Consider the following 144,179-nt stretch of genomic DNA (forward strand, 5'->3'; position numbering starts at 1 on the left):
ACAATAAACTCTAGATGAATTGCAAGCTTTAGCTTACCTCTGAAAAAGAATACTAGTACTAAAATACCCAGGAAAAATATTTGAATTGAAGAGTGAACCCCTGACAATATTTATTACTTTTCATGCTGTCCAAGAATATGATCTATTATTTGAAAGTCTCCAAATGCCAACACTAATTAAAGACTTTAGGCTGGAATTGTTTGATTCAATTCTATTTTCTTCCTTTACGTTTAGCAGTTGAAAACATCCTAAGTACTTCAGATGTCCTGTCTGGTCCCTAGTTCCAGTCCAAAAGGACGTGCATCCCAAGTTATATCTACAGCTTTTCATAAATGTCTTGGTTATCACCCTAGGGCACCTCATCTAGCTTTTGCTTATACAAGGGAATAAAGTAATAGTCCCCTCTGCTTATCCTAAAGGTAATGATGTCTGCTTTGAGACAGAGAAACACAACTCATATGCATTAATACCATCTGAACACCATAAAGCTGAAGTGATGTTTGGCCCTAAGGACAGTTTTCTGCTCCTACCGAAGCACTGACTGAATTCCATAAATACGCAAGATTTTTCTTCCATAATTCTCCCAAATCTTCAAATTTCACTTACTTGAAATTTTTGCAATCAAAACTGCATAGAATAATACACTGAATCTCACCAAGACTGAATAGGACCGGCTGAAAATACAAGCAGAGCTGTCACTGTGTGACAGACACTGACATTCAAATCAGCAACTCCAAGGCAGCTGAGTCACATCCATAAAAATAGGATTTTTCTGTGCTGATATATTACGGAGATAGCTGGGCATTTCTTGGACATTTATTGGATGGAAAAATCACAGAAGAAAAATCTAAATATCACTGCATGATGAATTTCCATGGTTAAAATGAAGGATAAGCAGGAATGCCACAACCCACCTGGGGGAAGTTATCTCCATCAACTGCATTATTCCTCCAATGCACACCAAGAAATGAAAAGATAACTTTACAGTGTAGGCTCTGGTTATGTTCCTTTATTTTATGATTTCTCTCTAGACTTTCACCAATACAGAAGCTTTGATACTTGGAAGATGTTTTATATAGACTACTATCTAGCTTTCCCTACTAGTAATACTGACAATGTTATCCAAGCCTTCCACCCGTGCCCAATCTCTCAAAGTGTTTTAAATCAAAAGGAAAGCTCCCTCTCCTTATGAGCAGAATCAAAACCAAAATCATGTTCTGAAACTGCTTCTATTATTCATTCTGAAAATTATTTTCTTAGGATTCTACACAGTCTTACGGCAGCAACAGCACAGTGATAACACTTAACAGTCTTACCTATGAGGACAACTCAGGCTGAAAATAAAGCTGGGTGAAAACAATGCCTTTCTGAAAACAAGGAGTGATCTTACTTCCATCAAGCGAGGTACTTGCCTCATCATTTTTGAAAGGTCATTGAAAACACTGAGTCATCTTTTACTCTCTCCATTTAACACATGCATAAGGATATAAGGAAAAACCCTTTTACAGTGAGGGTGGTGAGGCGCTGAGACAGGTTGCCAGGAGATGTGCTTGATGCCCCATTCCTGGAGACTTTCAAAGCTGGATCAAGCCCTGAGCAAACTGATTTGGCTGTGGTATACCTGTTCATTGCAGGGAAGCTAGAATAGATAACCTTTAAAGGTCCCTTCTAATTGTAAGGATTCTATGAACATCTACTTTTAAGTCTAAAACATAAGATATTCATTACAGTAATTTTTTTGTCCTGACAAAATGCTGTCTGATTAGTTTTTTCACAGAGCTAGGGGATAACATTATAGCAACTTACCTTCTGCTTCAGTCATCACTACAATTAGGGCCAGAAGATACTCAGTCCTCTCTCCAGATGAGCTCTATACACCTAACCCCCACAAAGCTGACAGACAACGGTCACAGTGGCATGAGTTGAAACACTGACACAAGTCAGGGTTGACAGAGAAGGGCTTTGCACCTACAGCGCAGGTAGAAGGATGGGGAAACAGCACATGGCATGGAGGAGATCAACATCTAACTTATTTGGCAGAGAGACAAAACATCACACCAACTCAAGTGTGAGGAAACTGCCAATCTTCCTCTGTACCTCATTTTGCTCAACAAGATGAGACCAGCCCAACCCACTCATGAGTTTTTTCTTCACACAGCTCAGAATATTAAGCATACTTTTATCTTTCTGTTCCTTGGAGAGCGAACCACAGGAGGATACACAGAGGGTGCAGTGTGAACGTCCCTCTCACAGGAGTTCTCTGATAACAGCAACTACAGAGAATACTGCATATATTTTTCACTCCAGGTTATACAAGGTGAGTACAGTCGGCACTTTTTACGAACAGATGAGATCACACACCCCAGCAGTAAGGTTTGGTGGGAACTGAATCAGATAGGATTCTTCAGGCTGCTGCATGGATGCAGCTGAGTCAGGCCTATATAGAACAATGACAATACCCGTCCTCACAAAACATCCCTTCTACTCTGCACAGCCAACATCCCTCCCTGTGTCCTTGGGCAGCCAGCACTGCTGTGTGCAACCCACTGACAGTGCTGAGCAGCACCAGCACCACCAGCAGTATGAAACAAAGAACTGCCTTGGTTTTCTTCTATAATTTCTAACTCATGTCAATCAAACTTGGGTAGATTCTAGTGAGTTACAGTTTAGGTCCCAAATGTAACAGTCAGATGCTATTGCAACGGCTTGATGTTGCAGATGAGTACAGACAATTTATAACCAAGCACCGCCTTCCCAGTCTGGCCAAGGAAGAAAAATAGACTTACATCTGATAATCATTTTAGGATTTTGACTTACTAGGAATCACATTTACTGCTAACCAAGAAGACTGAAAGACAGGAGTGCTTCTAGATAAAGCTTCTCACACATGGCAGACCTGTTTTTCCACTCTTGATACAGCACATTCAGGGCTTCTACTTCCTCTCTCCCACCTTTTATCATATTTTAAAAGGTAGCAAGTCTCTTAATTAGTGTCAAAGAAACCATGCAACTAGCTGAAAGCAGCTTTTCTGTCACTGATCACTGACAAGCTATTAGGCCTGACATTTCCTTCAGCACGATATTTCTTTGATTAATGCAGCTGCACTTTCTTTTTCCAAAATTCATATAATACTTTCCCATGACAGGATTTTATTTATACATATAAAACAAAGATTAAGAAAAGGTGGACTTTCAGTACAGGGAAAAGAATGTATAATGAGGCTCACACTCATGGAGGCTGCTATACTGCCTGCAAATCTTGGCCATTTTAATATAGACCAATGTAACAGGAAAGATCTCAGAGAAGGTACAGAAGTACATGTCTACTTAATAACAAGAAATTCACATATTTGAAGGTACACGTGTAGGTAGATGGAAATATTAATACTGTTAATCACTGCACTTTGCTCATCAAGCAGTACACGTGCATGTAAAAGCGCAGTACAATTTTCACTTTCACTGAGTGAATGTGGTAGGCAAGAGAAGCAGAGTAAGACCCCCCAGAGCCCCAAAAGTATCCCAGGTGTTACCTACGAATGACCAACTTACAAAACATACCACTAAAAAAATCACATAATGTTAAAAGTTTACAATCTTTGGGGCCACATTACTAGCTGTCCATGTGGCCTGTAAGCTGGGCATGCCTGCTTTGAATCAAAGTTCACATCACCTTAGTAGGATACTGCCTACATACAAACCATGTCTTTGTGAGCCACACATTCACATCCCATTTGATCCTACTGCTGCCTTACCAATGGCAAGATAGGAGGACAGCTGTCCTACCCACTGCAGCACTCTACAACACACGATATCCTCAAGATTCTGGCTCCTTTCTCTTATCTGCTAAAGCCCTCTCTTTTCTTTTTCTTTGCAGTTCTGATTCCAGCACAATAAATATTGGTGCGAAAGGCTGCCTGACTGATCCGTGGAACAACTTCCCAGCTCTCATTTATGTGAGATTGCCAGCACTTCTTCAAAGAACATGCTCAGAAATAAAGCCCTTAAAATCAGAGTTTGCCTAAGTTATTAAAAGTGTTGCTACTTTTTATTTATCTTCTTGTTCTTTGCTGAGTCAAGCTGCCTCCAAGTGTCACTCCAAAGCCTGACATATGTTGCAGCCTCCTCTAAGCAAAACAGATGTTCTTGTCTTTATGCTTATTTACATTAAATGTAACAAAAGCTTCACAGATATTCTTCACTTTTTACTTTCAAGTATGAATGAATTTGCCATATGGAATACTCAACCAGAGGATTTTGCTCAGGAGTTTTACTTTCAGCTTTTCTTTGACAAGATGCCACTACCCTCTCTCCATGTAATCAAGATCCCTTCTCCAAAGTCATCAGCTGGAGGAGATCTTGGACTGAAAAACAGGACACTTGCTTGTCTGTTGTTTCTGAAAGGATCATGGTAAAAGACAAACTTTCTGATGACTCCACGTGGGGTACCTGAAGAAATGCACCACATTAGATAAATATAAATGTTCTTTAAGGTCTATCTTCGCAGTCTCTATTCTTCTCTTTCCTCAAAGGGAATTTTTTAATCCCTTGGTAAATTTGAAAAATGCACGTCCAAGAAGTTGTATGAAAAAGATAGACACAGAGGACAAAGTCTTTTTAGATGTAAAATCTCAGACAGCAAGGAATTATTTGTTCCTTATATACTAAAAATGTGCAAACTAAAAAACCAGCTCACTTCTTGATAAATGCCAGAAAATCCAGTCCTCACCAGTGATCAACCAGGGATACTATTTTAGAAGGCTAAGCTTCACTAGACTCACTGTTCAGTGAACTATGATCCCGAGGAAAGCAATACTGTATATCTGGCAGGCAGGTATGTCTAGCAACACGCGATGTCCAGGGACTAGGATATTCCACTAGGGAGAGATACATTCAGGCTTCTTTTCACTTCAGTGCTAAAAGTGAAATGTAGGTCTTCCTTGTCTATACTGGGTGCCCTTGCCACCAGGCTGCTCTTGTGCTGTAGTGGCTGCCATTTTTATCTGCTTTGGGAACTGTGTAACTTCCTGGGCATACTACTTCAGTGAAAAGTTTCAGTTTCTGTGTATCAGCTTTTTTTTGGTAAAAAATGACATTGACAAAAATTTATCTGCCAGTTCCCACACCGAATAACCCTCAACAACTCAGTTTGCCTCTTCAATTGTCTCTTAAAAAAAAAAAGCAACAACAACAAACTTGTTTCTCATTGAACTTCTCCAAGATCTGTGGACAAAAGCATTACATAAGAACAAAGTATCATTAGTATTTATTACTGTAAACATCACAGAAATGATAAAGGTAAAGAAAAATAACTGCAACATCCACTGAGAAGGATGTATTTTTAGAAACCACTCCTCTACCAGATGTTTTTAACTGTTACAGTTCACACTTTTATTTCCCTCCTTTGTGTGGGGATCTGAAAGGACTTGTATAACTTCTCAATATAAAAATTGGGGGGATTCATCCTTCAAATTTAAGCTCACACAGCAAACAGGAAAAAAAAATCTCTTTATAAGTTTACAAACAGACATTGATAATTGTGCCTCTTAACGAGATTATTTCACTATTAAGTTACAGCTAGACAACTGGCTCATCCAAGATACGAGGAACTGGAAATGCCTATTAGTCATGTGGAATGGAAAGGACAGACAGCAAACTTTTAAGCAAGCTGCTCTGAAAAAGGAAAGCTGAAAGATAATAATCTTTCTGGATTTGCATCAGCATGAATAAGCACAGCTCAAATACCATCAAGGAACATCTACTGGCTAAGAATGACACAGACTACAAACAAGCTGATTACTGTCTGATAACAAAAAAAAAAAAACACATACCACCAACTCTCAAGAGAAAAGGTTTGCTTGACTTAACACAACCCTGACTCACTCTAGAACAGGATAAAAACTCTATGTATTACATTAATACTTTTGCCATATTTCCATAGTGTTTCAAAATGATCAGGACTTAATTTTTTCTTGCTATAAAAACTGCACAAGAGACATACGAAGCCAAGTACTGCCAAAACAAATAGGAAGGAAAACGTAAGAGGGCTGCTCTGAAAGTAATGCCTCTGTATGGTTAACAGAATGAATAATGCCAAATAGCATTGCAGTGGAGCTATTTTACAGATGGTATAGTTAGAAAGATTATCATGACAGAAAGAGACAATCGAAATAAATGAAAACGCTCACTTGCTTCTGAGGCTCACAGTAGAAACTCCAAAGAGGAAATCTCCAGAAAGAGAACCTCCCCCAGTGGTGGTCAGCACTTAAATGGGGTCTGGGAGAGGTGGAGCCAGACTCCACCCCTTCTGGTCACACAGGTGAGTTGTCTTCTCCTGTGCTCCTGCAGCTGACTCACTGTTGCCTCAGGTGATCAATCAGGTTCAGGCCATGATTCAACAGTTCCCATACAGCTTCCTATTTTATTATGGTGACCCTTAATGTCCGAGGAAAATGGTAGTGATATGGCAGTAGGGGTTGAACCTTCTAGAGTTAAGGGAAATAGGGCAAATCAGGTCTCCTTTGTTATCTACATCTTCCTTTGATACACCTTCCATTTCCAGCATTTATTTATTTTTTTCCAATTAAGAAGCAGTATAGCATGATCACACTCCTAAATGATCCATTTGTCTTTGGGAAGAGCCTTTCAAATGCTCAATAATTTCTGTCAGTGTTCAAAAATAAGTCAAAGAAAAAGATTTGAAGTCTGTGTCTGAAATAAAGAATTATTTCCACAATTGAAAGAAAAAGAACAATAATCAAGTACTGTAGAAGCACGCTGACTCTTGGAGATTAAATAGTCAGCTACCTTGTCAACTCAGAAAATGAATGTGGCTGCTGCTTTTTGCTACATTTGTTAGTTCCAAGGTGGTATCTTATTTAAATACATTTAGACAATTTGTATAGGAAGTTTCATATTCCTGGTAAGTCCTGTGCAGAAACTAGCGAAAAACTTCCCAAATAGATTAATGCATAAAGAGGGAAAATAAAGTATCAATCTTTTTGCCAGTCGATGAATAATTCTATACTATCTACAAAATGAATGCATTTACTCATCCTACACAGTGAGTTACTTGTATACCTCATGCACAGAGCAGTTCATTTAAAGAAACTTACTTCTAAGTACCTATACTTTCTTCCTAAGATGGTTAGGTGATTTCTTCATGCAGGTAGAAGAGCCACGCAAAAACAAAAGTATTTAAATGCAATGACCCACCTAGCAGGAGCTGTTGACTGCAGTAATAAAATAGGTCTCTGATGATGAGTAGCATTAAGATTACATTGTTGGGGCATCCATACAGTCCCTCAATACCTTCAGATACTTCACTGAGTTCCATTTGTCAGAAAAACCCTTTGATTTTCAGTTCTCAAACATGAGTGCAAACACTTCCTTCTCCCAAGTGGATTAGTCTGTTTCACCACTTCCATTCCATTCAGGGCAGACAGTTAAACATATATAATGAAGAAACTGAAGTTCTGCAAAGTTCAGAAGTTATTTGGGGGAAAACTCCTACCCAATTTAAGCACAAGCATTATTATTAATGTGTTGTTTGTTTTAATCTGTTTTAAATCTGGTTTAAGTTGGTTTATCTTGCCCCAAACAAATCACAAAATTTTGTCTGCCTCTTGTAGGCCTTTTCAGTGAATGTTTGGTACTTTACTGCAGTCTTTAGTCTCTAATTAGATACACAATCTGTTTTTTGAGTATATGAAGTCTTCACATTAACATCAACTGAAACCTTAGTTACAGAATCAAAGATGAAATGCTGCATTAGTGGCTTGTCTGCTTTTGTTGGTTATGCTAATTAACTTCTCATTGTCTGCAAGGCTGTTCTTGCATGATAGTGCTAATTCAGGGGATCAAAGCACTTCACCACCACGATGGAAGCTCATTTTATGCTACAGTTTACAAGAAACTAATTAATTGCTTTCATGCACAAAAATACAGTCCAAAATACGGAACTGAAAGCATACTTTTTTCTAATTCAACGTTTGTCCAGTGGTGCTGCTCTGTACAGATTTTTATCCTTCAGTATATCCTTGCAAGACAAGATAGGGACAAATATTAGAAACATTTACAGTACTGCATGTGATTGTTCTTTGATAACCAAACTGATTGAGCTGTGAAGTTTGGTGCCTTTTCCTCATTAACCAGGAGAAATGGGGAGAAATCAGTACAAAGATACAAGCACAGCATTAGTGATCAAAACAAAATGCATCATAATGAATCAATGCTTATAGAAGAAGAGGGAGAAAAATAATAGCATATAAGATATAAATTACCTCAAAGCTGTGGAAATCAGATACAGATTAAAAAAAAAGGCAAAAAAAAAAAAAGATACAGATGACTCACTTCCATCATAGGGATAAGAATTTGAGCTAGATCCTTAAAGAATGTTGCTGTCAACAGACGTTTTGTCATGGCTACGTGTCTTAAACCATTACTTTTGCAGTGTTCTGACTTCACCTCCTTCACACTGACAAGGAAAACTATTCACAGCTAACCACCATGTTTTTGGCAGGAGAGAGTGGAAGAGCTCCTCCATGATTATGCCTTTGAGAATGTACAAACAGCATTTTCTCAATGGCTCTGAAGAGTGCAATGGCAGGATAATCTTTTACTGTCTGCTTGGCCTTCACAACATATATAAGCCACAACATAGTGTTTGCAGATCTGGTTCATAATACTGAAGCTTGATGAGTTTATTTACCTGTTATGTTACTGGTTTATCGCAATAATTCTCAGGATATTACTTCTGTGGAAATAGCAATTTTTAGCTGCACTGCTTGAGGTACCTTTCTCCTGTTTAACACCAGTGCCCAATAAAACCCAAGCCTCTGCCAAGAGTTGTTTAAACAAAACAACAACAAATAGGAAATAAAAACAAACAAACAAACAACAACAACGGATGAAAATGTAGTGTAGCCTTTTACCTTTGAAAAGAGTAATCACGTTTAGGAGCACTGAGTGGATACACTTATTTTGAGACACTGCCTATTTTATAGAATTGGCTGTAAGGCTGCTTTTAAAAAGGAGGAGTGGTAAATGGTAAGGCAATATTAGAAGTATATGTACAGTTATAATTGAGAAAAATAGAAGAATTTAACAGAACTAGAAATATGAATTAGACGATAAATTAAAAATCTAACAGATTTACTGGAAAAATCTAAAGGAGGAAAAGATGAACACAACAAAGAAAAGGAAGCAAATAAAAGAAAAAAAAAACAATGGGTAATTTAGACTTGGTAAAATATTCAGAAGTGATCTTTTATTTTACTACTGAAACATGAGAGTTTGGGGGGCCTTCCATAACGTTCAAAACTTAATTTTAAATTTATTCTGACTTTAATTCAAGTGTACTGCCAGAGCACCTGCAAAGCTATCACACATTATCACCGCCAAGGCTCCTGCCTACAAGATCTCTGAGGGACAAACAATACTTATTTCATGTAACAACCCACAGCCTCCCCACACTCATCTCTCATACCTTCTTGTTTCTGTGGAAGTAAAAGTTGGAGAGGAAGAAGATATCTGCTTTATCAGGATTTCTTTTGATCTTCTTTCTCAAAATTCTTACGTTTTTAAGATCTTTTTTTCTCCCTTGCAGAGATATGTAATTCACAACTACAGGACCTGCATATGTACTTCAGCACTCAACTACTCACTTTGTGTTCGCATGATGTATGTGTCTTTAGTGCTGAGGATACTGAAGATCTCACAGTGATTACTAAGCACTAATCCCCAGTGCGTGAATAGTTACAGAAACGAGCAGGACCCGCATTCCTCAGGACTCCTCATCTTCATCTCTCCCTAGGCACAAACTCCGAACTGCAGTCAATATCCTGTCAAAGACCATTTCTGCTATTTGAAGGTCACATAGGAACAAGCGACCTCTCCGTCATATACTTCGTAATCCTTTGGTTGGACTAATTTCTGCCCCTTCGAGTTGTTCTATTCACTGGGGCTCAGAGGCAACCAACTCACCTAAGGATTATTTCGTGGAGACTTGATAACTGTCAGTCCCCAGAAGAGATGAAGGCCAGCACTTTATTACATTAGTAGTAGACAAGCTCAGGACTAACTGCAAATGTTGCAGTATTTGGAACAGTCGTATGAGTATGAAATTTTTTCCCCAGTGTTGATTCTCCATGGGATATTTACATAAAGACAGAAACTTTTAATTCCTTGCTCTGCTGCTACATTTTATGACCTGTCAATTGGATTTCCAAAGTGGCACTGAACACAGCACCAAGAAAAATGTTATGTTTTACAGAGCCAAGGAATAAGCAAAACTAAATTCTTGGCTAAGGCTGTTCACTCAAAAAATAAGACAAAAAACGAACAAAAACAAATACAGATCACAGCATGGCTGAGGCTGGCAGGGCCCTCTGGCCCCATTCTGCCTCCAGCAGGGACACCCAGAGCAGGGTGCCATGGGTCACATCCAAGCGTTTCTTGAGGATAGCCAAGGAGAAGAGCACACAGAATTTGGGCAAATGTATCAGAGCTTAGTTTCTCCAAATTTATGAGGAGTACTGATCTAATTTTAACAAAAGAGAAACTGTCAATGCAAACAGTCTTAAACTCTAATTTTGCCAGGCTTAGAAAGGAGATATCAATATATTAAACACAAGTGTACTCAATGCACTGAGAAATTTCAATCAAGACACTAGACTTTGTGCTTCTTTACTCATTCTTTCTCTAGAAAATTGAAGTATAAGCAAGGACATGCAATTGCCAATACTAGTAGTGATTTAAGATGAAGAGCAAAAAAAGAGAGGCTCTCTCAACATCTACATCCACATAAGATGGAATCACAGGATGCCTGCTAACAGGTCCTTTCATTATACAATAAAAAATATTAGAACAAACAAGACTCCCGCACTACACATGGACAACTATTCCAAAAGTCTCTGGTGTGTTCCAGCTAATTGCTTTTTTACCAGTACCACAGAAAACATTACGCTTGTCTCCATGAAACTGACCATGCAAGTCATTCAATTGATATCAGCTAAATTTGGCTTAAAGCTTAAATAATGAATGCACGTCTGTGTGGACCATGGGGTTCTCTGCCTGTTCTGAAGCCCTGGAAATTTTCAATATCATCTTCAGCCTTGAACTGAAATATCTTTGTCTCATTTTTTTTTCACCTTAACGAACAAACAAAGAAACTACAACAAAAATTGAAACACTTGAACAAAGGGCGACCTTTTCTCAGGTGACGGGAAGCAGGAAATGACCTGTGTGCTAACATCTCCTCCTCTTAATTTGGCATAAGTATGTGGAGGCCCACAATTTGGCCAAGTTTTAAGCAAGGCTGTAAGCTGGGAAAGTGTGCACAGCATCTGCCCTTATGACAGAGCTGTCTCCAGCAGCAGATGTAGTGCCTCACTTTCAAATTTCTAGCCTCACCCACACATTTTTCAAAGTGAGCAAAAGTGAGTGTTTTATTGACTGAATACATGAGATAACCATCTGAGAAATCCAATATGCTATTGAGAGATAGCTATTGTTGAAGATACAGGCAGTTCAACCACACACTTTTCAAAAATGAGTATTTAAATTGTTCATTCCTTGCCCCTTTGTTCGAGTCTATGATGTGCATCCTCAAGCACAAAGGGTTAATTATTATGTACCGCTATTACTTAAAACAATTCTAGTAGAAAAGACAGCTAGAGCCTATTGTGCACTTACTTTCCAGAAGTCTGAGCACATTTTCTTTAGAAAACACAGTAATTTTAATGTTCCTGGCAAACAAAGAAATAATTACTCCAACAGTCACTGGAATCAAGGATGTACACATGAAAAAAAAACAAAAAACAAAGAACAGTGAGAAAGAAAAACATCCACTTCAGTCTAATTCAACTGTAGTAAGATCCCCAGGGTTACAGTATAGCCAACTCCAGCAGTAGAACTTGTCAAGCCCCTCTTTTCCTTGTATTTTATTCATTCTTTGGTAAAATATAGCTAAAATTACTATAAGTTATAAATCCATACAGGCATTTGAAATGCCTGCTCTCTGTATATTCTGAGTCAAATACAAGTGAAAGATGACAGAAAGGAAGGCTGTGGAAGGACAAGTGATTGCACAGTTCGGAAAGCAATGGCAATAATAGTAATAAACAATTCTCAGCTTTTCTTGGGTTTGTATTCTTGGTCCCCAAACATAAGAACACTGGAGAAAGCAAAAGTTCAGCTCATTTGCAATGATTCTTCCAGTCAAATCACAAGATACACAGCAAGAGGAGTATGGAGAACAACCATTTTGCAATGTTAGCACAATCACTTTACTTGATGATGATGAGCCATCAGCCATTGGTCCAAACAGGATCAGATGGCAGCAATGGCCAGGCACGCTTTGCTCATACACAAGCACAGTCATCAAGCAGCAGATTTTTACTGCTGAAGTCACTGCTAAGTTCAAATAAAGCATACACTCAGAGCTTACTGTACAAAGGAGAGAGAGACTTGAAGAAATGAACACCAGCAAGAACAGATCACACTTCTCTTGAGTGAAGCAATTGCAGGAAAATGATCTTCCTTGTACAATTAAACTTGTGATTCTTTTTTCTAGCACACCGATGTAAAGGGATGAACAATTTAATGAAACAGCAAGTAGACTAAATAGGAAACAATATAGTTTATTGTATTTCAGATTTACTATGCCTTCAGAAAAAGGCTGTTCCTGCATACTGAGCTAAACACCATTCCCTCGTGGGTTAGAAAGGAGAAATTACCTTCTCTGTTTTTAATTTTAAATTTGAATTTATGAAACATGATCTACGCTCCATTTAAGATGGGATTTGCCAACATAGCCACCAGCAAAGCAGGAATGCTTACAAGTTTTCAAAAGCCTCTTTTTTAAAGAAGAAAAATAATTAGAGTCAGTTTTTTTCATTTTTCACGTAGCTATCAATTCAGCAGCACTCCAAAAAGAAAACGTTATAAGAAACTGTGAAATCTGTTCATCTTAGATCAGTCGAGAATTCGCTTTTTTTCACATCCTAAGGTAAGTTAGGACTTTTTTAAAGGAGGAGGGACAAAGAGGGAATCAGGGCACTTAGCTTTCTTTTTTGCATATGCACCCAGATCAAATTTCTACTATGTCCAGTTGCTCAATCCAACAGGGATGATAGAGGAGCATATCACAGAGAAACAGGTGTCTGTGCAGGACAAATGCAGTATTATTTCCCCCCAAGATACACTTTCACACTCCAGCAGAGTGTAGTTCAGAGATCTCTCATGTTAGGAGCAGTGCCCTGATACTTACAAGTCCTCAGTGGATTTACGCAAACTTTCAGCATTCAGAACATTTTGTAAGTCATATAATCAACTACTGTTTTCTATTAGTGCTGAACTGACTTACTTGCTCCTTTCCTTCAATACTTCCCAAATCTTGTACTGGAAGAGAAAATACGTGAACAAACTGTTCCCTATTTCTGCCTCTCCGTTATATTTTCTCTTAGCCATCTCCTTTCCAAGCTGAAGAAACCTCCTCTGCATCCTTGACTGCATGGAAGTTAAGGAGATCCTCAATACGCTGCTCTGCACCTTTTCAACTTTTCCAGTTATATCTAGAAGTCTATTTCAGCATTCCAGATAGGGAACCAAGAACAGGCACAGTATTCCAGATAGTTTTGGTTTGCTCTCTTTTCCTTCTTTCATATCCCTAGCATATTATTTGCTTTTTAGAAGAGCACTGAGAATTGAATTAAGTGTTTCCATCACAACATCCATTAAGATGCTAAGACCTCATTCCTAAGTGGAAACAGTTCAAAAGCCATAATTTTATATGCAGACAGGAATGTTTTTTGCCTTACATGCCTAACTTTACATTCCCCTCTGTAGTTCCATCTGCCACTTCTTGCACTCAATGACTTCAGTGCATGAAAATTCTGATTCTTCGAGGCTGTCCTTTATCATTATTATCTTGAGATTCTCAGTATTATCAGGGAACTGTCACCTGTCTATTCACTCCATTTTCAAGATAATATGTTAAGCAGTGCTGCTTCAAATACAGACTCCTTTAACACTGTTACTTCCTGCACTTTGAAAACTGATCATTTCTAAGCTCCTTCCATCTTTTAACTATTTATCCATGTGAGAACAAGGAGATGCAATTTGTGGCAATTTGTTCAGCACCTTTATTTCTTGAACCATGTTTAGTGGAGAGTAAGTGCCAAAAACCTCTTCAATGTTAAGGTAGTATTTATCACTGGGATTGCCTTTATCTACTTGGTTTTTGGCTGCTCCAAAAAGATTTGGAGAATTCACAAGGCACAACTTCTTTCCCTAGAATGATGCCAACATGTTGACTTTACCCATGTGTTCACTAACTCCATCCTACCTCTTAATTGTTTCATCAGTCCACTGATGCTATGTGGACTGTGGCTATTAATTTGCATTTTCTCTTACATTTCTTGAAAAGAGACTATCCAATTGATGTGCCACTAGGAGCATTCTACTTCCTTTGGTTACCAGAAATTCAAAAGAACACATATTACATTTAGTAGCTAAGCTATTTAATTCTTAAAATCGGATCATCCTGATTTATCGATGTTCATTCTGTTACACATATTTATTATTAACTTTCTGCAAGTCGGTCTTTAAACACAAATATTAATTGAAATAATAATAATAATTCAGCTCATTGAAAGCCCTCAGCAAAAGCGTCTCTAATTCAATTAACTTTTCTACTTTTGAACTACATGAAGAAGCTGTTTATAATTCAACCACTTCACTTCCTTCTCAATTGAACTTCTATCAAAAATATTTGATTTAGAAACAATTCCATCAGCTTCAGTAAGCCTACATATATGCTTAAAGTTGTTTACTTCTAACAATATGAATAAATTAGGTCTTATGTTTATTTTATATATCTTTCTCCTCTTTTGCAACAGTCATTTCTTAATCAGGATATGGAGAAACTAGAGTAAGGTACTGATGCTGTGTATTTAAGTGTTCCTTTCCAGGGAATACTATTCACATATAGTATTGCTACCAGAATACTTAATTAAAAAAAAACAAAAACCACCAAACAACAACAACAAAACTATCAATTTGAGAGGAATGCTCCTGTTAAAACAGAAATAACAGTTTCATTCAGAGGCTGCTAGGAGATAACCTTTGTCAGGAGACAGTTTGATGAGTTCCTTGAAGCCTTTCCTTCCAGTCTCTAACCTCCAGGAAATTGTTATTGTTTTAATCACAAATTTCAGTTTAAAAAGAACAGCCAGATTTGTGGCAGCTGTTGTGTAGTAAGGGTATAACATTCCTTTATCTATTATATTAACAAAATCTGTTAGAAACGAGAGGAAGCAAATGTGCACTTTGGGCAACATTAAATCAGAAGTACCAATGTGTGTTCAGGTCCTTCTAGTTTTGATTTTACAAAGCAAGGGAGCAGAGGTTGTCAAATGTTTAAGTATTAAAAATGTATCCTACAATCAGGGATATGAATCCAGAACATAATTATAAATGTCAGATGATCAGGTTTTTAATGAAAGAATTCCATCTGCCCAAATCCTATTGGAAGACACACTGGTTTTAACAGTCCTGTGCTACACAGGTGCACTCTAACCTATCATCCACATGCCCGTGTCTGATCAGCTGGACTCCTTAAGCTTTTAACCATGGGCTCATCTGAATGGAGTTCATCCTCTGCTGATAGTCTTGTCAATGTCTGAAAGCACAGGATGAATTTGCAGTTGTAACTCCAGTTTTCTGTGAAACATCTGCGCAGTCTCAGAGCTACCATTCATCTAAATGTCTTCAAAATGCAATACAGATAGATCTTTTCAATTCTGCTCTGCATGTGAGAAGAGAGCATCTTACCCCAAGCTGCATCTCAGATAGGTTACGTGTTAAATGCATCACTTTCAGTTTGATTTCATTTTAGAATGAGAATTAATAAAACCTTTTTTAAAAAAACAAATCAGCTCACTCATCTGCTATACAACATGGCATGTGCTGCGTAGCTTCTTCTAGTCACTGCCTGACAACTAAGCTAAGTCTCATGAATTTCAAACTCTGAGGCCACAGGACACTTTGCTTATTTTTGGAGTGAAACGTTTGTGTTGAAAAATGCCTGTACTGTTCCCTTCTATTTTTATTTTCCCTCTGTCCTTCCTGATTCCAAAGCTGGCCTACTTAATGTGCTACCTGGAGATAAGAAACATTTCACAGTGAGTCTCTGTTTCTTTAAACGATACCTCTGTCCTCCCCTTATGTTGCTTGTATAATTTTACTCTCTGGTACATACTTCCTTTTAAATGCAATCCTGTGTCTGTCTGAGCAGTTAATGCAAGCATAATGATGTCAATTTCCAGGCTATTGAAGTTACTCTGGGGATGCAGGTCAAAGGCTCTCCTATTCCTCCTGTTCACTGAGTTGGTTGTTACAAATTCGCTCCAGCAACTTTTAAACTGGAGGAGAGAAAAGGTAAATCAGGTAGCAACTAAACCAGAAACTATGGAGAGGAAAAACAAACAACAAAACATCAACAGAACAAACTACATCTGGTACAGCCAACAAAGCAGTTCACACCATTAAAAGCGTGCAATTGATTGCACAGTGACACTGCATTTTATGAAATATTTTATTCATTAACTTTCACTTCACCTACTGAAGCACTGTTTTGTTAATACTTCAAGCTTTTCTCACCAGTCTAAAGGCCCCATCCAAAAGCAGAGTCTATTTGTATTGAACCAAGTGAAAACATTTAGAAAGATGTGCTAGCCAAGCATGATAATCCTCAGCCAAAATGATTCACTTGATTAGAGAATGAAAGGAAGCAAAGTCGCTATTATTCCTATCTGGTCACCTTCAATTGCTTCAGGCCATATTGACTAGCAGCCATTCACAGGTGTGAAATTGCTTAATGTTAACATGTACCATTGCTAACTTGCTCCGATGCTTCTTAAATGCTTCAACATTTCTGATAATCTAAGTAGGCAAGATTAACAAAAAAAAAAAGAAAAGAAAAAAGAACATTATCCTTATTACGGAAATGAGGGCCAGAAAAAAATGATGTAATGTATCACTGTCACATCACAGAGTCCAAAGATGTGGAAATGGATTTCAGACTTCTGGGAACCCCGGTATTAAGGCCACACAGCATTGGAGCCCTCCCAACGAGTTCCAGCCTCTGAATTACAGCAGATCATGCAATACCACACGAGGGGCAGAACACACATAATAGATGTAGCAGGAGTAGCCATTAGGTTTCTGGAACTCACTTGGAACAGAACTCAAGACTATATAAATAATTCAAACTCAGATAATTTCCCTTGACTTAACGAATCTCCTCCACAAGAGAGAGCAAAACTGTGTAAAGTGAAATCAGATATACCAAGTAAATTGCATTTCTTTCTCTCTAAGATAATGGAGGAATGAGAGCTAAATGTACTCTGGCCTAACCTGATGCCTGGATACAGGTTTACTGCCCAAGTTGCTTTGTGTCCCCCGGAAAACTGATGAGTTTACACTCTTTCCAGTCAGCTACACCCAGGAAGTCATCTGATATTTCACAATTCATGGATTCACAATTCATATTTTTTTCTCTTGTAATCTTGTGAGGTCCAGACAAACAGCTATACCTGATACCAGAATTTAACCACGAGTTGCTGAAAATAGTTTCAAAGGCACAAACACCTTAAGATGACAATCTGCTTCCACATGTTCTTTAGATTTAAAAACACATATTTTTCATTTCCTCACACACAGTAAGATGTCACAGGAAAACGAACAGACAGAAACAACATCATCCCATATCCCATTCAAATTTAGAAACTGGAAGTTTGTCACATTTTCAATTGTCTTATGGAAATTAATAGGGAGGTAACATTTAGCACGTTTGAGCGATTTTGGAAGAAGCAGAAAGTAAGTAGATCTTCAGGATTTGCACAGGCAAAGGGCCTGGAAGTACAGCCATTGATCATACTTCTGAAGCTGAAGGTTTTGATTTTTGTTCCTTAAGCTGTAAAGATAGGAGATACTGCTTTATGACAAACAATATTCTATAGAAGATAACTCCTAGATACCTGCTTTAGGGAATACAGGGACATAGAGTAACACAGACAGGTCAAATACAAGAAATTCATTCTATTTCTTGAGTGATGAACAGGATCATAGCCCTTCTTCTGGATGGGTTTAGGGTTCTAAAGTCCATGTCCAAAATGTTACTGCAACTCAGCTTAAGGAAAAGTTCAGTTGTCACCCAGGTGTTCCTGTTCTGGCCCAAAAGACAAAGTGGAACATTACAGTTCTTTTGATGCTGCTGTTTCTAGGACTACTAGTTTGAAAGGAAAGAATATGTCCCATCTGCATTTACTTACAGAAAGGACAGGAATCATTACAGATGAGTGACCCCAAACTACAACAGAACACATAAATAGCTACCTAATAACATTTATTTTGTTAGAACACACATCACTGTATAGGCTCTAAGTTTGCAGTCTCATCCAAGACTGGAAGTACGCAGAAAAACATCTAAACTAATTGCTAGACTAAAAACATCTAGACTAATTGACTCAAAACCAAGAATCCCATTTACACACAAAACAGTTAATAGCCAAACAAAACCAGATCACAGAACCTAGCTGTGAGCAGAGCTAGGGCATCACGGTAGACAGAAACATTAAAGGTAGACTGTTGAAGTGGTTAGCCAGTTCTCCGGCCAAAAGAGCAAGTGAAAGGCTATGCTCTACTACGGAATAACAAGATTAAGTTTTATTGAGTACTGCCCCAGAGCAAAGCCTTTCCCACTCTGAAATGTGAAACTGAATATACAATGGCTACTTTAACTCTGAGGAAAGTGAAACTGCGCTAATGGGTTTTGCTAAGTGCTAATGAAATGGCAGAATGAAATCTGCTGGAAACAGTTATTCAACCCCGTGCTGATGAGGACCTAGTGATTTAAACACTCATCAAAAGGACAACTACTGAGGTATTGAAAATAAATTGAAGACTCTGTCTCAAATCCTGACATTGGCTATTTTGGGTTTGTTACTTCTTATTAGAAAGAATTTTGGTGGGTTTTTTTTTTTTTTTTTGTTATTTATGACAAAACTGTCTTTTAGTTTCAGTCTGATACTTTACTTTTTTTGGCTTGTTGATTTGTGTGATTGTGTTAATCTCGTACCCACAAAACAATTATAACTGTACCTTACGTTTATTTACAACATTTATATCTTAAACTTTTGTATTAACTACTGTGAAATATACAATGAGAACAGGGTAGAACCTAGAGGTATGATATGCTCAGAAGAGAAAACAAGCAAACAATAAAAAATTGTCTTTTAATTTGTCAAAGGCCTCATTTCACATCCCACGTTACATGCAATTATTTGTACAATAGTTACTTTTGGATTCAACGCTGCATGAAGTGATACTCCTCCCCATCCTGAGATAATTATAGTCTAACAAGCCCGATAGAACATATTGATATTCCTCACATGGAAAATGATTTCTGCGAGATCAGACTTTCACCAGTTTAGCTCTTAGAAATGAGCATCTGTGCACATGTAGTAACACAATATCACCTTGGAGGAAGGGTGGGGAGGGCAGGAAGAAGCAGGCAACTATTCATTAGATTGAGTGTGTTGTCAACTAGCATCCCTCATAACAGCATTACTAGAGAGACAACAATCAGGAAGACAGCACTGCGTCTCCAGAAGGGATTTATGTAACTGAAACTTTAGTTTTACACTGCCACGACTCAGAATACCATCTTCCATTTGATACATCACAGTCACATGGAAGGAAGTAAAGTGGTCAAAGAGCTGATCTGAAAAGTACGAGCACTTTGGTAGCATGACCTTGCTTACAAGCAATATTTAACAGGTTGTAACTGTCTGATTCCCAGGGACCAAATGTACTAGCAAGAGAGGGAAATAAATGTGACCTAACTGTCTCTTAAGATTAAAATTGCATGTAAGGCTTTGCATGAGAGATAATTCAGTGGAGTTCTCTTTCTCAACTTAAGAAAATCTAAACTTCTCTAAGAACAAACCAGGAAATGGTTGATAAAGGGAACCACCCACTCATGCTGATGCACGAGCAGACAAAGCACCAGTCATGGAGGATGTCATCATAAAACATTCCTCAAAGCCATTTGCACAATGAAAACATCAGATGTGCTTTATGGAGTTTGTTCTTCTCTCTGCCCTCATGAACTGTGGCCATGCCTTTGCTGGATGGCTATCACTTCCAGAAACCATACCAAAATAGTGTATTCTTCTGAACAAAGCCAAGGTTTTTGTTTTTTGTTTTTTTCCTTCTGTATTTCTCAACTTCCTCTTCTCTTTCTTTCTTCTCATTCATGGCTTTACCTCGTTATGTGAATATCACCTGTTGTGTCTTATAAAGATTTAGTTGGTGTTACAATGCATATAGAGCAATACTATGCTTCTACAGCAGTATGGGCTACGATCCTCTCACCCTTAGATTTAGTCTTCTGATTGTATAATATATAGTTGTATAAGCCAACAAGCAGCATCTAGCTTGGCCAAGTCTTATTTCCTCATCCTTGGGGCAGGAAGGCAGATAAAGATTCAGTTGTAACTATATGAGGGACAAGGTCTAGAAGATGAAGCCACCCTTAGGCAACTTACTGAAAGCCTGCAGGTAACAATCCTATGCACACAAAGTAAACAGGCAACCGTATGAATACCATATTCTGAAGTGCAAGCTACCTTGCATGAAAATAGTATCTTACAGACACTAAAATGTTCTTCTTCAATGCAAATATTCTCAGAAGAAAGAAAGAATAAATAAATAAATAGAATAAAATAAAATGAAATAAAAAATGAAATGAAATAAAAAATAAATGAAAAAATAAAAGAAAAATAATAATAAAAATAAAATGAATAAAATAAAATGGAGGAATCAGAAGGGGCAAAACAAAAATACATTAAAAAAACCTGCTACAAAATATGTCAACAGAAGAATGGATTTTATCAACAAATAGCCAACTTGTATAAACATCACTCACTGATGTCAGTGACATTGAAATCATTTATGTGGGGAAGTTTAAACGCTATTTGGCATAAGCACGTGATTATAAATGAAAGAAAAAAAGAAGTCCTCTAACACAGAAAGGAACATAGATACACACTGGTGCAATTGGGATTACACAGCTTCATCCATAAATCTACTAGGAGAATTTATTGAAGAAAAAAAAATAGAAATCTAAAAATGACATTAATATTACTTGATTCCCAACACTAATGAGTAAGCATGTGGTCATTGAGGGAAAAGAAAGCCCCAGGCAGACTAAGCCCAGCTTTAATTACTGTTAATCTGCAGAAACATTCACATCAGAAATATCACCCTGGCATTTTCCTGTTTACCAGATGTAGATCAAGCTCTGTAACATTTAATCTTCACAAGTACTTGCCCTTTGAAAATCTTGATTTCCCTCATCTTTCTCTCAACAAATCACCTCTGCTCTTCTGTTGCTCATTCTGCTCAGCAGTTTCTTCCAGCCTCTCATAAACAATCACTGGGGAGTGCTCCCCTAGCCCCCCCTCCCCACTTCACAATTCTTCCTTCCTGTAGTGCTGGTGACATAGGAACCTAGTAGCTCAAAAGTCACCTCAGGAGATCCAGAGTTACTTTGCTTGTAGATAAAAGGCTATGCTAGCACCACCTCAGTTTAATAAACTTACACTTAATTAGATGGCAAGCACCAACAGCTACAGTGGAAGAATGTTTATCCTGTAGGCACAAGTAGCCAATTGGATCCCAATCGTTTATACACTGCAGCTGAGCCATACGTGTCCTCTCTCCTGTCTCCAGAGATACCACTATGTGTTTTTCTGCCTCTCAGTGTCCCAGCTTCAAGAAGAGACATCAGCCACGGGAGATGCCTGACAGTCAGATAGCACAGAGAGATTCTTTTCCTATGAGATCATCACAAAAGATTGACTTACTTATTGACATTAGATGTTCTCATCATCTCATCAGAAATATTCTGCGTACTGCAATTGAATGTTCCCCGGTGCTAACTACTTATAGCATACACAAGCCAAAATAGGACCCATTATGTCCCTACCAAAGCTAAAATGAACCTTCCTTCCCAGTACTGAAGTACATTCTCAGTCATTACATGAGTAAAAAGTCTGACATCCTTCACATATGTCTTGAGCACTGCTACAGTTAACAGCCACATGGTCACAGTTCATCATCATCTAGTACTGCATACCAGTGGAACCTCAAAATGTTTCTAAAACTGAATAAAAAAATACTCAAATATGCTCTTGATCTCTTTGTGACAAAAAAAAATGTTCTGTTGCTAATCTAAACTGAGATTGCAGCTCACTGCAATTCTATTTTCTACAGGAAAATGAAATATCTTATGATTCTGTCCAAGGAAGTTTTGGGGTTTTATTTCTATTTCTAAATCCTTATTTTCCATTTAAAATATATGTACATATGTATAAATCTGTTACAATTCACTTAAGTAACCACTTTTCAATTTGAGACATCTTCCACCTGCATCCAGTTAGCAGCATCCACTAAATTTGATGTCAGAGAGAGCTCTTGTAAACTTCTTTCTGCTTCCAGTGCCTACTGTCACAATGAACAAACCATACTCCCTGACTGTTGTGCACCTTCCTCTGGAAAGCACTTTCAGTGCCCCTGAATAAAAAGAATACATGGGACTGTTACTGAGAGGTCATCTTTCTAATCTGAATAAAGATATGAATTTAAGCCTAGTTTGTAATTTGTGTTCAAAGGTCTACAAAAAAAAAGAAAAAAAAAAACTATAAAGAGAATTTCTCACCTTTGCAAAATGTTTCATGAGTTCATGCGTCAAATAACTCTCACCCATGAAAGGCTCAAGGTTGGAGGAAGACAGCATCACAGATCACAAGCATGGTGCATCCCTATACACTGACAATCACTACCAGCTGAGAGAGGACATCCTAAAGCAGTATGCTAACTTCTTCTCCAGAGAGAGAATTTGCATTAGAGCAGGGTACTCTCTGCAATAGACAGACTCCAAATGAAGAATCAAAGTACTCCTTTGCACTTTGAAAGAAAACAGCATGCCTAACAGACTGACCTTGAGAAAGGACAGCTGTACAAAAGGCGTGTGTTAAGGACTCTGTGATAGAAGAAGCATGCTCTCCGTGCTTGCTCCTCAAGAAACAAACCATGCAGAAGTGATGCATCTGAGAATGAACAGATATAATATATTCTACTTTTCTAGGAGAAGATTTATTTCAACAGAAGCATGATAGGCTGATGCAGGGGCATGCTGGAACACGCTGTTGCTCTGCCAGGAAAGGGAAGCATCACCTCTTGAGTTCAAGACACATGCTGTTTGATGGAGGGTAAGCATCCCTTACTGTGTATTTGGCTCAAGAGAGTTACTCTAACACAGCATGTAATAAAGGCTTCTGAAGTGTTGGAAAGCTCAAAGCACCAAGACAAATAAACAAACAAGCAGATTTAGATTCTGAGAAATCCCATAGTTCACAAACCACTTCATTCAAAAAATTTCTCAGATTCTGAACAGGAAAGAAAGTCCAGGCTGAGCCTGCACAAGCCTCCCAACACCTGCTCCCAGCAGATTCATATCACCTGCAACAATTCCAGATCTTCTCCTCATTCTGTGACTGGAGCAAGAATGTCTAGAGTACATAGATAGGACACCGTGTGACCGTGCGATCAAGGTCTGTAGTGGATAGACCACGACAGAATTTTAGCGTGCCACAACCATATTCTGAACTGCTGAGCATGATGGAAACACACCGTTTTTACAGCAATGCAGTACAATCTCACTGCATTTCCAGCCTAATAGCTTCAGTAATTTTGACACAGTACATGATCACTCCCCAAAATCAATTCAAAGAAGAGACATTCAGCAGAAAAGTCTCCAGGTTATGGTAAAATATCTTAAAAGAACTTATTTGAAAATACATATCTTTTCCTCAGTTAAATTTCCATTTTTCCTTTGCTGGGTACAGAAGTAAGTTAAGAACACTACAGACTTCGAAAGAAAGCTGTTACAAGCATACTTACTTCAGGTCAAAAATGGCCAGGGAACTTCCAATTTAATAGCTATACTGGTACAATGCTTCCCAGGGGGTAGTGAGCCTCAATAAGCACCACTGCCAGTGCTGGTGATCTGGCAGGGACTTGCACAGCCAGTATCCAGCTCTCCTCAGGCTAGATCAAATCCTAGTGAAAAAAATCGTTTTTCTTACTGCACTTCCAAGATGAAGGGGAAGAAGACACTCTTGAGAAAGCGAGCTTTCCATTCAGACACCTTTACCTATCACTTGCTAGCAACATCTAAAAAGGCCATTACCTCTTAACCTTCAATTGTGCCAAGCTTCTGCATTCAGTAAGTTCTGATGTAAACCAATTTTTTCAGCTTATATATGTTAGAATCATATAAACATGAGATAGCTGATCAGGGAATATTTCAGAGCACCATGTGTCCCTGAAACTTCTTCAGAATCAGAAGTAGAGTAACAACAAATAACAGATAGATAAATCCAATTTACTTCTCACAAATAAACCTTGGCTAATTGTGCTAGATTAACCTCTTCTCAGCTGGAAACTATGCCTCTCATCACATCCCATTCTCTACACTCTTTCAGTCCTACAAATAACAATTCCCTTCCAGAAGAATGCTAGTTATACTTCATACTTCCCAAGATTGAAGCTACACTGAACCGTTTTCCCTTGACTTCTCCCTTTTCAGCATTGTTTATAAATACTTGAAGAAGCCACACATCATGACGATCCAACTTGCTACCAATAGCAAGGTATTTCACCCCTGTGATTTTTAGGGAGTCTGTGTGGCATTTCCAAGGGGTAAAACTATCATAATTTAATTTATTATTATTTTTGTTGTTATTCTTTCAACACAAAGAATAATCAGAGATTTTTGTTTCCTGAAAACAAAACATTGCTGCCCTGTTGCTATTTAGACTGAGGTGAGTGAAAGAGTATTTGTTCTTCAAGCTGAACACAAAGAGACCAAGTAAGGAGGAAAAGCCCACAAGATTAGCACATTTGATTCTAAAAACAGCTTCCAACAGAATTTCTGATCAAAACAGCATCTCAGGAGTCTAATGTCCTCATCTTTAATGACACTGTGACTTTATTAGCTACAAAATGCTAACAAAGAAAAATTATAATTATTTCTCTCTGTAAAAAGTAGAATTAATTTGTTCAAACTAGTCAAGTAAAGGAGTCAGGCATTTATTCAGCAAAACATTCACACACATTCCCAGCAACCGCACTTTACCTTTACTGTTTTTGCAGTGATGCTGTATCAGCCCGTATCAGGAGCAGAACTACAGACTCTGGCTGGTCAGCAGAACATTCCACAGACTATGAGCCCCCACAACACACACCTAATGAAATCAGCACTTCATTATCTGCTTTTCTAAATCAACAACCAAATCAGCAGAGGAAATCAGCAGTTGGCAGATAATAAGAGAAAATCAAGCTAATCTGGTGCTCACCAAATGAAGACACTGTTATTGTCAAATCAATCCTCTTATAAACTTAACTCAACATTAATGTCAACAGTCACATTTTACTAATTTCAGCCAATTCTGCCTGATATATATAATTACCTCAACATCAGTGATGCACAACTTTTTTTGTCTCCACATCCGTGCACCCTGTGGCTATGCTTTGATGCAGGTAATTAAAAATCAAGTTGAAAATTCCTTTTGCCGCAGCTGAGACTCTCCAGCCTGCTTCTATCTATTCCTCTTTACAGTTTCCTTTCAGTGCAACACTGATTAAACAGCAGTACTAGGCTGTAAACATGCTCCGCTAGGCCCCACCATTACATTCAGGCTCTGCTGGCTGACACTACAGCCTTATGGAAATCAGGATACTTGCGTCATTTACACAGGGCAGCCATACCACTAAACCTCGCCATGCTGAGAAAAGTTTCCTTGACAGCCATAGATAGAGATGTATCCAGCCTGAACAGCAGTAGTACCTAAAAGTTTACTGAAAGATCAAATCACCTCCTTCAAGCAGTGACTTGAAAACGTAGAAGGAATGTTGAAAAAGTGGAAGAGTTCTAGGAGTAGCCAAAGCTGGGAGAACACGTGGAAAGGTAACACAGACATGAGCACCAAGAGGCAGGGATGGCTGAAAGCTGCTCACAGTGGCAAGGGATAGTCTCCCTTGTACAGGAGATGGAGCATAAGCCTTAATTGTCTAGACCTCCTTATCCACAAAAGGAGACACAGAGGCAGTAAACAGAACAGCTGCAGACTACAGCAAGGTGTGGGGGGGCAAATCCAGACATACGCAGTCTTCTGGGCTTGTGCAGCTCCTTTAACTTTCTGGCAGGAAGGTCACAGAGTAGCGGCCTTGACTTTATTTAGATGTGTCACATCAGAATTACATAAGAAAAGTACTAACTTGCCATAATGATCGCCATACATGTGCACACTCGCTCGCTCTCACTTGGGAGAAGCAATAGAGCTCATCAATACAGAAATTGACCATAACCTTGGGAGAGCTGGGAAAATTCTTTTGCTTGCATAACGACTACTAAGGGACTTTGTGCGCTGTACTTTCAGGTAATCTGCTCGCTATTTAAACAAAAAATAATAATCTTATAGAGCCTGTAGCTACCTCAGACTTTGAGTCCCCTTGCAATTACAAATCACTGAATAACTGGCTCTCTTTCCACTGAGCTGCACTTCTCTCCACTCTAGTGACTCCTACAGAAAAAGCAACTTTCTGTTGGCTGCTCTGGCAGCTTTTGGATTGTCAGAACTCCACAACTCAAACTTACTGCTAGTACTGCTAAGGAGAGAAGAGAAACGGTCTATTGCAAAGAAGGGCACTTGCTTACATTTCTTTGAGAGCACTTACACATGCTGGAAAACTCTTTGTTTTCTACCAGCACTCATAACTAGGTGTCTCTTAACCTTTGACTGTTTCAAGCAATCACATTCAGTGATTTATCAGGTTGCCACTGTAGAAATAATGGAGACAGTGTAGGAAATAATAAATTACACTTGCATGACTTCAATCCCAAGTTCTCAACACATTCTACAACTGTTAATGAAAAATACACAAGTGACAGTAGACTGTGTGTTTAAATATGATTAATGTTAAAGTCCTTTCCAACACAGAGATGTGATGGAGAGTGACACCATCAAAACCGAGCAGAGAAAGGGGGAGAATAGCTGAGGTAACAGAATACATTTCTCTTGTTTTATAGATGGTACTTATTTAGTTTCACTTAAAACAATAGCAAAAAGTATGAGGCTGTTATAATTTCATGCAAGCTTGCAACGTTGAGTGTCCTTATAAAAAGAGCAATTATATACACACTTTAAGCAAGAAGCAGCAGAATAATTAAATGAGTAATTACCTTCCCACTTTTAAGCTGTCATGCAATTAAACTTAATTAAACATTCTCTATACTTCACTAATCTTATTCAAACAGAAGAAGGTAAGAAGGGTGTGGCAAGGAAAGGGTATTTGGCAGAAGGCTGAGTCTATTATTCTGCCTGTAATAATAACACTGAACAGTCAGCACTAGATTTTCATGAAATTGGCTTGTTCCAAGCAAGAATATAGCCTGGTTTGAGCTGCAAGACAAACAGTAGCCTGGGACAATTATATAGCATAAACACTACATACATATTCTATGTGTATAATTCCATATAGCATAGGAAAAAGCTCTTCACAAGAGTTAACTATAAGGAAAGGAAAACACTGGCATTTTAGAGCTGAGAGAAGGCAGAATTCCATACAGAGAGACTACTGCAAACATAAAACAATTTTTAATGTAAACACAAGTCCAAGGTTTCTCTTGCTCCTAGTAAAAGAGTGTTTCTAGAGACACAACAGAGGAAGAACCAAAGCAAGACACAGGAATTTTGCTGACAGGAAGGCAAAGAGCTACGCTGCCAAAACCATTCAGAATTTGTTCCTATGCTGACTGAAATACAGAGCTTCATAAGGGCACAGCCCACATACCTCTACTAAATAGTTACTCGTTCAGAGTAAGCAGTATCACACACACTGTCTCTAGCTACATGTTACTCTTATGTCAAGCAATAAAATTAACAAAAAATAAATCCTTTCAAGAAACAAGAATTCTCCATCATTCCCTGAAGCAAATGCACCCATACCCTGATGCTCAATGACAAATTTACTGATTTGTTATTACATGATATTAAACCATAAATGTAGTTTAAATGTATCAAGTAAAGTTTAAAATTACACCTAGATCTTTTTCCTGCTCCAATACCAAATACAAACTGATAGTTTGGTGAAGCCTAAAATACTAATTGTCATCCACATATTTGGACAATAAATGCTTAGAGAAGACATGAAGTATGGTACTACATGTTCTCCCATTTCCTACTTCCTCCTGTAGAAATCTAAATAAACACAGAAAAGTGAAAAATTCTCATCAGCTCCACTTAGTACCAATGTTAGTTCAAATTGCAAGTGAAGTGGTTTTCAGAAAGTAAAAGCCACAGTCTGTCAGTTCAGAGTATCTCAGCACAACAGATATGACTAACATTGTTTCTATGTTTCAAAGATAAAGAAAAGAAAAAGAAAAAGAGCACGGAAAAGAGCACCACTGAGAAAAGTTAATAGGAGAGCTCAGGAAGTTTTTAAAATCACTCCTACCCACAGAGAACTTACCCTACTTTCAATGTGTCAGACTTATACCAAGTAATATTCTAATACTGTCTGTAAAAAAAGCACAAATCTAAACATGGTCCAAATACAGGCAGGTTTCTCATCTACCAGACAATGGAGTCTTCCAATATGCTCTCGCCTCTCAAAGATAACACTCTTTTATGAATTGTAGGCCAAAATCAGCAAACAAACATCTCAAGAAACATCGGAAGGGCAGTGTTTAGGAAAAAGTCTTGTTATGACTAGTCCATACTTTCTTGAAATTAAGAGTGACAGCTCAGAGAACTCTGCTTTAGGCCACCTTGACCCTGCTGTCAGTCCTCTGCATAAGGAGAGGCAGGCAGTGCCACACAGTCTCTGCCAGGCACACACCTGACAGGGCCATTTCTCCACCTCCATTGTAGCACTACTGATTTAGCAGCCGAGGGCCTTGGATCCAGTCCCAGCTGCTGCACAACTTCAGAGAGCCTTCAATAGTCTCCACCTTAGCTGTTTAACCCAACCTGGCAAGCTCCAATGGATATTTTATTTCAGCTCTGGGACATTAAATCTTTTTGTAATGGACTGGAAGCCAACAGTCCTCTATAGCTGGCAATGGTTAAGTGCTGTGTGATTGTAATTGGGAATCAGCAAAAGAAACATAAAAATAATGGTTTCTACCTCAAAAATCCATTATTCGACCCATTCCAGAATGCCTAAAATGTAATCCCGTCAGACCAGAACTCGTCCACAACCAGTACTGCCCTTTGTTTTCCACAATTCAGGCTGTGGCTTGGAGTTGCTGGTTTTCTTTTTGTATTTTTTTTTCCTTCCTTCATTTTCACATTTTACTGTCAGATTTGATATTACCACCTTAACATTTTCAATGGGAACTGTTTAATCACAGCCTGAAGCGCTGATTGATCACCTAAGGCAAGCACTGAGTCAGCCACGGGAGCACAGGTGAAGGCAATTCACCATCTGTAAAATATCTTGACTACAATACTATTTGGCATTGTTCATTCTGTTAGCCACACATTTGGCAAGACAGGCAGGCCAACAATACTAAAAATATCTTTCCTATGGAATATCTTTAAATGGGGCAGGGGGGAGAAGATTATTCACCTAGACCAGACCATTACAGGTCAGATCTCAGGATTTCTGGGATCAACATACTATGGATTAGCCATTATAACTGAAAAATGGGGTCCCCTGTGGGTTGTGGGAGATGTTTCCTCTCCATCCTGCATAATGAACTATTGTCACAGATTGGGCAAGTATCTGTTGGTTACAAAAGAGTGCCAGGTAGCTGCATCTCCTGTGGCATGCCTCTATTAATGGCTTTAAACCAAACGGAAACAACAACTAATAACTTAGAAAATGAAAATTAGCTATAGCACGATCAAATTGAGAAACTGGAACAACAACTGGGTATGTTAACAGCAAAGAAACCGAGCCTAAATTTCCCAATAAAACAATTATGTACTATGTCAGTAACTATCTCCTATGGCTCTGTCCGTCAAGGCCTGCTCAATTTTGTTTCCATTTCCTGGACTCATTCCAATTTGTTCACTAAAACATAAAAGCAAAAGAAATTGGCTGTGACTTTGCTGTAGCTGCATCTGTCTCAAATGTACACATGACACTATTGATAAAAGACAAAGTACAAAACACATCACTGGAATGGGCTAGACTGTTGAAAAAAACCTGCTGCTCTGATTTTACTACCCTCTTCCTCCTATCACCTCCTCTATGCACAATCAAGTTCCTTATACTTGATTCTGAAGCCTCCTAACTATGTTCCAAGATTAGATGGTGGCAATGAGCTCCACGGAAAGCCCAGGAAGCAGCCAAGAACTTTACATCATGCACAGGGTTTGAGAAGTGTGAAGGAGGGAAGCCTGGGCTCTCAGTATTTGAGAAAGTACAGAATTTTGCTGACTGAGAATGAGAACTAGCCTTCCAGTATCTCCACAGCAGAGGGGAAAAAAGACTGTCATCACCTAACAGACTACACAGGTGACTAACTACAGCAGCTGATTAATTCTGAGCATTCTGCATTGCAGTCTTAAAAATGAGGGGAGGAATTTATTGGGTTTAATTATGATAGTAGGCTTTTCTTGTTGCCAAGGAAATGCATATGTATTTAAAACCAAGGATTCCCTCCCCTCCACAGATTCATAGCTTCTTGTATCACTGAAGAGGCAACCTCAAATGTTTACAGGTAAAATGAGAAATCTAGATTTGTTCAACATAGTTAATGAGTTCTGTTTATTTCCTGCTGGTTAGACATGGCAGCTACATCTAATAGAGCTGCAAAGCCTCACTGGCCATTTGTAGGGTCATGTAAAGCTTCGACCTACAGAAGAAGTAAGAGGCAACTCCAGCTGTTATATTGCATAAATCTTCATCATCAAAACACATCTGAAATTGGCAGGTTCCAGTTGACTTCCCTCTCTGGTTTCCATTAATTACAAGCTCTTTTAATTACTACGTGCACACAAGGGGCAAACAACTTAGCTGCTCCTCCAAGATTTAATTACCAAGCACACCCCACCAGAGACCCAGCTAAGCCCACTTACTCCCACAAGACACTGTTCACTGACACAAGCCACCTTCAGTACAGCACTGTATTGTGACTGCACTCACAGAAGCACAGGTAAAGCAGTTACTGGTAGGACTGGGCAGAAGAACCTCTGTTTGTCTTTTCCCACCCAATGACAGCTTGTCACCCACGTAAATGGAGTGCACTGATAGTATTGAACACTTTTGCAGCCTTCAGGATAAGTCCACACTGGTTCTCTCTTTCACATCTCAGGTTCTCTCCTTGCAGCTCCCACAAACATTGGGATAGAATAATCAAAAGACTCTTCAGTGGCTCGAATAAGAGCCTCTGGCTTACAATGGCATGCATTTTCCTTTCTGAACTATACTCACAAATGGTGCTGGCACTGGAACAGGTGAGGACACAGAGAGCTCTCAAGGTCCAGTTGCCCTGTCCTACTCAATACTCAGCCTGCAAAAGAGCTAACCCCAGACAAAAGCCAGGTAATAACAGATTGGAAAGCAAACCAATGCTACTCAGCCCCTTCTGAACAGCGTTATCCAGATCAAGTAGATTCCTACTGAGAAAATACCGCTCTCTAAACATTCAAAATGAGCTCTGAGTAGCAGCTTTATAGATCTCAAATTGCAATTCAATAAGTAGCACATGCAAAAGCCACTACAGTCTATTAGGAAAAAAACATTATGACCTTCTGGTAGGGAACATTCAGCATAACCCTGAGCCTGAATTTACAATCTGACCCTTCAATTTTCTGCTCCAGAAGCAGCAACTGGTCCTTGGCTTTCTTGTACTAGCTATGTTCATACCTGAGTACAGTGTTTGGAAAAAAAGAGCACAGAATTCAACTCAGCAGGAGCTCAAAACTCTAATTCACTGTTTTACTGACTGTTTCCTACCAGTACTTCATTAAATTAAAAAAAAAAAAAAAAAAAGCAAAGTTCACCACCTACATAAAAGAGAAGAACCTGTAATAAAGGTTGCTAAGTGAATAATTTGGAGCTGTGAACAGAGATCAATAAATGCATTTGGAGATGTGTTTAGTCACCACTCCCCAGAGCCAGGGAGAATTAAAAGCAAATTAAAAACTATGCACTTACCTCCCAATCATTCAAAAATAAAGTGAAGGACAATCATATGGCAAAAAGTTGCGAAGAGAAAATGGATCTTCCCAGACCCTTTAATACTGATCTTATAGCTATTAATTACAATTTACCCAAAATCTTCACTACACTCTAAACCACTGGTTATATTTTTACAAAGCAGTAGAACCCCCTCCTCATTGATCATCTCAGCACAGTTAGCATTTGATTCATGAAGCTGTGCCTCAGGTTGTCAAGAAGAGAGCTGCTCCTTAATTAATAATAATGAGCTCTGGCTCAGGAGCCTCACACCTGTAAGAACCCCAGGGAGCACCAGCTGAAGTAGCAATCTCAGTGGGCAACTTCCATTCAGCCTAAAGGAGAACCATGAAGAGACAGCTTTTAGAACAGATGCTTTCATGTTCTTTGATGTTTATCTGTTTTATTACCAGTATTGTAAAAAAACTAAATAAGAAAAGAAAAAAAAACCAAAAAATAAAAATCCACCACCTTTCTGGGTTTTGGCAAAGCATTTGCAACCGTGAAACTACCTCAAAATAATTGTATCTGTAAGTTGAACCACCATTGCTTGGAAATAAGCTTTCATACGGTAGTGAGAAACAGTTTACTGTATCTGGGAGACAAAACTCTTGTTTTCTGTAGCAGAATGTGTGAAAAGAAAGAGGGAAAAACAAGGCCATTACATAAGCAAATACCATAATGCAAAAGCCTTATGTTACAAGTGTAGAGTGCAAGGCAGCTGAGTACTTCAGTGAGGCAAGAACTGCTCTGCCTTCTAGTTCAGGACATGTAGCACCAACTATGATGCTACGTTACGTACCTCAGATCACCTCTCTGCAGAATTAAACATGCCAAACCACAGACAGCTGATGCTGGGTCAGGATTTCATCGCCGGTGGATACGTCAGCATGAAGTGCAAGGCTGCTGATGAGCTTGGCTCTCAGCAGCCGGGGAAAAGCATCGTCTTTAGGTCTGGGTGTTTGTGTTGGCAGTTTGCCCGCTCAGGGCTGCTCCCCACGGCCTCCCTCAGTCCGTGAGCTCCCGTTGTGATGAAACGAATACCCACACACCCTGGCTGCCTGATGCTGCTGGAAGCGAAAGGCAAACGGACCGGCTTCCACCGAGCACCCCTAGGGCGGGGACGAGAAAACGAAGCCTGCTTTCTTCCTCAGAACTGAGCAACTTTTTGTTGTTTTTTTTTTCTTTTTCCCTCCTCCATTCTCGTTATTTGCACGGAGGAGAACAGCGGCGGGCCAAACTTCCGCCTCCGTCGCAGAGCCCTTTTTCCCCTTTTGTTTTTTCTCTTGAGGGGACTCGCGGTTTCCTCCCGCTCCCCTCACGGCCCGCGCGCCCGGCCTCGTTCAGCCGGCAGCAGCCACACGCGCGGGCGAGGCTGCGGAGCGCGGCGCGGAGAGCACGCGCGGCAGCTGCGCAATGCGGCGGGAGCGGCTGCAGAGGAAACTCCTCAGGGCATCGGGACCGGGCGCCGCTGGCACCTCCGCCCGTCGGCACGGCACTGAGTGATTTTGGGGAAGCGGCCGTTGCGAGGTTGCTCATCGCTTGTTGCTTCTTGTACAGGTTAGCAACGCTGACTACGGATGACAACTCGCCGTGCCTGAGGGCTGCTGAGATGCGGAACTCGCCGCTGAGCCGTGCTCCCGCGAGCTTGCTGTGACGAGGTGCCTCGCACAGAAGTTCCAAGGACGGCCTCCAGCAAAGCCACAGGCTCTAAATGGGTTGGAAGGGATCTCTAGAGATCATCGAGTCCAACCCCTTGCCAAAGCAGCTCCCGAGCCCAGGTTGCACAGGTAGGCGTCCACGCAGATCTTAAACATCTCCAGAGAAGGAGACTCCACCACCTCTCTGTGCAGCCTGTGCCACTGCTGTGTCACTGTGAAAAAGTTCCCATGCACATTTGTGCAGAACTGCCTGCACATCAGTTTGTGGCCATTTCCTTTCCTCCTATTGCCACACACTGCTTGAGAAGAGTCCAGCCTCACCCCTTTGCATCCCACTCCTTAGACAATTATAGACATGGATCAGATCCCCTCTGAGTATTCTTTCCTCAAGGCTGGACAGACCCAGGCCTCGCAGCCTTTCCTCATAAGGGAGGTGCTCCACACCCTTTATAATCTTTGTAGCCCTCCAGTGGACTCCTTCCAGGAGATCCCTGTCTTCTTTGTACCCAGAAGCCCAGAACTGGACACAATACTCCAGGTGATGCCTCACAACGGCAGAGTATAGGGGGAGAATCAGCTCTCTTGACCTGCTGGCCATGCTGTTTTTAACACAGCCCAGGATGCCACTAGCCTTCTTGGCCAACCAGGGCCCACTGCTGGCTCATGGCCAGCCTATCATCCACAGCATCAGCCTGCTACAGAAAGAATTTTGCAGGAAGAAACTGAAGAGACCCTTCCAGTTTCCAGTAATCACTGGCCCCAGTGCTGCTGGGGACAAGGCTCTCCAGTCACTGCCACCAAAAACAGCACCTCAGGGCTGAGCAAGCCCATTCAGTGTGCAGGGCACTGACAGCAAGGATTGCAGTACCTAGAGGGGAGCTACAGGAAAGAAGGGGACAGACACCACAAGGCCCTGCTGAGGAAACAAGACAAAAGAAAACAGTTTAAAAGCAAGTGGGGAGATTTAAGTCTGATATACAGAAAAAGTCTTCTACAGTGAGGGTGATGAGGAACTGGAACAGGTTGCCCAGAGATGTGGTAGATGTCTTCTCCCTGGAGATATTCAAGGGCCAGCTGGACAGGGCTCTGAGCAACCTGTAGAAGCTCTGGATGCTCCTGTTCTTTACAGGGGAGTTGGATCGTGACATGCTGATTGCAAGTCCAGTCCTTCCGTTGACAGACTTTTTTCACGAAATTTGACGTAAGCACTTTCTCATGCCTGGAAGCAGCTACTTTCACACTTCTTATAATGGTAGAAGTCGGCAAAGTTTCTTCTTTCTTTGTGCTTATTTGCTAGGAGGTATGTTCCAAATGCGCTTTAGTATGGTGCATAACAGGAAAGTCCATCATTACTTTAAAAAAGACCCTAAGGCTCCCTCTACTGGATTCAGTCTGAAAAAAATCAGTTACTGCTCAGCAGAGGTGCACAGCACTACAACCCTGAGAATATCACACAAGTAGAACGGTAGAAACTATATTTGCTGAATACGGTGCTGTATTTCTACAGAGCTCGCATCCCAGGCATAAAGCTTACTTCAAAATTGATGTGTGTTAATATTTAAGAATAATTTGCTTGCTCTCAGTTGGAAGAAGGAAAAAAAAAGAAAGCCGTTGTTAGAGACGAGGACTGATGAGGAATTGTTACCCACTAGGTAACAAATTCAAAACAGTTCTGGAGAAGCTTATTTCTATTTTTAACAAAGAAGGATTTAATGAAGGCGTGCTCAAGAAATCAGGGTCATTCTAAGAGCACTGAAAACTGAGGACCCAAAAGCAATAGTAATTTCAGATTACTTAATCTGCACTATACGCAGTAGTTAATGTTTATGTCCAATGAGAATATGCACGTGTTCTCCCTAAATACTTTTCCAAAAATGATGGCCAGTGCAGCAAATTGTTGGGAGTAGAATGAATAGAAAAACTTCTCAGGCAGAACCTTCCTCTTCAGAGAAGAGACCTCATGCACTAAGTGAGCAGTTAAAGATTCTGCAAAGGCTTGGAGCTGTGAACACATTTGCACATTTAGTCTTTTATTTCCCATATCCCTTGTGGATTTCCACCCTAAGCAGTCAGCAAGCTGTGTGATCAATACAGCTGGCTGAAGCAAGGCCAGCCTGTCACAGAGACCAAGTAGGGAAAAGCAACTCAGTTATTTCAGTTCAAATGACGCTTCAGTTAAGGTTATCACTGTCTGCTGTACTTTCCACCTCCAAACAGATGATTGCTTCTTTTGACTGAGCAATGTTGCTTCTGCTCACTGAAGGAAAAAAAAGAAAAAAGAAAAAGAATCAGTATTGCATTCTTCGAGGCCTTTCCATTCAAGCAAACAGAACAGAGTGAGGAGATGAACTTCTGCGTATTAGTTAAAGACGTAGCCCCACCTATGCCCAGGAAAGCGTTCCAACACAGTAAGGTTTAAGTGTGCATCCTTCAGCAGCTTGCATTGCACTGCCCTCTGCTGTTGAGAGGAGCAAAAGGCAGCCTGCTATCTGCATTCAAACCAGGGGGAGGAAAGGTGAGTAGTACGTCTTCACGTTCAAGCCGATCAGAAAAGGCAGAGATGGCAAAATAGGAGTATTCTTCCACGAGATTTCCCAGCAAGTGTATCATTTTTGCTTGTTTTGCTCTTACCTATGCATTTACAGTTAAAATAACACAATTCCTTTTCATCAGTAAAAAAAGTGCATACTATTAGGACTCAGTTGCCTTGCAGACAACAAAACACGCTTTCTAAGTCACGTGCAACTGGCACCTGATGCAGTTAGCAGTGTCATGACACTTGCAGTAACATTTGAAAAGCCCTCACACAACATTTATCCTCAGGTACATTTCTCACACCCCTCCTCAGACTTCGTTTCTTGTTTAGTTCAACCTCAACTAGTTGCACTCCAGGACAAGACTAACACACATGTGACTCAGTGTTCTGGCTGTCAGCAGTGCAAGAAGCATCGTACTGCAGTGTGAAAATAATCTGTTATCCCTTTTTCTCTGTTAAAAGAAATGCATAAGTCAGATAATATTACATGGCAGAACAATAAGTGTCAAAGGTAAGCCACTAAGAAATTAATGCTTGTTAGCTCCTTTGAGGACAAATACTATTAGAAGCACATTTAAAGGAAATGCACTGTTTTCATGTATAAAAACAACTACGCAATATTTTTTCAGTCCTGTGCACGTTCCATAAATACCAGACAGCTTTCAGCAGTTGATGCAACGTGCACGCACAGCCCTTAACTGACTCTTTTGAAATAACAAGTTGAATGCCAACATAAAATGCACAAGAGTCTTATTAGCAAAGAGTTTGTATATCATTAAGCTTCCCTGCACAGTATTACCAAATCTGCAACAGATTATAAGCATATGGTTTGAACATCAGACTTCTTAGAAACATAAGTTCAAATCCTGGCAGGATCAACTCAGTCTGACAACCTTCTGCTGGGCATCTTGTAGCAGTACCTGCTTTTCTGCTCTATATTTTGATACAACATCTCTCAGAAAGGGCTCTCACCTCTGACTGCAATCTGCTGGGTTACAGCTGCACTAGGAAAAAACAACAACCACCACCAAACAAAACAAAACAGTGCAACAACCCAAATTAGGTAACAGAGCAGAATTTACAAGGGGCAGGGCTGAACTTGGAGTTGCCTACAGTAGCCTGAACAACACAGAAGCTGCTTTGCAAAAGATGAATAATAATAGTAATAACAACATGAAAGAAAAGGCATCATAAAGTTGCAGCTTTTTCTGGGTGTAAGCACAATGCAAATCTCTGGGATCCTCTGGTAAGCCAGGGAGACAGGTTCCTGTTGCCCTGAGTTACTGTCAGCATACTGCCATGGACAGCATGCCCAGGGCCTCAGAATTTGCCCTGTGTGGTACTCATAATTCACATAGAGCAACTACCCCCTCTCATCTACACTAGGGAATTCTTGCAAATAACTGCTTTGAAACCTATTGAGATGGAAATGTGCTGGATCTGGTGGTGGTAACTCCAGTAAAGTCTATGAAATTTGCCCTCCATCTTCAAAAGCCAGCAAACAGAGATCCCACCTTTTTGTATAGCTCATGCTTTTGAAGACCCGTACCAGGTAAACACAAGGAGATTAATGTAATACTCAAGAGAGCAAGGGAAGATTCATTTCCTCAGGGAATTTTTGTCATGCCATCAGCACAGAATCTTGGTCAAGTCAAGAACCGCAACATCAATATTCTAATATTTTACATAAGAAAACTACAGTACTGAGACTAAAGGTAGCATAGAATAATTTGTCTAGTTGGCCCAAGTGAGAACCAATTAAAATGGAGCAAAGAACCGTAGGAATTGCTGAATTCTAACATTACTACACACTGAAATTTATCAGAATAAGCTACACAATCTTCAAATGCTTATATGTTTTATATGCACACAGTTAGGATATCTTTAACTTGTTTACAACTACATAAACAATCACTCTTCGTGCACAGATTTTTGGACTGATTATCTTAAGGAAATGGCAGAAATTCACCCAGGCTGATTTTCAAGGATCTTTTTAACTGTAACACACAAGATAATGAGGTGGTTGGTCTCTTCGGAATGAAATCTGAACAATTCCTTTGATTAGAATGTACTTTTCTTAACACCTCTCCATCAAAGTGAGAGGCTTCCACTGAAATCTAAATGTTTCTCTGAAACTGCTACAACTCCACAAAATAATTTTGGAAAATAAAGGATGCTCTGACAGTTGCTTACAGTCTCCACACCTGTTTTTAAATGCCTGACCGTTCAGGACACTTCTGAGGTTTGTGATGAAGAAGTGTCATCACACAACACTTTCTTCTCACACAATGTTATGCCCAATTTCAGTACAGCAGATCTGTTCCAGTTGAACAGAACACTGCTCTGAGGCCAAGCACATCACTGCTGCAAGGCTTACACCTCTGGATGGGAGGTGGCAGGAAGAGAACGGGAGGGCCACGTGAACTGCAGCTTTTATGTATGCTAATAACATTGTCATTGCATCAGTTATTTATCTTCTGGTGACCACACAGATGGGATTAGACACCACTAAAATACAGCGCTGCTCATCAAGGCAGGAGAATCCACCAGTGTGTAGCTAGCTTTTTGGGCCTCAGATGAAGAAAGTACGTATTTCACATCTGAACTTGGAAGCCATATGCAACTTTGAAGTTATTATCATAAGAGATCAATTTAACTAGTTTACAGAATAAAACTACAACATAGCCATCTGTTCTCAACTGTGCATTAAAATTGAAATAACGTACCTTTAAAAACTAACCCCATCAGTCCTTGCTCACAGATTTTCTACACCTTTTGTCTGTTTTTAAATACTCTCACGTTTTAAGTCAGAGAAAAAAGCTGCAAATCTGTAAAGGAAAGACAAGTGAGAAAACAATTGTAAAGTTAAAGAATCTCCCACCACCACTCCCAAACCTCCCTCTACAGTCTCAAAATTCCGCACAGTCAACGACAGAGTTAAAAAATAAAAATAAGAAATACGTGAAGAGTCAGGAGAAATAGCAACTGATTAGAATTGTGACTTTTATTTTTATTCACTAAAGCGACATTGAGGAGAGAATTTTTACATACAGGGTTTTAAATCAACTTTACAAGCAAATCCCAATATACAATATTTACCTCTGGCCTGGGTTAAAAATAACAACAAAACCGACAAAGCAGATATAGTAAGGGTGCCTCTTGTTTTAGCTAGTACTGAATTTAAGATTTCATTGACACTGGAATTATACTGTTTTTATTATGATGCTTTGATAGTTGAGTAGGCAGCTAAAAGCTTTCCCACAACAGTGACTGAATTTCCTCAATAGCGTTGTTGTTAAGGTTACTATACTGAGGCCTACCGCCAGAACAATGTATTAAATCCACTCTGCTCAGAAAAAGCCACTAGAACAAGGAATAGTTACGGAAGCCCAATTCAAGAACAGAATGCCATTATGAACGGCACGAAAATGTCCACAATAAGAGGATTATGTGCTGTGCAAAAACAAATACTTCTCACCCCCGGAACATGCAACCTACCCAAGTATGATGTTTCAGAATAGAATGTGCATATGGTTGTGACATGCAAACAAAGTAAATCACGCAAATGGTAACCAGTTTTCCAGCATCATTACAACAAACGGGCATTTAGATCAAGGATGAAGTAAACTTTACTGAGCGATGGTGCAGTCTAGTCGCTACGTCCATCTTCGACTCTCACAGCAGTGAGACTGAACAACCCACCTGTTTCAGAACGACCTGAAAAATTCAGTGCTGTTATGGATTTTCAGGGCTTTTGCGATCATTTCCAGGAACTCCAACAGTCAGTATTGCACTTTTTTTTTTTTCCCAACAAAAAGTTACACTGGGACCATTATTTATTCATTTTTTTCTAAGGGCTATGCTCATCCTAAGAAAACATTGCCTTTGACCTTGACTGGCAAATTGAAGCACTCACTTCAGGGAAGCAGAAGGTAATAGGCTGCTTCAACAGTGTTAAAACTCCACAGTAAAGTTAAAGCCATTGCACAACAAAAACCTCAGTACGCTACATGATTATTTTTAAACATGCTAGAGTGCATATCAATTCTGTGAAAGTGATGTGAAGCTACCTTGGAAACAGTAACGCTAGCAGGGAAATTAGTTTCAAACAAAAGCCATACACAGCAGGAGGCATCTAGATTATTTTAGGCACAACTCCAAGCAATAAAGCTCATTTAAAGTGCAATTCTGTTTTTTCTTTTGTGTTTATTCACTTGTTAAAACATGTAATTGCCTCTGTACACACATACTGAACAGTAGTTTTAATACTTCTGTGAATACTGCACAAAAGAATAAGACATTAAAAAATGCAATAATTAAAAAAATTAAAGATATAAAATAATTTATGCATTTAGAACAATCTGCACAAGTACCGATTATATATCTGCACCTTCCATAAGGTAGATAAATTACCTGAAAATACTTACTTAATCCCATTCTACAAGCTGTACACAACACCCTCTTACCCATCTCCCCCCAACCCCTCTCTTTCACCAAAGTGAGCCTTCAAACTCCACGTCACTGCTACTCTTTCCCCTTGCCCATCTGCTGACAGGCTCTGCTCATACTCTGGACTTACTTACATGCAACAGAGCCTTCCCTGGAAAAGTCAGAAGAGCTAAAATACTTCACGTGGCTGTGAGGTTAGCAGCTGAACATAAACAATTCAGAATAGCATCTGTCTCATTGGTGATCAAATCCCGGTTTCTCCAGCTCAACGTCTCTAATTTTTTAGAACAAAACGGAGAAGTGCTATTTGTTAACATCAGAAAGTATAATCAATTTATGCTCCTTGAACAGGGAGGAAAAAAAACACCGAATAATGTATTTTTGTTCTTCTGAAAATAAAATGAAGAGCCATCTTCCATATCATGAAAGCCCTAGTAATCCCTCTGCTTCGTTCCTAAGTTTTCAGTAAAGGTGCAGACAGATGGATATCTATTCTCTTAAATGTAAACATTAAAACTTTAACATCACTAGACCAGACTGGTGACAATTCCAGAATAAGAAGCAACAAAATTCATGGTGAAATATCCATCAATAGCATTAAGTGAAAAGAATTTGTTTGCATTTTTTCTTTTTTAAATACATAAAACCATATACAACCAAAAATAAAACCAGCCTCTCTTCAAGGAAAGTGAACATAAAACAACCTCCCACAGAAAACTATATGGACCTGAAAACAAACTGGGAACCCGATCATTCCCTCAGCAGTTTTTAAACTCCTAGTAATGCAGTTAGCTGCCAGGAGCTGATCTGGGAAATATTCAAAAAATCACTTCCAACAGTACACGTTTTCACTGAAGGCCATTCAACTCAATACTCTGCAAGAAGAAATAATTCCGTCCTGGAGAATATGTTTAACAGCAATCTTGAGTAGTACTTATTTTCATCTTATATCAACTACAGCAGTTACTGTTACTTGATACTTCTTGGTTGCATTCTTTTCAACATAGCCCCTTCAATTAGCAGGAAGCCCTGTAGGTCTCTTACTTCAGATTCTTAGAAGCAGTTCTGGAATGTAAACTATCACTAACTCTTTCCTTCCCCAAACTTTTCACTTTTCTACTACTTTGACAGTTGGAAGAATTGACAGCGTGATGAATCCAAAGCTTTTGGAGACATTCACTATGTACTGAGAAATTCAAATGGTATGATTTTTTTCCATTTACCCATCCAACCAAGCTATCCATCAGGATACCCTGAGTTCAAGGGCTGATATTACACAACGTGATTGTGGAAAATACTTATGAAATGTTTACACCCATTTACTTTATTTTCTCAAAGAAAATACTGTAATATGTCAATGTCCTATGGCAAAAGCCTAGAACAAACTTTTACTGCATTTCATTTTACTGTCATTATATGCTGTACACAAACAGATTTTGAGTGAATTGTAACAGCCTTCCGCTGCTGCTTTTAAAAACAATTCAAGAATAGAAAATAAATCTACTATTCAGTGATGGGAAAGAGCAGAATAGGAGATGGGACAAAACATCTAGTTTTCACAATGGTTGACTGGATATGCATATATTCAGCTCACAGATCACATGCTATGGTCCCATAGTTGCACCATGAGGGGCATATTTCCACACCACTTTGGGAAAACAAACAAACAAACGCAACCCAAAAACTTACCCCTAGAGAGCTGAAGAACGTTGTTGTTCCTTTTCCCCCCAAAATGCTCCTTGCCAGATATCATGCAATTCTTAAATAATTACAAACAAACAAAAAACCAACAACAACAAAAAAAAAAAAACCTAACAAAATGACAGAAAAATTCCCAAAAGAAAATGCACATCTCTGAAAAACTCTTAGAGTACCAGCTCTGGATAAGGACAAATAAACTGGGTTAATTTATTATTATTTAAAAATAGTTGCTTTTTTAAGACAAGTTTTATTACGTAAAATAGTTTCAAATCCTTACATATATGGCGAAGTTTGTGCAAACATTTCAAGTCAGGTACTTCAGAGTCTTTCAATATTAAACAGAAATTGATAAATACAAGCAGTACAACAGAAGCTAAAATATATCCATTAAAATGCACGTTGTGCAACCTCAACATAGGTGTTATGGACCCCTAATTCCCACAGGCTCCTTACTTACCAATTCATAAGAGCTTGTATTGCAAGGTTTTGCACAAATATCCTTAGCACTACGTTTTGAGAATCTACCCAGAAATGTGTCTATTACACAATAAAAACAGACCACAATATCTTAACAAACGATGCTGTTTAAGAGAGAAGATCCATCACACCATGTGAAGTCCACTGTCTGTGAAGAGTGAAAATTAGATAAATAAAGAACAGAGCAACTTCAGATTATAGCAAAAACAAGACAAAGCACTCAACCCATCAGATTAAATAACATTAAATATGTCAGTCTTCAGATAATGATAAATAGGAGGATTTTTGCATAGGCCTCTGGAATACAGAGTCAGAATTATGGCCAATAAAACATCTGCTAATAATTCTAGCTTTCTACCACTGTAACCTAACAAGTCCTCAGAACCAAGAAGTTATACTAAATAGTATTCTCATTGTCTAATTACTCAAGTTAACAAGAGGTAAGAAATTATTTCTGCCCTCCTGGAGTACATAGTGCAGCATTCTGGTATTCACGGTCACCAGACTCCAGTACTGATTCAGATCACTGTGCAATACAATCGTTAATAAACAATTATATTCTAATTTAACACTCTCAAGAACTGCTGCACAGCCCATAAAATGAGCTTCAGAAAACGAACACAGAATATGCAAACACTAAAGGAAAACACTCTTTTTGCTGTTCACTAGGGATTTGCAGGCTGTAGATAAAACAGCCTCAACGGCAGTCAATACATAGGAAGCAATTTAACATATGACATCACCCAGTGAGATGTAGGTATGTTCTCAATGCGTCTTTGGTTTAGGGAGGCGGGAATGCCGATTAGAGGGCAAACTGTCCCCAGAAAGCAAAGCGGTACTCTGTGTTTGCACATTTTCCTTTCTCTGGACTTGTGGCTTTGGGATGTTAGTTTTTGAACAGGTGCTTTGAGGCTCTTGAGACACCAGTGTGGATTTCTGACTGCTCATTTGCTTAGATTTAATGAAGGATATGGTCGGTGGGCGAAGTTTGGACAATTTCTGACTCTGTTTACCCTTTAGGTCATCGGGACCAGTTGTGGGCTGCAGCTGAATCGAACTTTTTGATGGTAGAAGCTCAGGTTCCTTGGAAGCAGCAGAATGATTTGCAGACCTTGTGAGTACGGCCACTGTAGGAGGCACTAAAGCAGTTGGGGGCTTTGCAATTCTTGAAGTCTTTGGCCGAGAAGCCTGGTATGTGAATGAGGGTTGACCTTTCACAGCTACCTCAGTCCACATCTCTTTCGCATCCATTTGTGTAGAGGTCTGAAGGCAAGAACGAGATAGTAACATACCTTCTTCATTACTAGCCACCTCCCCAGGATCTTCAGTACATTTATTTTTCACATTTTCCAAATACAACGCACTCTCATCTTTTACGTTTAATTGTACGTTCACTGAAGTGTTTATATCATTCAGGCAATTTCTCAGAGATATATTTGCAGCATTTTGATTCTGATGATTGCCATTTTCAAGCACACCATGTTTAGAATATTCACTGGGGGCCTCGATATGTGGCATTTTTATTAGTTTTCCCTGGACGAGGTTTGTGGAACTGGGAAGGCTGCTGGAAGGCTGTAGTACTTGAGGCTGTTAAAGGGAAAAGAATGCAGTGATGTGTTATTTAAAGAAAATACAAGATAACATTCTGAACCCAAAGAATGATGACTAGATGCTCAGTAACAGCTGTGTATCTTTTTTAAAACTAAAACTTTTCACTTTGGTAAAAGAGGATGCTTCATGGGACACATAAATGCAACTCGTAACTTAGGTGGAAAAAGTTAAACGACTACTGAAATACACAATAACAAAGAAAAAAAAGCAGTGTAAAGTAAGAAACATGAGAGAGACTTGGTTGATGGTTTTGCCTTAGTCTGCAGGACATCCTAATAACGACACAAGTACTAATCAAATTCTGATTTGAACTCTTAAACAAATGGAACAACTACCAGACTACCCATCTTTTAGTTTCCATACACTGCGTACTCAAGTTAGCTATCCCAAAACTTTCATCATTGCTACATACTGTACAAACAGAAAAGGAGTTTATATAAAATATATTCATTTTCATTAAGGTTTCCCTCTGTTGGAGGGCAGTTCACTTCTGATTTCCTTCACATGCAGAACAGTAAACAGAAGCAACCCCAAGTGAAGTCCAGGGAGTTATTTACATTGCTATAAACATGAGGATGACCTGTCCCTTTGCAGTTCTTGCCCAGCTTCCTAACACTGCATCTTTCTTTCATTCTGAATAGAAATAAGCCTCTTTGCTGGGGAACATCTGGGATAGGGAGAGGATGGCTCAAGGGCAGAAGTTCACAGAATACTGTCACCGGGGGCCGTAAAGCATGCACAAAGGCAAGTAAATGAATTTACAGCACATTTTCCTCGCATAAATGGTGCCAAAAAATTGGGTACAGGTATGCTGTAAGGAGGTTGCTGAATAAACTTAGCTAACTGCTTTATCTTAGTGAAGTCAAATGGGCTGGGTAAAGAAGCTATCTTCAACAAAGCAGTACAACAAAGTGCAAGTGAAGCTAGAGATCACATACTACTACGCTAATACCTTAAGAGATAAAGATAACTTGATGAAGACGTTACATTTTGTCAAGACACATTTCAGCACTGGACAAGAAAACTGCCAGTACCTCTTCTGGATCACAAAGTGAAGCAAATAATCATGGAGAACGGAGCTGTGAAACCTGTCACCTACAGAAGACTGATGCAACTTTTAGTTTTCCAAAACGGACAGGTCATTTTTATGGATATCAGTAGTACTCCAATTTAAATTAAGGTGTCTAAGTTTAAGCTTGCTTCTAACCACCAATGGTCAAGAAAATACCTGTGGAGGGCAAATTACTGTCAGAATTCTGAGTTTCTTCAACAGGCCCTGAGATGAGCAAGTATGAACAGGCAGGCTTTGTCTTCACCAAAAAGATACACCACAGCTCTCCTTCTTTGTGGTTTTCTTGCATATCCTTCTTCCTCTGTCCACCTCAGACTCCTATCTGACTATACAGACAAAATGTTATGCACAGGGTAAGCTGTGAGGATCTTACTCAGTCAGTATCCCTCCCAATACTTTTTATCTATAGTAAACAACCATACTAACATTCACCAGCAGCGCCTGTAAATGAGAGAAGTGGCTCAAGTGTCTGGCAGGGGCTGTTCCCTTGTGCACCATTGTCTTAGCTACAGTCCTCCACTGCTGTGCACTGCAGTCTCCACACACCACATTAACCCTGCTGTGTCTCTCCCTGCCCAGTCTGAATCTGACACACTTCTCACTCATACTTATCCCGCCCTTGGCTATGGAACTGCATTATGGCCACTGTGATTTCCGTGATAATAGTGGTTAGAAGATGGAAACAGAAACCAGAAAGAAAAAAGGGGAAAAGAATGACAAATTATAGCTATTTAACATCTGATGTAACCTCACTATCTGAACCACTGCAAAATTCGGCAGCACATTCACACTTGGCAACTCTGTCTGGAGCAGGGGGTTGAAATTAAATGATCTTTGAGGTCCCTTCCAACCTGAGCTGTTCTCCGATTCTACGATTATAACATTTCTACAGTTTCTTCGTCCTTTCCTGTAAAAATACTTTCAATGTCTTTAATACTATACTTTAAACTTGTACACAGGTCTTGGAAGAATTACTGAGTAGTCTGCAATGCATGACAAACCCCAAAACCTATTAAAACTTAAACTACTTTTTAACAAGCTTCAAGTTTGGATGATTTTCTCATTTTCTTTATAGAAGAGCTCAACTGCAACAAGCTACTCTTATCTCTGAAATTTGCTGAAACTACTTGAATCTTTGCCAAATTATATTTTGTATGCATATAGCCAACCCGCTTAAAGCATTTATTTACTAGTATAGTCGGTGAAAAAGAACATTTGTCTTAAGGGATTTGAGTACAAATATGACTTTAGTCATCCCCTCGAATTATTATTCTCAGCTTCAAAATGGGAAATAATTATTTGTTCTGACATTCTGCTCTTAGAATTAGCAGAGAGACTATAATGATAACTGTGTATGCCAACATTCTATGATGTTTCTAGAAAAAGAGCACATTTCAGGACTCTTTCGATTTTTGTCTTTCATCTAGGAGTATTACTGCTGCAAACAGAATCCTCAGAGTCATAGAAAAGTTAACGGGAATGAGAGAAATACTGAGATTCTTTGACCAAATTGCAGTTTACTAGCTATCTTTTTCTACTTCAAATATACCAGTTCTACCTGTAAGAAAAGATAACATATAAGTAAAACTGGTGACATCAGTAGGTGACAGAGATACTGAGCAGTCTGTGTCTGAAAACAATGTGTGGTGTTTTTTTTTTGTTTTTTTTTTGGGGGGGGGGTTTGGGGGGGGAGAAGGAGGATTTAAAAATGGCATCAGATGAGTAAAAAAAAAAAAATCAACCCTTCCTCTAGAATTTAATGCATTTTTCCTTAATTACCTATTTTTTCTGAATGCTGTCAACTCCAGAACCATCCTTTATAAGCAAGCAATCTTACAAGAAGTACTAAAAACAAGAAGTAATTCAAAATTTTAAACGTTACTGCTTTCTTAAGAAATCCTGCAGATACTAATGTCATTTTTCAGTGTTCGAGTAATGGGTTACAGAAATTGTTATCCTTTCAGCTTAAGAGTTCACAGATGTTAGCCAAACTGGCTTATTCTTTTGAAAGCATATCCACAAAAACAAAACTGCTAAAAATATGCAAAGAAATCAAAGCAAGGCACATATTATTGTACAAATACTTAACCAAATTCCTTATCTAATGAAGGCAAAAAAATTATGTTTATAGCAAGTAGTATTGTGTCAAGTTCAAGTATGTACGCAGTCATCAAAAACAACAAGAAAAACTTTCCTTCTTCCTAGGAAGGGTTTCCAAATGCTAGTCTTAAACGTGTATCTTTCTGACACTACAGATTGAACTTGTTACTAATTATACTCATCATAAAAATTAACTTGCTGAAATATAGAAGTAATGGGAACATGAACAACAAAGAAACAAGCTTTGGATAGTGTTATTTCATCGTTTTTGACACAAGAGTAGATAATATTTCAACTTTTCCATTTTGACAATTTAGTGCTTGACACAGAAGAATAGTCAAGTATGTGCTTCCTTGTTACCTTTCATAATCTAAAAGGGTATAAGCATCTTAAGATCCATAAAGTTCATAATTCAAATGCAGAAGACAACCATGTGCCCAAAATTATAAGATGGCACTAAAGATATGGTATCATCTTTTGCCATGTTTTTTTTTAAATACTGTACAGTCTCCTCACTCTGTATTTCTCCTCACCAAAAGCCTGGTCAGTTGTCAGAAATACTCGTTATCTCAAGATGCTACACACTCAAGATGACATTGAAAGTACAAAAACACTGCTAAAACATGTAAGTAACTGTTCATGGTGTTTTGACAAATTATAACTTAGCTATTAGTCTAAATGCCTGCAGAAGGACGAGTGCTTGGTGAAATCTGCCACAAGGATGAAGAACAGAAAGATACTGAACCATTTCCCCTCCTATGAAGAATATTTTAGTTCATAGAATTCTTAAAAATTGGTCACCTCTCTTGCTTTAAATGCACATTAGACAATATTTCAAGGAGAGACAGACTATTACTTGGTGGAAACTGTCATGCTAAGACTTCTATTTTTGTCCAAAAAAACCCCTGCATTCCTTCCTGATGTTCCTGGAATTTAGATGCTCAAATCTAACTTATTTCTGGTACCATGTAACTGAGGACAGTTAGATGTCCTTGGAAAGTACAGTAGACAAAACACTTTGTGAACACATTCCTTCTGCACAACAAAGAAATGGAATTTTCTGTAGTGGCAATAGCTTCAAATACTCGGATATATTGATTCATCAATCAAGATCATTCAATTGGAGTTCCTAACACATTTTCCTTGTTTCTCTAATCATCTATTGAAAAATGCCAATAATATTCATGAAAAGGTTGATCATTAATACAAAGGTATTGAACTGCTAAGATAGTTTTCCAATACAAAGCCAATAAATATGGAAATAAGTATGTTATACTGATAAGCAACTAAGTCAAAACGGTCTTCATAGTTATAGGCACTGCACTCTCTCTAAAATTCCCTTCACTTTTGCTTTGGTTATTCTCTATCTCCAAGCTGAAGCCCATCTCAACTCCCCGCACAGTACATTTGCGGAACTAAATATGGATGTTTTCTCCCTGCAATATTTTTAGGAATGAAGGAAATGAAGGAATGAGAAATAAAAACTGCATGCACATCTCCAATAGACATGCATCATGCATAGGGCAGAACAACAGTATAATGCGCGAGGAGGAGATGGGAAGAAATCTGAAGTTGTACTGTACCACGCTTTATCACAGAAGTAATGGACTAACTTCTCAACTCCTTGCCAATGGCATAATGGGAAAGCAGAGACAAGAAAAAGACAAGGACAATGATGTCAGAAGACCAAGACAAAACACTGAGCAATTGCCATGACAGAACTGCAACTTTTCATTATTTCAATTGCAATTAGCGCATCCCACATTTGTTTTTAATCCACCTTCCAGAAACAAAGACAGCAATAGTGTTTAGTAATGCAGCACGAACCATGTTTACAGCAAAACCCGCAAGGAATACCTTTGCTATTTTAAGTTCAGGTCTTCTAAAATATTTCATCTCTTACACTTCAAAAAACCCTTAAGAATATTAACTGGTGTTTGTGTATGATTCTAAGCACATACATAAAAATATCAGCATCCACACACACATACATGCTAGGTACCTAACAACAAAGTCGTAAGATAAACTGCATTACATATTCATTCCGACTTTCTTGTCTGTACCCATCTTCCTTGCAACTCACTCATGAGCCTGAAGAGACTCCAAACTACCATGTTTTCTTTTTGGAAAAGGAGTAAGAAGTGGGGAGGAACAGGAACTCCCCTACATATATATCATTTCCTGACATCACATCTCACTGCCATTCTTATATTTATCATGGAAACATAATAGCATTAAGTTGCATGCCCTTATTGAAAAAAGGGCATGAAAAAGTAAAGTCTGGATCTCGTTTAAGACCAGTGTGAATACAGCAGCCTTCTTGTGGTGACGGAAGTATATATCATCTGCTAGAATTACTTTTGTTATCTTTATTTGTAGTTCTTAAATACAAAAGCTCTGAATGCTTTCCCCACGAAGTGCTTAGTAAACAAATGTAGACAACTGCATGGCCTGAGGTGAGCAAAAGAACAGCTTTCATCTCTATTTCTTATGGAAATAGTATATAGGGCTGCATGCGTAGAGACACTGGTATGACATTCTTGTATTGTAACAACAGTTTATAGTTGGTTCATTTAAAATGTGTATTCTAAATGCAGAGTTTCTAGACACGCATTGTTAAAGATCTGGGATCCAAATAGAAAAGTTTTGAATGGTACTGGAAACAGAATGCTACGTCCTCAAATTATATCTATTACCAATAGAAAAATAAAGCAACATAATATACAAACCAAGTTCAGCACACATGAATAATCAAATATTAATCAAAACCAAGCCATTTCGTCCATAAAAAGAAATCCACACACTATTGGGAAGGTGTTTATGAAATATAAAATGCTGAATCGTCTCCAAGGCTGTTGAAGCAAAAAAAACATTACAAAAACCACTCTTCTTAGAAGTACAAAACATACATCTAATTCCAAAGCATGGCAAAAAAAAAACCCTCGAATAGATGGATCTCAGGGCAAGTCAGGCCGTAGGCACACTAACCTTGAAATCAGGGCTAACAGAAGAAGTGCACATCCGGAAGTATTATAATATTTGACAGCAGGGGAGTATTACCTGCCCTGTACAGCAGCCCTAATTTGTGTTCCCTTCGCCATTTCAATACTATTGTGAAAGAACTGCAATATTTTTTTTCCCTGTTCTCAGTGGCGATACCCAGCTCACCATTTGCCCCAATTCCCTTTGGCATTCCTTACCAAAGTCAGAAGACCTAAAATCTTTGGCTGAACAGAAAGAAAACCTAGTGTGGAGGATGCAGAAAGATGCTAGTGCTAACTCCAGGAACAGTTCATAGAATCTAATGCATAAGATGTATACTTAAAAAAAAAACCCAACTAGTAATGGAAGTTCACTATGGAATCCTTGAAAAGGAGGCTGCTGCAGTTGCTGGAGGAATGAAGTGGGAGCTCAGAACTGCTAAGAAATTAGCAAAGATGTGTTTAGCAGTCAGTGTGAATGATGTGACACAGCAATGCATATCTAGGATCTCAGATACTGCTGTCCATTCTGACTCTATGACTGCTGAGTTCCAGAACTGTGGTATTTATATGTTCCTCAGATCTAAGACCAATCCTTCTCACGCTCCAATTCCCTGCTGATAGGCCAGCAAACCAGCCACGCTGTGGCCCAAAACAGAACGTACAATGATCAGCTTTGGGAGTTCTACATTCATTACATTTACACACAGGCAAACACACAGACAAAGCATATCTTTCTATTGCAAGAGAAAAGCTATGGAACAGGGAGTGCATTCCTGGTGAGTTGATTAAATGAATATTGTCACAGAAACGTCAAGAGAGTATTTGAAATACAATTTGAGATATCTTCCAAAATTTTCTTTTCTTGTAGTTGAAATAATTGTCAGGATTATTTCAATCTGAAATAAACATAAGCTTCGTTTTCCAAGGTGCAGCTTACTCTTCAGATCTCCACCAATCCTGGAAATCTTACTCTTACCATAATTATACTGCATTTCCTGTCCAAATACACTCTTGGACATCGCTAAGCAAACACTGTAATTTTCAAATTACAGTACATTTAAAAAATATAACTTTGCCTTATTAACTAGTTATATTTCTTTGAACACTTATCTGTTTATAATGCAATCCAAAGCACAAAATAAGACTTACCATTTCTCTACATCTATGTAAGTACACATTTTTAAAATCAGCAATTGTCTTTGTTTTGCAGATCCAAGCCAAGAGAACAAAAGCATCTTATATCAGCCCGTATTTTAGCTAGCACAAAAGCAACATTAGCAAATCATGCAAGTCTTGCAACAGCCGCTTCGATGTATTAGAAGTATTTTTTACAACAAACACCAAGAGAAAAAAAATACTAGTTTCAGGAAAGCCATTCTGAAAAGTTAAGAAAAATTCTTGTGAGAGGCAATGACAACTACATTCTCACCAAAATATATATATTTTTTAATGTACGTCCACAACATATTCATGTGAATACATCCACATATGCATACATGCAGACTCATGAGGAAACGGAACAAATGCAAACAGGATAGTATATGACAGCCATGAAAAACACGGGGAAAAATGCAGCAAGCAAGATTTATGTTAAGACAAGACTGGAAATAAGGGACTACTCAGGTTTGCCTGAAGATCTGCTGAGGTCGATCAGCATTCAGTAACCGTTACAAAGCTCTAAGTTGTAGCTGCTTACACGCCGGCTGAGGAAGCACTTTGGTTAGCCACAGACTGTTGTGTATGCCTGTAAATTTGCCTGAGAAAGGAGGATACTACAAGATGAACAGTGCGTGCAAAGGGAAGCTTCTACTGGAACACGGTGAGGGAGATGAGTGAGAAGTACAGACTCACTCTGTCTGCGGTGCGGTGGAACAGTCCGAGGGATGCCCTGGAATGAGCCCTGCCAGGGAGAGAAGGAGGGAGCAGAATACCCACCCTGTGCAGAAAGAGAGAGGGGGAGAAGTATAATAAAAAAGAGAACAGGGAAAAACAAGACACCAAAAAGCCACACCATCCTTTTCCGTTTTCCCACAGAAAGGCATCAATATATTTACGAGCTTTTCTACTTTGTTAAGGCAGATGCTAGATTCTACTCAAGTCCACAGGAAGTGATGGCACTGTGATACACTAATGTAGCCAGAAATCTTATAATACACCTCCATTTTTATTCAATATATACACATACAATTCTGTTAAAACTGTTTTTTTTTCCAGAGAAATATAGGAGCTGAACTTTTCATATTAACAACGCATGCTAAAATTTTTTATCTTCATAGGTTTCAGAATTATTAGTATAATAATTCAACCAATTAGTTGAATAATAAAACAACCAATTAGTATGTTGGTTAACAACACCAATCTACTGTTAAACCAAACAGCTTTAGTTTACAATAAAAAGACTTCCTCAGGAAAAAAAAAAATCCTAGTAAATCTCAGTGCTTTTTAATTCTTCTTTGCCCATGTTTTGATAGCGCTACTGATTGTGAAAGGAGAGACATGACACTGAACTGATTGCCTTGCATTTTGCTTTATTTAGGAGCTTGAGCCTCCTGCTACAGGATCAGAGAACTGTGACTGGGTATGTCAATTACTTGCAAGGTCTGCCTGCCAGATGTTTCAGATCATCACAGAAGTGACAGGAGGAAAAATAACTTGATGTATACCTTTTTCTCTCTGCCCATGCCTTTAAAAGAAGCCTACCCAAGTTAGAACTGCTCTCTCAAATCGGATACCCTTGATGTTCCATTTCAGCCAGTGAGTTTGAAGTCTTTACAACCCTTCCACAGCTTATCACGAGGAAAATCTGTTTCCAAAGGTTCTGGAATACTGCTTCTAAGAATAAGGCCTTTCATTGCTTCCAGCTACCAGTAACCAACAGACAGCAACAGCATCCATTTGCAGCTATTTACTCAGATGGCAGGAATTCCCTATCTAAACTAATACCTCCATCAAGCACCAGGAGCATGGTCTGTCTCTCCCCTCTAGTTTCTCTGCTGGTGTATATGTTGCACATCACACTGCCATACATAGTTGAACAAATAAAGTTGTATTTTATTTCCTTTATCCTTTTTGAAGTTAATTAAGTACTATATGATTTCTACAAAGAAAGAGTCTTAACTATTTTTTCCTTAACCTAGTTTAAGTTTAAACATTTCCCTGACCTACCACTTTTCTACATCTATTTAGATTTCATACATTGTTATTCCAAGTTTCATTACTGCTAAGATGTAACAACATATCCATCTAAATGAAGTCTTAGAACTTGCTAGGTACAATGTTCTTGAACTAGAACAGATAAAGAAAAAAGCTGAGAAGACTTCTTTGTTCTTCTTCACAAGCTGAGATAAAACAATTACTTGAGAGAAATGACCAGGAAAAAGCTCGTTACCTGATTATCTCTAGATGGAGATACTGATTATTTAACACATTTTCACAGTCTGCTGTCAGTAGCTATTAGCATTCACACAATTTTCAGACTGACAAAAAAATGTTTTATTACATGAAAGAACATTTCTAGTTTCAGTCTAGCAGTACGACAAAGCAATATATGTTGCATCAATGAGACTAGTATTAAAAAACAAATTTTCCTAGGAAGAAGACAGATAGATCCCTGATCTATGAGACCTTAACAAAAGCTTTGGATTTCTGCAGCACTGCAAAGAACACTACACTTTTCAGGCCACCCATATAAAGTTTGCTCACATTTCACCCTACGTTATGTCAGGATGGAGGAACAATAGAACATGATTTCAATTCCCTAAGTATAGTCCAGGCTCCAGACAGTAAAAAGGCTGCCTTCACCAGGCAGAGATCTCACCTTGTACAGAACCGTTCAGCTTGGTAACATGGCTTTTTGTGTTTTGGATTTTTTGTTTGTTTTTTTTTTTTCTCCCCAGACTTCTGATATTTTAATGCATTACATTAAGAAGAGTGGTTAAAGTTTTATACCCTCTTCATTCTTTTCTCTAGAAAGAGAGATTAAGTGCAAGCCAGCTGAGCTACTTTATAGCTATGATACTATTGTAAAAGTAAAGAAATATTTAGATGTCCTGATACATTCCAGTACCTTTCAGGCATCAATACTAACACTTCAAAGAACAGCCCTAAATACAGTCTGCTCAGTAATTCTTTGTGGTATTTAAATCATTATTTGTCGACTAAAGTAGTAAATGGAGAAAGGGAAATTAACTCGTTTCAGTGTCTTGCCTGCTAGACTGAACTGCTCTCCAGGCATGGCTCACTTCCCCTCTCAGAAATGCCAAGGAACATTTTATAAGTTCAGAAGCAGAACTAGTTATTCCTCTGGCAGCAGACTTCAAAGTTTACATTGTTCCATATGGAGTCTCAAATAAAAGCTGAATTTCTCCTTTGTAAAAATTAAAAGCATTACCTAATTGTATATCAAAAAAAGTAATTAAAAAAATCAATGGAATCAAGTAAGGAACAGGAAATACAGTGATAGAGATTTATTAGTGTCTGCATTATAACTTACACTGATTTTACAAGTGATAAATATTACACAGATCCTCTACATAAATTACATCAAGAAAATGCCTCATACTGATCTCCCTCTATTAGAGAAATGCATGCTTGGATAACTAAGAAAAAAAGCATACACACTAATAAGCATATCTCCCCAGATTATGGCACGTAGTTAAAGTACACAGAAAACTGCAGTTTCCTAATAAACGCAGGGAAGATTGCTTGATAATCAGAACATCTCTGAAACCCATAAGCAAGCAATAGTAGACTTAAAAGATGTAAACATTACTTACCAAAGTTTCTATTAAAAGAACAGATTAAAAAATGTTTGGATTCTTCAAGGTTCTGCAGCTGTGACACGTCTTCTCACTTGCACTTTAATGACAGACAGCAGCCTCCACAGACCCTCCCCCTTCAACTATTATGTGCACTGAGGCACTGAACTTTATCCCATTCCTCTCATTTCCCAGATACTGAAACAGTGAAATAGCAAAAGCATCCCAAAAGAAAAGTGATTCAGAGTTCTTAAGTATCCAGCAAAGTGTGAAAATGCAAGGCCAACTCAAACCAGAACAAGACGAACATTTTCCAGACCAACTGTACAATTGTTGCTAAAAGCTTTGTGAATTCAAACTGCACTGGAAAACTAGGCTTTTGTTGTTACTGTCCTGCCTGACCAGCCTCATTGTGGCTCAGAGAGCTACACTCTTTGCTGGGTAAAGAACTGGCTGGAAGGCCAAGCCCAGAGAGGGACGGTGAATGGAGTTTAATTTAACTGGTTACCAGTCACAAGTGGTGCTCCCCAGGGGTTGGCAATGAGGCCTGTCCTGTTCAACATCTTTGTTGATGACCTGGATGTGGACATTGAATAAGTTTGCAGATGAGACCAAGTTGGCTGGAGTGTCAATCTGCCTGGGGTAGCAAGGCCCTACAGAAGGATCTAGACAGTCTGGATAGCTGGGCTGAGGCCAACTGTATGAGCTTTAACAAGACCAAGTGCCACGTCCTGAACTTTGCTCACAACAACCTTATGCATCGCTACCAGGCCTGAGGAAGAGTGGCTGACAAACTACACAGAGGACAAGGACCTAGGGGTGTTAGCTGACAGCCAACAGAACAAGAGTCAGCAGTGTGCTCAGGTGGCCAAGAAGGCCCACTGCATCCTGACTAGTATTAGAAACAGTGCAGCCAGGAGGAACACCAAGGTGATTGGCCCCAGTATGACATACTCCAAGCACCAATACATACCAAATGTTTTTGCATCAGTTGCATTTTGCAAGCCTAGCAGCAGAAAGATACAGATCAGTAATTTTTGAAGCATAAATTAAGTTCTATGCGGTAGTTTTTCACTAAACAAGCAAAAATTATCCAGGACAGCCTTAAAGGCCCTCTTCTAGGCACATACCTGCATGCTACAGAGTGTAACTGTAACAAAGTAAGAAGCAGATGCACAAGTACCTAACCTAGTTATGTTCTGTGCTACCAAAAAAGTATGTATTAGTAATTAGTATATTGAGAGGGCTGTTCTGAAAGTAATGTCTTCTATTTGTTATGGTGATCCATGATGTCAGAGGTGGATGATGGTGATATAGCAGTAGAGGTGGAACCTTCTCACCAACATCCCATTACATGATGCTGATGTGCAACAGAATGGTGTCTGACAGACAAGTGTGAAAGAAGCAAACATATGGAACTCAGTTCCTCCACGTGGAACAAACAGCACACGTTCACTGATGCTTACTTAACATTGATGGAGAGCAAACAGTGGTTGTGAGCACAGTGAGGTGGTAAGTGGTATGTTTCAGCAGGAACATTAAGAACAGCACATGCAAGTTTGTCAGGACCTACTGACAAATATGAGGCTAAAGATGAGTTTCCTGGATCGCATGATTACTGGTGACAAGATGTGGTGTCACCATTACAATAACGACATGAACTCCCCATCGAAGAAAGGGCTCAAGGTACAGCCCTCAGCAGGTAAAGTGCACTATATTTTACATTAGGAAAGGGACAAACCTTTTGGATTTCCTGGAACCCAGACAAACCATCTAGTCTGACTACTGCAATGTGACACTAAGCTGAATGCTCAAACTTGAATGCCCAAACTTCCAAAGTCAGCCCAGAGAAGGTAGCAACCTTTCTCTTGCAACAGGGTAACATCAGGTCCCATACCAGCTTGAAGACTGTGGAGCACACTGCCGCTCTTGGCTAGGCTGTCCCACTACATCCACCATATAGTCAAGATTCAGTGCCTCCTGACTTGCATCTGGTCAGATTAATGAAATATGGGCTACTTGGGCAACAATTTCTTAGCAACAATGTTGACATATGTGAAACAGTGGATAACTTCTGTTTGTACAGATTTTTATGAGCATGCCAAGCAGGCTCTTGTTTGTTGCTGGCAAAAACGTATAGCTAATGGCAGTATGTTGAAAAAAAGTGCTTTGTAGCCAAGAATGTGCGTTACCAAAAGGTGTTATGCTCTTAGTAGCAGTTGTTTCCATGAAAATAAATAGGAAACATTACTTTCAGAGTGAACTTAATGTAACAGATGAACAAGTGAACAGTAGTGAAGTGCTGGACAAAGACAGAAACCTATACTAAATGTGAAGACAAACACACAGTGACCAGGCTTCGGCACATGGAGGTTTGAATTAATAGTTGCACAGTCAAATCATACAAAAAAATCTAAGGCTAAGGTGGAAGATGGTACTAAAAGACAAGAACAGAACACAGAGACAGCCAAATTTTGCAGGCTCACCAAAACAACGTGAAAGACTTTGGAAAAAAAAACCCTGATGGAAGGCAAAGTGCCAGAGAAGAGATGTAGCAAAGAACAAGAATACACACGTTCCCACACACACTACTGTCATTTTAAAATAAACACAAATGAACCTACATAAACCTTTAGGAAGCAAAACTTGAACTTATTGTCACTTAATTCTCTAAAACAAAGGAAGAAATCAGCTCTTACTGTACAATAGTTACTGCTCCAGGATATGGGAGAACATTCAAACTACAAATAAATCCATTATGCTAAGGAATTGGATCTCAGGGGCAAGAACCCTTTACAGAATCTGTATCTGAATTCAGGGCTTTATCATTAATTTGCTCATATTTGACTTTCCAGCATCTGCAAACAACCTTGTCAGTCCAAGAAGCCAGTAATTTGTCAATATAAACTGAAGATTTAACATGTAAACTCAATTTTGACAAAGCGTTTAGTACTACAGAAACAGTGCTGCAAACCCTGCAAGACAGTTGTGGCAATGGATGTTCACGTTGCAAGCTTTCTTGACCAACATTAAATTCTTCGTGTAAATTGTTATTCAGTATGCTCAAGGCTTTATTTACTTCTGTTTTTCATTACAGCTAAACAGTATGCATATAATGACTGGAAGTGAATTAATTAAAAGAGAACCATATAAAGTCCTTCCAGAAATGTCATGATCTAGCCCTGCCAGTCAATAACTGTACAAGACCTTACTCTTGAGGACAGCTAACCAAAAATAACAGTTCCCCCCAAGTTATCACTGACTACACAGACAATAAAACTACAGAATGTAGTTTTGAACAGGACACTACAAGCAAAACAATATGTAACAGGGTGGCTGGGCAACAGGTAGCCAACTATCAGATCTTAATACGCTCAGCTTTCAAATTGAGTTTGAAGAATGAACCTAATGTACACAGCTTACACCACTTATGTACATGTTTATCTTTAAACAGGAAAAACAAACCCTAAAGCTACTTTCAAAAGACTGTGGTTGCAGATAAATTTATTACTACGTCAGGATGGGCCATTTTCCAGAAATGCATCTGGTACTAGAGAAAGAAACAAATCAATAAGATTTGTGAAAGAAAACAATTAATGATATAAGTCTATTTATTAGGAAAACCATAACTTTAGCAAGAGTACTAGCTATACTGAACAGACCAAAATTGCAATAAATTACCACAATACATACTATTTACTATATACATGCTATTAAATCCCTGAGATCTTTTAGTAGCTGATTTCCCTTCTCAATATTGCCTAGTTCATTCTGGTGCTCATTCTTCATGAAACACTACATTAACCAAGTTCATATCTGGAAGTACTTTCTGAAACAGCAAATTATGGTATGTACAAGAACTTATGCTTCATGAATTCACTTACAGTATCAGTTTTGCTAGAATTGGTGAAGTGTTAAAGTTATGCCAACCTAACTGAAGTTACTTTTGATATTTGACATCACCTAAAGTAACTGGCAGTTCAGAGCTAAGAACGAAACAAAATAGCTGGATCTTAATGAACTTTGCTAATTATGAACACGCTTAAAGATTCAAAAAGCTTATGTGCCTCAAAAGAGTTCAACATCTGTCGCAAAAAATCTCAATTATAATTTCATTTTTCAAACTGCAGCCTGTACAACACTTTCATAGCTTCCATAAACATTAAGTACATTTGTGATTTAAATCATGTTTAGATGCAACGAACCTGGTTTTTCACAGCCTGCACCTTCAGTTCAAGACCATTATTTTAAAACAAACAGGAACGTTAAAGCAAAAAAAAAGAATGACTTTTTTCTAATGAGAAAACATTTTTTTCACCTGTCTACTGCTATTTGCTTTTACTGTATTTATCCTTCAAGAAAATGCAGTCTTATTTCTTCTTTCTACTGCAAGTGATACTGCCATTGAGTTCCAGATCAACAACGTCTTCATGCCAAGACTTTCTACATTTATGCTATTTAGCCAGAAGAAAAAGAAACCATCATCCCCAAACTTCTGAGCTATGATTTACCAGTAACAGTTCCTGAAAAGCAGCTTAAATTGAATAGGTCTATGTGTATACATGTATGCATATATACATACACACTCAGCCATGACCATAGGGTAATGTTGGTTTTGTTTTTGCTTTTTAATTTATAAAGATATTCTCCCTTAACCTGACAATTTCTGTACGGCAATGAAGCATCTTTCAGAACAAAAGTACTGAACTTAAAAGAGTTCAATCTGACTGAATAGATAATCAGGCCAAATTAACACTTTTAGCTGAAATGCTAACTTGCCTCTTTCATCCTCCGTATCCTGATACCTTTATCTGAACAATTAATACCACGGATTGCTCAAACTAAATTTATACAGAAAATGTGATGGAAAAAAAAAATAGACCAGGGGAACAGCAATTGCCACTAACCCAGCAACAGTGCCAGTATGGGAAAACATCACATGCATGTCACATATATGAAACTAATCCTGGGAATAAAAGCACACAAGAGCTCAAAGGCTCCAAAGGTATAGGAGCACACAAATGAATGGGATAAACATCAAGGACAATACACGTGCTTAGTGAAGAATAGGGCTGTCACAGGAAAAAAAAGAGAGCCACTTAAGGTTATGTTCTTTTTATTTTGGGTTCTAAGTCGCAACAGAAGGTTGGATGGCATGGTCTCAATGGAAAAAAAAAATCACAAGGAAGTGGTGAGCGTGCCATATGGTGGCATTTCTATCCTAGCACTAGATACTTAAAAAATAGTTTCAGAGAGGTGGCAGGGCTGATTGATCTATACTGCAATTTGACATCAAAAATCTTGGGGCAGGATAAAAGGAAACCAAAAGAGTTGGTTTCACTAGATACTTAAAAAATAGTTTCAGAGAGGTGGCAGGGCTGATTGATCTATACTGCAATTTGACATCAAAAATCTTGGGGCAGGATAAAAGGAAACCAAAGAGTCTAACCCATGTTGGACTATAAAGACAGTTTTCAGGATTCTCTAGCTAAAGCAGTACCTGAAAGATTATAATCCAAAGACGATGACAACTGACAAAAGCCTTGTTCATTGTTTCCATGTTATATAATTAAAAAAGTTGTCTCCCCCCACTACCACTCCGTCTTAAGTACTCTCTTAAAGTTCTATTAAGAATGCAATAATGTCGTACATGGGAGCAAATATGATCCATGCAACAACACATGGGAACAAAGACATTATCTGTCAAACTGATGTTCACCCAACAACTTTAATTCAATAATTTCTACAAATAAATGACTGTGAAGAAATAAAGTAACTCATTTTCATCTAGGACCTTAAGGTGTTGTTATTCTTCCTCAGATGTACACACAGGAACACTTAAATTTCAACAAGGAAAAAAGAAAGATTGGATAACCAACTTCAAAAACAAAATAAAATGTCTTAATGTATGGTTAGATATACAGCCTGGGTTGAAAATGATATAAATGTTCAAAAGATGCTTAAGGAGATAACTCCTAAGTTTAATTACATATATTAAAATAAATTATTGTAATATGTTTTTAAATATGATTAGATGCAAGAGAACGTTTAAGCTAGGCACAACAGCAAGAACGTATGAATAACACACTAATGAACAAGATACATAATCTCTTAAGTATGGCAAATCTGTGCATATGCACTAATTGTAAAATTGAGAAAGAAACAAACAAGTCATGACAAGTTTTACTCACAGAACTCCTCCTCCAGGAAGTTTGTGTAAATTTATCAGCATACACGCTCTTTGTCACTGTAGGTTTTTGGCTGTCTTTCTGGCAGTTACATCTACTGGCCTTAAACACCCCCCCAAGAAAGAGAATAAAGAATTTATTAGAAAATAACTAATTAAGATAGTTGCAATGCACCATTCAGACCCGGCACCTAATAACTTCTGGCAGTATTTGGTTACCTGTTTATGAGGCACTGATAAGATGAAGTTCTAGCCCTGGTGTTAATTTGCTTATCTAACAATTAACTCCTCTGCACTGCTTCTCTTTCCCAGGAGAATACTTGAAAGATTTGTCATATATATTCATGTACACCTAAAAACACAGTAGCTGCAAATATCTTCAGTTAATCAAGAAAATGAACGGCTAGGTAACACATTCCTAATCTTTAATAAGTACATGCAAAGAGATGAAATTGAAACAACATTGTAGTGGTTTCTACTATTTAACAAAGGAAGTTACACGGTGACTATTCTGAAATTTGTTACAAAATGACTCATATCCCATGTCAGATTTGCACATTTGATGGTGTGAATCCATTTCACTACAAATTGAGAAGGTACTTTCAAATACCTACAAACACCAGAAGATGTAATTATAAGCGTACAGTACCATTTGTCATGGAAAATGCATGGACTCCCTCCATACTACTGCTGTGTTTTTGATTGAGACTAGATTGAGACAATCAGATTGAAGTGAATTTAAAAAGCAGTTTATCTACTAAAGTTACTACTAGTTTCTAAAGTTACTACTTTAGAAAGTGGCTTGAAAACCTGTGACTACTACGCAGTAGGCTAGTATGACAGAAGCAAATGCAGAGATACACAAGGCAAGATGCAGAACTAGCTTAGAACAAGAATAAAAGGTATTCAAGGTATTTAACACTTGTGCTTGAGGATGTGTACTGATCTGAATCTGATATGTAACTGTCCCCTAGTTTCAGAGACACAGCTTGTATTTATTTGCTCATTATTAAAAAAATTACAAGTCACAGAGGACCTCCTGAATGAAAGATCCCCCCAAAAGGATGAAAATTAAAAGTTTGTTCCCCTTAAAGCCTCCATAAGAAGTATCTAATAGATTTGCACTCTGCAGTGCCTGCTTGAGATTTTGTTAAATGTTTGAAATTATACTTACAAGTTGATGTTCTAATTGGTTGATTGTTTCATCCTTTTTCTTCAGTTCATCTTTAAGCTGCCTGATCTCATTCAGTAAATCTTCTGTCTACAATAGAACATGGGGCAATATGAGTTTTTCCCAAAGGGCTGCACAGTCTAAATCAACAGCTCCATAAGATAGACTACAACAGAGGTTCACAGAGCACTTGCAATAACATTAGCACCATCTTTCTACGTCTTACTCGCATGGTGAAACGTGATAAAGAGTACACCTTATGAACAAAGAAACTTGAAGTCTCTTTAAAAAAAACTGTATAAGTAAACCAGCTGCAGTTTTGACTCATCTGCTGTACAAGAAGCTAGCATCACACAGAAAAAAAACCCTAGCCCTCAAATATTATCTCTAGTGGTATTTGTATTAGTAGTATTAGATCTAAAGAATATAAGCCAACAGAAAATCTAAGTACTTAGATAATTAGAGTATTATTACACTTCAATGGAAACACTGTCTTCTCAAACTTAGGAATTTTCTCACTGTTTAGTAACTGTTTTAAGATGTTACTCTACAGTTCCTAATTACCAGGACTGCTGCTACTATAAAAAAAGCAAAAGTTATTTAAAGTACTTCACTGTACTGCCATTAGTAAGGATTTTAGAAGGTCAAATAAACCATTCCACTTAAAGAAAACTGAGATGCTCTATTCATATACGCATATCTGCTAGGTTTTAATAGATACAAGAAGCACTACTTCATTAGACAAATACAAACAAGTTTGTATTGCTTTTTCTGAAGAGTAAATCAGAGTCATCTACCTTAAAATAAGTTGATTCAGGTTCTTGTGGTTCTGGACTTGATGGAACTGATAGTGAGATGTCCTGGAGAGACACATCCTCGTCATTCTATCAGAGAACAAGAACAAACTGTCAAATAATTTGCTTAAGCAACCCCTCCCAAACATCCTTTCAAAGATATAGATACATCATCTTCCTGAAGAGCCAGATGCAGCATCTGAACTCCCTCCCTATGAATTCTTCTGTTTTTCTTTCTTTGATACAAAAGGAGCAGCACATGTCACTGTCCAAATTAAGAGCCATGAACAGCCTCTCCTCACAAAGTAGCTATGGGTATATCAAAACATCAATTTTGTGCAAAAATTGGCCATTGTGTTTAAGTGTTTTACATTAGGATGGAACAGTGATACTACACAATTATAAAAGCTTCATTTCCTTTAGTATCCATTCAAATGTCTGAGTAATATCACAATATACAGCCAAAATACTTCAGCTTAATGTTCCTCATTAAAAAAGTAGCATTTAGTCCTGTGCAGGCAAATACAAAATGATTTCACAGACATAAGAACTAAATAACAATTATAAAAATTAGAAGTATGAGAAAGCACTCATTCCTCTTCTAATTCTGAAACTCACCGCAGTAAGGAGAATGGGGAAAACCAACAATGATGTCAAAGGATAATTTTACTTGTTATATCCTGAAGCCCCTACACTAAGAGCACACAGAGAATATTAAACATGCAGATAATCATGTCTCAAAGCCTGCATACTCAAAGGTAAGTATGCATCGGCTATACATATTCACACACACATAGGTGCATGTATTTAATAAAAATGCTTTCTCAGCCTTTTTGGTCTGAAAAGACTACTCAGCACTTCCATTCAGGGCTTGACTCCTTACCATGGCATACATTTCAGCTGTCCATCATGCAGTTTAATTCAATCCACAAGCAGCTGTGGGTCCCTGGGCAGACCACCAGCAGGTGACAGGCTGATGAAGCAGCAATTTGCAATATATAGTTCGACAGCACTCCGAAATATTTTGAATCATTTTGCACAGTAAAATCTTAAAGAACCTTACTTAATGCCAAACTTCTCTAAAACACTAAAGTAAGGGAGGAACAATAAAAAATACTAATGAAATTTGTTAACTTTAAGTAACTAAAACTACTGCACACAAAAGATGTATTGGTGTCACAGCTCTAACTGTGAAGGATTAATTACAGGGAGGGAAAAACACAAAGCAAAATAAATGTATAAAGTAGCATTCAAAACTCCACAATGGTAATCATATTATACCAATACAATGCAGTAAACCAGACAAAGCGTTCTGCAAGTACTCACTCAAACTGGGAATGAACTATTTCCCAAATTTAAGACTGCAAAACCAATTAAAGAAAAACAAGTAATATGTTCTAACTTTCTTGTTACTGTTATATTTAAACATTTCTTTCAGAGTAGGCATGAAACTAAGATGTTGACATGTATTTTGTCATGTAGGGACACTCTTTAGCTAGAGATTCATCGCTGTAACCTGAAATTCACACCTATATATTTGCATGTAATACTTAAGTTGGCTCACAAGAAGCAACCAAGCAATAATGCAATGACAGATAACACCTTTTTCTAGATGCTCTATTAGTAACCTATTTGAATCTACAGTGATTTTCAGTTCAATCACATTTACTAGAAGTTTTTCCACTCGATTTCAGTCAACAGCATACAATGCAGCATCTGCCCAGTTTCGGGTGGTCCCTGTGTAATAAACTGGGGGAAACCAGAAGCTTCAAGAAGTGTTTAAAAGCACCTTATAGAGTTAAAGCAAGCCTGAAGCTGGAAACACAAAACAAAGATGATTAAAATAAAAAAATTGCTATTTTTTTAAAACAAGTGTCAACAGATGTTACAATATTCGTACATCTGTAACAATGCTGTAGTATTTCTCTGCACTACCTTACTCACAGGTCTATTTTTAGCTAAATGTGCATGAAAGTTCATGTGTAGAGCTCCTAGGAGAACAGAAGAGAGAAGCATATCCTTTCAGAAGACGACTCCTATATTGTTTCACAGAAAAACGAGCTCAAAGCTTGAGTAACACAGTAACTTACATTACACTGACATACATTAGATGCTTCTATAAAGAAGTAAACTCTATTAGAAGCAAATCAACGTTCAGCAATTATCTTGTGGTTCCTTACAACGTAAGCTGTATTTTTAACATGCTAGATTTTAAAAGAATATACTGCCAAGAATAATGTATCACAGAATCACAGAACTGTAGGGGTTGGAAGGGACCTCTAGAGATCATAGAGTCCAACCCCCTGCCAAAGCAGCTCCCTAGCCCAGGTTGCACAGGTAGGCATCCAGGTGGGTCTTGAATGCCTCCTGAGAAGGAGACTCCACCACCTCTCTGTGCAGCTGTGCCACTGCTCCGTCACTGCACTGTGAGCATAATTTCACGTCGAGAATTTTTCAAGCACTGTAACAACTGCAGTTCAGGAAGCTGAAAAATAATCAATCAAGCTGTTAAGGCTTCAATCGAGGCCTAGCCTTTGATTCTCAAAAAGACTTCAGAAAACTCCAAGCCTTCTGTGCTACAGAATGATCTTTTAAGTAGCTTCACTTCCTAGTTCTGCATTTTTGTAAATAAGCAAACGAAACTATGCTCATTAGGTAGAGGGTGCTATTTGCCTGCTTACCACTTGACATTTTACTTTGCACTTGATTTTAGTTCCATTGAAATATTAACACTGACGTCATATTCAGCTGTCCTTCACCAAACACTGTTGTAACAACAGCCCAGCAGCTAGTGAACAGCAGTTTAAAGCTAAGATATGCCACTTTTATTTGCTGCGTTGCCTATTTCTTTATCTCTCCTCATTTCTCAGAGTTTTAGGTAAAAATGAGGACTAAAGAACAAAAACAATCAAAATCTACCTGACCAAACAAACCTTCATAGCACAGTGGTTCTCCTTCCTCCTAAGTACATTCCTACCACACAGATCATCAGTACCCTAAATCCTTACTTCAAATTCCACCATTTACCACCAGTTATTTAACAAAGTGGGTCAGTGAGAAAGGTAGCATTTAGCTCAGACAGCACACAGGAACAGCCAACTGGCCGACCAATCCACCTGCCACCTCCTTTCTGGTACCAGCAAGCACCTGCACTAAGCTCTGTTTTGTCCACAGAGAGACAACTCCAAGCATGCAGGAGACAACGGCAGGTGCACCCACAATCAAAAATTGTGGTTAGGGAAATATACTGCTCCTGAAGTTTTCCAGGAGTCCAAGCAAGCAATTCACTTTCCTTTATCTAGTGTTTTGCCTGCCAAATTTGAAGATAACGAAGGATTATTTGCAGAACTGGGCTTGTGATTTCCCATCAGCAGCTGTGCAGAGTTACAGAGCATGCCACATCAACAAACTCCATATCCAGCCTAAGCAAAATATCCTGTAATACTCAAAACTGCACCAGCACATACTTCTAGACAGACTTCTAATCACCGAGCGAGGCACATCCCTCTCTTGATTAAGCTGATTTATAAGCTTTAGCCACATCATTCTGAAGTTTGTTCGGATCTTGTCAACCTAGGGGCACAAACTTCATCTTCCTCAGTAAAACTTCTGTTTTCATGGTCAAAATTTTCTTCTCACATTATCTGCGTAGTAAACTACTACTTTTATTTATTTCACACATTCTGCCCTATTTCCTCTCTCATTGGCCACCGATTCTCCCAGGTTTCTAATTTATTCTAATTTATTTCATTTCTCACTTTTCATTCTCTTTTGGTGGCTCCTCTCCAAATGTCACTTTATTCCCTCAAATCACTGAGACAGTGATCACAGTGTTTCATTAGAACTACTGTCAGTCTAACCCTCTAGTATTAGTCAGCTTATCGATTACTGCACTTAATCACACTGCAGTATAATTAAATACTACAAGTTACTTAATGCTCTGGAATTCACCTGCCCCTACTTTCTCAAACCTCAGCTCCCTGCATTCATTTTCTTGGTTTTAATTCAGTTTCTGCTGGGAAGAAGTGGAAGATCTTGATTATCTCAGTCTTCCAATAAAAAAATTAAAATTAAAGGTGCATCCAGAAAGTCTTTGATATACAATTGTCAAATCCAGCCTGGTTAAATCAGTGAGACAAACAATCTCATGGTTAAGAAAAAAATAAAACAACCACCACAGTTAATTTATGCACAACAAAGACAAACCTTTGTATTTATCTTATCAATTACATCAGTAACCATCTCATCTTCAGGACTCCTGAACCAAGGGTATACATTTCTTACAGATCTCACCACAATCAAAGAAGAGAACATCACAAAAATCACACACTTTAAAGGAATTTAAGTGAATTACAGGTTTAATCCCTCAGCAAAAATAATCTCTGGCACACTTGAAAATTTTTCACTAGATTTACTTTTTCCTCTCATTCTTGCTCATATTGGATACGACTGTCCAAACTGTATGTTGCAATATCTGTGTTAGAAAAACAGAAATCCTTCTCCATTGATGAAAGCTATGTTAAAAAGAAACACCTTTATGAGCCTACACGCTTCATGCTTTAGTCCTCCTTAGAATATAAGTGCTTATTTGACATGAGACAAGGTGGGGAGGAATCATTGCTGCCGTTTTTGAGAGGAGTTACTACACAGGGTTGTCAGCCCTTGCCTATCAAAGGTTGCAGTGCATCTGGAGTCATACAATTCTTGTCCAAGAAAAAACTTTCCTGGAAATAAGTGAACTGCATTTAGTGCAAGAAGGTACATTGTCCCATAAGACACTCCTCACCCCCCCAATTCCCTATTCCAGTGTTTGTCTTAAGAGAGAATGATCGCAGTATGTGCGAAGCAAGCAGACAGCATGCAGTTCACATGGCATTGCTACCCTGGTCACTAAGAGTTCAGACAAGGCTACACTGTTCTGTGCTGTTGCAGCTCTGTTATTTAAAGGTACTCTACCTATGGCTATACGAGCTACAGTTACAGCAGTGAATAAAGTACAGCACATGGAGTCTGCTAGGTATACATTCCTTATACACTATGCTCTGTGGTATAGCACGCCACAGTTTATCACTTGTGTAACAACTTGAGAAAACTTCAGAAAACACAACTTCTCACACTGGAGATCCAAATACAGCTCTATTCCAACCCAAACTAGAAACATTCCTAAAATCATAAATCCAGAAGTGTAACATTTGTACATTTCAAAGTATAGTTGACATAAATCCACGAACTTGTGCTTCCTTTACTAAAGCTGTGCTTGAAAGGAGCTCCAACTTATCTTCCTTTTTCACACATTATAAAAAGCAGTCTGTCATATGACTGAAACTGAATTCTAGCCCTAGTTCAGTGCTCAGACTGCAAAACAATTACATCAAAAGCAAAATTATATTTATTTAAAATCAAGGGGGGAAAAAATGTTTTTTAGCACTGTTATTACAAAACTAACTTTAGTGGTAAGAGTGGTAGAAATCTAGCTTTCGGCAAAAGAAGGACAATTCAGAAATGAATAATTTTTAAGTTTGTTTTTTTTTTTAAACAAGATGGCTTCTGTAACTTTTCAGAAAAGTCTGACTACTGTAAATTAGAGCAAGATTTTAAATAAAAGTATTCCGTGAGGCCGCACACTATTTGGCACTAACTTGCACACTGAACTACAAGCACACAGATCATCTGTCTAGTTGTTCACTGTGTTAATGGCATTAAGAGCTCTGGCTAGAAAGTCTTCTGTTATCTCGTATACTCATCACATGCTTGAGGTTGCTGGAAAGCAGTTTATGCTGCCTGCTGCTCAGACATGAGGCTTAAAGAACACATCTTCCCTAGCACTGTTATATTCTGTACAATTGTATTTCTGATTTTGTCACTGGAAAAACATTTCTAACATTCCTGGTTACCATGGGAAGCAAATGCTCACATTTCTCAAAGGCAGAGTCATAGCCTTCCATCAGCCTCAGGACTGCATTGCTTTTGGTTTTGTTGTTTTACTTTTAAGGCATAATTTTTTTTTCAATATATTATGCTATTAAGAAAAAAACTGAAAAAAAAAATATTCCACACTCTTCCATGCTAACGTGTACATGGATCCAAACATCCCCACAATTTGTCAAGCACTGAGGTGAAATGAAAAAGCTCTTTAAAAATTTATGAGAGTACATGGGTAAGGTAAAGTTTCAGTACTTCCAATAGAGCTGACTTAACAGGACTTGCAAAGCTTCCTGCTGCAACAGAGCCATGATTAAAAGAGTGAAGAATACAAAGCTTTTTTTATTATTATTAAAAGAAAGAGCTATTGCCATTGAACAAGTTTGTATTCAGCAAATTAATGGGATCGATTTTTTATTTTTTTCTTCCTAGATTTTTAGGACCTTATTTACTAAAAGACTACCTTCATATCTACTGATAAATTTCCCATAATTTCCACAGAGAAGCAGAATACCAACATGTAATATTTTTGTATTCAGTAAAGTGCTGAAATGGCAGAAAAGTACTATTTTAAATAGCAATGAAAAGAGCATGCTTTCTTATACACTGTAAAAAAAAAGAATCAATGTAAGCAGAAAATGGCAGTCTAATAAAACCAGATGACTGGCTCACCTGGGCCTACTCTCTAATACATGTCTTGGCCTTTGTTTCAATTTAACAGCTCACCTGGTGCAGTAATCTTTTCAGTTTCAATAACTGAGTTTTCACAGATGTGCAGTCTTGGACCATGTGTCGAAGTGTCATCTCGTCAAGCATCACAGTATTCTCCGGTAAGCTCACCAGCTGCCTAGGAGCCTGGTAAAAATTTGGTGTGCCATAGCTTTCAAAGTGACCAACAGAAGACTCTAGGTAGTTCGATCCCCTGATAAAAAAACATATATACCTATTTATACATGTACTTATATATAGATGTACACATACACGCAGAGGGCTGACAAACTTGAGCTAGAGATCATTTAGTAACAAACTTATGTAACATGAGCTATATTTATATGCTGTGATATACAGAGGGGAAAAAAAGAATCAGAAAACACTTATGTTTTCTGACTTCCCTTCCCACTTGCATAAATCTCCCACAGACTAACAACTACAGTACCAAAAAAAACAGTTTGCACATCGCCATTTCTATAAGCTCATTCATCCAAGCAAGCATATTAGAACTATAGGACTACATTTATACAAAAAATAACAAAAAAACTGCCCAAACTTAAAACATTAAATTAACAAGACACTAATATTTTCCCCTGGAAAAGACACGGCAATTTAAGCAAGCATTTATAGAATAGACAAGTTAAAAAAAAAAAAATCACACTTCAAAGTGAGTTCCAGCTCAAGTCAAAACATTCTTCTTATAATTACCTGAGGTTCAAAAAGAAATCATCACAAATCTCAGTGGTGCTCCCATTTAAGCATGTTACTCACAGAATATTCTGAAAATGCCTTCCCCAATATCACCTGATACTCTTCACTGGCAAAAGAGATTTCTCATAAAGGGAGAAGACAAATCCTTTACCTGTTCAAATCATTTTTATCACGAATATAGTGATCAGCATGACTAAGATGATAGTGATCTTGTGCATTCCATCGCTGTTGTGGAGTTCTTTTCCAGAATCCTTCCTGATGTTGCCTAGCATTTCTGTCTTGTCTCTCATAACGGCTCATATTTTCACATTCCTCTACAGAGAGCAGAAATTAGAAGAACAAATAGAGTTTAGTCCCCAGATCACATGAAGAAAGTATTTACTACCTGGCTGACAGCAGATGCAATTATTTTTTTTCCTCCCAAACCAATCAAAAGATTCTAGAACAGTAAAGCATTTATCTGTAATGAGCTCAGGTTTTTACTGACATATAAAACTTTAAGAGTAACCTGTGGCAGAATTAGAGGTCAGCATTTATAATATTTCAGATCTGAGAAAATCATTTGAAGGAAGTGGGGCTACAGGGATGGAAAAAAAGTTAAAATAATCTGAAGGAACACATTCTTCTCTTACAGACAGTATCTTCAGGCTTTTAAAAAGTTAGAACAACAGACAAACACCAATATGGTTATTTTAGAAAAAAAGGTCAGCACTTTGTTAGAGAACAGAACACTTAATATACTTATGTATCCTGTTCTAGTCATTCCTCTGTTTCAACTTGAGAGAATTTTAATCTTTAGTTATCAAAGCAATAAGCACGATTTAAAACAAGCAAACCAAATAATCTCTTTCAAACTCTAACTTCGGCAAAGCAAATCAAATTCGACAAACTTCTGAAGTGAACAAATGCTGTACTTGGCAAAAGCTCGTAAGCCACGAGAAAGAAAGCCAAAACAAATGCTGCCCGTGCCGTCAGGCACAGCAAAGAGTTCTCAACAGCTCTCCTGCCGTTGCACTCTCACTTACCCAGTGAGCTTTTCCTCACATCGTCAGTCCTTTGCTAGAAGAATCAACGTACACAGGAGGACATTGTTTTGCTCGGCTGCCTACTCAGCCATAGCTGCTGAGACGCTCATAAACAGGCCTTCCTTCCTGCTGCGCTCCCAGCCTGCGTCTTGGTGGGAAGGGAGCCCAGTTCTACCCTGTGATTTAAGGCTGCCATCCTCACACACTGCATACTTGTTGAACTAGAATGGCTGCTATAAATAGTGTCCAAGCAGCATCCTGGACTCCAAAATGAAACAAGGAGAGTTTCTGTTGACCTGGGAAGTCTAATAGGCTGACGTCACTAAAGCTGCACACAAATATGGAAATAAGGTTGGCAAGAAGTGCCGCCGAACAAAAATACATCTACAATTCCAATGCTTTTTTGATCAAATAATTCAGTAACCAAAAATTAGGTAAGAAACTAACTTGTACACTTAAAGTAACAGATTTGTTTCCCTTCACAGCCATCCTTCTACAGCTTGCACTGCACGAAAGTCCAAATGGGTAAAAGCAAAATAACCTCCCAGTAAATTATTAAAGCCTTATGATTTTCCATCTTTGGAAAACAAATTGAGACACTGAATAAAAACATAGGAATATTAACAAAGTTCACTTTTTCAGTAAGTCATATTTACTGAAAAGATGAGATGACTTGAATTCTTTTCAGGCTACTTAGAAATCACTGAATTTTTAGCAGAGAAGCAATTAATAGCAGAGATATCCAATTTATCCCATGTTAATTTCACTTCAAAAAAAAGCAAAAAAATTAGAATTAACTCATATTGATCCCAAACAGTAATTTCTTCACCTGAAACACTAACTTGCCAGATTGCTGTAGTTGCAAGATATATTCCAGCTACACAAACACTACTGACACTTGAGTAGCAGTGTGAGTATTGATTTATTATATTGGTGCAATTAAAAAGACAGTGAAATAAAAACAGTATATCACCTCTCTCTACATTGAGCAGCCAATTATTTATGATCGTGACAGTCATTCACCTTTAAAAATGCTTGCATTTTGAACAGTTTTTAAATTAATTTTAAACTGAATTACTGCTGCAGATGCGCTGCATGTTCCATAAACAAGGAAACTTAAAAACTTGAACTATCCCTTATAATTGCTTCTGAGGTTTTTGCAACAAGACAGCAACTATCATTAGTGAAAGAATACTTCATGCATAACCACTAGGACTGCAAGCAATCCTTTATGCTTGGTTTATTATTCATTACAGAAAATTAAAAATAAAACTCAAGCACCTGGTCAGAAAAACCAAACTGCACCAAAGCAGAAACAATCATCAGTGAGTATCAATAAGCTTGGTAACAAGCACACATTAGAAGTGACCTGCAGTAGAAATCAGAGGTCAGCCTTTACAGTATTTCAGGTCTAAAAAAAAAAACACTTGGAGAAGATAAGGCCATAGGGAAGGAAAAAAATAGAATCAACTAACATATTCTGCTCTTTCATACAGACAATATCTTCAGGTCTTTAAAAAGTTAAAACAATACACAAAGATACTTCAATAGCAGCTAAGAAGTCTACAAAACACCCAAAACTTTCAGTGTCATTTGTACAGGGTTGGACACTACTTTGGTCCACATCCAGTGCTTCATTTTAAGACATATCAGCCTCCAGTGAAATGGGAAGTGAAGGTAAGATGTACAGTCAACAGTCAGTGATGATTCTTAAAAGCAGGTCAGGAACAACCAAAAGTAAATGCCTGAAACTTTCTGGATAGGATATGGAACAAAAAACAAACGAGCAATAATTTTCCTGAACCAGTGTGTTCTGATTTAAACTTGTACTATTTTAGTGGCACCTATCCTCTCCATTAAAAGGTTATCAGCACTCACTGACAAGAGAAGCACATGAAAGATTCTTCAATATATTGCAATTTAAAACCTAACATTCCTATTAAACAGAGTCATATAGAATATAGTAGGAGATGTCATTTTGTATAATAATTATCTCAAGAAAAATTACACTATCATTCTCCAAAGCTAAAACAAACCCACTAAGAATGCTGCAGCAGCATTTTCAAATACAGCTGACGTGTGGGACTGACTTGGAGATTTGAAGTTTATTCTATACTAACAGCTTAAAGAAAGACTGCAACAAAGTTTGGTTGGCTAACTTTTTGTTTTACCGTTTTATAAAAGGCAGAAAGTTATGTTTGAAGTACATGTTGTATTAAATCCTGCACTTCAAGAAAAGAAGCCAACCAAAAAAAACCATTTGAAGCAAGCATAATCTTACTGAAGCAGAAGTCAGAACAGTAAAATCCAATAAATGCAATTTCATAGTAAAAAAGTTTGGCTACTCTACTAACCTTTATCGTGAGGCGAGTCTTCAGGCAGGTCCACATCAAGCATGAGATCATCATCTTCAAGATCACAGGAATCAAGATTGTTCAAGATATCCTACAAGAAAGAAAATGGCAAATGGAAACGTTTCCATGATACTTTGTTCCACTGCCACCAAGGTTTACTTCAAAGCTCTGCTACATCATTTGTATTGGATATACATCTGATGTTGTGAGCAGCTCTTCTCTGAGGCCATAACAGTTGGTCACCTTTCTACAGGTATCAAAACAGTGACATGGGTAACTGTGCTAGGCAGATGACTAAAGCAACTTTCTACCTTGCACCTATGGCAATCTCCAAGCATTTTTGTATTCATTACTATTCTGCCTGCATTTTTAAAACTAAGTGATCTTGCTTACTTGGAATTCAAAGGCAACTTTGCAAGATGTTAAATTACCTTGTTTCAGCTCTCATGTCATAATGATCAAAAGTTAATTGCAAAGGAAAGGGGTAGGAAATCCATAGCATCTTGATTTAAACATCAGGAAGTTAAGAATTACCACTCCTTTAAATGTAGGTTTGACTGAAGGATTAAATACCTACTTATTTAGAAGAGGAAGAAAAAAGAATGGGGAAGTTTGTTTTCTGAACAGTTACTGAGCAGAAAGGAATCTTCCTATTTTCAAAGCTAAACATGACAGCACCAGATACTTTTGTTTTGCACACCTATTCCTGACAGAGATATACACCGTCTTTTCTTGAATACCATTACGAAAGAATAACTCCATTCAATCTAACATCAACAATATTCCACAGTCTTGAATAGTCAAAGCTTTTCTCAGGCAGTGGCACACATCTTTTTCAGCAAGAGACAAAATGCAATTGCAAAGAATAATTGATTAACTCCATTCACACATTTACTTCTGCTGTATCTTTCAGGCAAAAGAAACACCACTTTGTACATTTGATACCTTTTTTACTAAATCTGAAGGTCTACAGATAGTATTCTCAGGTTAAGATTTATTTGGATGCTGTATTTCAGTATAAATAATAACCCACCCCAAACTTAAGTCAAATATTACCACCCTAAAATAAAGAAAGGAATATAGAGACCTCACCATTAAATGGCACTAAAGCCATTGTTTGATCTGGAAGAAAAGCAACAGTATCTGAACGTATTTCTGGCTTTTAAGCAAGCTTTGGCATAGAACTGCAACAACACCTAAATAGTTCAGCATCTTTTGTCAGTGAGAAATAGACACGCTCCTAAGGTGTTGATGAGAACATCATGCTCCAGCACCCTTTTCAGCCACCAAAACTTAAAACATCAGTAAATATTTAACTGTAGGCTTGCAAACAGCCCACCAATACAGTGCAAAACACTGTTCATTTGGAAAGCTATCCCTCTGCTGCCTATTTGTTAACATCACTTTGTCAGAGATATACTGATAGAAAGGAAGAATGCTGACAGGCACCTCCGCACTGTTAATCCAACTGTTCTGCAGTCATTCTGTAGTGTTCACGAAGTACACTACTATTTGACTACTAAAGATGGAAAGAGCAGCACATATTTTAAGACTTTTTTTTCCCCCGTGACACAGAACAGCAAACATTCTCCATTTCTGCAATGGAATGTATTTCTTGCATTAAGAAAAGGGATACGTGATGAAAGTAGTTAGTGCTCATTTTGTAAAACGTAAGCAGTATATAGGAGAGGTGGAGTACTTCAGACACAACCACTTCTGTTCACTGTATTTCAAAGTCCCATGTGAATAACACTGTTTACTGAGTGTTTACAGAAAAAAAACAACACAGTATCAGGACATCATGAATAATAAATGTCTACAGAAAAACTTCCATAGAAAAGGAAGTAATTTGAAGTATTTTCCACTTGGGATAAAACTGCAAACATTTACTTGCTTTTCTATCCACTAATAGACACTTTTCCAGGAATGCAAGGATTTTTAACCAATGTGCATTTTCTTTTCTAAAGGCAGCAAAACATAGTTTGAGAGGCAAATTAAGTTTGTTAGTTGATAAACTGTTTCGATACCATGTTTTGATCATCAAAATTAGCATGAACAAGCACTAGTGTTCTCTACTATGTCAGTGAACATTAAGTTAAGATGTGGCCAAAAACACCGAGTTAAGAAATACTGGTATTACTGTGCAAAAGCATTTTAAAAGTACAGTACAAAAATGGAACGTGTTAGTTTTAACTAATAAACCTAGATAGGCCACTTTGCAATCTGCATCAGGGCTTCAGAAGTCTAACGATGTCAAACAAGGTCAGCATTTGAGATGCCAAAAATACTTCCCTGTCAACAGCACATTTCATCATGTTTCTCTAATTATACATTACTGAACTACACTGAGACATCTCCATGCTAGAAAACAAAGCTCTGAATATAAAATCTTTGCAATTGCTAAACCTTGTGAATTCTCTTTAAGTATTTTCTCCTGCTACCTATTCAGATGCAGATAACTGCAGATGCATTTTGAAAATGAAGTGTTAGCAATGCCATCTTGAAATAGCTGAGAAACTGCAGGCTTCATGAGCTCATTAGTACGTATCAAAACCTGCATTTACAGACTCCAGTTGTCATTCTTACTACCGTATAATGAACTTAACCGCATGGCAGAAACTTTGTTAATATGAGTGCTTAACAGCTATTATCATTGTGTTATTCTGAGCAACAATCTCAAAACAGAAAGATACATTTCAAAATGCATCAGCTACAACCCTACCAAATATTACATGTTTTAGCAGTTATTAAGAGTTACCATAAGAGATAAATCCTATTTGATTTCTGTAGTTGAAAAGAACAGTGTATATTAACCTGTCAAGAAATGTTTCCCCTACTATAGCTAGCATTGGTGCAGCCTCACCTCGAGCACTATGGGTACTTTTGGCCTCCACAATATAAAAAGAATAGTAAGGTCCTTGAAAGCACCCAGAGGAAAGCAATGCAACTGGTAGTAAAGCTGCAAGACATCCCACAAGGAGAGGCTGAGGACACCTGGGCTGTCCAGTGAGGAGATGAGAGGGCTGAGAGGTGACTTCGCTGTTCTCTGCAACTCCCAGAGCAGGGGAAGCAGAGGGAGATGCCAGGCTCTGTTTCAGGCAATTGTTGGCAGAACATAAGTGGCACAGAGCTACATCAGAAGAGGCTCAGGCTGGGCATCAGGAACCATTTCCTTACTGTGAGAGTGGTCAAACACCGGAACAGGCTTCCTAGAGAGGTGCTTGATGTCCCAATACTGTCAGTCATCAAGTGCCCTCATTCATTTAACTTTTGGTTACCCCTGAAGTGGCCAAGTAGTTAGTTAATGCTTGTAGGTCACTTCCAAATGAGCTATCCTATTTTATTGTAACTTTACAAGGTTATTTAGCCCTAAATTTTTTCCAATTTTGAAAGAAAAAAATGTGTTGGTAAGTGTAAAATCTCAAGTCAAACTACAATGGTGCTGCCTAGCTCTCCCTCTAGACAAGTTTTCAATGGAATACTTCAATAAGTGAAGAAAGCCTTATTGTCTATGTAACAACAAAAGCGTTAGGGGAGAAACAGACGATCCACGACTAATTGGTACAACTGAATGAGCTGAGAGCCCTAATGTGAATAGTCCTACTTGGTAGGAAGATGAGAAAAAGTCTAGAAGCAGACAAGCATAAAAGCTTGGAAACAATTACACCACACTTGGAAAAGCAGCAAAGTCCCTAAATAATTTCAAGCAGACAGCTGCTCTCCAGATATTCCACAAAAGAAAGAAAAGTCAAACATCCTGGTCAGATGTCAACATTTTTCTTCTACTACCAAAGACCCCTTATTTACAAAAACATGTACATCTCTTAGCACAAGTCACAAAACAGTTATACACACAAAACTGATGGCAGAGCAACAGACACTTGACTCACATTCAGCAAATACTGATTTAGCTTCCAACCACACAAGAGAAAACAGTAATCAACATAGAGTAAGTCATCACTAAAAAATAAATCTGGAAACAACAGATGTAGGGAGTTGACATGGGATAGGAAGCTCTAGCTCTAGTCTTAAGGTTAAGGATCTAAGATATGACAGTTGAAGTCAGTCATTCGTTTAATTCACTTAGAAATGGCAGTGTTCTCACTAGCACCATCATAAAAAAAGAACAGTCCTTTCACACAAAGGCTATCCAACAAACTGCACTTCACACAAAAAGTGTACTTACTTCAGATATAAAAATAAATAGCACATTTCTTCTTGTAGGTATAACATATAACAGTTTTTCTGTTGTATGATGACCTTTTTATTACATGTGACATTGTACCCAAATACTTTTAGTTAAAAAAAATACAGGAACAATCCTGCCAGTAAGGCATAAGATTTCTTTATGGATATTTCTATTAAGATTTAGAACACTATTTTTAGCCTTTGTATTTTCATATCATTGCTCTCCGTATAATCTACAACCAACATGAAAAAAAGTACCAAGGTAGAATATTCCAAAAGAAATAAACCACTACTTTCTCATCAATAGTAATGCTCCTGCAGCTAAGACCACCAAGTTGGATGCTTCTATCCTAACACTTAAGCCCTCACTCAATGCACGGTTATGCTTTCAAAACAGAACATCTTGTGTTGTCTGCATGGCTTCAGCCTTACTGAAAGTAAGGATTATTGCAGCAAATGGGTAAAATTTTGCAAAATGAACAAAAAAACGCATTTATTACACACTCCTTATGTTCTAATTTTTGAAATGAGAAGAATTACACTATTTTCCAGCTGAAAGTAATTCATGTTTCTGTGCTAAGTATTGCAATTCTTAAATGTCATAATTAAGTGCTCTTCTTTTGTATTTCAAACGTTCTTTTGCAAATAAGATCTATACATGCTTTACAAAGACTAGTAGTTTTGGATGCACAAAATTCTAGACATCTCCATGATATTTTCTACACAGGCATACATGCTGTATTTCTTTGAGCAAGATGATACAAATTGACTAATGTTTTTTCCATAACAAAGATAAATGGGAATAATGGGAATAAAGAATATCAGCAGAAGGAAATGGAAACTCTGACCCAAAAAAAAAGCAAACAAAAAAAACCCACACTCAATGAAAAATTTGAAGGGAGTACAAAAATCACAAAATTATCATTGGAGCGACCTGAACAGAAACAGAAATAGACATGAAAACAAAGGATAAATAGATGGGGTAAACCAGTCATCTGAACTACAGAAGTACAACTCAAGGTCATCAGTACAGAGAAGAAAGTCTTCCAGGGTCTGAGGTCAGTAAAGAGATAAGAAATAAAAACATGATACAAGTCTCCCAGTAGATGACATTAAAGAAAAACTACAGTGAACAGTTACGTGAAGGGAGAAAACAAATGAAGGTAATGACTTATTTCATATTAAGGGGACAAATGAACAAAGAAGTAACTGAAGAAAATAATAACACTAAGTAGTCATAGTAACAGAGGAAGACTCACATGGAGGAGAGCAAGAACAGAATTCTGTAGAATACCAAAAACAGGATAGGAAAGGAGCTAGTTTGAATGCTGTATATTAGAAGTCATATTAAAGACAGTTAAGCACAGCATCCAAACAAGTAATTCATCATTTTGTTTATGCTCCATGAAGAGATTGCCATGACAACAAATGTAACAGGATCTTTGATCTGATGAGCCACAGTATTTTAACTACTGGATATTAATCTTAAAGATATATTCCTCCATGAAAACTTTTTTTTTTTGTTTTGTTTACAGAGGCATGGTTTAATTTAGATTAACAGTACATAGATACGAACTAACTCTTAGAAGTTATTATCCCTCAAGAAACAGCTAGGCACAGTTCTTTACTTTTGTTTCTCATATGTCAGAATGTGTTAGAAAAAAGATCTGAAATTCATTAGTATCAAGAGGAAGAAGAAAACCTGAAATATTAATCATTCTGTTGAGACTTAACCAATTCATAAACAATAGTACTTCCCAAAAATTCAGCTCAAGTGAAGTCACAGTTCCATTGCTTTACTGCCACCTAGCCACCAATAATCTAACTACAAAAAAAAAGGAATTTTGACCATCTTTTCTGCAAATTTCACCAAGATTTAAAAATGTTTCATGATTCCAGTGCTTATTTTTGTGTTTTGCTTGTTTGTTTCTTTGTTGTTGTTTGTTGTTTTTTTTTTTAAATAGGCAGATGCCTATTTGAGTTTCTGATTTACCATGGAGCACAAGAGCAGAAAGCTCCAACATTAAGTGTAAAGAGTAACATAGGAAGTATCAAGTCCTTTCTAACCACTGCTTCTATTCTCTGAAGTCTGCCAATGTCACAAGTTCAGCACTGCAGTTAACCTACACATAATGGAAAATTTTACATTGTAAAGCAATATGTAATTTTTACTGACACTCTTAACTGGAAGAAATCATTATGACTGATGATCTCTCCACTGACATGCACTTATACCGAAAGTGCAATGTTCAGCTTACAGGTACACAGCAAAAGGAAGATCCTGACAATCAGGAGAAACTACAGGAGAAGTAGTTTGTTCCCTCACAGCTTCCACGTTACCAGACATGGATGACAGGACTACTGCATATTTCTATCAGTAAAGACAAAACAAGGACAGTCTCCTCCTTCAGCTCCCCAAGCGCATTTAAGTTCGGTTGTAAAGTCCCTTAGGCACAGGAGTCACCAGAGAATTTGAAAAATACACAATACATGGGGAAAAAAAAATTCAAGAATAAGCCATTTTAGGTTTGAAATTCAACCACAGTAGATGACCTCTGGCTTCAAACAACTCCCTATTCTGAACAAAATCAAATCAACCTCAAAAATCAGAGGAACACCACAGATAGCAGAATTGCTGCCTGAAGACCAAATTTTGAATTACATCCTTGCTAGATTTTTACTGTAATCTGTAATGGCATTAATGCATTCTATTCTTATACAGGCACCTTAATACTGTTGTTTCTAATTAAAAGATAAAAAAAAAAACAAATAGCTAGGAAGTGTTTGAGGTTTTTATTCTATTTTGACATATCCTCTGACTTGCACTGCTGCAACATTATATTCTCACTGTATTATCCTAATGTACTTCAAAGTGAAGAAAAATCACCAGAACACCAAAAAGCTGTTTACTCACAAACACCCCTTTACAAGGAAAAATGACACTCCAATTTCCAGTCTCAAGGACTATGGGAATTAGCACGATAAGGTGTTTTGCAGTTGATATTGATATGACCTAAATGCTACATTAAGTGTTCTTGAACAGAAAAAAGTGCATTCAATCTTTACAACTGAGGAGACAGCACTAGGCATACACATTTCATTCAGAGGGATCAAAACTGTGCATACTACAAAAAAGTTGATCCCACCATGTATTAAGGAACTGCCTCTCCCCTATATTTCTGATGCTTTCCAACTGAACCTTATCCGAATTATTCTTAATACCAGCGTTCCTATAACTCTGCAGAGATAACTCACTAAAAATTTCAGATGAGAAGAAACCGTGTGCCCATCTACATGTTTTTAATTAAGCTATCTGTAACATGTTCAGCAATTCACTTAGGTGAGGTAGATGCACAGCAATTCATCTGCTATACCATTGTAATTACATTTTTCTTACTTAGACCAACAGCAGTGAAAACTACCCCAACTTTAAGAACCTACTGGTCTCCCTGGGCACATGTTCACTTCCCTTCTCGTTTCAAGATTTGCTAGGAATGAGTAAAACATTGTAATATAGCGATACAGTTAGTTTGAAGCACACTGGAGTAATTCTGAAGTTCTGTTACTGAAAAAATGAGGCCACCTGATAGAATAAAGAAAATCATTGAAAGGAATCATTTTAAACTCACATGAAAACATAACACTGTACACAGTTACAAAGTCATACTGGAAACCACACTTCAAGCTCGTGAAATAAAGGAAGTGTATTGAGTGCAACATGATAAACACTTAGAAATTAACATCTGCTGCTTGCTCTCTCCATCACATAAATTATTAGCCACCACAAATGAAACATGGAAGCTCAAAGTGAAGTTGCCTTCCTTATTTTTACCAACCAAAACAGCATGAGAATACTTACTGTGACAGTTCTGAATTATACAGCTCTCAAAGGCATATATGCTTTCCTATCTCAAAGGAAAAAAAAAGTAATTTACCATAAAAGCTTGTTTATAATACGTCATGCCTCTCAAAGCAACAGAAGAGGTTTGTGTGCTGTAACATATTCATATAGTCTCTTAATAGCGTTTGGCAGCAGGGACATCAACATCACACAAGGCACAGAAATTCTGTCTCATTAAGTAATGGAGTTTCTACCTCCCATTGCTGTAATCATTGAGCTCTAAATAAAGCTGAAGGCTACAGCGGTGATGGGAGGGCAGACAGAGGCTATTTTTCACTCTGATGCAGTACCTCTGAAGTCACAGCCCCTGCTTTCGTAACATTCATCTGTGATCAGAAAGCAGACAGTCATCATTGTTAAAACTGAGCATATGAAAAACAAATGCAAGAAATATGGGAAAATTGAAAACAATTATATCAATAATATGAAATTAGAATATCAAGTTAAACAGTACAATTCAAATGAGTCCTCTGTCCTTCAGCTGTGATGCACTGGGAATAAATCACAAGAAATCCTTCCCTTCTCAACCTAAATGGGAGCATGAGGTACAAGTACATCAATAATACAACATCTACTGATTACAACATCAAGTGGTATCATTTATCTTGAATTTACCAATATTATAAAGGTAGACAAGCAAGACTCAGAGCTGCGTGACACTCACTCACGGTCATAATGTATTGTAGATGAGCAATGAGGACTTTTCCACTCACAGATCAAAATGTTTCAAATACTAATTGCAAGCAGACAATCCATCAGCAGACAAAAACATTCAGTTGATTCTGACCAGGGTGTGAGGATGGCAAAAGCCAAGCGACACAGAAGTTATTTCCTAACTGGAACATCCCTAGAAACGTGGCATTCTGACACCAAACCACAAAGACAGAAGCAAACATAGGAAAAGGGGGAGGGAAGGAAAACTCAGATTTAGGAAATCTAGTAGTTTCAGAAATGGCTTACATAAAGATACCATCAAGATCTAAATACACTTAAGAGTCCTTGTTTGAATAATATATATATTCATATGAAGATGTAGATCTTAGATTAAAATAAACATTCCTTTAATTTTACCTTCAACTTCTTAAAATCTTAGACACTTCACTTGCAGCATGAAATGAGGATAAAAAAATCAAGTTTAAATTAGCTCATTAGACAAAATCTGCTTTTTAAGCATGATTCTTGTAACTAGCTTGCACCTGAAGGGCTCTCACTTCAAGGCTCCACTTTTTGAAGATGTTGTTCATAAAGAGCAATGTCTACATGGAGCAAATATATGCACTTCATTTCACTAAAGCCTGTTAAAGAACAAAAATGAAGCACTGGACCTTCTGAATATTCTGTACTGAAAACCTCATTAAATTGACAATCACTTCTGATAAAAAATTTCCTGATGTAACAGTTTCTCATTTTCATTACACTATTTCAAATGTGTTCAAATCTATAAACATACCTTCTAGTTCAGAAAGACTTTGCCTTGAAAATGTTTCTGATGGATGTTATACAGTGCCACTAGCACAGTACAAAGACTCAATATTTACATACTTGGAATGAGCACTGGAAATTTATACTGTTTACAAAATAAATTTAGCACTTTATAATAGTATTATAGAACTCAATTAAAATAAAAAGAAACACACTGGGGAAGCAATGTTTATCTCATACAGTAAAGCTTAAAGTGCTCACTCCTTATAATAAGTCAACCAAGTACTACTTGAATCCTTACATACACCCAAAAAGCCATTATTCCATTGTTGTATGTTACCTTAAGCTTACTTTCAATTTTATTTTTATTAAAGCTGTAATGATTAACCCTAATCCAAAATTTCCAAGTCCATGTTCCCACAGAACGAGAACTACTGATTCAGTACTAACCAACTGGAGAGAACATATATCAGAAAAGTAAAAATTTAAATTTAAAAGATCACTGGTGTCATTTAGGTAAGTGAATTATTAAGAAAAACAACAAAACAACACTCAATTACTTGCAACTAAAAGTACTGTAAGAAAACAGTAAGTACCACAGTTTGAATATTACACAATGTTATTTCGGCAAGCTTATCTTCCCTAAGAAGCATTTAAGTTTAAACAGCATATTTCCCCGAGTAGTCAATGCCTCTAAGACCACAAACCATTCTGGATTAGACTAACACGGGGGAAAATGTCCCTTTCCCAGGTTTCAATCACAAAGGAAAAGCAAAACAAAAACAAAAAAAAGAACTACTGTAGACTCCATAGCTGAAACTCTGGTGATATCAATAAATGACAAAACAGATTCACTCCACTGAGACATGGATTTCACCCCAAGAGCAAATAAACTCTAAGGAAAACAGATAAAATCCATGTGCTTCTTTCAAGACAGATTTCAATTATTGTTTCATAACTCATTATAAATCAGTTAATACATTTTTAAAAGGTATCAAAAACACCTAATGTACCTCAGCTGTATGACAGTTTCTATTAATCAGATAGACTATGACTGACCAGTTCATACACTTATATAATAGATAACTAATACATTTATTTAATGTAAGATCATGTGTATCAAAGACATTACACAGCCCAACAGCATATGGAAGCTGTACCTTAATTGCTTGATTAATTCCACTGGGTGCATCAAAAAATATCTGTATTTAAAATTCACCAGGGAGAAAGTTCAAGAACTTTTCCTGGTGCACTCACATGTATGTCAGAGAGAAAGGCGCCTGCTTTTTTACTAAACTTTTTCCTCTAAACGTCCATAAACTACAAAGTTCACATTGGAAGAAACTCGATGCCTTTCCAAGCTGGCCATAATTACCATGAGAAGTTAATAACTGTTTCTAAACTTTCTCTCAGGCAACGCATCACTGGACCATAGTTTAAGACAGAAAATAAACTCTATCATAGGCAACTGAAAACATATCAGGAATTTATATTTACTTATACTAACAATATAATTAGATAGCCATGCCCTCGTTACAGACCAATTCTACTCTGTCCTGCTTGAGGGCTAGCACAGCCAACCCCATATCAAAGTCTGAACTAGTACCACAATGCTTCTACATTACTGATGCTGGTACAGGTGACATAATACCTAACACTCCTAAAACTTAAGAACCACAAGAAACCAATCAATTATGCACAGATATTGTTCAAAGTTCCAAATTAATAGCAAAATGTTAATAACATCTGAACAGTCTCAAATGAACAACTCAGATACGTAAATACAAAGTGTTTCTGTGGAAAAAAAGATGAAGAACAGACAATATTTTCATCAAGGCTGTCAGAATCCAAAGGTTGGCTAACCTGCTTCAGCTGGAGGACTGCTACTATTCTCCAACCACTCTAGACTGAGCAATGGTCAATTTGGATCTGTTACATTTAGCAAAAATAAAACAATTGTTCATCTTATGCTTTCCATACATACAAATAGTCCAGCTCACCTGCTGAACTGCCTGCAGGTACCTGCTCCAAAGCTATGTTGGAACAAACTGACAAATGAAAATAAATCTGCGTTCAGAAGAATCCTACGTAGACAGACGACAAACAAGGCAGATATTTGATATTTTCTTGCTTTTTCACTCTTCAGGTTTAAAGACAGTTAAGGGATATTTAACATTACAAAGATAAAGAAACTTCTTCAGTAAACAGTGAGTGCTACCATGACACTGCATGAGGAACGATCTATTCTGTTACAACTTTAGAACAAGTTAGATATGTATGTAAACTGCCTGTTTCAAGGCCATCCATCTCGAAACAGGAATTCCTTAACAAGAACTTCTAGAAGTCTGTCAACTACAGAGGAAAGAAGAAACAGTTACCAAATAAAAAGAAAACTACATTAGTTGTATTTTTACTATATACTTCAGCAATAAACTTATTAAAAAAGCCCTATAAATACTCAGATTATACACAAATACATACTATGCTGTTCATTTCTGAAGACTCGTAACTTCCGCATGGATGGACACTTCCAATAGGTTCCAGCCCCTCTTCATCCCACATATAAGTGCCATCAGAGCTATCAGATGGAGAAAGCTCAAACGAGGACCCAGCTCTGTAATTCATCTCTGGAGAAATCACACTCTCAGCAGTATGCTTTGTGCTTTCACTGTTGTCATCCATTGCTTAAAGAAAACAAAAACAGTCAAAAAACAATCCAATATTCAAAAATAAATAAAGGTGTGTATAATTCATGTTTCAATGCTTCTAAACTGTATTCTAACAAATATCTAAAAGCATTGTACAGTATTAATACCACTCACCATACAGAGTAAAAAGTTCAGGCTGGACTGCTAGTTACAACTAAAACTAACAGCCCTTTTAACGTACATCTTTGCTAACTTTTTACAATGCAGTAATCCATGAAACGCATTTGTTTTTTTAAGAATTCTGTTATCATTTTAATAAAGTGGGTTCAAAAGTTAAATCCAATCTTTCAACAGTTTATACCACGAAAGTCCATCAGGGAAGTAGAAACACAGACTTTAAAGCATCTCTTTCACTGACTTCAGGAGTTAATATAGCATGACACTAGAAGAAAACCAGCAACTCTTCAATTTTAAAAATTAACTAATTGAATGAGACACACTTACTCCCACTACTTAAAGCAGTTACAGCTGTTCTCTCCCTATAGAGAGGAGAAAAATGCAGAGACCACTAATACAAAATAAATGAATGTCAAAGTAAGGCTAAGAATAATTCTACCCCCTTACTGTGAGAGTAGCTAGAGGAGCCACCATTAATTCTTATTCCAAATAAAAAGAGCTCTTAAAAAAAAAAAACATGCTTGAAAAAGATGACAACCATGCAGATAAAGCACTGTGAGAAAATAAATAGGCTAGTATAGTTGTGTTATGAAAAAAATGGTTAAAGATATAAAATAACTTAACAGCAATAATAGAATCTTGATTTTAGTACCAAAAATTTCAAATTGAATGCAACAAAGTATTTACCAGACACATTTATATCAAGCCAGTCATCAGCATTACAGCAAGATCCTCCACTTTCCTTGAGAGAAGTGAACGGCTCTATTGATGTTATGCTCCCGTGCTCTAGCCCTTGAATGCAGCTCTCCTTTTGCTGTATTTGTATCGTTTTATTCGGATCTTCTAAATCTATGAAATCATCACTGAAGTCTTCACTCAAGTCATTTTTTTCAGAGGATGACAAAGAAGATATAGATATTTCATCTCCATCATCGCTCATACACATGACATTTGATCCATGTTTTCCCATGCTTTCATGAAGGCCTTCAACAGATGCTGTTCTTTGAGCATTACCCTCTACAATGCTATTTTTCTCAACTGTTCTATTTATATTTGTTGATATTTCAGAGTTCTCCACTACACACGTGTCAGGAGTTGTACTTTTGCCACCATCCACAATAACATTTCCAGCAAACCGCTGGCTAGTAGGTTTCAACAGAGAAGGCCGACTTAATCTGTATCCAAAAGACGGTGCTGACCTAGATCCATTTGACAGCGTGGACTTCTTTGTGCAAGGAGATGACATATTAGAGTACGGTCTGGTAAATCCATACTTCACAGCTTCATTTCCATTGGGTACATCCAACTGTCTTGAATTTCTTGACCACAGAGTCGACCTCTGAGATGTCCTAACAGCTAGATTTTGACTGTGATAAGGCCTTGTAAGATCCACAGCTTTATTAAAGGAATGTGACCTGGTTAACGAAGCAGGGGGAAGTAAAGAATTCTGAATGGAATGTGAAAAACTTTGTGACCTTACCATTTTTTCACAGGAAGAAGACTTGCTATTGTCTGTAGAGTGTACAAGGCTTTCTCCTGAACTTGTCCTCGAAGCATTGGAATTAGCTCTAGGTCTCTGCAAACCTACCACTGGCCTATTTCCATAAAAGCCATTTAAGTGTGATTTTGGAGCACTGAGTCCAGAATATGAGGTCCTTCCTGACAGGGCACCTTTGGTGAATTTTGCTGAACTAGAGAGTCCAGACAAAGATTTTGGGTTTGATTCCTCAGTAGAAGATACAAACATATTGTTTTGCTTTGCTGTTTTTGACCCAACTGAAGCAGTATTGTTCAAACCCACCCTGAGCATATCATTACTCAGTGCTCCTTGAGACTGAGAATACTTCTCAGAATCAATTGATTTGTCATTACAATTATGTTTAGAGTTGGTCTCTCTCTCATTTTCATCATGAAATTGATATTTATTTGATTTTCTCCAGTTGAAAGAAAAGGAAGACGTGTTAACAGTGCCATTGTGCTTGCTGAAATTTTTGCCACCATTATTCCCTGCTACATTAACAGCTGTCCCATTTGACGTAGGTTGCAAGACACTTCCTAAGGTTTTTGTTCCATATTTTGGAAGCCTGGAAACCAAGGATGTCCTGACTTGACTCTTTTCTTCCATGAGCTATCGGGTACATTGGTCCTCAAAGGGTGCGTGAATCTAAGAAAAAGAAAGAACGTATTAGACCTCAATCAGTAACACAAAACAATATATGTGAACATGCATTTAGATCTGTTCGCTATACCCATATGCTTAACAACATCGTAACTGTTCAAATTAACTCAGATTTTAAGACTCCCAAGAGAAATAGCCGTCCAGCAGCAGCAATTTGGCAGTAATGTTATTCAGTTGTCACTCCTCACTACATAAGACTTCTGTTGCCTACCTAAACTGTCAGTCCTCTGCCTTCCTCTTTATATTGCCCTAGTCCTTCATTTCATGTAGAAGTTTGAGTAAACAGTTACAGTCACAGGTGGTTTTGTTTTAACATTTTAGCAAAAGAGTAACAAAGTGATTCAGACTTCCACCAGCAGAACCAGCACAGCCTACAGGAACTGTAGCTGGTGTAGAAACAACAAATGCACCCACCCCAAGAACACAGGCCTGAGGATCACCTCCTGCAGAAAAACCTTACTAGTGAAGAAAGCTACTTAAGTTGCCTTCTAGCGGGTATTCACTGCAAGTATGTTTCTCCTCATTCCCACAGGGACCCTTCCCCAGTATATTCTCCCAGATTCTGTTCGCGTCAGAACTTTGCAAGCATGAACCTGCACTCATAGCCCTCTGTTCAACAGTGGCTTCTCTCTCTTCACCAACTTCGTCAGAATACTTTGGACACAGTCATACTCCTGATGCTATACAAACAGTCTGAGAGTTCCAGAAATTCATTTGGTGTGATTCAGATCCTTGCTTTCATTTGTTGATAATTCAGTAGCTGATTATTGATTTTGTTTCCCCGATCTCTACCTTACAAGTTTAAAAAATAAGAATAAATATAAATAAAACCCCACTATTCATTTATCTTTACCCAGCATTTTCTTTTTCCATATTCCCAGGATTCCAAAATCCCAGGACTTTCAGGATGAAAATCCCTAGGCATTTTTCATCTTCATATGGAAACTGTCACCAATTTTGGTTGCCTTATTGTTCTCACACAAGATTTGAGTCACAGGACAGCAATTGCATGCAGTATTCAAGTTAATCATTAAATATTTCTTGGCATGAGTGCAGAGATGCATGAACACAAAACTACCTCCGAATTCCGATATAAAAGCATTTATTCCTTTTCTTACATCAGTGACTTTTGCTCCCTAGCCCCTGGGAAACATTCCACAACCATCTTCACCAAAAATGAAATAAATGTGTATTAAGACAATGTCATTTTGGTTATTTTATACCACACTTTTATTTTATAAAGCCATATCTTTGCCTCAACAGTTTTTGGCTTGAGAACTTCCATCTTGCTTCAGTACACTTGCACACATATTCATCTTGCTACTCATGCAGATAACTATATCTGCATCAAACTTTTGCTCAGCGATACAAAACAAAGAATTTGCCTAAATGCTATTATTAAAGACTTGCAATTTAGACAGTAAGGACAGAAAGTCTCCAAGTTTAGACGCTGTCTACTAACTTAAAGTTTACTCTTGTGTTAAGCACTGTATTATCAAGATGAGACGTTATTCCCTGAAACTATTATCTGCATTTAACTTGTCTCAGGGAGCTAGTAGGACTGAAAAACACCAAGTAGTTTTTAAACCACAGCAAACACACTGATAAACAACACACAGCAAGTACGATCATACTTACTGAGGGACAGGAAATTCCCTACGTAACCACAGCAAGCATTACCTCAAAGTGACAGCCCCAAGCTGCAAGACCTCACTAAGAAACACATCAGATAAAATTAAAGTGGCATTAAAATCATGCAAACTGAAGCACCCCCAGGATTCTGTAAATGAATAGGATGCCCTCAAGCCATGCTTCTCAAAGTAGGTCTAACAAAAAAAGATATTACTAGAAACACAGTCAGAAACATGGCTTTTTACAAGCTCCTAACGTAATGAAAATATCAGAATCCACATCCTGCAACAGGTAGCATCCATTTGGAAACAAATCCCCAGTTTTGAAATAGTGAATTCTTGCACGCTGAGTTGTACACAAGCATACAAACCTCACTCTAAGCAATAGTTTATTTTTATACTCAACATAAGCATCACATAACAAATCTAACTGCTAGTAAGAACACCACATATTTGTGCTCAACACAGCATGTGGCACACAATAAAATCATGCTACATAATGCAACCGCAGTAGATGATGTGAGAGTCACTTTGCAGACCATGCCTTAAAACACCTCCCAATCAACTTCTGCCTGTTTTCTACACACACTAAGAAAATATATGTAAGTCATTCACAAGTACACCCCCACTCTTTAGCTGAGCCATAGTAACTAATAATGCACACGATCACAGTTCATTGCAGCTGAAAATTCTATTTAGACAATAATTAATCACAGAATTGCTCAGATTGGAAAAGACCTTCAAAAGATCATCAAGTCCAACCTCAACCTAACCATACTACCCTAACTCTAACAACCCACCACTATATCACATCCCTGTGCACCACATCCAGATGGTTTTTAAACATATTCAGGGATGGTGACTCAACCACCTCCGCGAGGAACCTATTCCAGTGCTTAACAATCCTTTCTGTAAAGAAAGTTTCCTGATATCCAACCTGAACTTCCTCTGATGCAACTTGAGGCCATTTCCCCTTGTCCTGTCACCAGTGAGAAGAGACCAACCCCACACTCACTGCAATCACCTTTCAGGTACTTGAAGAAAGCAATAAGGTCTGCCCTCAGCCTCCTCTTCCCCAGACTAAACAGCCCCAGTTCCTTCAGTCACTCCTCATAGGGCACATTCCCCAGGCCCTTCTTTGGACCCGCTCCAGCACTGCAATGTCCTTTCTGTACTGAGGTGCTCAGAACTGAACACAGTAGTCAAGGTGGGGCCTCAACAGTGCCGAGTACAGGGGGAAGGTTACTTCCCTAAGTCCTGCTCACCACACCATTCCTGATACAAGCCAGGATGTCACACGCCTTCCTGGCCCCACTGCTGGCTTGTATTCAGCCAACTGTCCATCAGCACACCAAGGTCTCTTTCCAGTAGGCAGCTTTCCAGCCACTCCTCCTCAACCCTGTAGGCTGCATGGGGTTGTCAAGACCAAAATGCAAGACCTAAAACTTAGCCCCAGTAAAGCACATACAGCATATCTAATTATCTAAAGTCACAGTATTAATAATGTTTCTCTATTTTAGAAAAGATTCAGTGATTTTTGTACACTGCATTCTCAGCTTGTTTGCCAGCTGTATGAGTAAGGCAGCAAGCAGTACAAGTTCTCCCTAGCTTTCATAAAATTTCTCCTGAGTGCTTGTAAGTATTTCCATTGCCTGGAAAATATTCATATATTCTTTTAGTAAAGCAGTGACATGGCTAGAACAAACAGGAACATCCTCTTCTGTTCTCTAAAGAAGTCATCCCAGACAGGTTTGAAATTATTTTTTAAGAACACATTACATAATGATTTACAAACATATAGAAATGAAAATTGCAATTTTGGAATTAAAACTGTCAGGCATAAATTGCATTTCTGGGCTGAAAAAGATCTCTGCCCCCACAGGGCATCTGTATTCTCTCCAAAACACAATGAGATTGACACATCCAGACAGGAGCCCTCAGCTTCAGCTTGCATTTCAGACAGGAGACTCCATTTAAACTCCTAAATCCACAGTGAAGGCACCTAGATGCCAGGTCCCCACAGTGCCAGAGCACACCACAGCCTTCATTAACCCCACATACCTCAGGTAAGTGAGGTATGTTAATTTAGGCGTCTAATTTTAAACATCTCAAAAACACAATGATCTCTTGGATCAACTTGGAGCACCTCATTCATGCATCTCTACCTATAAAAAAGTATACTTTATCAAAACAAAATTGTGTCTGAACGTCAAATATCAACCTCCAAGACACTTTGGCAAATATATGTCAATAAAGTACATTATGATTATTTAAAATATTAACCCCATGAACAAAATTACCCTCGATGTTACAAAGTACTCATTTACAGCAAGCAACACAATGACATCCCCACTCTAACAAAAAAAAAAAAGCTCAACTCTTGCAAAGAAAGCTTCAACATCAAAAAAAGTTGAACTACAAAGCTGATGTCATGCTCTCCGGATAAATCCCTTTTGACATCTGTCTACTGTCTCTCAGGTGACCACAAAATTTAAACGAGGCCATTTAATGAGATTACTTTAATCCTCCAACAACTGCTGCAAACTAAACTACTACACTGTTCAGTTCTCTCAGAAGGGTGTTGTTCATTTCTGCTTAATTAGGGAAATATTATCTTCAAGAAAACTGTATGATTGCTTAAAGCACCTCAGATAACTGGATTAAACACTACCTGCAAAAAAATACATGCCTGTGTTCATTACTACATAGCTGTAACTACCATCACATTCACAATTATTGGTTGCATTTGTTTGGTTGAATTACAAATAAAAAACTTAACAGCCTCAATTTTAACATGCATTCATTACTAAAGATCCCATTAACAAGAGGCATGTTACCTGCAAGTTACAGTTTGATTTCTGCATTCCACAAAACTCACTACAGTCTGCACTGTATTCTTCTGTATCTTAAAAAATTCAATGTATTTTTAGATTTGAGCAATCTATGGGTTGTTTTTTTTTTAAACAAACATTTGAACAAGGAAGTCTTACAAATTTTGCCCTGGGAAATGCATTATCTAGTTCACACAAGTCTAAGCTGGAGTTAAACTAATTATAAGGAGCCTAGACATACACAATAATCCAGGGAAAAGGAATTAAGATCTACAAAGCCTCCAAACCTACTGAAAAGGTGCTATAACCCTATTTTCACAGATATTTAAGATTCTGGTGATAAGAAAGGATATTCATCTTTTCTTTCCTTAGCATTTTCCATGCAGTATTATTTTTTTCAAGATGAGATCTTCTGACTTCAAGTAGCAAGCACAACATCCATAGCCTCTGTTTCAAGAGCATCAAGAAAAGTTTCTCATACATTATCATCTCTGCAAAGTTTAGTTTCGCATCTGAGACTCCACCCTACATGTTGTAAAATGAATCATACACACACGCAAAAAAAGAGGCAAACAAAGTTTACATAAAAGGCTGTTCTGAAAGTAGCATCTTCTATTTCTTAGCCCACGACATCAGAGGGCAATGTTGGTGGAATGACAGCAGAGATGGAACCCTCCCACCAATATTCCATCACGTTGCCATGTGGCAGATGGCAGCAGAGGGACAGTCTGACAAGTGGCATCTGACACAGAAGTGCGAATGAAGCACAGCTGTGTCACTGAACTCCACCATAGGGTAAGAAGAGTACCCAGTGACATTCACTGATACTTTCTGAACATTTATGGAGACCAAGCAGTGGATATGAGCACAGTGAGGCAGTGGTGCATTTCAGCAGTGGGAATAGTGGGTCACCTCCATTGGTGCAGATCCCTTGAGTACAGAATGCAAGCTTCTGTTCACTGCTGGCAAAAATGCACAGTGAATGGTAGTGACCACACTGAAAAAGTGTTTTGTAGCTGAGAATCTGCTCAAACAGTGTTATTGTGCTCTATCAGTTGTAGTCTCCATGGAAACAAATAGGAGGCACTACCTTCAGAGCAATCTACACACATTTTCATCTTTGAGCAGCTGAAGAATATTACTGTCCCTATAACCCATGCCAGAGAGCTAATAGTCTGAAGTTCCAAACAGTCATTCGTGAGAACAAACTGCCTCCTACTATCATAGCAGTGTGGAATAAGCAGCTGCAGGATGAAATGCAGCCAGTAGATTGGTGACAGACAAGAAATCCCACAGAACTACTGCTATGCCAACAGCTTTCAATGTAGCTTTCACTCATCCTGCAAATTTTGACTTAAAAAAAAAAAGAGATTATCAAGTACATAACTTTAAATGCTTTTATTTGAGCAACAACCTTCTCCAGCATGAAGAAGTTCTTCTTGATGCTTGAGACAAACAGTTCACGGGGGACGATAGTGTTACAAACCCTCCTCAACATCTCCTCCTTACTTTCAGATAAGGGAAACAGGACTTTCTCATAGCCTGCAAGAAGCCGACAGCTGCAACAGTACACAAGCTTCCTTATGCATCTGGAAACGTTATGTCTGATAGTGTCCACATATGGCAAACACCAATTACTGATCAGGCAGTTTTGTTTGATGCTTGGTTTGGGCAGACTGACAGAACAACTACTATGAAACTCAGCACCATTATTCACATTTCCACCACTGTAATTTGGATGTTACAGAAGTCAAAAGTTTTGTTACTACATTTGCCAAGCCAGACCTTACACTCCTATTACTTCTCAAGAAAACTCAAGAGTTAAAGAGTCTGCCTAATGCACTTGCTTGGCTCAGTGACAGTTGACCTGAAACAACAGTTTATCCAAACCATCTATGTTTCTAGCACCAAGAACGTGGCAAGGCAATTTACAGGGACCTTCACTCCTTTACCTGGAAAACAGCAGATTTCTACTCAGAAACAATACAGATAGAAAGATACGGGTTATTTCATCCAAGGAAACCTAAATTATCTCCTCCTGTGAAAAGTTTTCTCAGCCACACCACTATGCTAGAGCTGAGGAAAAACAAAAAACCTGTTAATCAATGCCCAGGCAGCACAGAAAATGAGTGAAATATACCTTTAAGAGCTGAAGGGCAAATAGAAGGCAATGAATGGACATCTTAAGGCAGGCAGAATCTACCACCTTAAGTAACAATTACATCCTGCTTTGCACACCATGTTTATAAAAGCAGAGACCTGCAGAAAGCAGGCACTCAAGACCAGATACTCAAAATGCTGTGAAAAGTTTTCAAGATACCTGCTCCTGACATCCTAACCTTTGTGTTCAAGGTTGTATGATTCCTTTCCCAGACTTCAGGGCACTTAGAACTAAGTCCTTTTCTATTATTCCTATTCTGAAGTATGCTGACGTTCCAAACCATGTGGTAAGTTCATTCTGGAAAACACCAAATCAGTTACCAAGCTGCTGTTGTGTTGAATTAGAGATGGTCAAGAAGTATAAACAGGACAATAATGTAACAGAGATGAAAAGAGAACAAGACATCATAAAGAGACTGTTACTTTTGTTTGTAACACTGAACAACATCACCAATCAATACAGCAAAAAGATATTTCTAAAGACTGCATTCCTTTTGCTAGGGTTTTTCAAATAGGTAAGCCTGTGCTGATTTTCAGCAGTCTTACAACAATTTATTGAGGTAGTGGGCAGTGAAGGCCTAAGTGCTGTAGCAAGGGAGCAGCTTCAGGATAAAAAAAAAAAGATATTAAAGGTCATATTGGGGAGAGAGGAGAACGCTCTACTGCCAAAAGAATTTCAGGATCTGAAAAATAGAAGAACCAGATCCAAAATCAACACATTTCACTTAAATTTCACTTTAATGTTCTTTTAAATGGAAGGATACAAGTTACTATAGTTCATTCCTAACTGAGGAGTGAGATCCAATGAAACTCCCCATTTTGCAGGCTGGTGGTTGGCAGCCAGCACTCAGGGGCAGGGCTCAGTGTGCAACCAGAACAATTGCTACCAAATTTACAAGGACAGTTAAATGAAAGGAGAAAAGCAAACTAAGAAGAGATATGCACCATCTGTCTGCCACACAGATATAATGCAACCAAAAGACAAAGTCCTACTGCTACAAAGAAGAGTTAGGCCATCCTATTGTGCAAGAACCACACCCACCTCTCCCACAAGTACCACAACCATAAAACATCTCAATTTAAGTCACTCTTTTATGTTGTCTTAACACTTCTTATTTGGCAAGACTTCTATCCAGGAAGGTAATTATAAGGTGAAGGGGTGGGAATGAAAGACATAACTGCATTTCAAAAAAGATTTCAACTATTATTACTGATTATGTCAAAGGCTAATTAAGTTTTATTCTGTATTTAAGATTGACTGAAAAAGTCCCAAACAAAGCCCACAGTCCAGAATACAAGTGTTCTAGAAATGAAATGGCAGATCTTGAGTCTCCTCTCAAAGACCTGGTGATTTTTTTCAACATCAAATAGATACCATGAAAAAATAACTGGGCCCTTCACTGCAAGAACATCATCAAAGCCCTGGAGTGTGTCTAGAAAAGGGCAACAAAGCTGGTGAGGGATCCAGAGCACAAGCACTATGAGGAATGGCTGAGGGAGCCAGGATTGTTCAGTCTGGAAAAGAGGAGGCTCAAGGGAGACCTTATTGCTCTCTACAACTTCCTGAAGGGAGGTTGCAGTGAGCTGGGAGTCAGCCTCCTCATTCTTGTAATTAATAATAGGACTAGAGGGAATGGGTTCAAGTTGCACTAGGGGAAATTCAGACTGGATGCTCAGAAATATTTCACCGAAAGAGTGGCCAAGTGCTGGAATGGGCTGCCCAGGGAGGTGGTGGAGTCACCAACCCCGGAGGTATTTAAAGAACATTTAGACATTGTGTTGAGGGACATGGTTTAGAGAGAACTATTGGCCATAAGTGGATGGCTGGACTGGATGATCTCGTAGGTTTTTTCCAACCTTGGTGATTCTGTGATCCGCAGATGGTATAATTCCCTCAGCATTTTCTGAAATGATTACTTTGAGTTCAGACGCAGAAGCAGTGTCACTCCACAAACACTGCCAATTTAACTGCTCTTGTCAAGCTACTACTTCACTTAAAGACAAACCAAGACCACATTCACTACAATATATTACTTTAAGAGTGAATTTTGTCCTAAACATTTATGTTAACAAATAAGCATATTAATTGAGCAAAACGTTACGCTCATAGAGTATCACTTCTGCCTCAGAACTATCCTGTCACCTAGCAATTCAAACACATCCTCCCTTCCCTCCATCTCTGCTATGAGAGCTTTTTATCACCATTGCTTCGCTATCAAACTGAAGAATCTGCTTCAAGTTGAAGCTCTCTGCAACTTATTTAGTAATGCCACCCAAAGAAGGATTTTCTTGCTGCTAAGCAAGAAAGACAAGCCAGTCACCAGGTAAAAAAAACTTTTGACCATAACTGATTATAAATAGAAATAGCCATTTTCAGACTCTGACCTCAGCCATTCTCTTCCTCTAGTTCGCTTATTTATCTGATGCAACTACACCAAATAAGAACAATGAATTGTCTGAAGCAAAAACCCTACTTGGCTGCACAAACTGATGCTGTTTTATGTTTTTTGGTTTTTAATTCATTTACACAATAACTAATTATGGGAGCTCTGCTACCAGCATGAACCATATCTGAGCACTTAATCCACATATGTACCTTAAGGTCAACAATTCCCATCAGTTTCCATCTCAAACTAAGCTCTACTTACCATCAATATGTTCTTCCCTCCTATCAATTCATGCATGTTCATTCTTCTTACTGGTACTTAAATAAGCCCGCTTGTTACAGGTTAAGCTGAACAACATGTACAGATACTTGAGACTGCATGCAGTTTACAGACTCACTCGTACTGGGATAAGCCCAAAGAGGTTCAGGTGAAATAGTAGGAAGATAGAAGAAAATTCTATGAACTACATCGCAAGAACTGGCCACTGATTTCTGCCCTCATTATTACTGATTACCAGCTAAGAGGATCAATTTATTTCATGTGCTTTCAAGAAGATACTTGATTGCTTGTATTCTCTGATGTTAAATTTATTTGACTTCTCTCCAAAATCCATCCCTAACCAAAAATAGTGCAGCCACATACCAGTATATCATAGCTTTCAGTTGAAACTTGCTTATTCCTAAACCACAGTCAAAGTGCCACTGGAATTTCATTTCGTTAGTGCTGAGCAGTTAAGAGCTTCTGTCTATGATTACAAATCAGTACCCCATCTCAAAACCAAACTCTGAAAAGTATTCCAGAACAAATAACAAGTCTGCTAAAGAATTAAAAAACAACATATTTTTAACCACAGACTAACAGCCTTCTGTAATTGTTTTAACTTTTTCTTAGTGATTTTCCAGTACACAGATTTGAATGTACCCATCAAGGTCAGCTTTTAAACACATACACGCTGCAGATACTTGTTATACTTTCATACAATCAGAACTGAAAAGTAAAACTGCTTCTCTATCAAACTGAACAGAGTAGACACATGGAACACAAATAACTGAACATGAATAGTGACAGCTTGCCCACAGCATCCATTTCCCCCATATCAGCATACTAACTTACACAGAGATGGTCATCTGCACTCATATTTTATTCGAACATATATGGTGCGGGAACGTATGATTAGTTTTGTTCACTCTACATCTCAATTATCTGTATGAAAGTGCTATCTTTATACAAAACAATATCAGAGCACATTCACAATCCTAAGGTTTATATTAAGATTGAGGCATCCTGTTGTGCACTTTTATAAACTGTTTCCTGATGAACAAAGCTACGTAGGATCAAAGATTCTGCTCCTTGCCTCAAGTCTCCTGCTACTGACAACAGTACCTTTGGCCTCCCAAGCCTAAACCTATGCAAGCTTGCCTTGGTGAAACGCATGTTAGCTGGAAGCAAGAGCATTCACCAACTCCAACTATCTTGATTAACAAGCCTCCGTAGTAGTATTCCAACACAGAGTTAGGTTTTTTCTTGTATGAATTTCTACCTTTAATATGGTTCACAAACTGAAAGCAAGTATCACACAAATTCATAGTCTACTAGAGAAACTTTGTATCTACATAGAGCCCAAACCATACTGAGCTAAGAGAACCCAGGATATTCAGGACATTCTTCCATGATGTTCAGCTTAACTTGGTTTGAGCGTGTCACAAGCCATCTGGGCTAATGAAGCTTGAGACATAGGAGTTCTTCTGCAATTCAGAAGTTGTTTGCAATTTCAGGGTTCTTCCAGACCCCAAACTTGTTCAACCACCACATGAAAGTAAAACCTTACCAGCTTTTTCCTCTGGCTAAAAAACGAAGGCCCTCCAAGCAGAGCAAACCTTGCCAACACAAACCATACTTCCTCTTCAATCAAAGCCATTAAAATGCACTCTGCAGAACACTACCTCAAATCACGATGGATGCCTACTAAGTGCTCGTGAGAATCCCAACAATCTTTGCTATGGAAAAAGCAGTTTACTGAGAACTTGTGTCACCAGTTCCCCACATGACCAGAAAAAAACATCTCCCAGCCCCAGGAGTCTCGTCTCGCTACACAATAACATCAACAAAAGTGTTTCAGCTGAATCCTCCCCATCAGAACAGAGTGAGAGTAGCTAGCAAGTAAAATCCAGACCTCTACAGCTCTGAGAATCAATCTACTTTAGACTGAGTATGGCGTGCTCAGAATATCCCCAAAAACGCAACTAACTCGACAGAAGTTCAGAAGTGAGCTTTAATACGTGTCCCAGAGGTAGGAAGAAATATAAAGACCTACACTGACTAGCTCATCTTCAGCATGAAATTATCCCAAAGGTGCTCCGATTTTATCTTAACATACATGCATTCAGTTATACAGAGATTTACATAAGCCTTTTTATTGCTTCAATTGAATCACAATACAGGATTTTAAACCTAATTATCAAAACCACCATTAGTATTTTCATCTTGTTAGTATCCTTGTCGGCAAAGAATTTAATCCTGCTTGAAAGCTCCTCATTAAGGGGATGGCACTGCTGTTTACACTTCCCAGCAGCAGCAAGAAACACCACAACCACAGCTGTAACTGTAACCTTTCACTCCCTCCTCTCCTCCATTTCCACAGACCTACATCCTTCTAACTGCAGTCAAGCAGCTTTCATTTGGAAACTGAAGGTGTGACGGCTTTATACCGAGAAAACCTGCCTCAACTCTTCCTTGCAACTGGTTTATTCCAAATAACCAATCCATCTTAAAGGATGATCAGGTCCAAAACTAATAGGTTTTACTCTAGCAAGCTTTTTACACGAGCAGTTCCATTAAACAGGATTACTTATTAGTTATAACACCACATTAATTGAGACCATTACGTTAAATACAGTCATTACTATTCATGTTTAATATAGTCATACATATTAATAACTAAATTCAGAAACATTAGATGTCAGAACGGACAAAAAAAGCAAGAGTAGAAGCCTCCTAAAGCCAAGAGATTCTGACTCTTTCAAGCAGTCTTATGATTAAAGACACTACTCGCCATTTTTGGAGCCCAAATACTGAAAGGTGTTGGCTGTGAGCAAAGATTAAACTTAAATTTTAACCCCTATGAGTAATATGCTGACACAGATGCTGGGTTAAAAACTGCATGGAAGTGTTACATCCTAAACGGGCCCTTACAATTTTAGGGGTACGTGAGCCATTATATACTCGAGAAGCCGCCGGTTTCATTTAGTATCACTAAACAAGATTAAATATTCACTGCGTCACGCCAACACGATGAAGCATCCCCAGTTTTTAACCCCCTCAGAAAACACATTTTCCGAGTTTCAGGAAACTCGGTCCCCGCCATCAAACCACGACACGCGAGACCTCGGACTCAACCTCGCTCCATTTTTAACGCCGTGATAACAGAGCTTCCTGCTCCGCATCAAAATCAAGGCTCGAGGCCCACGCATGACAGCAACAGACCTTCTGGGAGCAGGAAGCATCGCCCCTAGGCGCCCCAAACCTGCACACCGGAGCTGCCGCTCTTACCTGAAACCTCCGCCCAGCCCGGATCGCAGCGCTACAGCGCGGTGCTGCCGAGCACGGCGCGCCCCTCAGGCGAGCAGGCCGGCGTCCTGCGGGCAGAGGGCTGCGGCTGCCGGCGTCTCATGGCGCGGTGCCACGAAAACCCGGTACCGAGCGGCAGCCGAAACGCATCGCGGAAAATAACGCTCACGTAACGGCCGCCCCACGCCGCCCCGCCCGGCTGCCCCGCGGAGGGAGGGTCGGTACGCTCGGCCCCACTGCGCATGTCCGCCGCCTCCCTTCCGCATCCCGCCCCACCCCGGCGTGCGGCGCTGCCCTTCGCTCTCCCGGGCGGAGCGGCGGGCTGTGTGTTAGAGCGTAGGGAGGTGGGCCTGCAGGAATCTCAGCTCTGAGGGAGGTGTGCAGGGCGTCGGGTGCCCGCTACGTGAAGACCCGGAGGGATGCTGGAAGCCAAGTGGGGCTTGGCTTTTCTTCTTCACGCTTGCAGAAGTGCTGCTGGTGTCGTTTACTGGCGCTGTCAGCCTGCCCCACCGACAGACAATATCCTGGGGCTCCTGGAGGTTGATCAGATGATTGCAGTGGCTCAGGGTTTACACCCACAGCCTTTGCTCCCAGTACCTCTGTTTGGGGCGGATGTTTTTGCATCTCTCCTGTTACGGGATCCTTGTTTCAGCATCTGTATTTCCATGCTTCAGATTTTCAAGTTTTTTTCTGTTTTGACTGAAATTTAGAATCATTTCTTAACCTTTCTACTCCTGCTTTGTCGGCCCTCTCAGTGGAAAGCCAGGCAGTACCTTCAGGCTATGCTCACATGAAAAATAAAGCCCTATTGCTGATGAGCATCACTTGCCACAGCCTCCTCCTCAGCAGTCAGGCACACTGCCTGGGGTGAGCCTTCCTCCACCAGCACCTCTGTACACATGGGCTGTGAGAACTCCAATACATCTGCCCCACAGGCAGCATGAAGGTCTTTAAAATAAGGAACAACAGCTGAAGCCTTTGTACGTCTTTTTGCCTGAACTTGAATGTACCCATCACATTAATGAATTTATTCTTAGAACAATTTGAAGCATAATTGTTTCCCTATGGTACAGGAAGAAGAAAAAAAAATTGTAAGTGGAGAGATTAAATCTCTTGTGCAAAGCTAAAGAGATAGCAAAGCCAGGAAATGAGCTCAGATTTCCTGAGTCAGGCAGCCTTGCTTTAACCGCACAGTCATCCTCCTTCAGTCACTCTCAGCTCCTGAGCACTAATGTAAGCATCAACAGCATTAGCACAGATTTGACTTGTTCCTACTTTATACAGAGTGACTTTACTGTTCCCACTGAAATTTCCTCTGACTTCTCAATTTCCTTCCCAGATTTAAGGCAAATTTGTATCACAGACTGGCTGGGATATTCTATTCCTATATTCCCACTGCTTTTCTCAGGCCCTGGCAAGTAATGTCTTCATCCTCAGCACTGTAAATATCTGCTCAGAAAACAATTGTGGAGCTTCAGTGGTGCAGCTTAAGAGAGGTACCCATATGTGCATAGGTGAAACTGATCACGGAACAAATTGTTCCCTATCATCATGCTTTTCTGCCAGATCACAGGACTAGGAACACTTGTACCAGCACAGGGAAGGCATGCACACCATCTGCTGACCTGGAAGTGGTGGTAGAATCATCTTGTTAATTCATATTATTTGAAAATGGTTATGAAGGCAAACTCTAAATTAATATCCATATATAAACAAAAAAACAACCTAGAGATAATTTAGGGCAGAGTTGAAAACCTCTACTATGTGTTTAGACATCTAACAAACTGCCACAATGCTTGTATAGCCTCATGATTAAGATGCAGAACTCAGCTTTTCTGAATGACTTAAGGGACACATTCCTTCTTCAACTTGAGCTTCTGACTAAACTAAGAAGATAGTCTTAGTCCTACAGACTACAATCTTGCAAGTGCACTATCTTTTCAGATCAGTTTAATATTTGATGTGTCTTCATCTTGAGGAGTTTCTGTTCAATTGATTTTATACTAAATTGATTTAAATGGATGTTATTGCGCTGGGAGATGGACTAGCAGCTCGTTTCATCCACTTCACTCGCTGTAGAACTGTACTGTTATCTCCAAAAACCAGAGACACGGCAATGGATGTGAAGAGCACCCAGAGAAGAGTGTGAGAGCTGCATGAATAGACTTATTTAAACAACCTACTGTGCCACTTTCCATCTGCAAACCAGGGTCTTATTATCCAAAGATGGATTTTCCTATTGGTTTGCTCAGGTATCTGCGATTTCAGTGCAGGAAGCATTAGGAAGGCCCAGTTTTCCTCGTAATAGTCAAGTATTTTGTGAGTATCCAGCCATAATCATGCTGGTTTCTTCAACTTCAGCTGACTTGCTGATACAATAGCTTATTAATGAGCGATAGTATATTTTTGTAACCGTCCTCAATTTGTCCTAGCTAAAATAAAGCCATTTACATTGTTTTCAGATTCACAGCACAGCTGGGGCAGGCAGGGCTCCCTTGAGTCATTGAAACATGGACTCATAAAATGATAGAGTGGCTTAGGTTGGAGGGGATCTCCTTCCTTTTCTACTTGTTGTAATTTTGTAAATTATGTAAATAACGTGATTTCCATTATCCCTTAGAAACATGCGTTAGAACAAGTTTCAAAAAGGCTGATGAACTTGTTTTCTGAGATAATAAAGACAGGAAATAATGGGCAAATGTCATATACAGAAGTATCTGCATGATACACAATACATGTGTATTTACTCTTTCCATGCATTACATCCACAAGTAACACAATTTTGCATAACAGATAATATACAATAAATTCAATAATTATATAAGAAAAAAAAATAGTCAATAGGAAATTCTGCTTGTTGCTAGCTGAGGTCTTTACCTGCTCACCATCACTGCATCTTCTTTTGTGTACATGTGGGAAAACAGAAATGAGCTGAAACTCATTGTGGTGAGACATGCGATAGCCTAGTCATAATCAGTCCTGCACTTCTTGTGAATGGTTGAAAAAGACTCCAGATTTATTGAAATGAAGTACTGAGCATTTGAAGTGCCTTCAGACATCAGTGCTACCTACCACTTTCTAAATACATGCACAGGATAACATTTAAATAAAGTACTGTTTGTTATCAGTCATGCAGCTGCTTTATTATTTAAGTTATTGGCTCAGAGGTCTGCCTTTGATTTCCTAAGACAGTGTTCCTATATTCATGTTGTTATCATGTGTCTGATGTTAGCATTTCTTTTCTGGGGCAGTGCTGTGGTAGAATTCGCCTGGACCAGCTCAGTGATACCTGTGTTATAATCTGCCTTGGGCAGTTCTTACACCGTGCTGCTGCTGCTGCCCTTGCTTCTAAGAGCTGTCCACACATGATGCTTCAAAACACTACATTAGTCTAAGTGATTTAGACCTGCTTAGCTGTAGCAGACTAGTTAAACTAATCAAACAGTCTAATTAAAACTACTCTGTAAAATACTGCCTTTTTCTCTGCACGTCCTCAGTAGCCATGTTTCTACAATATGCAAAAGCATTAGTATGTAGAGGTAGTGTGTAGTATATGGTAGTGATTAAAATCATATTGTACATGCCTGAAGTCCAAGTATACAGTATTTCATTTCTTTTAAAATATGTTTCCCTCAGTATCCAGCTGTTAAAACAAATTAGCGTATATTGCATTTAAGTCTGATATAGCTTATTTTTAATTCCAGCTTAGTTGGTATTCACATAGCCTGAATGCCCCAAGGAATACAAATGTCTAACATTTCCTCTGAGTCAGTAAGAGTTTTGAGGCTCCTGAAACATAAGTAAAAAATGTTCTTTCAGCTTGATGTATGCGTATGGAAGTTATATCATTTTGTCTAAATAAAAATTATTCTGAATCAGGCTGGAGAAACATTTTCACCACAGTTTCTCACTGAAATGTTGAATAATAATCTCAGAACTCAAAAATATCTTCTCACTAGTGACACCATTATGGATCTCTATCTATTGTGTTTGTTTTTTTGTTTTTTTTTTTATAGCCCAATCTATGAAAACATAAATTAGTGACAAAATAGCAAAAATAACTCAGATTGTTTCTAGTAACTCCATCTAAATGTGGCAGAATGAGAAAAATGGACTGGAATTCAATGAAATCTCAGTAGATTCAGTAACAACATTTAAATATATTTACATGCTTGGCACCATACGCCTTATTTTTATGCAAACATTGTTGCAAAGGATCCTGTTTTATATGTATGCTTATTCTAAACTGATCAATGTTGATAAATTATATTCTCAGTAAATTCTGCATTGAATAACATAGCAATAGAGTTACACATAGTAAGAAATGAAATGTAAAAGGCAAGAAAGCAAACAGCGAAAGAATACACATATGAGCAACACGTTTATCTGTTTTCATTTGACAGCATTCATCTTAAGATTCCTCCACAGAGAGAGACTGTCAGCATCACTCAGCAGATGAAAACAAAGATGAGCCTTCTGAGCCACAGAAAGATACCTGATGGTGCAGTGACACATTTGCAGATTAATCTGCCTTCCTTTCTTAGGGCAACCCTAAGAGAAGGTACATAATAATGGAAAGTATTAATTCTTATTCATCTCATCCAAGAGTGGATCCCTTTAAGAGCAACCCAGTTTTTGAGTCCTGATTCATAGCTGAAGCAGATTGCAGAAAGGAATTAAATAAAGTGTTATTATTTCCGTGAATACTTCTTCAATTGTGTTAATTTTTTATATGAAAGTCATTAGTTTCAATTAACTTTGAGGCGCTAAAACAAACAAGCAAACTAACAAAGACAAAAAACAAGCCGTCTGTTCCAGTAGCAACCACTGATTTCAAAATACAGTTCGGGACTTCAGAAACAGTTTTATTCCCTGTATGTATTTGACCCTAATCTTTCCTGTCAGAACATGTGAAAGCATCCAAAGATAAAAAATGAAAGCTGAAATTTCATGTTTTCAGTGGCTAGATTATATTTTTAGTATAAAATGGCAATGAAAATAAAGAGCTCAAAGATGCACATTATAAAATGCAATTGCTTTTCTTTTTTTTTTTGCTCACATGGTGGTAACATGTGCTCTGAGGAAAGAGCTGACCTTATCTAAATTGATGTGGCCAACCTAACCAGTGTAGCTCAATAATTAACTGAATGTCTCAGCACTCCACAGGAACATTAGGTACAGTAACACTGTGTTCTCAAAATCATGGTTGGAAAAATCATGGAATGTCACATCAGAAATATTTTGTCTTATAAGGTTGGGTTTTTTTCTCTTCTCTACTTGTTCCCTTTCCCTTTTCTTTAGGCATTGGGAGAGGCAAATTAGGTGATTCTTAAATAGCAACCTAGGCCTGTTGGAGAGATAATTTATATGGGTTGCTCTTGACCAATCCTTCAAATGGCTTTGTTTGTTTCACATCACCATCAGCAGGAGAACAGGCTATCACTGTCTCCAAGGTCCTTCCTTACTACTGAATCATTCTGGAAAATGCTGTCAGAGTCAAACAGCCCGGTTGAAGTGAGTGTTAACTAATTGCTTTCCTGTCAAGTGAGAAAGCTGGATTCTCACAATTGCAAAACAGAAGAAATGTCCTTCTTGTAAGCAGGTGCCTTCCCTTGATTCGTGGACTTCCAAAGCCAACATCACAAGAGATTTTGCCAGAAATACTGGCAAATCACTGATCTATCTAGTTAGACATTTAGAAAGGTTCTGCTTTACTTCTAAACCTGGAGATGCAGAAGGTGTTTTCCTCTGAGTTAATAATTACTAACTGTAGATAGCAGCAAGCTGGAAAGCAACTGAACTATTTTAGAAATGCAAGCAATAAATAATAGTGGCTGTGCTTCAGATGGTTGTCACAAGGCTCAAGGACAAATTCTGAACAGCATGACTGGCATTTTAATGGCTAAAAATATGTCTTTGGTCCACATTGTGAAAAAATCAATTAGAAAACTCTTACAGACCAAAAGTTTCATACAAAATAGTGAACAAAATTGCTGTCCTTCCTGACTTACTATAAAAATAGCTATGAAAAATACATTCTTCTCTAACTCCTTTGAAATCAGGGAACTCTGTGTGCTCTGCAAGCATGAGGGCATCTCCAGAATATGTTTTAGCAGGGTAAGGTTATCTCTAATTCATTTCAAATAAACAGGGGTACACGAGGTGCCAGTGTCAAACTGGAAAGCTGGTGGCAAAGATCTGGAATCAACAAATCCTCACTTCAGATCTCTGTGTTTGTGACTGAACCGTGCAACACCCAGGATGAAACCCTACCAAAATGGTATGGAGGAAGAACATAAAATCCAGCACGCTGAATGTAAGAAAGCTGTAACAATAGTAACCGTGAGTAAAATAAGAAATGTGGGGAGACATTTGCCTAAATGGTGGTGTGGTTAAGAACAAGCACAAGTGAGGCGCATGTAATTCTCAGAGTTGCAGAAAAGGAGGACAACACAGACAAGCTAAAGGAAACCTCTACTGAGAATGCAGGTTAGGTGCAGAACTAACTCAAATCTCAAAGATGCCCATAGTGAAAGTAGTAGCAGATAAGCACTTGTAAACATACAAAGAATGCACAGGAAGGTGGATAAGCTTCTAAGGAGTTCCTGGCTTTCCTCCATCTTTCAATATCACTTTAAACTGTCAGAGCTTTATGTTTATAGCATTTAATTCCTCCTAAGACTCCAGATTTAGCTGCTGCATCAATTACATGCAGAGGTATGCAACATTGCATGGAATATCATAGAATCATAGAATGGCCTGGGTTGAAAAGGACCTCAAAGATCATCAAGTTTCAACCCCCCTGCCCTGAGCAGAGTTGCGAACGACTAGAGCAGGCTGAGGCTGCCCAGAGCCACATCCAGCCTTGCCTTGATTGCCTCCAGGGATGGGGCATCCACAGCCTCTCTGGGCAATCTGTTTCAAAGCGACACCACTCTCTGAGTGAAAAACTTCCTCCTAACATCTAACCTGAATCTCCAATCTTAGTTTAAAACCATTCCCCCTTGTCCTATCACTATCCACCTGTGTAAGCAGGTTTTTGTTTTCTTAATGTCCATCAGAAAGCACTTAAGATAAAGAAGTTATCATTTCAGAGATAAAACTTCTAACAATAATTAACTCAAGACATGCTGTGGTATCCGGAGGGAAAAGGGATTTGGGTGCATTTTCATTCTAAAAGAGATACCTCTTTATTAACTCATAAGAAAACCTTCAAAGATGGCAACCCTTATTAAGGTAAAATTCAACAACAGAAATTTTCTTACTGATTCCAAAATACCTAGCAAGACAGAAGGTATATGGGAAGAGATCTTTTAATGCTAATTTTCTTCAGAATTGGACTCTTTACCATTCTAATCACCTAAATAAATAACTGTGTCCTTCATCCTGGATGGTAGTTTGCATTTAGAGGGTTGTATTTTGATGCAAAGAAAACAGCAGCATGTGCTGCTGATGCATCTAAATCATGAGTAGTAGTGCAGACACTAGCTAGGAGAAATGAACGTCATTTTTCCCTGGGGCTGTACTTCTGTTATAGTCCAGGTATCCTGGGAGTCTTTTGATTTTGTGGAAATTACAAAGGAAGCAGAAAACGCTGCAGATAAGAATATTAAGCATTATTTATCTGGTTGTAGATGACCTGGAGTGATACAAAGGTGGGAAAAAAACAGGGGGATCAGACACCAGATAGGAAGATGAAACTAATAGATACATATTTAAAACATGAGACAGAGGAAGGTTTTTCAAATGAGAAGGAAAAAGGGAAAGTTGCTGGTAAGAGAATATCAGATCTCATGAAATATTGAAGAGAGGAGTAAAAGAAACAGGCCCACCATTTTCCCCTGAAGTGGTGGAGGCCCTCAGCGTGCACTGTCTTCATGTGGCTTGTAATTCCTTATGTTAATACGGGGGCATCTTCTTTCTAGTTGGATACACAAGAGTATCACTAGGGAGACACCATAATGATCTCTAGAACCTTACACCTGAGGCCAATTATAAGCACTTAGCTAAACATATAGTTTGCATATTCGGTGAATGAATTAAAATGTATGTATCAGATAGAAGCATAATAGCCCTTAAATCTGTTTTCTACATCCGTGCTTGTGGTTACATGAGAACCTCCTCGTTTGTTAGTCACTGAACACGTAGGTGCTGGTACAGATCACTGTGCCATTTCATGAGTCATGGAAGTCTATTGTCATTTTAAAAGCAGGATTTACCTGGCAATTTTAATACATTAGTGCCCAAGGTTACTGGTTTTGTAAATAAATGCTGAAGTAAGGGTCTGCAGAACTGTGATACTCCCAGCACTCAGGTGCACCTTGTAGATTCAGTATCAGCTCGGGGAAATTTTTATTTGGAATTCAGTTTAAATGAATACATTCTGTGCACGTATTTTCTGCAAGTTCAAGATGGATATGCAGACATTTGACATCCTCAGAAGTTTTTGACTTCAGTACAGGGAATCTGCAGAATTATTGCTCAAATGAATGTAGTTCCAGAAATATATCCTAAAATTAGTATTTTGATTAAAAGCATATAGGAAGACATAATCATTTTGCCTGCAGCCCCAACAGTATGTATCACTAGGACATACTGCACGTGTAAGAGTAATACAGGCATAGAAGATGAATTATGAGTTAGATTGTTCTTCTCATATCAGTACCTTATTTCTTTGGAGAAGTCAAATACCTTTACTAGTATTTAATGTCTGTTGTTTCCATTCCCTACTGTTAGTTCAGCTTAAAGAAAAAACAGGCTAAAAAAGTCTGTAGTGCTTTCTTGACTGGATGAACAATATGAAAGACTGGCACATGATGCAACTTGTATGCTTTTTTTTTAATCACCTGATTTTTTTCCTATGGTTGCACCTGGAAGTCTTTTTTTCTGTTTTAGTACAGGAGGGAGAAATGTTCCAACATAGATGCAGACTTACTTAGTCCTGTGCGTTTATAATACAATTAGCAAATTTTCTAGGAATAATCCACAATATAACTTACATAGCTCTAATGTAGCATTATGTGTGCTTTGGCACATAAAATACCCTGTTTTCTTTTACAAATATATTCCTCTTTCTAATTAGCTACGTATTTTCTCCAGCAGGGAACAAGTGATGAGGGCATGCTGCTCTCATAAAAATCTGCACCAGTGAAGGTGTCGCTGTCACCGCTGCTAAAACACACTGCCCACTGCCTCTCTGAGCTCACATCCACTGCTTGCTCTCCATAAATGTACAACAATCATCTATGAATGTCAGTGGGTGCCATTTTTTCCACATGGAGGAATTCAATTCCACCCCTTTGCTTCATACACACTTCCATGTCAGAAACCATTCTGTGAGACTGCTCCTCTGTTGCCGTCTGTCACAGGGCAACAAAATGTAGTGGAATATTGGTGGGAAGGTTCAACCTCTATTGTCAAGCCACCAAAGTCCGCCTCTGACATTGCAGGCCAACATGATAAAATATCAGGCATTGCTTGATTTTATCCCTGTATGCAGATGCAAGGCCTGCTTAGAGCCTAAACGGGGAGTTTCATCTTCTCTGAAGATGGCTTCTTTAACCAGAGGGCTGTGAGGTGCTGGCACAGGCTGCCCAGAGAAGCTATGGATGCCCCATCTCTGGAGGTGCCCAAGGCCAGGTTGGGTGGGGCCCTGGGCAGACTCATCTGGTGGATGGTAACCAGCCCACGGCAGTAGGTTGAAGCTGAATAAGCTTTAAAGTCCATTCCGACCGAACGCGTTCTATGATTATATTATTCTGCGAAGGCTTGCATCCTGGCAGAATGTCCTGCAGAAAGATCATTTGCTACATTTATCCATTTCGCTCACAAAGCTTTAGAGTTCGGATGTTCCTTCTAAATGTAATCTGCTTTGATTCGTGGCGTAGAATTGATCTTTATTGGGAAAAAAAAATGTAGCTGATCTTATTAAAGTTGTGCAGAGCTGATGGCAAACATCAATTCTGACAATAAAAGAAAAAAAAATAACAGCACAACACAAATGCATGGATAGACTCTTCCAGATTTTTCCATGACTAATAGCTCAGTGGCAGATGATTTGGGCCTCTAACAAATTCAGAAATCCAAGATGATAAAGGTAGCAGATTAAGAAGTTCGAAAGAAAAATCCTTTCTTTATACACAATTTAGAAAAAAACTGCAAGGAACATATTACCCTGCAAACACGTCTTCTCTAAGAAATCTTTAAAGGAAAGGACAGTTCAAGATCCAGATGTAGTTACTCCATGGCCTTTTTACCAAAGCTTCTTGCTTTATAGAATAAAGACCACGTGGTTGCAATATAGTAATATTAATACCCATGCAGAACACTAGCTTTCACTGCAAGTTTGATCACTGAGGTCTAGACTAGGAACGTGAAATTTATTCTGTTGCTCTTTTAATAGCCATCAGACCATAATGGCTGTCAGAAATAATACATCTTCTTCACTGAGATGTGACCTGGTTGGTGGCTGCGAATTGAGTCTCACTAAATTCCCTCTACTACTCCTTTGAGATTAAGATCCTATTTTCCATTAGCATTTTTTGGAGCATGTAATTTCTTTTAAAAATTACTCAGTCAGAAGCTAGTAATATGTTTCAAGCGCTGTATTTTGTCTTTTGTCACTGCCAACAGTGAATGAACACAAAAAGTTCATCAGTGTGCATAGTAAACAGAAAGAGCAGAAACAGATTAGTAAGAGTGGTTTTTATATTTTCTCTGCAAGGACTGAATTCTATAAAATAATACCTACAAGTCAGAATACATTTCCATATCAAAATGCAGTCAGCACCAGGTGGTTCTATTTGTATGACTGTAGTAAATTATGTATTTGACAGCTTACAAATAAACTCAGGGAAGAGTGAAAGTGAGAATATACTGAAGATCTTCTGTCTACACAGACAGAATTCTTATTGGAGAAAACATTATTGCATCTCTGATGCCTCCTTGTTTGTACTCAACTTTAAGAAGATAACCTACATCCATACTTGGGGGGTATTTTTGCTTATTTTTATCATTTGTTCTCCTTTCTCAATATTTTTTACATCTATTTTTAAATATAAATATATATCATATGTATTAGTCCATACACCTTGCCAGCTTGCTCTAGGAGGGATGAATTCAGGCATTCATTCACACTGGCTGCTCTGAGACTTGGCAAATTTACACCATTATTGAGCCATTTGACTCACTGCTTTAACTGTTTTACAGGCCAACAGCTTATGGGGATATTGGGACTGAGCAAGTCATGTCTTGCTAATGCCAATATATATATATATATACATGTATATTTAAGTAAAAAATGAGAGGAGAAAAATAAAGCAGAGAAGGAAGAAGGATTCTTCCCAGCTTTTGTTTGCTGGCCTGAATGAGATGACAATCTCAATATTCCTTGTCTCTGGCTTTTCTACTCAACGTATACTGCCGATCAGGCCCAGTAATTATGCAGTTTTGATTAGGGTGTGGGGAGGAAGCAGGTGGACTTCTCTAAATCCCAGGGATACTAAGGATGGCAAACATGACAGAAAAATTCCTTCCGTCCTCCTCGCTTTTCTCCACTGCCACTTCCCACACTTTTTAACGGCTTCAGAAAAGATCTGGAGTAGTCATCCCCACCGTCCCTTCTGCTAGTTGGTTCTAATTCCCAACACATCAATTAGGATCCATTAATTTCTGGTTCCATTCTTCCCTTGTTTACCAGACAGGATATCAACCCAGTCCTTGGGTTATATCAGTAGATGGTTTTGTTTTCATTGCTGCAGTACGCCACTCTCTGCATTGTCTCAATATCCATTGTTACAGGCATATAAGACAATTTGTAAAATGCCTCTTACTTAAAAACTCAGTTTACAGCTTAGTTTGGCTCATTAACATCTCAAGATAAAGAGAAAATCTAGAATGTGAGGGTCTTCTAAGAACCATCTTGCTCTATTCAAATTTTAAAGTTAATGCCATTACCAATTCAAATTATCCTGCCCTCTGGACCTGTAATAACATTTAAGTAAGAGAAGCGACAAGTTCTGCATTCACTCTGAAAGCTGCATCACTCCTGAGTGCTCCTGATACCAAGAGTATTTCCATAGGGCAGCACTGATTTTATTTATCCACTGTATGCAGCAAGTCATTCCTCCTCTTCACATTATGCACTAATTAAAAAATAAACAGGCAGTATGATGAGTTAGTTTCAAAATCTCCAAAGGACAGACCTGCATACAGCAAATCAGCTGATACTTTGTGCCCTCAACTATGACTTATTCCTATTCTCTTAAATTACACTCTACTGGCTGATCAGACCATAAAGCAAATGGACAGCTGCGGTAGAGAGTGGGCCTTTTAATAGTAAAGTGCTGTAGATGTGGCCGACTGCCAAAGAACACATTGTTAAAGCAACCAGCATAAATTGAAAAATTAAGATACTGGCACCAAGGCCTACTGGTAAGAGCTGAGGGTCAGGAAAGGACAGTGAAATAATCTAAAAGATTTCTTCCACTGGATTAAATTTAGGACAGGCAAAGCAGTCCTGCTTTGGAGAAGTATTCTGCAGCGCTGGGAACTGTGGCGAGTCTCAGACAAACACAGAGGACACTGTTGGCTGTCGTGGCTGCTGCAGTATCTGCTCTTGGCCAGATAGCAATTTGGTACAATCCCTTTTTATAGCGCAGTCACAGTTGGACAAAACAACATCCAGATCAGCTCTGAAATGCACTGTCGGTAATCAATAAATATTTTAATGTTCTATTTGATACTTTGTTCTATTTTAAAAGCATCAACAATTGCTTGAAATTGCCTTTTTCCCGAAAGAGATGCAGAATAACAGCAGCGAGGCAAGAGAATATTCACATGCTCCTTCCTCAGTAGCTGCCACAGTTATCGTTGGTTAATACACGCTGCATGTGAAACCAGTTTTGAGAAATTCTGTAGGGAAATGGCTGTGCACTTGCTATTCAAGAAAATCCAAACATACGATTGCACATTCCTTTCTATAGGTACACATATTTCTCTCCATTCTCTAGTTACATCATGATGTACTGTACTCAAATAGCGTCACAGTTTTTTTATTGCTGTCCTATGCAACGACTACAACATACTTGTGATGTGTCTTCATTCTGCTCCGTAATTTTATTGACACTGTGATCCATTGTCTCTTTATTGACCCCTTTATGTAAGTTGCATTTTACTCCAAAAATGCATATAAATTGTTTCTCAGCATCATATACCATCCCATTTGTTTTTGTGCCTGAGAGCACTTCCTTCTGTTGGGGCAGGTTAGAGTTGAAGCAGCCAAGCAAATTGAGATGGCCAAAATCTACAGTGTCCTATAGGACCTGTGACTTAATATTACAGTATAATCCTAAACATCTTTTGTTTGTTTGTGTGCACTCAGTCTAGGCGCATTCTCAGTGGTCCATGAAGAGCACAGCTCAGAATTAGAAGTCTCCTGGACCTGTGGCTGTTTACAAGCAGCAGGCAGTCATAGCTGCAGTTGTCATTATTTGGAAATGCTTAGCCAAAGGCAAAGATATGAAATACAGCCCATGTGCGTGCCAGAAGATCTTGGTAGGTCAGTGCAGTGAGATTTTCTTTCTCAAAGGAGAACAACTCTACAGTTTCTAAGATGAACCATAAAGAGTGCTGTTTTGTAATGTTTGCTATAAAGCAGGATCATTAGCAACTCTTTCAGTGATTTTAAAACGTTTAAGGGATTGAGTGGGAGCATCATCAGCACAGCATTCATTAGCATCTCATGTTAGCCAAGCATAGATCAGTCCTGTGCACATTGCCTGGGAAAGCGTGATGGTGAACACCTCACTGCATGTAGGAGTTTTGTGCCACGTCCAACACACTCACGGGGTGGGAGGGGAGTGCATGTCCCCAGGTTTCTCTTCACACCGCCTACATGCAGGACATACCTCTTGAGTCAGACTTTAATTGCATGGGACAGTCTGCAACTCGTACACTTTAGTGTTAGGGCTTCAGTGCAAGGTATCTGACATTGCTCCTGGATGTTTTTATATATCCTCCATGAACTATTGTTATGAACAATACTGCTTTCAGACATTGTGGATTGGCAAGCTATACAGAAGAGCTTGAGAAACTTTACTGATTTCTTTTCAACAGCCTAATACAAATGTGGAAATGATGGAATAAAAGATTAGCTTTTTTCACATTATACACTTCAGCAAGAAAGCACATGACATTTGTACCATAATCTGATTTCTATGAAGAAAGTAATCCCAACAAAGTGTGAAATGAAAGCTCATAGATTCATTCTCCTAATCTTCCACCATGCAAGTTTCAGCGTGGATAAGCCTACCTTGTGTGTGACACCCCATCAAATGATGCAAGCCTCTAAAATACATAACCAGGCATAGATGTTTTATAATGCCATCCATATGGATGTTTCTGGCTTAGCCATACTGACCCTAATTGATTGTGACTGCCCACTCACTTCATTTTACAGCAGAGAGACTGGGTTAGTTTCTCATTAGAAAATTGAATTGCTTTGCATTATGTTAATCTAGGGTGAAGAAAAAGCTGAGAAGAAGGAAGGGTTAATATCTGGCACAAATAAATCAATCCAAGTCTGCTTTTGCAGTATTTCATTGTTTCGAGCTGTACTAATAAGAGCTGACTCATATACAGGTATTAAGCTTGCTTCCATTTTAAGCAGCGTTATTAAAAAGATTTAGAAAGCGGGACAACTTAGAGGCTTAATATCACTCTAGCACAGCATGGAGACTAATCTCTAATATCTTTATCCTGGACGCTCCTTTTCTGGGTTCCTTGCCAACACCTTTTCCGTCTGCCCTGTCTCAGGGCAGAGAGATCTGGGTCCCGAGCGAATGAGGTCAGTGGGGCAGCCAGGCAGGCCCAGGGACACAAACACAAGGCAGCAAACTGCAGGAATGTGAGCCTGCTGCAGCTGATAAAATCACAGCCACCAGCTGACCCTATGAGGACCCTGAGGTGACCCAGACATACTCACAGCTCTGCCAGACAAACAAGGGACCCAAACAAACCCCAAGGCTCTGAAATGAACCACATTTCTCACTCTCTGAGATCAGGAGGCATTGGCACCCACCACGAGGAGCTCATCAGAAGAACACTGCTACTAGTAGTTAAGTGAATGCATCAAAATGCTACAGCAGCAGATTATTTTTTGAGCATTGCCTGGGACTGACTAGTCTAATCAGGGGCTGGAGATCAAACACTAATATGAGTCATCATTATCCTAGCGCCTCCTACACGTATTGCTGCTGATAAAGTTGAGCTAATAATAAGAAAGTCAGTTATAAGAAAAAAACCATACCACTGGTATAATTTGGTGAAGCTCAAGCCAAATATGACTGTAACAAAAGTAATATGCATACTTAGTGTGTTTACAGCTAAAGTAACGCCATAACTTGCCTGTTCTAGTTCCTCAGTCTTCTGAAATCCTCTTATATGTTAAGGCTTCAGTGACATCTGCTGTCAAAGACCTGTTTAATTCGTTGTAATTTAACTGCTATTTCCTCTAGGTGAGCACTTTTTCCAGAGTTTCTGGAATTCAATTCTATTTGCAAAGTTCTCTACCACAATGGAAACCCTTAATCTGATTGGCAAACCTCCTAAACTGAGATCTTCTGCTGCACTAACCATCCAACAAGCTGTTAAAGCACTTCTTTCTACTGCAACAGAAATTTTCTCTCTGCCTTGTTCCTGCCCTCTCTCTCCCAATTTGGATACGTGAAATTTCAGCATTGTGCATGCACACAATGTGTTGAATTGCCAAAAATGCAGTTCCCAACGTGTTCAAATCCAAAAATGGAACAACAAGGAGGAGTTTATGGTTGAAAGAGACCATGACAAAAGGCTTTGTGCGAACTCTTCTATGCTCCCACAACAGCCTGTAAGGAGGACCAGTGGAACAGACTGCCCTCCATTTCATGCACAAGCCAAATGATCCTGAGAGTAGAGTAGAAGCCAGCAGGCTCCTGCCAAGGCCCTGATCTGAGCTGGTCAGAAGGGATGAAAGTTTTATTCTTCATCTCAAAGACAGAAGCAGCAGAATTAAAAGCACTGTTTTGCTCAGTTGTCAAAACTAGGCATGTGGTTACAATCCCAGGCAGACGCCAACATAACTGTATTAATAAGGTGTGCACAGGCAGCATGCAGAATTCTGCTGTTAAGTTGCACTTCTTTCTGCTTCCCCTGGACGTAAGTTCTTTTTACATGAAGATTAATTCTATGTTGAGTTGAATTTAAGGCTGCAGAGTTTGATTTGGCAACCTGGTTCTGCCATGAAATTGCTGTATGCATCTGAGTAGCCACAAAGCCAGAGTTCCAAAATCATTCTACATTTCTGGATGATTGACTTCAGACACCAGATTTGTTTTGCAGAAGCACTCAGCCCACCCCAGCAGTCCCAGAAGTGACTGAAATGTCCCTTTTGTGAAGAAGCCTTAGACCAAGGTCTACCGTGCTGGTTGCCCAGCATAGAAGCTTGTAACACTGAAGCATCTTTTGGAAATAAAAACCAATTAGTTTGCAGATACAGCCCATAGCACACAGTGACTTTTAATTTTTTTCATTCAAACATTTTAGTAGATGCCAGAGGAGATGGAATGAAGTAAAGAAACCAAGGGGAAACCTGCTACTTGTCCATCAAATTTTTAATCTTCCGCATAATTGTAATGCCAATGGAATTTAAAGTTACCAAACAAATAACTGTATTATCTATTTTCTTCTTTTTCAGTCTGTGATCAAAACATCCCTTGTCTTGGCATTTTGGCCCTAGGTACAGCTGTAGTAAACAGAACTGGTTCAATTTAATATTCTAGCTCACTTGAAGGTCTCCAGGTCCAACTTGAGCAATGTTTTTAGATTCTTAAGAGTTTCTGTACAGCTGCATAAGCAGGGAAGGGTGCAAGGGAGTGAAATAAAAGTGGAAGAGAAACTGCTCTCCACCAAAAAAGAGGCTAACACCAGCAGCCCAAAATTTTAAAGAGCTAAACTAAGTAGTGGAAGTCCAAACTCAGCTTTAGCTAATCCTTTTAGGAGTAAATTGTTGCGCAGCGTAGAACTAAACAAGAAAGACAAGGAAAGAGAATTATCTGTCTTTCCAAAATGTGTTTACAAAGTACTTTGCAGATGGACACATTATGCATCCTTATGCATTATTGATTTTTAAAACACTTATTTTCATAAAACTTTCTTGCCAATGTTTATCAACTAAAGAAAGCTACCTTAATACGGAGAGCTTATTCCCAGGATATTTTCCTATTTTGGGACACAAAGCCACAAAAATGTTCTATCAGTGAGGGGTTTATTTTGCACAGGGTAAGCAAATATTGCTCAATTCACATTTTGGATGCTGTAGCCTGTTGAATGGAGCATGGGTTGTATTTTTATTGTATTTCTGATAGGTTTTACAACAATGAAAGAAGCAGAAATTTGAAGCGTTTCATATTTAACAAATTTAAATATCATAACATCTGAAGTCTAATTAGTAACAGCTGATTGAAATTTAATATGATACATTACTTGGAAAATTCCCTTCCATATTTTGCCCTTATGACCAAGACTTCTTTATTTACTTTATTTCTTACAGTTCAATATAAGTGCGGTATGGATAACGATTCGTACCTTTTTAAAATTAGTTTTCAAGAGAGATCTAGCTAGAAATTTTAATTTTGTTTGGAATATAGAGTTTAAATTTTACATAAATCCTCTTGTGTTTCAGGGGACTTGTCTTCTGCTACTTGAAATACCAAGAGAATGACAAGAATCAAAACAGATAGGTGTTTGGGTTTGTTTGTTGGTTTGTTTGTTTTCCTTGTTTTATTCAAGACAGCTGGCAAGATGTCTGCTATATTTACTTGGATTCAATTATGTTTTATACTAATTTAATTGAATCAACATCAATTTTTGAACTTCCCAATACTTCAGACTAGCGTGTAAATTCTTGAAAACATATTTCAGATAATAGGAAAGTAGAGCTTTCTTTGTCAAATAACTTACAGTAAATTTAAGTTTTAAAGGTTTTGTTTATGTATCCTTCCTGAAATAACTTCTATTTGAAACGAATGACTTAATCCCTAAGCGAAATGCGTGGGTCACTCCAAAAGTAATGCCTCCTATTTATTTCCATGTAAACTACAACAAATAAAAAGAGTGTAATAGCGTATTTGATAGGGCAAATTCTTAGCTACAAAACACTATTTTCCAACACAGTCACTGCCATTAGTTATGCATTTTTGTCAGTGATGAACAAGGTCACCACAGGGCTATGGAGGAGCTAAGTATAGAGAGAGCAAAACTGAATATCCTGTTCTCCCATGCCCATTATACTCCCTTTGTCTTATTTATCCAGTTGGCTTAGACATGCCTTCCCCATGCCTGCATTTGTTGTAGTTGATTTGAAAACCCTCCATTCGCTTTTACATTGCCTTGAAATTATGCTTTGAATCCTAAGAATCTACTTTTAGACATTTTAGACAGTTTTCCAGTTCCTTCGCTTGCAAACATGACCAGAAATATGAGAGCAAAGCAGAAGTTAGCATGTTCGTATCCATAATATTTGATTAGGTGAATTCAGTTTTAGTTTCCTTCAAGCTAAATGAGAATTTTAGAAACAGTAAAACTGTGTAACCCATTTGTTAGCTTTCTACTGTGATGTCCCTAAAGTAAGGCTGATGAGGAGATAGAATTCAAATTTTAATGCATAATTCACAACTCCCAGGCCTGACACAGGCAGTAGGCAGGCATCATCTTGGCACCAGTTCTGCCAGCATGATAAGGTTTTCCCAAATTCTGGTGGAACACGTTGATTTGAATCAGAACGTGATTGCACTCACAAAGCCCAAATCAGTCTGTTTGCATAAAAAAAAAACCAAACTGAGTCAGAACAGTCCTAGAAACCGTCAAGCATATATTTTTTAAAGGCTGGAAGTAGCAGCTGGCTTATGAACCCTGATGCTATAAGTGCTGTCTGCATGATGAAGTACTATATCCTCATTTGTACTGATTGGGGTCAAATCAGCTCTAGCCTTTAATTCATCCTAACCACTGAGTATTTTTCCTAATTAGAAGACACGTCATTATCCATTTCTACAGTAATGATAACCCACTGAACTCTAATGAATCAATTCCATCTGCACTGTTGTGCATAAACTCTGCCATTTCACTGCTCTCAATGAAAACAAGTCACTATGGCACACAAGCTGGGAACCAGGAGCTCTGCATGCACTGCAATGTAACCTGAGCAGCTCTGTGAGTTGTGCTGTGATTTTCTGCATAGTTTTATCGCTGAAGAGCTTGTAAGGTCATTCCCATGAGACGCCTGATACTTTGCAGAGACAAACACTGAGTACAAAAACAGGGGCACTGCACGTCAGCAGAGAACTGATGGTCTTTTGTGAAGGACAGAGATAAAGGGCACCGAGCAGATGCACTCTAAACACCACGTTTTAAACTCCCGTAGGATTTCATGCATTATGGATTGAATTTCACTGCATTTGACACCTGGTTTAGATCGAAGGCATTTGATCATCAGCCCAGCAGGTACCACATGGGATCCTGGCAGCTACTACAAAGCTGCATGGTGAACCCTCACAGCTCTGATGTCCAGGAGTACCAGTGCATCTTACTTCCATCCCTCAAAGATGCCTTCTGGACAGGAGGGCTGGGGACAGCCCATGCACGGTGTGCTACCCTCAGAAACAACATAGAAACTGTTGCTTATTTGAAGTGGATTTAACGACCAATTCCAGTACATTCTGCCATGCACAGGAATGTTTTGTGGGATAAAGGACAACAGCAGTGAGATTAGTAACAGCATATCAGGTTTCACAGGTCTACAGTTCAGAAGAGAATAGACTTTTTTTTATCCTTTCTCCTGCCATAATTATGCTCACTCAATATTCATTATTGCCTCATATTCTTCTCTTTGTGCTTTTCTTCCTGGTCACATACCCAGCTGACTGTTACCTCAGTAAGTTGTGTGGAAAAAGCCTAAGGAACTAACAGAATTGATTCAACATTTCTAGAAGCAATTTTATTTAATATTCAAACTAAACTGCAAAAAGATAAATTAATCTGGGAGGTCAGAATCCCTTTGTAGAGAAGGTCTGCTTGTTCCCATAATTCTGAACTAGAGGATTAACAGCAGCCAGTGATGACTGGGTTTTAGGGATCATGGAGGTACATGGAAATTTTAAAGAACATGGAGACCACCACCATGTTTCTGCCACCTAAGTCACTGCCTCTGCATTTACCTGCCTAAACAAGGGCAAAGGAAATTCATTCACCCCTCTGACAGACACTTTAATCGCTGCCCATAAGTGCTGCAGACAAAGTCACAGCACTGTAGCTTGCAGTATTTTCCTGTGAAATTGTACAGCAGCCGTAGATCGGCAGAGCAGCAACCTCAAATGGGAAAAGGATTCACAGATTGGGAAAATTGGGGCCGGCAAATATTAGCTCTTCCCCATTAAGTCATGACAGTTCCCAGGTGTTTGGATGAGGTTCAAGGGAGCAGCAGAGCTTTACAGAAGTTGCTTAGTTGTGCATATCACCAGTGGCAGAAAAAAATCGGCTCTGATCAGCGCTGTGGGACCTTTGTGGAAAGACTCTTGTTCATCCCAGTGCAGCACAGTTACACTGGCAGAAAGATCTGATCTGTAACGCCTGCAAGTTGGCCTGCAATTATCCCAGTAGCTGACAGGGAGGATTAGCTTGTTACAGCCTTTCGGCTAAAATACATCTGAGCTTGCTCCACATGTAGCTTAGAAGTGAAAGGAGATGTTCCTAGCTTTTCATATCCAACATGATTCACCCTAGATATCTCTATCCTTTCCCAAAGGAATGGCTTAGTAAAATTTGGCTTGACACATGAGACATCTTTCCATCAAATTTTTATTGCTAATTTCTGGCAAGAAACTCCAATTTCATTTCCAGATTCAGATATTTGCTTCTGAAGCACGAAGAACAAAAGGCTGCTTCTGGCTGCTTCCTCTGCCAAAAATCTGCCAATAAAGTTCAGCCACAGTAATGAACCCCGGGGACTCAGTGAGCATGAGAGTGATGCAGAAGAACTGGAACCTGCAACAACAGAACCCATACCAAGTTCTCACATAAGGCATGTTCCAGGGATGGACTGCCAAAGGTAGGAACTTAGATGAGTGTTCTCCAGGAAGGGAGGCATCTGCTGGGTCCCTCAAACCAAATGGCTGCAGCAAAACCAAAGCACCTCATCGGTGACAGTGTGCAGCCCTTTCTGCTCAGGCAAGGCAGTGCTCTTGGCATGCTCACACAAATCCCCCATCACCTCTATCTGCCCTGGCGTGTTTCTCAGTCAGGCAGAGCCCTGCTGGCTCTGGCTGAGCAGCTAGGAGAACAGAACTCCAGTAAAAGCTTCCCACGAGGCCTCAGAGCAACATACTGGAGCAAAAAGTAAAGTTGTAATTGCCTTAATAGGCACCTTAAGCAGATTTTTAAGACTGCAGAGTCAAAAAACCATACAGTACAGGCTTCTGTAATTTAATCGTTGCAGAAGACGGATGAGAAATGCAAAGTCATGTTAAAATAGATTTGGTAATTTAGTCAATGCTAAAACTACTTTTCCAGATGAGTGCATATCCCAAAGTTGTCATTGTGACAGTCAGCTTCTGATATTCATTACAGCATTATCAAAGTGTTTTTTAACATTTCTATCAATTAGCTAGCTACTAATTGCTGTTCTTTTTTTTTTCCCTCCAGCTTTTCTTTAATGCAGGGGGAAAAGCTGCTTTTACATTCAGCTTATGGAAGGACTCCAGGCTGAGCCAACCACTGCTACCCGTGCAGCTCTGGGGAGCTGGTCACAGTTTCCTGCGCTGGGAACGGATGGTGAATCCCAAATCCCAAAATGAGATAGCTTAAAGTTGCAGCTTCTAAAAAGAAGAATTACTGCAGCAGCCAATTCACTTCCGAGTGAGGAGGCCCTTAGTGATGGATGGTTCGTACTAACATGGCATCACAGAGCTATCTTTGGTAGGTTTATCTAGGGAAGACTGCTTTTCAGGAGCTGATGGTTCTCAAGTTTCAGCATTAGATTAGTCATGTAACTGAAGATCCAATTCACCTAATATTAACAATCAAAATAACACATTGTTTCCTATGAGATCTGTGTAATCTTTCCTTTAGAAGCATTTCCACTTAGGTTCTGTGTAGAAATTGCCTAGTTTGGAACTAGCACAGAGCAGGAGACAACAGCCACCTTGGTCAGCATTGCAAGCATGCACTTTGTATCTGCAGAACGTCATTAGTTTAGGAGAAGAACAATATGCAGTGGTTGCCTGCAGTACCAAAAAAGTAGACAGAATGGCCCAACCACAGCCTCACGGCCTCCTATCACACACTAGCAAGCTCTCAGCCCAGAATACCATACTCTGCTACCAAGATTTTAATTGATCAAAGAAAGGAATGTCCATTAATGCATCTATTTCATTATTTCATGCAGATAGCATAAGAATGGGGACTTTATGCATAGGCAGCATAAACAGCCTTCAGTAGGCAACGAAAGCACAAATGATAGCTTCACAAGGAATTCTAGAGGTCACTTTTTGTATCTCACTGACCTTTAAAAACTGCAGTTTTAAGCACTCCTGACCACACCTGGCTCTGTGGAATTGAGACCAGGCCCACAGCAGCCGAATATGGAGCTCCTGGATAGCACTGCTCCCTTCAGCCGCTGCCTCGTGACCTTCAGCTTGTGACCTCCACCTTCTGCTTCACCAGAGACAAAGCCCACTGGTTTTGCATCACATGGCCATCCTCCACTGCAGGAGTTAGCAATAACTTACTGCAACTATTCCTGACAGAAAACTGTGGTTAATAGGTTTGCATTTACAGGACTTGATCTACCTAATGAAAAACCTGAGTAGAGGAAATTGCTTTCTTGGTAAATCTGCAATGACTGAGTTCAGTGCGGTAGTACAATAATTAGGAGAAAAAAAAAGGTCAGTTTCAGTTAAAAAATAAAAAAATTAAAAAAAACACTGATATGAAAGTTCAGCTGCAGATGAACTGCATTTCTTTTGTAGAAACACAGAGGGTATGAGACTTGCTGGGTTACAAAGAATAATCACAGCAACACATAAAAAAGAAGGAATTGAAAGTAATTAAGTGGACTACTTTCCTAGGATTTCAAGATTTTCTCCTTACTTTTAATTTTTCCTTAGTGCAAAGCAAAATACAAAAAGCTTATTTTTTTTTAAATTAGAATAAATGTGAGATTTCTCTTCTGGATTTTAGTTTGACAAACCTGAAGTATTTCAACTTAATTGTCGCAGTTTGTTATGACATTTATTACACTTATTACTTAGTCTTGCTTATCAAGAGTAAAGTACCTATTCTTAGGTTATATTTCTACTTTGTTTTCACAGACCTATAGATGTACTAATTTAATTAAATTCTTTACATTCCCTTACTAACTTTGAGCTTAAAATCACTAAACACTTCTCAGTCAACAGCAATGCCATGGAGTAAATCCAATGCAACACAGATACTCTGGCTCCAGTGATTGAAGAGGCTGGTTACCATTCAGTCTTGAGGTAGGGATTTTCTTGTATACTATTTCAAGCTGCAAAAGCAGAACAGAAAGGACTTCGAAGATATGTCCTCATGATGTTCCTAGGAGGACATGCTAAGAGAGCTGGGGCTGTGCAGCCTGGAGAATACAATGCTCCAGGGAAGCCTGAGAGCAGCCTTTCAGTGCCTAAATGGGGAGTTTAAGACAGAGGGGGACAGACTCTTTAGCAGGGTGTGTTGTGATAGGATAAGGGGAAATGGTTTCAAACTAAAGGAGAGGAGATTTAGATTGGGTATAAGGAAGAAGTTGTTTACAATAAATAGTGGTGAGATACTGGCACATGCTGCCCAGCAAACTGGTGGGAGCCCTGTCCTTGACACATTTAAGGTCAAGCACTCTGAACAAACTGTAGATGTCCCTGTTCAGCACAGGGGAACTGGACTAGATAAACTTTACAGATCCCTTCCAACTCAAACAGTTCTATGATTCTATCCAAAAGCTCCCATATTAGCAGTTCTCTGATGAGCAAAGCCTTTCTTTGCAGAGAAGGTGGGTTCTGAATTGCTGCCCCACCAGAGGGGCAGGGAATTGTAGGTGAAAAGATGACAAACAATGGAAAATTTGCACCAGTAGATCACCAAGAGACTACCAAACCAGGATCAGCTCTTACCCTAATACGGATTTGGAGTAAAGCTAGTGGATCTTCAACCTCCATTTCCAAGTGAAGGACTGAAGACTGCACTCTCTCTGTTTGGAATGTTCCTTGGGAGTTATCAGGGAGAAATACAAAGGAAGTAGGATGCCGTGATGCAGGCTGTAACACTTTCCTCCACAGTGACATCAGAAGGCAAAAGCAGTGCTCAGATTTGTGCCACATGAGGGTAGAACAAAGTAATAGAGAGAGCTGTCCAGGAAATTAGAATGAACAGTACTCTTACAGCAAGCTCTTAATGTCAGTTCCTGTGACTGAATTTATAAGGCACAGTGAAAATCCCAGGGTATATTTAGGCTCCTTGTAATCCTACTGATACACCCCCCCCAGTCCCATATGCACAATACAAACATACAGCAGAATAAAGAGTGTTTCTCTCTCAGAATGGTGCTGGAAACACCTGCACTGCTTCTTAGCATACCCTTGGCATACATTAAGTCAACGGGCAGTGGAGTTACAAGGTGTCATTGCGGGCAGTGCAGCAGTCTGATGCTTTATTCACTCTGATAAAACAACAGCATCAACATCTATATAGTGGAAAGATAAATCCCACGTGCAAAGTCCCACCCAGCTCTGCGGCACTGCTTGTGCATTGCTTGCCGCCATTATGACTTTTCCCTAGCAGAAAACAACTTACATTTTCCTGCGAGAGGAAAACTCCATACACAGAAGAGCCGAGTATGAGGCCCATGGGAGTCAGCTGATGGCCAGGGAATTGATTTGTCAGCAGCACTACAGCAGCACGATGCGCCGCAGGATGACAGGGCAGAATGAGGGACACAGAGCCCAAGGGATTACGAGGATCCTTCCTGGGCTCCGAGCACTATAGGTAGTTGTCTGAACTGAATTTTAATGTTCTCCTGAGACCAAAACGGATCTCAAAGCACAACATTTCTTCACCTCTGAGGGCATCCCACAAATTCTGCAGCAATAAACAAAATGCTTTTAGTGCAAGTGATGCAAAAGTTTAACTGATAAACTCTGCAGAATTTTCCTGGTGAATAACAAGGGACAACATAACAGGACTCTGCTAGAAAATTAAACAAACCTGTTTTCTCCTTCAGCCTCTGACAGCCAAGCTGGCTGCAGGCAGGAACGCACACAGCTCTACTCCTGCCTGAGCATGTTGATAAACCTGCCTCTCCTTTTCACTCTAACTTTTGCCTGTTGCATATAAATAGCTTGACGATTCCAGAAGCTACTTCAACTTTTACTAATAAGTTAATGGCTCATCTCATTCTAGTTATGGCAGCAAGAAGAAAAAATAGAACAGTGATTATAACAGTCATTTCTCAAAAGCCCACATCGTGCAGCACCTAAAGTCCCCTTGGCCCCAGGCATCAGCACTCACAGATGAAGGCTCAGCCACACTCTGAAGCTCAGCCAGCTGAGCTGCATGTACACATCTCTCCTCCTGTTCAGAAGAAACAGTGGAGCCACTTGTAATTATGTGAGTAAAAAAAGTTTTATTTTAAAGGCCTCCATGCCATAGACTCCCATCAGTATACGCATCTACCCAACCCTGCTGTGCTCTGTGCCCAGCTCATATCAGAGCTGATTCACAGCAGTACCTGGAGATGAGATTAAGACTTCCCACTACATCCAAACTCCTTCCCCTCGCTTTCAGGCAGTCTTAAATGGCCATCTGTCCTCAAATGGCAGAAGCCTTTGTAGGGGTTTTATGGACTGCCTCAGATAGAAGAATACTGCAAAGCTGCTATAGTTTTCTACTGTATTTCCTGAGGTACTGATGAGATGTGTCAGATTTCAGAGATTTCTGAATGAGTCATTTCCATTCTATGCCAGTTGCAAGCACCTCAGCAGTAACAATTTTTGCCTCAAGTGACAACAGATGAATTGCATCAATAACATGACACTGTCATGGGCTTCATCTGCAGAGGGCATGTGCATGATGTTACTGTGACAGAACGGTCTTAAAAACTGCACATCCTTGGAGAGAGTACCTGTGACAGTGGGGCAGACCCTGGGCTCCACAGACACTGTACACCATTGGCTCAGGAGGCTCATTGCTGGTAGGCAGTTCTGCCCCATGAGAGCCAAGGAAGCCCAGGGTCAGGCCAAGGTGGTCTCCAGCAGCTTAGCACTGCTTGGGCCCCTGGTTAATCTGACACAATACTGACATTATTAAGATCTAACTTGCAGGAGTTCTACCTGCTTGCTAATCCCATGGCTGGCCCACAGACCTCTAGTAAATCCCCTTCTCATCCTGTGTGACCTCGGTTACAGCACTGTATTGTGCCAGAAGTTGGTGAGCTCCTATGGGGCTCACTGTACTCTCCAAACACAACAACCCTGCATTGATGGGAAGTTTGACAAGGTAGCAGCACAGCCCCCACCCACAAAGGGAAACAGCTTGAGTTTATTCTCCCATTACTGCCCATTGAGATTTACATACTGATTTCATAGAATCATGGAATCATTATGGTTGGAAAAGACCTCTAAGATCATCTAGTCCAACTGTCAGCCCTTTCCCACCATGCCCACTAACCCACATGCCTTTACTCCTTCCCTAATGATCCTTTTTAATTATTTTTTAAGCCATTTCATACAGTTCTTTGATCATGACAAGCCCTTACCCATGCCCGCTGAAGTCAGCAGAAGATTCTCATTGGAGTATTTTTGAAGTTTCTTCCATCTTCAATTTTGTTTTAAATAAAAATGACAAATTTTCTACTGTATAAATTTCATTGTAAGTCCTTTTGTGCAATTGAGTAACTGATTTCAATTCTCAGTAATGGCTTTCATTAAAGAGTTGCTCTTGTTTTCTTAAAAGAATGGGCGTACTCTGGAAAGACATTTAAAGTTCTTCAATTTTAGATAAAGTTACTGTGATTGAAATTACTCATATATTATTCAGTTAAATCTTATGATGTTTTCAGCCCCATGTCTTAAACTAAAATGAAGAATAACTTTTCTCACAAGCTGACACAGGAGCTGCATTATTTCTAGTTCCTTGGCAGCCATTTATGTTGATTTGCATTCATATTGTACAGAAATCTATAACAAAATCCGTTAACAAACCTTAGCTGATTTGCTCCACTTAATCATTCCTAAGCAACAGTGAAATGGGGGTGACAGCCTGTGGTTATGTATACTTTGCCTTAGCAGCATAAGATTTAATTATTCTATTATGTTTCATGTAGAATCGAAATCTCTTTTGTTCCCTTTTTTTTTACACGCTTCTGAGGCACTAACCAGCACAACAGCATCTTACAGATGTGCAAAGGCTGAAAGGCTGCAGGGATACAGCATGCCAGATCCAAGCTCTCCAGGATCCATGAGGGGAAGGCAGCAGGGAAAAGAGGCTGCCATGTGAGACTTTCATGCTTTCTAGAACTCTTGTGGCAATCCAGTTTGTGCACAGCCAGGACAAATGAGAAGCAGCTTGGGACATCCTCACACCCAGTCTGCTCCTTCCACTTGCTGTGGAGGAAGAAATATTTGTACAAAGTGACATAGGGTACCCTGCTGCACAAAATGATACTGTGTCCTAGTATTGACTCCCTGCCCCAGAGGCTGAGAACAGGGCTGACTCCTCCCTGCGCACGTGGTGACTGCTTTGTCCAGGCTCAGGAAAACTGGGACCAGTCTACTTTATTTGCCTTCCTGCATTGCTTTTCAGAAACAAGTGGTTGTTTTTTTTCCCTAGAGAAAGAATAGAACGTGGTATCATTTCTATAAGAACAAACAAGAATTTTTTTGTCCATATTTTGAAAAGGAATAAAGGGCAGCAGTAGACAGTAAAGCTTCAGATTCAATAAGCTACTTAAGGCAGCTGTGCTGATGCCTCCAGCCAGCAATGTGCTCATTTCAACAGCTGCATGGCATAAATAGAAGCTGCTCACTTCTCCCTCAGCTAAGTAGAGGCCTATGGGCTTTAACCCCTGTAGAAGTCCCACACTGTTCAGGAGAAAGCAATTGTTTCCTAGTGGCAGTGCTTCTAAGCATATGTTAAATCTCCAGGAAACCTGCTATAGCTTTGTCCTGGGCACATCCCCATAGTCTGCTCAGGCTTGGACTAAAGGATCTGAACTGAACAGTTATCCCAGTGTGGACACTGTCCAAAATAATGAAATTAGCTGAACACTTCATTCAATCAACTGCACACTTAGACACAAAAAAAATAAATAAATAAAATTCAATATGATGATGTTACAGCCAAGACTTCCCCATATTTACAATTTTTCTTGTTCTAAGAGTACAATACGCATACTATGAAGCAGACCACATGGGGCTGTCCTGGTCCTGCACCCCTAAAACCTCTGACTTCATCAGGACAGCAGTACCAGTGTCCCTCAGTGCCAACCTAACAGCTCCACAGCAGTGTGGCTCACTGTAAGCTCAACATAGCTGGCTCCGCTGTACTTAGAGCTCCCTGCATCCCTGTTTGTACTGGAACAGCAGAGTGCTGTTCTACCAAGCCACACACAAAAATCAATTTACATTCCTAGCGGTCTGCAAAGACAGAGTACACTGAAATGACTACATAAAAACATCACTCATTACTCACTGGTCAACAACCCAGTGATTCTTGTTAAACACAGTACTTGACAGATATTTTCAAGCAGGGAGATTCCTGGGCAGGGAACTGTGGACCACAGGTTGAAGAATCGCTGAGAGAAAGAGTGGTGCTCTCTGTACAGGAGCACAGTTTCCTTAATAGTAGAAAAGATCCCTTCCAAGATAAAGAATTATACTGAGGAGGGGACTTTTTTTCCACTAGCTGCTGAATTAACGATATTTCAGAGTATTTATCTTGCTTTGCAATGGGAATTTGAGGCAAGAGTTATTTTTAATAGGGAAGTCCCAGGGGCAGCTCAGACAATCTCTTTTCAGTGCTGAAAAATGATGAATCATCTGTTGCTCTAAAAAGCAACTGTGTTTTTCAAATTGAAAAATCATAGCAAAAATGGATGCTACAAAAATTTCCAGATGCAGCCTTGCAATTAGCATCAATACCACTAACTGTATTACCCAAATACAGGCAAGCAATATGAAAAATGGGGTGGGTCCATTCCTAGCTGCCTTCATGGGATTGGGTAATTATCCAGTTTGACCAAAGGATGGCTCAAGCCTAATCCTCGCCTAGATGCTCAAGACAGCCAGGCATTTTTAGAAACATTACCAATAGTCTGGAAATGCAACTGGTAAACTGCACAAACTGCAAGGCCAGAGCCATAAGATGTCCAAATAGGATGTGAGAAGTGGTCATTAAGCAGAAAGCCTTACCAGCAAAGACAGCTGGTGAAGCAGAAATTTCAGGGGATTTGTAATGGGATAGCAAGCTTTTTACCCCTATGTCACTTGTTCAAATCCAGTCCAGATGGGAAATGAAAGTAACTGAGAGGCCTCAGCAGCTGGCCAGCAGCCAAACAAAATGAGCTCGTGCTTGCAGATGGGGTTCTGTGGAGGTAGGCTCTTCTTCAGAATCCAGGCACCATTCAGGAGGCAGCACCTGCTTCAAGCACCCCAGAGCTCAGTAGGAGCAAAAATGAGCTACGGATCTAATAATTGTTCCCTGTGTTTGTGACACTTGTCACGAAGGTCAAGGATATGTGTGCAGCACACAGTTTACAAGCCAAGCTGCAGAAGCAGACGCTGGTTTCTCACAGCTGGAGTCATGTCTGCAGTGGAGACAGAGCAAGCTTTGAGAAAAGCCTGGATAGCCCCTGAGGCTGTGAGCAGCTGAGCTATGAACTGAGGGTGAGACTGGCAAAGGGTGGTAGGAGTGAAGCACCGAAGCAGTATCGTGGGCAGAAATGTGAACAGTGACACCAGTCAGGAGTACACAGAAGACAATTCAACCAAAACAAACTCATGAATGAGTGCTTATTTGCCTGTTTCCAGTCCTAAGAACACAAAGAGAAGTAACTACTACTTGATTATTGGTTTTAATACATAGTTTGCATTAAATATCACACTTTCCTTATCTTACCCTGGCCAGAAGGTTTTCTTTTTCTCCCTAATGCACAACTTAGTTTGTGAAGGGGGCAGGTATATCTCATGCAAGCCCTTTCTGCTCATTACTAGGAAATTACAAAGGACTGACAGCATTTTAATTCAAACACGGGTGGTCAACATTTGCACCAGTTGCTAGACTTTGAATCAAGAAGGAATTACTCTGAGGAAGCCTGATCATTCTTGTGGCCCTCCTCTAGATGCACTCCAGCAGGTCTATGTCTTTCCTCTATTGAAGACTCCACATCTGGATGCAGTGCTCAATTATAACTGAGGTATCACCAGCACAGAGTAGAAGGGCAGGATCACCTCCCTTGACCTGCTGACCGTGCATCTTTCAATGCAGGCCAGGATATGGTTGGCTTTCTGGGCTGCAATCACTAGTGCAGTTTCCCTTAAGATACTGAGAAGCATTGTTCAGTGCACTGAAGAGATGCGCTACGTATCCCCCCCAAACAAAGTGGCTCCATGTGATTTTGTTTTTCACAACAGCTCAGGATTCAAAATCTTAAGTGAGGCCTAATTACTGCCACCACCCTGACCAAGCCTCCTGGGTGCAGGACAAGACTGCCTCATGTTTCAGCTCCACTCCTCAGACAACAGGGCAGGGATAGGGTCTATTCCTAACGGTAAAACAAGATTGGAGTGGCCAGTATCCATTACATGGCTGTATGGGGTGACACAATCCCAGATAGATACCATTACTCCCTACTCGTGCTGTGCTCCTGCCACAGAAGCACTCTTGGTGCTATGAGCCCTAGCTCTCACACTCCAACATACCAGGCATACAGCACAGCCCTCCGTGCTTCACAATGAATCTTTATCTTGTACGTAGTCATATCATGCTGCATGCCAGATGAAGCGGCACAGCTGTTGAAATTCATGGCAAATCTGTATGCATGGCTTCACACTGCTGTTCCATGAACGTGCAAACACACAAGCATGTTTGCTGCGGTATGGAAAGGAGTCATTTTCACTCATCTTACTAATCCTAGACAAGCAGTAATCAGCACCTACTACTAGCTCAGCTTATAGTTCAGTCTGCATCTACTCCCAGGAATCAAAGGCAAAAATTGTTGAGCCACTGAAGAGAGTGACTCCACATTGCTCTGAAAGCATAAAATACATTTTACTGATTTTACAGAGATTTGTGTGGCTTTAATGCTGTTTAAAGCTTTAAAAGCTCAGGAACTAGAAGAATCTACCCAACCTGCTCAGCATGCAGAGCTCTAAAGAACAGTAGTGAACACTTTGCACAAGTACCTGAGGTCTGTGAGGGAAAAAAAAATGACTGAAGCTCCTAATAAGCTCCTTTCATTTTGGTATAGCATAACCCAAATCATAGTCTATCCCTCTACCAGTGGCTTAAATCTAGTACAAAACCTAAAGTTTAGTACAAAAGTTTTCCCGACCTAAGTCACAAAAGATAAGCACAGGACTACAAAACCAATAGTGCAGTATGACTGTGACAAGCAGTCATATTGACACACCAGCAGCAAAGCTTAACTGTTAAACCTTACCATATACTGTTCTGATGGCATAGAGTTTGGAAGAAATTTATATGAAAATTCACAAGGACATCCTTAATAGAATTCTTGCTAAAATTTGTTATAAAAACCCCATAGATACTTAAGAAATCTGCTGTACTGGAATAAAACATCAATCTGTTGCCAATGAGGTGGTCAAGACTGGTGTAGCAGAACAATCAACATCAAGGTTTGCCATCTCACTGTGAAAGGGTCAGAGGCATCAGGCTGTGAAAGATGGAGAAAGATCGATAGGATCACATGCTATAAGAGGGAAGAGTGAAAGGTGGAAAACTCCGAGCAGTCAAAACATCTCAGAGTCCTCATCCCAGCATGCCACAAGGATGCAGGAAGGTCATTTGCTAAGGATGGGGGAGTATACTGCATTAACAGGCATAAAAGAGTCACAGTCTGAGCAGGAGGTTCAGTATGGATGGATATTAGGAATATCCACAGCGCTCACCCAAGGTCAGCTTGTGAAGTACAGATCCCTTTTGGGCATGAGCACGTACACAGAGCTGTATGTGATCTCCACCTTGGATGTTTCTCTAAGTCACAGCAGAACGTCACCCTGAGTGACAGTAGGGCAGTAGTGATGCCTGTAACAGTCAGAAAGGAAACCTATGAGCTGTGCTAATGTGCAGAACAGCTGGCCAAAGTTTTTCTTTGAAGAAAGGGAACAATAGGAGGGAACAGAGAAGAAACTTTGCACGTACATGTAGCAGTTACCTGGCTCTTTGCAGGCAAGATTTCCTGCAACCAAGCTGCAGAGAAGCAATAAAATAGAGACAAAACTCCTGTGTCTTCCTAGCAGGATCTCTGGCTGTTAGAGAAGGACCTCCCAGCAGACAGAGTCACAAAAGCAAAGCCCAGGTTTGAGGAGGAAGAGCATAGGAAGGATGTGGAAGGCAGCTGACTGGCCCAGAAGAATAAGTTCATAAGTTCATAAGGTTGGAAAGGACCTATAAGATCATCTAGTCCAACCATCCTCCTATCACTATCCCTACCCAACTACTAAATCAAATCCCTTAGCACCTCATCTAAACGCTTCTTGAATGAAGACGTTATGAGTTCCACGTGGTCTGAAGAGGCTTTAGCAGCATGAGAAGAATTACCAGAGGAAAAATAGAGCCTCAGGTTCAGGCTGGTTGGGAGGGGACTCCAGAAAGCAAGGACAGGCAGCAGCCAGAACAAAACAGCAAAAGAGAGCAGATAAATTGTTGAAGCAGGTGAAAGTCACGGGTATGTTTCTAAAGAACATTCTTCCACCTCTTACACGGACAGCTAGCAGACACACATAGCATTTTCAAGGTTTGGTTCCAGCTTTAATTCTAACGCCTCTTTTACTCTCACCATCATCACCTGAAATCCTTAATGAGTGTAGTATTCCCATTCAATTGCAGCTTAGCAGGTGAAATGTGCAGAGCACTGAGTCTCAGCATATGAATGCAAGATTTCTGTTCTTCCCTGCTCCACGTTTCTGTGGATGCATGCACACATTCACAGCCTGGCACCCTCTATACACTACTGATAGCATCTTGATAATGTGCAACAGTGGTATCACAAGTCATGCAGGAGGAGGCAGGAATCTGTGTAAGCCTTGAACCTCGGTCTTGTCTTTTTCTACTTGTGAATATTTATCTTTTAAATTGCACTTCCTGATGATCTGTCTGCACAGGCTGTACAAAACATGACAAGAGAAGAATAAGTGAATTTATATGTGAAATATGTCATTAAAACTCCAGGGCTTCATCTGTGTCTCCTCCCAGTCAGGGACCTGCGCAGCTCTGTTGAAGCAGTGACTAATTTGTGCCTTGCCCAGGGCTTGCAGCAATAATGGCAGTGATAATCTAGGAAATGGGAGCATGATCTCCATGGGAACTAAGGCAAACAGCCTGCCAGGAAAGACACGGAATGGGGTGGATCAACAGCCCTCCTAACGCAAAACAGGCCTCTGGTAGGGGGAAGGTAGGGGCTACATAGGTGGGGACATCAGGGACAGCGAAGTGGCTAGGGATGGAAGGGATAGGTGACAATTCCAAGCTAATCTTGGAGGTTAAACCCTACACGTGGATGCTTTTAAGCACTAGCTTTAGATCTACATTCTTTATTAAAAAAGAACTAGGTTTTAATGAAATCACTTCATAAATGCTTTTATGGCTTTGTTTCTAATACAATCCAAATTATTAGTATTTGTTCATTGCTGCCAAAGATGCCATCAAGGATGTGAAGCAATGTATATTGCTAACTGAACACCGAATAAAAACTTGCAATCATTTACGAGATTGCCAAGTCGCAATCGTATAAAACTAAGAATATTTGCATAGAAAGGCGATTTGAGGATTTAAGTCTAATTGCTCTGTTACCAGAACAACTTTCCATCCCAGCTCGGAGCCCCACGTGACGCAGGAGCTGACTGCGAAGCTGCTCGCTGATCGCCTTGCATGGAGCGCCCTCCTGTGGCCGAAGTCAGCATAGGCAGGGAATGCGGCGGCTGCCGGGGACGAGAAAAACGCTGAAAACCATCAGCGACCTTCAGCGAGGATGACCCAATTTGTCACAGGGGAGAAAGCTAACAAGCGCACTCATCCCAAAGTAGAAAAATCAATAGAGTGCAACGCAATGCATCTCTCAAGCTCAAGCAGGTTTTCACAATGCGGGAAGTGACACAAGCTCTCTCAGCTGTATCATCATCTCTGCTTGCTTTCATAGCAGCAGTTTTCGTTAAAAAGCGAAACTGTTTAGTTGCCTGGAAAGAATGGTGAGGGTCTTGGGTACTCGCCTGCTCCTTCCCTCTGCTGTTGAAGGAGGGAGGACCACGTGCAGCCTTCTCACCCTGACCAGCACCACACCCTTCAGGCAGGAGGGCAGGAACAGCCCAGACTCAGCACAAAGGGTGAAGGTAAAGAGCACGGTTCTCGTGCATTTTCTTTCCTATTTCAGGGAAAAGCTCTGAAGGCAGCCAAGCCATAGGACCCTGGCATCAAATGAAAAAAGACACAGGCATGCTCACAGGCTGTCCCCAGGCTACGTGGAGCATGGAATTCACACACCCTGCAGAAAGCAGACATCGTGCAGTGATACAAACAGCTCTGCCAATGCAGATATTAGTATTAGATATTATTATATCTAATTCATTTTTCTGCACATCTTCTGTAGAAACAAAGCCAGAACACTTCACCAGGAGAGCTGCCCATCAGCACAGACTCAGAAGCAGGAGCAAGGGGAAGAGGCAAGCACTGCAGGAAGGTTCAGCACCTAAGCGACTAGCTTTAATACCTCTTCATAAACACACCGTGGAAGCACGCTGCTGCTAAATGGCACACTGCAGTTAAAACCATTGCCTGGTAGGGATAAACTGTGCCCTCACAATTAGCCTAAACCCTCAAAAACTTGGCTTTGGCTTTGTATGTATTTTGAGCCATTCTGTAACCAGGTCACAGGACAGCATTTTGCATGACTGTAGTGATCACTGAGGTCTAGAGCAACCTGGGCTCTGAGGCAGTGCCTGGGAAAGGAGACACCTTGACAGGACCAGCAGGTCCCCACAAGCCATTCTTCCAGTCAGCAGGTGCAGGCTTGTCAAACAGATCCATTCTTTTGCCCTTCATCCCCAGACTCAGAAAGCTTCCTGCTCACCACAGGCAGCTAGCTGTTAGCTTCCCAGATCTCATGTGATCCTTCACCAGGATTTTGGCTTTCCTTCCCATCATGTCTGTGCAAGACCTTGGACAAGACGCAGCAGGGGTTCATGAATGGAGGCTGCACTCATCCTGTTCTGGACCCGTTGACCTCCATTTAACATCAACATGACCACTTAAACTCACTAGGACGATTGCCAGCTCCAGGTCACATCTGTGCTATACTCCAGGGAATTCAGACAAGAAGTCAGGTTATAATGGAGCAAAAAGAGGAAAAGGGAAAAAAAGTAATTCTTAGCCATTGTTCACCTGCTAAAAAAGCTTCAACAGCACACTTACTGCAAGTGCATTTCCAGCTCTTTCAGTCCCAGCATCTCCCATGTTGCTGAAGCCTGGCCTCAGCCAGGCACTCATTGTGCCAGGAGCCCAGACCTGGACATTCTGGTTGCCTTACGTTTCCTGACCTGTCACACAAAATTTGCTTGGCAATGCAGTGACATCCTTGACTTTTCCTGAGTCAGTAATAGAAGAGTCAGTAGTTAACTTTTAAGCACTCTTACATTGTTTAGATTGATTATACTCTTGTTAGGATAATGTAGCATTTATCAATTTTATATTGAATCTACCATTGGAAAGCACTGAAATTTGAAACGTCCTGGGAATTCCTGACCATCTCCACCTCATTTAACATCAAGAACACTGTTCTTTGTTTATTGTGTAATTAAACATGGGCCATAGCATAAAAACTCAAGGTCTGTCATAATTAACCCAGTTCTGTGCTGGAACTTAACAAAAACCTTGTCATCATTTTGTTTTTTACCTGTATGTAGACTAGAACATTGCTTTAATCTATATCTTTCTACTCTAATAAGCTCTTAAGAGTGGCATTGCCACCAGATTTGTTCTCGAGATCACAAGCCAAGTATGCACATAACCATGCTTGGCTGGTGTACTTGAAGTTCAGCAAATTAGAGGAACATGATTTCTTTTGAAGCAGCCACCTTTCAACCAAGTTTGTACGAAGACTCTTACAGAATGAATACTACTGCATCCGAAGTGCGTGATGGTCAGAGGAAGCCTTGTACAAATCAGCCTTTCCACTACTACTTCTCATTTTTAAAAATACACAGAATATATCCAAACTTCACGTACTGCAAAAAAGCTTTGGATTTATTCTTTTCCTCCTTTCTGGAGATGTTGCAGTGGAGAATCCACACCTCAGATCGTAACAGAAACCATGTATGCAGCCAGCAGGAGCTGACAGAACTTCATTACCTATGCCTTACCCTGGCACAGCATGCTGAAGAATTTTTCCCACTTAGAGTGAAAATCCCCTCCAGTTAAATAACACATCTTTCCTTTAAGTGGGGGTAACAGAAAGACTTGCTTCCTTTTCCATATGTGCCTCTCTGTTCTCACACCTCTTGTGTTTCATTTCCACGCGCATTACCTGGGGCCCAGGGATGAGAAGGTACTTCTTGAAGTTCACATCTATGGAGAACTCCCCATCCCTCACTATGGTCAAGGTCTGAAACAAAGAGCTGGTGCGCTGCGTGCCCAGCAGGCAGCAGAACCTCCAGGAGCTTTAAGTTTAACTAAAAATACAACTTCAGGGACTCTTTAGCTACATGCTCTCTGTCTTCAGGAGGCTTCCACACAACCGCCCAGTTACCCATCCTCTTGCCAGCATGTACCGTGACTCAAACACTGATGATTAGCTTCTGAGTTGATTTTTAGCACACGAGCTAGGTTATGAGACATGAAGAATTAGCCAGTGAGTGGCTTGTTAGGGTGGTGACATACAAAAAAGAGCCTGCAAAAAAAAAAATGTCTGGCTAGTCCTAGCATGGCAAATATCTGACACTGCTTACTTTAGGCTCACAGCTCTTATAATTGCTTTATACGAAAACTAAACGGACTTTAGGCATGCTCATTTAAAAGCCACTTACGAACCATTAGCTACTGCGTAATAAATAAGAAGGGCATCTCAAATTACTGCTCCAGAAGCTTTCCTGTCTCTGCAGGTATCCATAATGCTCCTCACCTCACTGAATGCTCAGAATCCATAAATACAACTGGCTTGGCTCTCCCATTCCTGCAAGATACATAGGAGTGTTTCTGGTGAACAGACGCACCAAGATCAGATTTGCCAAAGGTCAGAGGGACAATAGAGAAATAAAATATTTTTTCAGGACTTAGTTCAGCCTCAACCAGGAGGCTTTTTAGTCTGCACCACGAAGGATAAACTGAAAGATTAAACCTCAAAAACTACAGTAATCAATATGACAGCAAAACCACATGACTACTGTGGATGACCTTTCCGGTCTCACTGAGTTAAATTCATGAACTTTAAGATCAACTTTTCTGACACCACAAAGTCCATATTATATTTTCATCCTAATCTGTATACTGGTCATCTATTTTAGTTGCAGCTATTTTAGTCAAAAAATCCAGCAGAGCACTGAGGTCCCTTAAACTATTCTCTCTTCTACATGTTTCTGCAGATAAAAAGGGAAAAAAAAAAAACAGGACCAGTTTTTTCTAGCATTGCATGTTTGAACCTAAGCAGGTGTGAAACAGAAAAGGAGAAGGGAGAAAGGAGTTGGACAGGAATCAAGAAAACATGTGAAAAAAATACCAATTGAAAAGTATGAATGGCACAATATCATGCTTTTTCCTCTTCCATCTGTTTCTCCTTCATCACTTTGTTCACTTCCAAATACCCCTTCTATTACTTTCTGCTTCATTCCTGGCACTGACAAGTCTAAGCATTCCTAAATCAAAAGCCAGGCCCTCAGAATTACTTGACTGACTTACAGATCACACAGATTTTAGAAACAGCACCCTGCAGTGTGCCTGCAGAGCTCATCTCTTCACACAGAGCATGTGCCCACAGGGAGCTTGGAGTAACAGCACTAAAAACTTCTACAGAAAAGAAAGCTTCTTCCTTGCTCTCCTTGGCTCTGACAGACCAGACTGAGGGTGCTGCAGTTCTGTATTAATCTCAGACCTTAAAAGGACAGGCAGCCTTACCTATACTAAACCCTTTGCTCTGCTTTCTGATTTTCAGGTTACTAAGGCACACTCACATAATGTTTCTATACAACCATATGGACTTTTTCTCTTTTTACACAGAAGCTGCAGAAAAAAAAAACCTCAAGAGAATTAAAACAAGCCAGAGTTGGTAATACTCTGGCTTTCCTTCAAAAGTAAGCTTACTTTAATTGATATTTATCTCAGAAGCATGTTGCAAACACTTGGGGCACTGCAGTGTTCCCACAATTCTTCGAAGAGCACTCATCTGCTATTTTCAACCCACTTTCCATCCTCTGAGTCCTGTGACACAGATGGAAGCATGAAGGTTAACCTGGATGAGTGGATCAGCTTTGGTAGATGGCTCAGAAACCCACTATGAGGATTTTATATGTAAGCAGCAAATCCCTAAAACATTCTGTTAGCACGGGAATCAAATAAATAACCCCTGCTGGGAGCCCTAGCTCAGCCAAGCACACACTTGGAGTTTCAGGCCACAGAGTACATTTGCTATACATATATTTCATAATCTCATAACCAGAAGGCTACAACATTACCTGGCTGATGATAAACTATAGTCAGAACACAAGGCAATCCAAAGACTCCCAAAAACCAGCAATCTTAACACCCAGCAACACAATGCAAAAGAAAAAGTTACTTAGTGACCATGAAACAAGCAGGTTATTAAAATTGTGAAGGAGATCTTTAATTACAAACAACAGTTGTAGGAAGCGTTACCAGTTACATCTCTAAAATAGATCTGACTTTACAAGTCATCACTGAGGGCTGCAATCAATCCTGAATTTGCTTAGCAAGCAAGTTCAAAGAAAAAATTTAAGTGTGAAATCAAATACTGCATCTTCTCTGTGGAAAGAAGAGACTATTTCTACCACTTCACATTTCCAGCAGGTTATCTTTATAAAAGCTTTTAAAATACAGCTGCAATCATCAGGCATGAGAGGTATTATAGAACATGGAACCATGCAAAGGGATTAACTCCTAATATCATCCAGCTGAACAGCATGAGCTCATCTGGGCTTAACCTTCTGAATCCACTCCATTTGTAGGACCCAAGCAAAAACAATAAATCACAGCTAAAAATCTGGCAATTTTTACTTTAAACATTAAGAAGGATGGATGACTTCCCTTGCATCTCCATTAAGAAACCAATTTTTTCCTGGAGAGGGCATATTTATCCATTCATTGCTATATTCTCATTAGTGCCAGGCAAGTAAAGGGATCATTCGACAGACACAGCACACCCCCTTTGAGGTCAGATTGGCCACAAACAGACTGTATTTCTCCAATTCATTTGTCAACATGGAGCAAGAAGCACAGGGGTGGGGGCCATCTGCAGGTGGAGTGAGACTGCCAGCTGGCACATGGTGTGCAGGACACAGCACTGCACAGACCATAGTCTCTTGCAGGTCCTTGCTGGTCCAAACAGGATATTCAGTGAACAGGTTACAGTGTATGGTGGAGAAGGAAGCCCATCTCCCTCCTGTACTTGAGCTCCTCTATTCATGCACGTATTGGTGGAGCTGAAACCACTCTGGAGAGCTGCTCTAGGTGGGTCTGGTCAGAGCAGATGGACGGAGCAACCCTTGGACTGCAACAAGCTCCAGGAGTGAGAGCCCCTGCAGGGACCGTTCTATGATTCTATGATCAGTCCATGTGCACGTACTACCAACAAAATGGTAGCAGGGCAGAAGGTAACAGACAATTCCAGCAGCTCAGGGCACAAATTTCTTCAACGAATCTTAAACTGGAAACGGTAAAGGATTCATAAAGAACCAAACTGCTCCCTTTTCTCCCTTCCTGCAACTCAAGTACTGCAGTGGAATAAAACACCCGGGGCAGCAGGGCTTGGGAAACTTCCCATTTGGCAGAGAAACAGGACATAGCCCTTGAAACACAGAAGAAAGCTCTTTGCTGTTTTCCTGTGACCACTGACTGCAACCTCCGCTGTTACCTGTGTTTGCAGACAGCCTCCATCACTCACCTGGAGTCACAGGCAAGGTTCACAGGAGCAGAGCTCAGGGCTGCAGTACAGCTGGCAGAAGAATGAGACAGACATACTGGAGGCAGCACAGCATGTTCCCCTCCTGCAGAGCCAGGAGAGCTGGAGGGAAGGGCTGTAGCCCCAGTGCAGCAACAGTCCCTTCCTCCCAATCTCTCTCAGGCTATCAGGGTTGGAAGGCTGCAGCCTGGTTGCTTTTGGCATCATTATTTTTCTATTCATCTGAGTTGCATGCTTCTTTTGGCATCTTTCATGTACCCTAACAGCACTTTATTTCAAAATAAAGACTCCCTCCAAAATCACAGAGCCACACATATACATCCTGCCTGAGCCATTCAGGACAAGCTCCATCCAAGTGATAACTGAAGCTAATAATTTACAGCATGTGTGACTTATCACTTACTGCGATTAAAAACAAACAAACAAAAAACAGAATCCCATCATGACACAGCGAATAAAACATCTAGGGGTACAATCCTGCCTCTGCACAGCAGCACTGGGGAGGCCACACAACTCACCCAGAGCAGATGCTGCACCAGCCCTGCACTGCCCTTCCTCTTCAGCATTCCTCCTCGCAGCCTTCATGGTAGCTTCTCACAAACATTTATCCTTTGAGTAAGAACCACAACAGAAAATTATTTAGTTTTTACTGATTAAGGCATTTTAATTGTTTGGGATGGTTTAGATAGGCCACACAATGTTAGTTCTCATGGGAGATGAATGTGTAAACACTTGATATGAATATCCATCCCACTGTATTTGAATTGCAAACATTTCTGTGTGACTCTGTTGTTCACTGATTTAAGTGTCTTCCCAAAACAAAATAAAAACACCAACTCAATTGCAAAGTTATAGGTCCAATCCTATAGCTGTCTGAACAAGCCTGAAAGGAAAGAAGAAAAGAATTTAAGAGTCTGGATTCTAATTCAAAGGTGTTATTGTTCTCAATGATGACATAAAGGAATATTTTCCTACTTTCCCCCAAATAACACTGAATAACTCTGTGAAGAAATATCTCACTTCAAGAAAATTTCAAAGGCACCAAGTAAAAAGGGCTTCTGCCTTCACTTAAATGTCAAGATTTTGACTTTCATTCTCATTTACCAAGTACACACCCAAAATGAGAAGCATACAGCCAACACAATAAGGCGATTTAGGAAGATGTACAAAACCAAAAAACAGAGTCTTGCTGAGCACTCATCAAGTAACTCCAACTTGCCCTGTTTGTGCACTGTACCGGTAAGATTGCTTTCAGCTGAGGTAATCCAGCAAGTTGACTATCAGATTTAACTCCCAGATTGTTTCTGATCTGATTACGTCTGAACTGGAGGAGAGCACCATATAGCAGTAGTCATGAAGGTTGAACTGCATATTTGAGTTTTATTTTCTTGCTTTGCCTAAGTAGTTGTGAAACTCCCATTTTCCCTTCAGCTGTCAAACCAAAATCCAACACTGTGCTGGTCTGTTCTGGCTAGCAGGCTGCCAGCAATGAGAAACTGAACACACAGAAGTACAACCTTCCTCCTCTTTACCATTCAGATAAGTCAGACCACAAGTTGACCATGGCTGCTGGGGTGCATGGAATCACAGCTGCTAGCCATTGTGGAATATACTATGAGCTTCATTTGTCCTCTCTCCACATCAACAGCTCTCCAAAACTGTGTGCAATACTTCTGGACAGCACCTGGCTTATTGCCAGAGCAGAGGGTGATGCAGCTGTAGGCCTGGCTCAGCTCTACAAGCCTTCCTGAAGGCAGGAAAACCTATGCCAGCCTCAGGTGCCTCTCCCTGCTGCTGCAGGTGGTTGTACAAACCCTGGAGCCAGCACCAAGCCAGCACAAGAACAATCTCAGAACAGCAATGAGAGATAGTATCAAAATATGTCAAACTGTTTCAGACACTGACTTGTCCTTATCTCTTGGTGCAGGGTTACTGTTCTCTACCCTGAAAATTAGAAGACAGTTGATAAAAATTGACTGTCAGCAAAGAGATATTCTGTGTTCATCCACGGAGCAGCCACCGCAAATAAAAACGTGACAAATAATACCAGTAGATCCTGCAGGACAATGGCAATTCTTCGCCCATGC

At 39.3% G+C, this 144,179-nt stretch overlaps 1 protein-coding gene across 2 annotated transcripts; it reads right to left on the reverse strand.

Annotated features, from left to right (window-relative positions):
* Positions 1 to 39,675: 39,675 nt before the first annotated feature.
* On the reverse strand, positions 39,676 to 101,773 carry CCSER2 (coiled-coil serine rich protein 2). 2 transcript variants are annotated; one of them, XM_065746777.1, is made up of 11 exons: positions 101,616 to 101,773; positions 87,566 to 89,042; positions 86,535 to 86,737; positions 74,543 to 74,633; positions 71,315 to 71,477; positions 70,468 to 70,663; positions 63,823 to 63,909; positions 63,029 to 63,115; positions 61,859 to 61,957; positions 52,762 to 52,846; positions 44,558 to 44,730 (listed from the first exon to the last, which is right to left on the reverse strand). In XM_065746777.1, exons 2-11 carry the CDS (start codon positions 89,001 to 89,003, stop codon positions 44,636 to 44,638), a joined length of 2,544 nt encoding a protein of 847 aa, XP_065602849.1. In that variant the 5' UTR covers positions 89,004 to 89,042; positions 101,616 to 101,773; the 3' UTR covers positions 44,558 to 44,635. The 2 variants fall into 2 exon arrangements, with proteins under 2 accessions (XP_065602848.1, XP_065602849.1); XM_065746776.1 differs by lacking the exon at positions 52,762 to 52,846 and having other exon boundaries at positions 39,676 to 44,730.
* Between the last annotated feature and the right edge of the window lie 42,406 nt (positions 101,774 to 144,179).

Source organism: Cyrtonyx montezumae, unplaced genomic scaffold (genome assembly GCF_038088225.1).
Source record: "Cyrtonyx montezumae isolate F1298 unplaced genomic scaffold, pur_monq_1.0 scaffold_4, whole genome shotgun sequence".
Lineage (NCBI taxonomy): Eukaryota > Metazoa > Chordata > Aves > Galliformes > Odontophoridae > Cyrtonyx > Cyrtonyx montezumae.

Excerpts from the sequence above, each read along its gene's own strand:
- CCSER2 (XM_065746776.1), bottom strand. The coding sequence starts at position 89,003 with ATGGAAGAAAAGAGTCAAGTCAGGACATCCTTGGTTTCCAGGCTTCCA. Across the intron at positions 63,910-70,467 it reads TGAAAAGATTACTGCACCAG|AATGACGAGGATGTGTCTCT; the intron begins GTGAGCTGTTAA and ends GTTCTCTGATAG. Across the intron at positions 61,958-63,028 it reads ACCAATTAGAACATCAACTT|GCCAGTAGATGTAACTGCCA; the intron begins GTAAGTATAATT and ends GGGGTGTTTAAG.